This window comes from Dermacentor andersoni, chromosome 4, assembly GCF_023375885.2.
Source record: "Dermacentor andersoni chromosome 4, qqDerAnde1_hic_scaffold, whole genome shotgun sequence".
Lineage (NCBI taxonomy): Eukaryota > Metazoa > Arthropoda > Arachnida > Ixodida > Ixodidae > Dermacentor > Dermacentor andersoni.
In genome coordinates, this window is record NC_092817.1 from 190,265,089 (window position 1) to 190,409,267 (window position 144,179).

Here is a 144,179-nt window from a genome sequence, read left to right on the forward strand (position 1 = left end):
CAGTGCGAGATGGCCACTCCCAACACCCCAGACATGTGTCAGGTTATTCCGTTCGGTGAATATTGTTGAGGATTAATAAATTCGCGTACGTGTTTGTTTTAGTCGGCGCCAGGCCCGAGCGCTTGCCCTAGTTCTTGTACGTGGTGTGATGGGCTGAATTTCTGTCTTTCTTTTCTTCGTGCCTCCGCGAAGCCACGCGGCTGATCGGAGGTTCTTCGCGAGTCTCGATAGGCGCTCGGATACTAATTCCGCGAGCTATACCGTCTGCCCTCTCCTTACCCTCTAGCCCCACGTGCGCAGGACACCAGGTGATGTGTGTTCCAAGGGTCGTCGTCGTAATTTTCGATACAGTTCCCCTCATGTATTGACGACATGCTGGTTGCGAGTCAGACATGAATAGGGCGCACTGGGTTTCGCATTCGGCATCTGGGGTGGCCAAGGCACTGGCTGCCGATTCTGCCGTGCTAACCGGTTCTATTTGTAAGGTTGCCGTGATCGTGGTGTTTTGATTTGTAGCCACTACAGTGTATTTGTCTTTGGCTATTCTACACGCATCTGTCCCGGATGCGTCCCGGATGCGTCCGAACTTATTTTGTAACGCTGTGGACCGGGCTTCACGTCTGCCCGTATGATATTTTTCACTCATGTTTTGGGGAAAGGGATATACTGTGATGTGTTCCCTGGTCTCTTTGGGTAGAAGAAGTGTTCACTGTCCGCAGTGTTGAGATGTTGGGGGATGTGCTAGCTTTTGTAGTATGGCTCTGCCTTGCTCTGTTGAGTTTTAACCTTTCTAGCTGGGTGAGTATCACTCACGTTGCGTGTTCTTCAAATGTGTTGTGTATTCCCAGGTTTTGGAGTTTTTCAGTGCTTGTATTGCGTGGTAGTCCTGAGGCTATTTTTGTATCATTTACCTGCATTCTCTGTTTCAGAGTTATTGGAACGGGAGCCCGTACGTTACGCGGCTGATGACAAAAGTCTGCACTAGCCTGGCCGTTTCCTCTTCCGTGCAACCTTTCATATTTCTGGTCACCTCGTGCGCCACGCTTTTTGTTGTTTTTTATTAGGTTAGCTAAGGTGTGATCTGCTTTGCAGTTCTCTATTTATTGACCTAGCATGCGTAATCATCGCACCACTTTTATGGATCGGCAGTTTAGGTGTCTCTCTATATGTGTTCGTTCCTGCTTTCTCGAGTATTGCGCTTGGATTCTTACGAATTTGAACTTTTCTTGTGAGCAACAAACAACTTTTAGCACATGGAACAACAAGGCGCCGTACTGAAGTTTAATGGGCCAACAGAACGGTCTAGTCACATGGTTACGGTAGTTAAGGCAGAATAAAATACGCATCTGCCTTGAGCCCACAGCACTCAATAAAGCGTTACTCTGTGAAAGCTATCCTAACAATTGAAGGTGCTGAGCTAAGGCTCTAGCTCTCTAGCTCTAGCTCTAGACTCTAGCTCGAACCTTTGTACAATGAGCGCACCGACGCTATCGCTTCCTGCGCACCCGCCGTGGTTGCTTAGTGGCTATGGTGTTGGGCTGCTAAGCACGAGGTCGCGCCATAGTATTCCGGCCATTGTGGCTCCATTAGATGGGGACGAAATGCGGAAACACCCGTGTACTTAGATTTAGGTGTAGGTTAAAGAATCCTAGGTGGCCGAAATTTCCGGAGAGCCCCACTGCGGCATTCCATATAATGAGGTCGTGGATTTGGCACGTAAAACCCCATAATCTATATTTTTTTCGCTTCTTGCCCATGCCTTTCGGAATTGCCTCGGCTGTGGAAATATTTCAGGCTCCGCTGCACCACGTGCTAGAAGCACTACCAAATGTCACAGTAGCGATGGATAGCAACGTCACCCGCGACAAGACTAAGGAATAGCATCACTGAAACTTATCAATTCTTTTAACGCGCTATCGAGAGCATAACCTGAAACTCAACTTAAAAAGAAATGCTGCTTGTTACAGTTCGAGGTACGCTATCTCGGGCAAATGTTCACCACCGAACGCTTTTTTGTGAACCCTCAGCGTGTGCAAGGTATTCATGAAATGCCAGCGCCTAAGAAAAGCAAGTCTTTCTAGACAGAATAAATATTGCACAGCGTTTCATCGCAAATATATGCGTGGTGAGCGCCCCACTTTGCGACTTGTTGCGAAAAGAAAACGTGCGCATCCGGACAGAACACCAGCATGAAGGCTTCAAGAAGTTGTCCGAGGCTCTGATAACAGCACGGATTGAGCGCGAGCGCTTTCCTCACGCTCGATCTTAAGTCGACCTTCAATAATTTATAGCCCAACCTCATCCTCGATAACGTGGCCGAATTCTGCTCCAACATCTTGCTATACAACTACGTTCGAACATTGCCCCTAGACTGCATAGCGACAATCGGAATCGGACCTCACCGCTCCGGTATCATATAACGATATACGAAAAGCGCTTGCGCAAGAATTCATGTTCACGAAGCTTGACACAGCTATCGCACGATTGCGAGAGTTTTAATGCATCCCATGTCTATCGCAGCAGCTGTCAAAAGAATTTGTAAACAATTACGGTTGATATAAAGAGGAAGAGTTTTTTCTCCGCTCAAAGAAATTTCATAGGTTCAACAAATGAGAACGCTAGGAATCCCAGGGAGCATTTCGCCCTCCAAAATACGGAAATTCAGAAACGCTCCGTTCACCTGTGGGGGAGTCGTGCACTTGTCTTCATCCTATAAAAGCTTATTTTGAGTAACATGAGGCTGAAACTTGAACTTCAAAATGAACATATCACAAATATAAGTTACTGTGATAAATTCTTAAAAACTTCTCAACGTACATTACATATCATTTCCTATCTTACTGGAATATTTGCTGACATTACGAACAAAATTATGTTTATCTTCTTAACCATACATGTACCAGCTTTGGCGGCTTATTTTGTACTTATGATGACTGCTCCACTTGACGCTGCAATGCAAGTAGGAAAGTGTGGCTGTCAGCTATCTGACACTATCTGCTCGTTGCGCCAGAAGAGATGTACTAAACATGTGGGTTGTTAAAAAGCGGCTTCTCGTGTGCCGAACGAAGCACTGGTAATCAATGACTTGCACAATAAGCTTACAGCCTCACCAGCGGGATGTCCCTCATGTTGCGTACAATGAAAATTGGCAATAAACAAACATTCAATATACATACAAGTCGCGGGATGTGGTCAAGTTATAGCAGGGGTGTGGGAATAGAGATTTTTGAGACCGAATCGAATACGAATCGAATAGTGTCAGAAGCGAATCGAATCGAATGGTATCGAATGGTTTTCTAACCGCTTACGAATAATGAACAGTCGCTATCACAATAATATGTAATGATGTGTGCATCCTACTATTATTAACATTAGCAAGTTTCTGTGAACACACAGTACGCCATGAAGCGTTATTTATTGAAAGCACAAATGGAGCATTAGTAGCAAACAAGTTGTTTCTACGCATGTCCAGGTCTCTTTAGAGTGTGCGAATGATCGCTGCATATTTAGCCTGTACAGTATGCTTACCTAAGCGACGTGGCCTCCTCCACTACGCAAAGTCTAATGTTTTATCTCTATAATGTGCCTGCGAGGGTCAAAATTTACCGTACTTTTGCTTCTATTTCATGTTTAACTGGGCACAGTTCACGATTGGTAATATTCGAAAACCGAATCGAACAGGACAGTATTCGTTTCGTTATTCGAAAGTTTCAAATATTCCCACAACCCTATGTGTATAGTACCTATTCCAGCATCTATGCTCTTTAAAACGAGGCTTTAGGTGCCTGTTTAAGGCAGCTAAAGCCCACATTTCTAGTGTCTAAAAATCTGGCCTCCACATTTGAATACGGCGCTCAACAAACGCCTCTAGGAAACACGTCTCACTGTGTGTTCTGTGTGCTCCGTAAACAGCAGTGGTGAATGCAAGGTAACCTTTATCACCATCACGTCACTCTAAAATCCCACTAAACAGTAAGGAAATTAAATTTTCGCCGCCATCATTACCGGCAATTATGGCCAATCGAAGCAAACAGAAGAGAAAGCTTTGCTTACATCGATTTCCACAGTGGGCGGAATCGGCGAGATCGTTTATTTTCTATCCCATGGCCAGCCATTGCCATTCTGTGCGCAGCTTTATCATATTCTGTTTTTCAAGACACCTAGGTCGCGCTATTTCATAACATAGCACCGCAGCCTTATGACTAATGTTTTTCTCCATTCCCTTCTCTCCTCATTATTCTGATCTCTGCGCAGTCGACGGCGGCGTTGTTCTTCCCGTGTCAGCTTCAAGATATCGTGCGTGAGATGAGACGCACTGGACGCGGAATGTCCAGCATGCGAAGAATCGCCGTGGGTGGGAGTGTGGTCTCACCTTCCACAGCGGAGGCAGCATGGAAATCTTTCAGTGGTCTCAACCTCCTGCTGAATGTGTACGGATTGACAGAATCGTGCGGCATTATCACATGTCAACCGAAGACAGGCGAGCCCCAAACTACTGCTGATGTAGGGGTTCCCTTACCCGGTGTACAGATAAAGGTAGGCCACTCTAAATATCTTGAGATAGAAAACTTCTTTCTACACTCAGCACTTATAGTCTATATAGAACAGTCATTTAAATAAAAGTTGACCACATAAAAGCCTTGCTTTCGTGAGCAGCACCTAATATGCATGACTGAGTAAAAAAAATTAATTACGGGGTTTTACGTGCCAAAACCACAATCCGATTGTGAGGCACGCCGTAGTGGGCAACTTCAGACCACCTGGCCTTCTTCAACGTCCACCTAAATTAGGTACGGGACGGTGTTCGCCCCCATTGAAATGCGGCCGCCGTGGCCGGGATTCGATCCCGCGACATCGTGCTCAGCAGCCCAACACCATAGCCACTAAGCAACTAGGGCGGGTCACTGCTGACTATTTCAGGGCGAAAATAAAAAAGCGAGACAACGTGCACAATTAATATAGCATTGTGATGATACGCAGCGAGTTAAGCAGGTACGTTGATATAATTGTGGCTGTGTATAATACTTTGGTGAGGCAATTGAATGAATAGCCAGAGGTGTCTAAATCTGGGCCCTCTTCTCAATTGTTTTGGCCATTTTAGGCGTTTGCAAAGCTCACTGCGTTTTGAAAATATTCTTGTGATTGTTTTCTTTTTAATTAAGAAGAAAGTGGTTCTTTATCTGCTTTAGCTGCAGTGGCATGTTGTGACGCGGTAGTGACAGTGAATAACACAGCGGCAAATCTGTGAATGATGAAACTAACTCCTATTGGGCGAACGTCTGCCCAAAAAAGCAAGTTAAACTCAAAGCACAGAGATAGCGGCGAAAACGGTAGGAGATCGTAGCAATCTTAGCTGCCGCTTAAGCGTGTCGGCTTTTATACATGAGTCTCCGAAGGTTCCAGAGTAATCGCTGGTGCCCGCGCGTCTTCCAGGAAGTTCTACACACTTCGCGTCGCACATACAAGCAGTTACGCAAGCTTCAGTGACAACAGACAGCAGAGAGAACCATCAATAACATTCAAGAAACTTCCGATGCATGCAGGCACGTCCCGTGCTGAGCCGTAACGTCTGTTAGACGGTGAAAAGCGGCCACCCGAAAAAAAATAAACAAGTACAGGTCTCGATGAACCACTCTCAAAAAGTATTGTCCCGATGCTACAAACAAATCGAAAGGACACTAATTAAACTAAAGTAACAACAAAGAGACGAAGTTCAAGGTAACACAGTCCAAAAAGAAGAAGTCCGAAATTCAGCTATGCATTGTCCCAATGTTCGTTAGCGCTTGTAGAACGACTTAAGTCGCACGACATGGACTACTCAGGTCGTGAGTGGCGCCGCTGTGATAGCGAAATTGCGTCAGGCACAACCTCATAGTCGAGTGCGCCAATGCGTCAAATGTTCATGTAGGGTCCAAGCTTCTCACTAAGTCCTCGTCGACGTATCGGGGTCCTAACCCAAGCACGATAGCCAGGCTCGTATTCTGCGCATCGTTGTCGAAGATTGTTGTGCCGGCGCCACAAAACCACGTACCGCACTCCACTCAATGTTTGTCTGGGTAGAAAAATTGTGACTTTCAACGGCATCTGTACTCGGTGTCTGCAAAAGGACGTGCTCCGAATGCTTTCTTCGGATACGTACTGTGCCTCTACGGCATGCACTGTGAATCGTCACTCGAAAGCATGCGGGCATTTCTCAACATTCAAAAAAAGAAAAAAAAAACAAGCTGTTGTCGCCGGGACGTGTAGGGGAGCGGGCCGCCGCCCCGAACAATTAACACTTGGTCAATATTGCTAGGCCATTCTAAACTTCGGTGGCGTCTCTAGCCAGCAAAGTACTCGGAAGCCAGTGCGACAACACAAATTATAACGGTCAGTGGAATCGGTGCTTACAAGACAGCGTTCTCAGAAACCGTTTTGAGCATCGGTACCGTGCCCCGTAACGCGTAATATGACTTGTCACCCGACACGACATAGAGCTTCTGACCCCTCAAAAACACACAGAAACGCCAAGCCGTTGCCACGTAGCGGAGTGGACCACTCCCTATACACATAACACGTGGTAAAACTTGCGACACTGCAAGAGTATACATAAAGATCACGTGGTATTACAAGCTCCATGGTGGGTGGCTGGCGTTTGGCTAGTTGCTTCCTATCACTTCCTGATTGCCTTAAAAAATGAGGGCACACCAAAGATGTCTTCCACTTCTTTGGACGTCAAAGACAAAGCTTTTCACGATTCCATCTCATTCACTCGAAAAATCAGAAATACGAGCACGAAGAATCTCACCATTTCTTGTTTCTAAATCTCTAACATAGGCTGTTGGACCGAGTTATGAAGCCTCGAAGATGGCAAGCCGTGATATCGTGTTGAAAGTACGCGATCAGAAACAGCATGAGAAGCTGCGCAGTCTATGTGTCAGATGTTCCAGTAACAGTTACCCAGCATCGTACCGGGAACAGCGGCCGCAGCGTTGTCTCAGATGATGACTTCTTGTAGCTGACTGAGGCTGATCTCTGGGTGAACTGCATAAGTGAGCGGAATGTCATCAATGTTAAACGAAGTAACATGAGGCGTGAAGTAACATGACGTGTTCTGCCCTACTCCATCGAGGTCGGGTACATCAAGTTTCATATTGGCCGAGCGAACCAAATTGTCTCAGTTGCTTTAAGTGCCGAAGGTTCGGCTTTCAAGCAGCAATGTAACACCCGGCTTATTTGTGGCACGCGTAGTTCCGCGAACGTTCATATAAAACATGCAAGAACGCTCCACATTGTGGCAAGCCTGATGGGGTGCACGCCCCATACTCGCGGTCCTGCCCATCATGTGATAGAAAGAAAAACAAATTGTCATAGGTAAAGTGAAAGAAAACATTTCGTTTAAAGAAATACTTGCTCTTGCTCCAGAGGGCTGTGTGGCTAAGGTGTAGTGAGTCAGCGGCGACGCATCTGCCCCAGTGGTGTTTGGAGCCAGCACTGCTCTGCCATTCAAAAGGGTCGATCAACCTCCGGGATTGTGGATTCCATCCTCTCGTCCTCCAAGGCCAGGTTTTAAATCCAAGCACGTTGCTTGCATGTTTCCAGTGCCTCGCACGAGGCGATGAGCGCAACACCTAGCGAGATGGTGGAGGCAGCGGCAAAGGAGTGGCGCAATATCACGGACCGCTTCAAGAAAGAGAAGCTCTGCATATTGGTGCCCCGAAGCGCATTTACATTTGCACGCCCGTACAGACGGTTGACTGCAGCACCCCCGCGCGTCACCAACGGGAACTGCTCATATAGGTACTTTTCGTCCTAGGGGTACCCTCGTCGCGCGAAACGTACCTATTTCCGTTGAGCCCCCTTGTCTCCATCCCCAGAAAGATATCGCAGACTCGCTCCATGCTACAGGCAACGCCTAGCAGTTTTTGCGATCAAACCAAGCGATGCGCAATGAAACGACGGGTTTGTGTATACCGATTCGTGTGTGCAGCGTGTTTGTGTGCAAAAACATGACGACGCACGAAGCGACACAAGGTGGAACAGCGTGTTTGTGTAAATCGACTTGCATATGTGTGTGTGACGCGTTTTTGTGCTCAAACAGCACGACGACGACCGCGTTGAAGACGATCGTTTTCTACTGCGGCCGTGCCAGCCGATTGTTCGGTTCTACATAGGTACTGAACGGACGTTAACTAGAGAAACGCCTGCTTGGGACGCAATCAGCGAGTGTATACAACCGTACGTGTGCATGTTTGTGTCATGTGGTTAATGTTAAAACGACGATGGGTTTCGTGCACCGAATAAGTGTTCAACTGTGATTAAATTTAGCCAAGCAGGAAGTCAACACTAGCACCCCCCAGCGAACTACACATATATCTTGGACATACCACAATACACCAAATATTCAAGACATTTACCGACACCTAGTTCAGATCTATATAATGTACCACTATACATGGCAGTCAAGGATCATCCAAAGGACGTCGAATGCCTGTAATTTGGACATCTCTTGCACATGCAAAGCTTTCGCGCATTGACGGTACATTACGTGTTCTGACTAGATGAACTCACAGTACTGCATAAATACAAGAAAATTGTATATAGTGCCTAACATTGAGATGGTGGGAGAGGAAATGTCGCGCTGTTGCCTGTTCCAGCACTGTGGTGGGACATTTACTACAGAATAATGTAACCGCTTTAGAGAAGGGAAACTGCACCTTTCACATTGGAATGCAGATAAGCAGCAGAAGCGCTTGGAAATTAGTAGAAAGGGACAGATGGCACAGCTGAAACAGAGGGAGAATATGCAATCTAATACGACCGCTTTTTACCGGCATTGCACGCTGGTAAACACCCTGCCCGCCCTGCTGACATTGCGGCATGCCAGGGTGCCTTAGCTCCAGTGCAGATGGTGCGTTCTAATTGCAAGGATGCCAAAGAACCTCTTATGACGCCCATACAAGCAAGCCACAAGTGAGTGAACAGGACGTGCGACTTTATTGGCGGAAGGCAAGCAGTGCACATTCTCGTACAAGAGCAGAAAGAAACTTTGCAAGTCGAGATACGCTCAAACTATTACCGCGAGCTCGTAAACAGCTCAACTTCGTTGTCGCACATGGTGGTCTGGTAACAAGCGACAACCAGCAGCGCAAACATATTTGACAGTGTGTGCCACCTTTTTGCACTGACAGTCCACGTTGAAGATAAGCAACTTGCATTGCGAAGCAATCGACTGACACAGGTATCAGCTGCTGCAGCCAACACAGCGAAATGGACTACCTGGCATTTTAGTTTAGCTCCTTTCAAACCTTCTTGCTTTTTTTTTTCTTTCGGGGGCCGCTAATGTGTGGCTCACACTTGGTGCACCACTTTGTCTCAATATGGACAAGTTGGTTTCGTGGGCATCACCTCCAGTAGTCACTTTTACGGGCCTTTCTACTCATGTGGCTGTCAACATGATACACTTCCAACCATGTAAGCAGGTGTGGTGGTCTCGGTTCAAGCGAAATCGCTGCCCACGGCAGCATATGGAAAGGACGAACGGAGAGCACATATTACGGTGCGTGTAAATTGGGGTGTATGTCGCTGTGCGGACTGCAAAATGTAGGGGCTTACCTTGAGAGTCTGTTGCCCAATGCAATTGACTGGGCCGCCACGTCCAAGAAATTTAACACGGCAACCACGACCAGGTGGGACAGCAGCAAAGCCAGATTCTGCAGTGACCCATGCCTGCTGGCTATTTCATCCCAGATCCATGAAAGCACCTTTAAGTTTTTCTTCAGGTCATTCAAAAACAGTAAAAAACGACATTGTTGTGTCCAGCATTCATGCTGCCCTGACGAAATCATGCTGCTACACAGTAGCAGAGAGTGTTAAATATGAAGTGGTTAAACTAAATACAACTGGTTATTCGAGGTCTGTGGTAGCAGCGGCTTGCGAAAAATTCATTAAGAAAGTTAAGTGTAGCGTCACAGTTTCATCTCAAGACAACAACCAGGAGCGTAAGAGAAATGCTGTTATCCTTTACCAACAAATGGTGCCGCACAATTTGAAAAAGTTGGCACAAGGTTATGGGATGAATGCTGTGTTTTCTGCTCCTTTAAAAACGGCGCGTTTATGTGCACAGGTCCTGAGAAAGATTGAAAAGGTACCTAGCCAAAGCCGTTTTATTTGCCACGTAAGCCACAGGACGCAGTTTGTTCCCTGCACGTGTGGTGTGGTACACGAATTCCCTTTCCCGTGCGGCTGTGTTTAGGTCGGTCAGACCGGACGCTGTATTAATATCCATTTAAAGAACAATCCATGAATTGGTCATCTGACGAGCATTGCCGCGTAGCAAAACATTGCTTGGCTTGTGCAAAAGAGACAAAGAAGGTGTGCCTTCCGCTTCTACAAAAATTAAAATGTCATACCGTCATAGGGATCGTCGTACACGAGAGCTGTTCAAGGCACAAGTTATAAAAAGGAAAGCGCGTGTATGTATTAGTGATACTTCCACTGTACTTGCTGATTTTGAAGTGCAATTGCTGGACACAAGATTGTGACGGCAGCAATTTCGGATGGCCTATCAGCATGATGACGTCGTTTTGGTCATTGCGTACATATGACGTCCTTCACCCAATAAAATTCAGTTGTGAGTCTGGGCGCGCCCTGTCCACTTCTACTTGTGTTGTCCGTTTTTTCGCAGTGCAATAATCCCCCTTGTTACTAGATGACCTTCCTCTTGGCGTAGATGGGGGCTCCTGTGATGAAAACTAAGGCGTGCTTGGCGTAGACTCTGTTGGGCCAGAACAGAAACAGAGATACAGCGCTGATTTGCCAAACTGAACCGTAAATGTGAACAAACATTGATATCATCTGCTACAAATAAATTAAGTGTATCTAATGAGTAGCAAGCGAATACATCATATGTCAAGCATATTTATTTTTAAACCTGGTCTTGTTACCTTGTAGTAGCAGCCAAAATCCACACAAAGGGCTTGTTGTGGCAGGTATTAGCTTCTCTTTAATGAATGGAGTGTGTTGCTTTACACTGGGGCTGTCCTCTATACTGCATCTGTGGAACAGAAAGGTTGACGGTATCACAAATTGAAAAAAAAGCACAATTTTGAAATATAAAATGTAAAAAGGTGTGACATATATTTATTAATTTATTTATTTATTTATTCGTACCTCAAATGCCCCATTTGAGGTTTTACATGACGGGTGGGCTTATTTAGACAATATTTTCAATCAATGTCTTCGACGATGAATGACTGGAGTGGTGCACCGCTTGAGCGGGTAGATAATTCCAGTCTTTTGTTGTTTGAACGAAGAGTTCAGATGAGCGGTGGTGCAAGCTGGAGGGGGATAAACAGCCTTTAAATGGCTATGACGGGATGAAGTGCGATGCGCAGGCGTGATGCCGGTCTGGTGAAGCAGCGAGTCATAGAATTCGTAAACGAGGCACAGTCTTGATATCTTGCGGCGTTGCTCGAGGGTTCCAAGGTTCAGAGAAGACTTAAGTTTAGTAACGCTAGTGTGGTAAGAGTAGTCAGAATGAATTAACCTTGCTGCACGATTCTGCATGGATTCCAGTGCTGTTGCAAGGTTGAATTGGTGTGGGTCCCGCACTGAGCATGCGTATTCAAGTTTGGGTCGAACGATTGTTAAACATGCGAGTAGTTTTACTGAAGGGGGAACAGGACGTAGATTACGGCGCAGGTAGCATAGTACACGATTGGCATCATTGCTAATGCTGCAAATGTGCGTGGACCAACCTAGGTTATTGGACAAGGTAATTCCTAAGTACTTATAAGAAGTCACAGCACACATTTCCGAACTGGCGGTAACGTAATTAGCTGAAATAAATGATTGGCAACGATGGAAAGTAAGTAGCGATGTTTTTTTGACGTTGAGGGACATTAGCCAATTATTACACCAAGTTTTAATGACGTTAAGGTGGGACTGGAGAGCACGAGAATCAGCGTAGCTAGTAATAGGACGATAGATTACACAATCATCAGCAAATAAACGGAACAACAACCTATCGGTAAGTCGTTAATGTTTATTAAGAAGAGTAGTGGCCCCAGGACCGTCCCTTGTGGCACGCCGGAGATAACGGGTGAAAAATTAGACGAGCATTGGTTAGCGTAAAAAAACTGTAGACGGTTAGTCAGAAAGTTGCGTATCCATTGGAGAACACAAGGGTTAAGATTAAGACGTCATAGTTTTAGGAAGAGCCGTTCATGAGGAACCTTGTCGAAAGCCTTTTGGAAATCTTTTGATCAATATGCCAGCTGATGTCATTAATGAAGAGAGCTAGTTGAGTCTCGCAGGACATGCCTTTCAGAAAACCATGTTGATTAGGAATAAATAAATTAGGGGATAGTAGTTTACAATATGAGAATAAATTATATGCTCCATTAGTTTGAAACAAACACTGATGAGGAAAATTAGACGGTAATTCTGGCACGATGGCGATTATCGTTTTTTTGGTACTGGAATTATCTTACCTATTTTCCAGTCTTGCAGCACGTGCCACTACAGATGATAATGATTGCTGAAAGATATGGCATAAAAATACACTAGAGATGTGCGCAGTGTTCTTAAGCATTTTGGAATTGATTCCATAGATGCTGGCTTAAGATGTTAATATGAGGGATTCAATTAGCTTGGTGATGCCATATGCCTCGATTGTTATGTCTGGCATCGTTGGATTGTTGGGATAAGGACAGCCTGGTAGGTCAGTGTTAAGTTCAGAAGTGAACACGGAAGAGAAGACAGAGTTTAGTACTTCGGATACTTTATGATCAGGAACACGGTTATTGTCGTTATCATATAACAATATTGGTTTACAGTTAGTTGGGCTAATGTATTTCCAGAATTGTTTGGGATTGTTTTGCAGCATGATAGGGAGTGTTGTTGAGTAGAAGATTCGTTTAGGCTGTTGCGGCCAAAGAATCAAACGCCTTTTCTCTTACGTAATATTTTTAACAGGCAGGAGCGGTATTGGAATGCTTGGCTTTACAAAACAATCGTTTCTTTTTATTGTTTAGTCGTTTTAATGTGTTGTTGAACCATGGGGACGAAGGTCGCTCTGTTAAGATGATAGTTTAGATGTAAGTCTCAGTGAGCTCGATCCTTTTATTTTCAAAAAACGTCCAATTGGTGTCTACTGTGCACTTCAGGAAATATATAAAGTACCAGCTGTAAAACTCTGTTAGAGCATTGTTGATGCTGATGTAATCACCGTTATTGTGAAGTGTTATTTTTTTGTTTTGTTTTGTGCACTGAGGTAGCTGCCAGGATAATTCTGCATGCAGTACTGAGGGATCACTTAGTTCTGGTAGATGTGTTACAGAAGGAGCGCTGTCGGGATGGGATGTTAAGATAAAGTCGAGTATGTTAGAGCACTGTTCGTTTTTTCGCGTTGGGGTAGATACTAGCTTCGTCAAACCAAAGGGGAGGCATGTGTTACGAAAATTACATTCGAGGTTATTCAGATGCAGTGTTATGTCTGGTTCGGACCATGTTATATGAGGAACATAAAGTCACCTAAGAGGAGTAGTTGCGCATGATTAAATGACGTCGTAACAGATTGCAGTGCCTCGTGGAAGTGAATAGTGAAGGAAGCATCTGCGTCGGGGGGTCGATAACATACACCAATAATAGTTTGTCGATACGAAGAACTGCACAATCCGAATAAAATTTATAATATAATTTAATATAATTTTTAATAATAATATTGCAATGGTTCCAAATTAAATTTACAGTTTGTTCTTGGGTGTCTAAGCAGCATGTTAATTAAATAAATATTGCTACGGTGCATAAAATTGGTCTGCCTAACTACAATGCTTGTCTACAGTTAAGCATTATTAGAACCACAAATGAGAATTTCTGCACTTATTTAAATGCTAGAAGTGATCACACTGCTAGTTCCACAAGCGAAGGCATTGAAGACATGAAGCTTTTAGAACTGATGCATTCATTTCTGCGCGAACGTGAGACCTAGATTTACTGCAAAAATGAATGCTCTAAAATAAGCCAAACATAAGAGCAAGAACATTTCGAACCAACAAGTGCAGAATATGGTTGTGTTATCATGCGGGCAACTGTTTATACATTGAATTCAGTACTTTCACTTCGATTCACAAAAGGGGTATTCAGTTTTGTGGATCAAAGAAGCTGCCGGCTGACTCGAAAATATGCGTATATATTTATTAGAGTACTCAGTCACCCATGGCTACGGCTACAACTAGATTAAAAATGTGACGTGCGTTCCGATATTGCACTCTCTCTTTCTTGATTATGTGCGTATAACGACGACCTCGCAACTAAAGGTTTATTTCGGTAACAGCAACAGACGGCCCTGACTGCGGATATGCGATGCAGGATCTGGTTCGTTAACTTGCCTCCGCCTGTAAGTTAACGAGACGAATATTGCATAATGATTCAAGCAGCGATGGTAAAGGACTCACCGGTATTGCCGTCCTGAGTCGCAGCAGAATATGGCTCCCGTTTTGATGCAGACGTGTTCCGCATGGCTCACGACCGAAATGTAGCTTTCGGGCTTGCATCTCCCCTCACAACCACATCACTTCACGTCAAGTTAAATAATGCGAAGTATCGAAGCAGCGTAAATTGGTTTTAGCACAAGATATGCAAGCAGATTAAGTGTACGAACCAATGAATCCCTGCATGCGAACATACCGGTAAAAATTTTAGATCCAGGCCAGCGGGCACGTGCGAGGTCAATGATGCTGAACATTATTTTGCGTTTAGGATGAAAAAAATTGAGTTACTACTCAATAGTGCAATGTATATTTAAAAGTAATTTTTTACCCTCTGTCATCTAACAAAAACGCTTCGATAAGTTTAGGAGAAAGTTTGTAGGTTAAAATTATGCGTATTACAGCTTCTCTAGTGACAAATATTGCACCCACGCTGGAATATTTTGAGTGAATGTACTATGCTTGTTTTATTAGCAGCCCTATGGAGATTTGCATGTTGGAGAACCTACGAGAGGGAGAAACTGTTTCTGAATTGCAAAATATCCTCATGTTCGTTTTGGAAAGATTAAATTTGATGTATTAAAGCCCTGAGTTTCACTTATGACCACATTTATTTTTTTGCAACGTGTTTATGAGTAGCATTTTTGTACGACCTCTGCACGCACTGCTGGGCATTGCGTGTCAAAAGCCGAAAATTTCGATTTCAGATACGTCATTTTTTTCTGATACAAAAACGCTTTGTTTATCAGTTATATCTATTCGTAAATTGTTAAAAATATGCAATCTTTAACCTGTTGACATAGTATCACTGATGGTGAAAGAAAAAAATTAGCTTGATCTCGAAATATCTAACGTCACATCGCCACTGATATCAATACAGCGCGCGCCTTGACACAAATGCAGGTAAATTTCTGCGCACGAGAAGCATGAACTATGCTTCATTGGTGTGCCTTTTCGACTTTTGTTCGGTTGACCATGACTCAAGTACATATATACTAGGCTGACCTGTACAGTCGCATACTGAAATTTCGAGCTGTGCTTCTTACTGCTTTTCTATGGTAGGTTTGTTCACTTTGCGGAGTGTTTTAGAAATGTCCTGGGGGAAACGTTCTGGTGGCTCATTTTCAGACATATTTGTGCGCTTGGTTTCCGGAACTCCTTTTCCAGTGTAATGGATATTTCTAATTTGCAATGCATCATTTTAGTATCCGGCAGCAGTTATGTGTTTGGCGCTTTCGTGGTGTGACAAGCTGCCTAAGCAAACTGCTTATCGAAATGAACATTCCATCTCGGGATTCTGCTTGTGGGGATATTCTTTTAGTATATATTTTTAAAGACGGCTAGAAATTACTGCCTTTCTCTCTTGAATCTCGTGGCCCCAGAAGCTGGTGCTGGCATGTAGGTCATGCGCTTTTCGTCACTCAACAGTATGTGATATTACTACCTCCTAAGAATCAGCTTCAGTGCCTTTAAATATAATTCTGATATTGTGACTGCTGTTCATTTTCCGAGTGTTAACACCCTGTTCTCGTGGCTTTTATTTGAGAGAAGTTAAATTCTAAAGAGCTTCTTTTTATTGCAGTTCTTTAGTATGCTTCTTTTTGTTACATACTCGGTTATCCTGTTCGTATTTAATTAGAAGCTGCAATGAATATTTCCTACATGTGCCTGGTTGGGTATCAATGATTTTTGTAGTAAAGGTTTACCAGTTGTATAAGTAAAAACTAACCTTGATACGGCATTGTCGCCACACTTGTGTACTTTACCAAGTGCTTACTGAACTCACTTTTTTCATGTAACCATTGCAGGGTTTGTAATATTTGAAAATACAGCTCTACGATTCTGTGAGCCCAGTTTTCCCATTTTGATGAGCACTATAACTATATATAACATACCTCATGAACTGTTTCAAATATAAATTTTGACATTTACATGCTTGCACGTTGACAAACATTTAAGACAAGCTCACCAGCTACTTGCCGACAACAGTGGCAAATGTGCCTCAGCAGATGCACCATCGAGGACAAATGAAATGCGAACAGCGTAGCGTGTAGCCGAAGCATAACAAAAGGTACAGTGCATGCCGTTGGCCACTCATTGTGCACATGGGTCGGCATTTCGCCCTCGCGCAGATTAGAGCGCTGCTCATCCTACTGCGATAAATGTCACATGTATTTTGTTTAAAAGCTGTTTTTTCATCCCTCCACGGCAGTGCCATTCCAGCCTGCCAGTGCACTATTATAGTGGCCAGCACCATCGCCGCATCTGTAGTATGATATAGCTGGCATGCGCCCAGTTCCTAATGTGCAATGCTTTGCTTTTGTTGAAACCATCAAAGCTGCCAGTGTATAATCATAATTTTAATAGCATGAAAAATGTATGACAGTGGAAGAACAACAAGTGCTAGCCACCTTAACAGTGACCGCAGCTAGAAATGGCACTGCCGTATGGGAGAGAGAATACAAGCTACAAACAAAATACAAGTGACTTAATGGCAATAGACAAGCAGCCCTTCCCTGCGCATCGAAACCACGTGCACATGCAGGAGTACAATGATGGCTGGCCAACGCAGCACATTGTGCTTTAAATTATGCTTCGGCGACACCCTCTGCTGTTAGTATTTCATTTGTATTCGATAGTACATCTGCAGTGGCACTTGCAGGTATGCAGCTCATTATAATGTGAACAGGAAAGACCGATTAGATGGTGTATGAACCTCCTGCATTCTAAAAATGAACATCTATTAGAGGTCACTTAGTATGTCCAGGTGCGATATCCTTTCAACATTACAGGAATGCGTTCTGGAAAGGAGTTAGCTTACCCATGGCACATACTTATAATGTTATTTGGTAAAATATAGAAATCAATAAAATGTGTGCAATGTCTAAAACATGATGTTCTATGGACATGTATGGCACATAACTGGTTATCTGGGCTGCAGTCGGTAAGAGCAATGAAGGAAAGAAGACGAGAAAGTGGCACGGCATGTGCGTGCCAAATGTTTCAAAGAGCTAAATAACCTTGGCAGGGAAGGGATGTATGCGTGCAACCGCGGCTTAATGGCTTGAGCACAGAGCTGCCGTGCTCGGCAGCAAAGTTTGGACTGCATTATCGGTCGCACATTACATTTCTTTTCATTGAAATGAAGTGCTTTCGACGCACATGTCTGTACAAATTGTGTTCAGGCAAATGTGCCTGCCTAGCTTGCAGCACGCTATGTTTTAAGTAACTGAAGGCTCACCTCAGAAGCGAATCTTGGACGCTTGTGCGTACTCTTCGTAAGCCATCTGCAAAGTAAGGCAAGCCATTTTCAAAGGAATATTTCCTATGTCCAACAATACGTAGTATATAGTAAGGAAACTGGTCTTCTAGAAGCTATTGTTGCTTCATAATTTCAACAATTTTACCTCGCTCAATCTGTGGAAAATAATTCGCTGTCGTCAGCTAGACTTGCTGATCTAGACATTTATGACATGCACTTTGTTTGAAATCGTGTATTAGCAAAGCGAGATACAATACCAGTACAGCACATATATTTATGTGTTCCTTTTGTTTTTAAGGTGCAGCTGAAGTTCTCAAAGGAAGGGTAATATATTATGGAGGACAAGATGCTTTTTTTAAAGATTAACTAGGAATTATGCTGTATTATAAAACCACAAGAGTGTCTTTTGCCTGATTTTATATCAGCTATTTTCTATTCACTTAGAGAAAAAGAAATTGTGAATAATTAACCTTATCGACATGCTATATCATGTCAGCTTTGCATGCAGCAACTCCTAAGTTCTATTTTAAAACAAAAGAAGCGTCTTGATTTTGCTTTTTTACTCATGTCTGCTGTTCCGCTCATGTGAATGGAAAAGTATCTGGTCAGAAGGTTGACACAGCAAAGGACTTCGAAAACCTTCGGCTCCACAGTAGTGGATGCTTAGTTTGTATTAAACTGGGGCTAAGTGCTAACGTAGGTGTAATAGGTTTTTTTTTTCTGCAGGTCCACTGCCTTCTACTAAAAGTGCAGCCTCTAGTAGCAGTCTTCATACACTTCGTGGTCATGACATGACACCCTCTGATATAGGGCCCACACTATTGGAAAGTTGTTCGATCAGCCTTGGAGTCACAGCAGATGAACTTCACCTTTTATTCTCTGATTATGCCAAGTCCTAGAGCCCAATATCCGGCCATTAGTAGGCATGCAAAACAATGCATTGCTGCTCTATTGTCGTGACTCCTTAGTCAATGACACTAGGGGAAAGGAAACAAGATCCAAGCTGCGTGACAAATTGCGTTTAGTCACTCTTAAGCATCGTAAACTCAATGCCTTACATGCCTCTTTGCTTCCTGCCTTACCATCCATAAAGCAAAAGCTTTTCAATAAATAGATAAGCATATGGCTAGATGTTCTTATCATTGCAAGGAACAGTTCAAATACCAGTGAGCGCAGTCGCATGATTACAATGCGTCCTTCTGAGTCGCGGTTGTTCCCACAGTGCATTCAATTGCCACACCAGCGACGTGCGATAATGATGGCAGTGCGATCCAGTGTGGCTGTTCTTCGTAACTGTATAAAAACTATTTTGCTGTGTTTTAGATTACATGTAGCACCGTATTTAAAATATGCGCAGAACAGTTGACCTTAAGCCATTTTTGCATAGTCCTGCTTCCATCTAACTTTAGCAAATCGTTGGAACTCCCAAATCACACATTTAATATTTATACTGAGCTTGAACAATTGCAGTTCTATGGGCATGTTTCGGATACACTAACGCTTCAATTTAATGAACTGGACCAAACGTCAAGAAAAAATGCAATTTATATACCTATTGATGCTGCGTATTTAGGCTATGCAGGACCCATTTATCTCAAGCACCCAACTTATCTTGTTAATGCCCGGACCATGATATACTTATGAAGGACAAGTGTTATGCAGAGCAGCTCTCAAGAGGTCACGAACCTCTTCCACATAAATCATAAATAATCAGAAGCCAACTTCTAACAAAGTGTTCATGCTCTGCACAGTAATATTGAGAAGTTCCTTCCTAAAATATTGTAATAAAAGACGCTGGTTTCAAGAATCTGTTACAACATTTGAAGAACCGTATTTGTATAGCGCAACTGCAGCCCACAGGCATAAATATTACGATGCTGTTCAGTGTGTTCGTCATATTGTAAAGATCAATATACGATGATGCCTTTTCCAGACAGGTGAGCATCACGTTGTCGCTAATCTACCACTTTATGATATACCATCATGACATTGATGAGTTTGTGTCATATGAGACTATGCCAGGTATGCCCAGGTAGACATCTTCCAAAGAGCAATGAAGAATAAGCCATTTTATTGAAGAGGCAAGTTGCATGCGTGTATGTACCACAAAGTTTCATATCGTAGAGCCAACTTACTGTCAATGAAAACTGTGTCAAGAAATGGTGCAGGAGGTTACTATAAGCTCCTGCACTGTTTATTGACCGCGGATGTTTCTTTAAGATGCAAGTGTCTCGAACTCTCGCTCAAATTATGCACTGCAGCAGGGGAAGGTATTCAGGTGCTCATTCATTAGGGCCCCATGCATTTTCTGTTCGGCTGTCATCACTGAAACGGTTTCACGTGGGGCACGACACCGTTTTAGACATGGAGCGTTCCCCAATTCTTCCGTTCTGGGTGCAACTTCTTCTGCTGCCTTTTCTCTCGTCCCCCGCATCATGTGCTACTCATCAAGCAGCCAGCATGCCAGCAACTAATCGTTCCGTGAAATGCCTACCATTGCCAAAGTTGGGATTCATACCTGCCTGCTGCTGGCAACCAGCAGTATCAAGACGACATGCCGCCACTATCAGCACGGGATACGCAGCTTATAAGCCATCGGTCGGCGCCGCCCCTCTGGGGCACGACACCGTTTTAGACATGGAGCGTTCATCAATGCTTCTGTTCCACGTTAGTTACCTGAATCGTTGTTCTTGCCTAAACAGCAGCAATCGCTGTCTTCTTGTGGTGTCGTGCCCCAGCGAGCTGCCTCTTGATATCGCATGCTGTAAGAACTTGTTCTGTTTGTTGATATTATGCGTACGCTCAATTCTTTCTGGAGATCTCGAATCGAATCCTGGTCCCGGTGATCTAGATACCGTTTTGGAATCGCTGCGACGTATCAAAAGTGGTCAGGATGAAATTCGAAATGACCTGCGAGCCCTTAAAACTAATCGAGCCCTTAAACTAACCAGCGTGCTAGCCGCAGACTACAAGGACTGCCCCCAGAGCACGGACTTCTACTTGAGTCGACAAAGAAGATCGTGGTCAAAACAACCCCAGTGGCTGCCCCAGCGTCCCCCATCATCCTAGAACAACCTCGGGACCCACCGAGCTTCCATGGAGCAGCGACTGAAGACCCAGAATCCTGACTGGAGACCTACGAACGAATCGCGACTTTTACCAATTGGGACTCCGACGACAAGCTGCGGCATGTATACTTTGCCTTAGAAGATGTCGCCAGAACGTGGTTTGAGAACCGGGAGTCGACCTTGACGACATGGGAACTCTTCCGTAGCGGCTTCCTGCGCACCTTTACAAGCGTCGTGCGCAAGGAAAGGGCCGAAGCCATGCTGGACGCCCGAGTGCAGCTACCTAACGAGAACGTTGCCATCTTCACGGAAGAAATGAACCGTCTGTTCCGCCATGCCGACCCGGATGTGCCGGAGGAGAAGAAAGTCCGCCTTCTCATGCATGGTGTGAAGGAAGAACTTTTCGGCGCAATGTTACGAATCCCACTGAAGACCGTAGAAGAGTTCCTTCGCCAGGCCACCAGCATCGAGAAGACACTCGAAAGGCGGTACCGGCAGTTCAACCGCCGTACAAGCTCTACCCACTACGCAGGAATTCAATCACTGGCCACGGGCGATGTGCGCGAGACCATCAGGGCCATTGTGGGCGAAGAACTGCGCAAGGTCTTGCCTTCGTCGCAGCCTCAAGTGGCCTCGATCACCGACATCGTGAAAGAAGAGGTGCACCGATCGCTTGGAGTTCCTGAGGTGCAACCAGAATCACCACAGCCCCAGCCGGAAGCGATTACCTACGCCGCGGTCGCACGCCGTCAAGGCACCTCTCCGCGACCGCGCCAGGGCCCTGTAACGCCGCATTTGCGTCGTCCGCCGCCGCCGCCACCAGCACGCCCACCCGTCGCCCACCGCACCTACGCGAGGAAAACGGACATTTGGCGAGCCCCCCACCACCGCCCGCTCTGCTTACACTGCGGAGGAGCCGGCCATGTGTACCGCCGATGCCCATACCGTGACTTGGGACTGAGAGGGTTCGCCGTCAACGCGCCGCGTCCACAGCTTGGTGAGCGCCCACGTGACATCGCCGATTACCTCGCCGATACTCAGTGGAGCCCTCGACGGCCGTCCCGTTCGCCGTCACCAGGCCGCTACCTGTCGCCGCAGTGCTGACCATACACCGGCCCAGCCCGGTGCCCCTCTACGAGCCCATATCCGGAAAACTAAAAGCAGCAACCGATGGAGGTACGGTTGCTATTCGTCGAACTGATGAAGATCCTCCGCCGCCGACGAAGACGCCGAAGAGACCATCTCGACGAAGTCAGGACGAAGTCAGACCGTCCCGACAAAGTCAGGAAGCGAAGACTACACCGACGAAAGACGACTTGACGACGCGACGTTCAAGCTTCAGTTCAACACGACGCAGCCGTGATCCGACGCCAAGACCTAAATGCAACGCCAGACAAAGAACCACCAACCTCGACGTGCTTCTCGACGGCCGCGCAGTTAGCGCCTTAGTGGACACAGGGGCTGAAAACTCCGTCATGAGTGGACACATCACCGCCCAGTTGAAGAAGGTTAAGGCTGCATGGGAAGGCCCGCTGGAGGACACCTGATTACGCCGACTGGAATCTGCACGGCAAGAATATCCATTCATGACCGGACTTACCCTGCCAACTTCGTTATCCTCCAACAGTGTTCACGAGACGTCATTTTCGGTACAGACTTCCTGAACCAACACGGTGCAATCATCGACCTGAAGTCGAAGTCAATAACGCTGTCGGAACATGAAGCGATACCGCCGGAGAGCCCTCGTAGTCACAACGCCTTGAGTGTGCTCGAAGATCAAGTGAGCATCCCGCCTCGCTCCAGCATTGTTATTTCGGTCGGCACCGAAATACCCGCTGACGTAGAAGGTGTCATCGAAGGCGACCAACGTCTACTGCTAGACCGTGAAATTTGCGTCGCGAGAAGGATCGCTCGACTGCATAGAGGGAAAACTGAAGTGTTGCTGACAAACGTCAGCCAAGAGTTCAAGCACATCAACAAGGGAACGACGATCGCGTACATCGAGGAAATTCTGGAAACCAGTAATCCGTTTGTCCTCTCGGATTCCGCCGCATCTACCCCGACGACCATGGTTCCCGAAAGAGACTACGACATTAATCTGTCTCCCCATGATTAAGCAACAGCAGCTCAGAAGTCTGCTCCGAGGATACAAAGGCTGCTTTTCGACGTCATCGAGGATTCGGCAAGCACCAGTCGCCAAGCATTGCATGATCACCGTGGAGTACGCTCGACCACTCCGCCAGAGCCCTTACCGCGTTTCGCCGCGAGAACGTGAAGCTATAAGAGAACAAGTCGACGAAATGCTGCGCGACGACATCTTCCAGCCGTCGAAAAGCCCGTGGGCATCCCCTGTTGTCCTGGTGAAGGAAAAGGACGGAACACTACGTTTCTGCGTCGATTATCGTCGTCTGAACAAGATCACGAAGAAGGACGTATACCCCTCCCACGTATAGACGACGCATTGGATCGGCTTTGCAACGCTAAATACTTCTCCTCGACGGACCTCAAGTCTGGCTATTGGCAAATAGAAGTCGACGAAAGAGATCGCGAAAAGACGGCCTTCATCACCCCAGACGGCCTGTACGAGTTCAAGGTTATGCCATTCGGACTGTGCTCGGCGCCTGCAACGTTCCAGCGCGTGATGGACACGGTTTGATGGACACGAGGATCGGAGTGGCAGACCCATCTCGTTTACTTGGATGACGTCGTCGTCTTCGCCGGAAATTTCAACGATCACCTGAGGCGGCTTGCGACAGTACTAGAGGCCATCAAGTCATCAGGGCTTACTGTGAAGCCAGAAAAGTGTCGCTTCGCTTACGATGAGCTTCTGTTCCTAGGCCACGTCATCAGCAAGTCTGGAGTCCGCCCTGACCCGCAGAAGACAGCTGCCATGGCAAAGTTCCCGCAGCCCATCGACAAGAAGGGAATGCGTAGATTTCTTGGCATGTGTGCCTACTACAGGCGATTTGTCAAGGACGTTTCACGCATCGCTGAGCCGTTGGCACAGCTAACTAAATGTGACGTCGAGTTCAAGTGGGAAACACCGCAGGCCGACGCATTTCAAAAACTAAAACGACGCACGCAGTCACCGCCCGTACTTGCGCATTTCGACGAGCACGCGGATACTGAAATCCACACTGACGCCAGTAGCCTAGGCCTCGGTGCCGTCCTAGTACAGAGAAAAGATGGACATGAACACGTGACAGCTTACGCTAGCCGGTCGTTGTCAAAAGCGGAAGGCAATTATTCTACAACCGAAAAGGAATGCCTCGCCATCGTTTGGGCTACAGCAAAACTTCGCCCTTACCGATATGGCAGGCCATTCAAAGTGGTCAGCGACCATCACGCGTTGTGTTGGCTAGCTAACTTAAAGGACCCTTCAGGCCGGCTGGCACGGTGGAGCCTCAGACTACAAGAATACATCACTGTAACATACAAGTCTGGACGAAAACACTCAGATGCTGATTGCCTATCACGCGCCCCCATTGACCCGCCGCCGCAAGATGACGAGGATGACGACGCCTTCCTTGGAATAATAAGCTCGGAAAACTTCGCCGAACAGCAACGAGGAGACCCGGAGCTAAAAGCCCTAGTCGAGTATTTGGAAGGGCACAACGACGTTGTCCCTAGGGCATTTAAGCGTGGATTGTCTTCGTTCGCGCTTCAAAACTACCTACTCGTGAAGAACTTCTCACCAGTCCGCGCCAGCTACCTTCTTGTTGTTCCATCGGCACTGCGTCCAGAAGTACTGCACGCCCTACATGACGATCCGACCGCTGGGCACCATGGTTTCTCCCGGACGCTATCGAGGATACAAGAAAGGTATTACTGGCCGCACCTAACCGCCGATGTCGCCCGTTACGTCAAGACATGCCGAGACTGTCAGCGACGCAAGACACCACCGACAAGGCCAGCGGGATTACTACAGCCGATAAAGCCTCCTTACCGACCTTTTCAGCAGAACGGGATGGACTTGTTGGGACCGTTTCCGACATCAACTTCCGGAAATAAGTGAATCGTCGTGGTGACGGACTATCTCACCCGCTTCGCTGAAACTAAAGCTCTACCGAAAGGCAGTGCAGCCGAAGTGGCGAAATTTTTCGTCGAGAACATCATGCTGCGACATGGTGCTGCAGCCATTCTGGAATACAGCCAGACAAGTCATAGGAGGATAACTGCCTACCACCCGCAGACGAATGGTCTCACGGAGCGCCTGAACAAGACCCTCGCCGACATGCTAGCAATGTACGTCGACGTCGAGCACAAGACGTGGGATGTGGTCCTGCGGTACGTAACATTTGCTTACAACACGGCGGTGCAAGAAACAACACAGATCACGCCTTAAGCTGGTTTACGGCAGGAACCTGACGACGACGCTCGACGCCATGCTGCCGCACGTCACTGACGAGGAAAATCTTGACATCGTTACCAATCTCCAGCGCGCCGGAGAAGCTCGACAGCTCGCCCGCCTACTTATCAAGAACCAGCAGCGTACCGACAGCCGACACTACAACCTGCGACGACGCTTCGTCGAGTACCAGCCCGGCGACCGTGTTTGGGTATGGACCTCGATACGCCGACGAGGCCTGAGTGAGAAACTATTGCGACGCTATTTCGGACCCTACAAGGTCATCCGACGTGTTGGCGCACTGGACTATGAGGTCGTGCCAGAGGGCATTTCGCATTCACAGCGGCGCCGCGCACGATCTGAAGTGGTCCACGTGGTGCGCCTTAAACCATTTTAAGGACGCTGACGAACTTCCTTATTTTGTTGTTTTCTTTGCTACGAGTGCTTTTCTTTATTACTTTCGTTTATTCGCAGCATCGGGTCGACGCTTTTTAAGAGGGGGGTAATGACGCGTTTACTTATCTTTATCGGGCGACCACGTTTCGCTGCCTAACAAGTGTTATCGCACAGCGCGGGACGTGCCTGTATGTATGCGAAGTTTCTGGAAAGTTATCGATGCTTCTATTCGCTGTCTGTTGTCGCCGAACCTTATGTTATCTGATTTCATCGCCTGCCGCGAATGGTGTAGAACTTTGTGGAAGGCACGCGGGTCCCAACGATTAGTCTGGAACATTCGACGACTGTTGTATAAAAGCCGACGCGCTTGACCCGCTGATCAGATTTTCGACGATCGCCGACTGTGTTCGCCGCTATCGTTGTGCTATAAGTGTAGCCTGTTTTGTGGGCACAGGTTCGCCCAATAAAATTTAGTTTTGTCGTTCACAGTATTGCTACTGTGTTTTTCAACGTCACCACCACGTGACAGTACAACGCTGCTGCGTCTAGTGCATTGCAGATGCTAAATTTAGTTCACTACTTGGGTATACGCCTTGATGCAGGTGCTTTTATGGCCAGTCCCGTAGAAAGCACGTATGTCGATTCTAATTAATGGTATCTGCATCTCAAAAGATATATTGTCAAGGCGGTGAAGACAGCAGCAACACTGTGAATAACGAAACTAGCGTCTTATAGCGCGAGCCTGTGCCCTCAAAACAAGCTACACACACAGAACAACGAAAGCGACGAACAGAGTCAGGCGATTAGAAAATATTATATGCTGGTTAAGTGCGACAGGTTTTGTACGCGAGTCATCGAGGTTTCCAGAATAATCGCTGGTGGCCGCGTGTCTTGCAGAAAGTACTGCACGATTCTTGTCGCGTATACATTTAGATTACACAAGGTTCAGTCAAGTTTATTGCGACAGTCATGTTCAAGTCACGTGGTAATAGTATAACAGCAGGAGGTCTCCGAGTTCTGAAAAAAAAAAACTGCCAGGGGAAAACAGCAAAGAAGTACGATCATGTGAACAATAACGATAATAATAAGCGAAGTTGATTATCAATAACATGAAATTGGATCCATAAGTTAATGTAAATGCTAATTATTCAAAAACAAAACATGAAAAATAATAAAAAACCGTTGAAGAAGCAGTACAACAACGAATATTAGCAAGAGTAATCATTCCGACATGAGAGACCAAAGTCGTTTCATTATCAATAATAATAATTACATATACAAAAGCAAAAGCTATAGAGCAAAATGGTATACGTATTGATAGGTAATTAAAACAGTAAGATGAGTCGGTCGATTCTTGAATGATATATTTCTTGGTGCGCGCAGAGAATGTACGAACGTTGTGTGAAGATTTGATTTCGAAAAGTAAGGAATTCTGTATTGCTATGCCAGAGAAGAGAGCTGTCAACGTGTCGTAATTCGTCCTTACGGCAGGTAAAAGATTGTTGCGATGGCAAAACCTGGTGCTGTTGTTAGTAATGTGTTCCGGATCAATACATTAAATGAAAATGTCATGTGCGATGAGCCTATACGCGATTATGGATAGCTTCTGACGGAATAATTGTCGTAAAGGGAGAATGTTAAGTTTAGGAAACAGTGACCTGTAGGAGAAATCAAATGCGCTTAAAGTGCCCAGTCTCATAGCTCGGTTCTGAAGTCGCTGCAAACGTTCAGTATGCGTAGAACACGTATTGCTAATGACGATACACAATACGAAATATGGCTATGAATATAAGCTAAATACAAAGGTCGTACAATGTGAGGTGGAAAATAAGTTCTTCTCTTGACGATCATGTGGATGCCAAATGCAATCTTTTTCACAAGTGATCGGGCGTGGCCATGAAATTTTAGTTCAGCATCTAAGATGACCCCGAGGAACCGCATTTCGTTCTAAGCTTGTCTGACGTAATCGCCAATGTGAGCAGAAGGTGGGACGTCGATAGAATTTCGTTGGGAATGGAACACCACAAATGTGGTTTTAGTGGGACTAATGCAAATATTATTATTTTGGCACTATAAAGTAATATTGTTGAAGTTGGTGTTAAGGTTTGACTGTAGTGTGGCAATTGATTTACTGGGTGTAAAGATGGTCGTGTCATCAGCGTAAAGTATGCACTTAGTCTTAGCAACAATATTGGGTAGGTAATTAATAAGCAGGAAAAATAAAAGTGGGCCTACAATTTATCCTTGTGGGATTCCTACGGTAATTAGGTTGGATGATGTGAGATAGGCGTCAACCTGTTTCATTTGCGACCGGTTACACAAATAGTCTCTAATAAAGTTTAGTGGAGGACCAGATACACCAAATGCTTCGAGTTTAACATGTAGTATGCGATGGTTTATCGTGTCGATTGCCTTCGTCAGATCAATGCATACAGAACCCACAATTACACCTCTGTCAATAGCTTGCTTTATTTCTTCTGTCAAAGTAGTAAGTGCAAATTCGGTTGAAAGTCCTTGGCGAAATCCGAATTGCTGAGGAGACAAGAGGATAAATTTCTTTCAGTAGCGAGTACTGGAGTGTGGGAAACGCTCTTCAATCACTTTACCAAAAAAGGAAGGATAAAAATGGGCTTATAATTCCCTGCTGAAGTCTGATCACCATTCTTGAAAAGAGAAACTATTCCGCCAGCTTTACCACAGCTCGGAAACACCCCTGCAGAGAACATTTGTTAATGATTAGTGAATTAATAATGACTGCGGATGTTTAGGTGGAGAAGCGATAATGCTGATGACTTTTCGTGCAACAAATCTGTCGTTTTTTTCCACGTGTAGATAGCCATGGTGATTCAGGGTTAGTTTAAAATGACAAACGACAGCTTATCTAGTGGAAGGTACCTACGTCTTCTGCACGTGCAATTCAAAACACGCGGCTGTCATCGGTCATCCGGGTTTTTATTGCGCAATTATCGGTCCAGAGGTGCTTCCACTGGTGTTCGCTGTTAAGCGCAAATGCCTGTGCAAAAAGCCGTTTTTGCTCTGGCGTGAGGCGATCGTTCCCATACACAAGTTTGGGGCCTCTGTTCTGGGCAAACCCCATGTGCGCGATAGACAGCTGTGCCTTTCTTGCCTTTTTAGTGAATATAACCTTATTGTTTCGCGAACAAAATCACATAGTGGCATCCAATGTGGCATCCATTTTTCGCGGGCACCTGGTGTGTAGGTCTGTATCTGTATTAGCGATTGGGCAAGTAATCTTCTCACCAATAGTTTCGTCGACTCCCAGGCAGCCTTCACCTTTTGGCTCGGGGATGCCTTTCAGCTCAGTATTATTGAGTCGCGAATATTGTTCGGGATTGCACATTTGTTTACTGGGCTTCATTTTCATTTTTCACACATTCACAGATGTCATTAAAGATCACTAGGCTAGTTTACAGTTCAGCAACCTCCTCACGAAGAGCCATGCAAATCCTTTGCTGGTTCAGCACAAGTCGGTGGGCTCAAGTTTAGCAATGCAAAAAGTAAACACGAAATAGAGGCGGCAGTGAAAGCGGGCAAAAACGCAACGCAGAATGGAGTGCACAAAAATCAACGAACCCGGACGGAGCAACACAAGGATCAGTACTTGCACACAGCTGCAACCACTGCTGCCCAAATGACAAGCAACGGGAAGCGATGGCCTTTTTGGTGAGCTTCTTGTCCAGTAGATGGCGAACGCAATAGCTGAAGGTTAGAGTCACTGGAAAAAATTTCAGAGTACCGCAAAGGTCGGGATTTGACTGGAAACACTGAGCGGCCACCGCCATATACCTTCCAAGCCGACTGATATTCAGTGACACATCGGGTTGAGTGTTTAATGAAGTACAAATACTTTGTGCCCGGAGATAATGGTTGCTAAGAACGAAAAGAAAACGTTATTTTGTGTGAAGTAATGCAGCCGGCGGTTGTTTTGCACTCCGATCGTGTTTACTCCTGGAACTGTGCTATGATTGTGGGCAGCAGCTTAGCGCTGCTATCGGGAGCTTATGCACGCGTTTTTTTCCCTTCCGCGGAGCGAGCTACGTAGAAAACATTTCGTCACTTCGAGCCGGAATGAGGCAAGCTTGTGCTTTTGGACATGAACATCGTGGACCGCCGTCGGCTTCCATTGAATGTTTCCAAGCAGGACGAAACTAACACCTGACAGTGTCATCGGCACGTACGTTCATTGTATAATTTCACAAGCTAAATCGGATACATTTATTTAGTTTGTAATCGGATACCGCGCGTTCTCGACTCTGCCCGGCGACTTCGTCCGCCGTATACGCACGACACACTGCGACTGCCGTGTGCGCACCGGTGTTCGGCCGTTATCATAAGACGATCTGTGCGCAGCAGGCGTAAAAACCAACTTCGATTACCATTTTGCGCGCTAAATCTTGTGGAAGGCCAATATGAGCCATTTGCGTTATTACAGCAACGTATATGTACTTCTGTACACTGATAATGCGCGAGAGTTTGCTACATTGCAATTTATGAACGCGGCTGTCTAGTGCGTCCATGAGCGGCTACTCTTAACTTATTTATGACTGTTTCCTTAGACAGCCAAGATATGCTGCCTGTGTAAAAAAAAAGCAGGAACGCCGGCTGGTGACGCAGCACTTTTTTTTTTCTAAATTACATAGGCGATGTATAAAATTCTTCTGCTTTCAGAGCGGTTTATGTAACATGCATAGTGACAGAGTGAAACTAAAGCTACTGGGTGTTCTGTTGTTTTGTATTTCTTGTTATGCATCAAGCACAACAGTATTTGGGCATGTACCGTAGCATTTCAACATAAAACATAATATGTATGCTGACTTGAGTTATTGCATGTGCTCGGCTTACAAGCTCAAAATTTGAAGCATGTGTTGTGAATACCACCTGGCCATTGGCCTCAAGCTCGAAATGCGTATGTATAAATGAGCAAAGGATAAGTGGAAAAAAGGAAGTATCATGGGCCTCGTATTGACCAGGTTTTTATTGACTGCGATCGTCACGATCTGCGAAAAACAAGTGCGATATGGGTCGAGTGACTCGAGGCGAGAGCGCGCGGAGAAATCATGCGAGTACCTGGTGCACGTGAGGACGTGGAATTCTCGCGCGACAAGTGTGCCTCCGCGTGCCACGAGCACGGAATAACCGCGTGTGTTGAGCAACAAACGCGTACACGCGTACCCGCGTCAAGCGTGCAATACGCGAACGATCCCTACAATGAACTCCTATTTTCGTAGCATCGCTAACACCGCGTGCAATTCGCTTAAGTATCTTCTAAAACAGTGCCGAAAAGCACAAGCAAGGTATACTTATACCTCGCACACGCGGGTGTTTGTTGTAGGCTTGAAATTCCCCCGGCCGGTTCTGTGTCACCACGCAGAACGACGCTCTCGGTCATTTTTCCTGGCCGGAATCTAGAAAAAAAAGTCTTTCCAGACTCAGTTCGGTTGCTGCATCCGAAGGCGCAGCAGCCAGGCACGATTTCCTTGCAACCAAATGCGAGCGCGACAATCGGAACACAAAAAAACGTAGGGAACCTGCGCTGCCTGCGCTCTAACTCAGCCGGCCCGCCCGGCGCTTGGAAGGTGTATGGCGCCCCAGAGGTCGCGTGGCACGGTTGGGCCAATGAACGTGCCGGCGGCGCGGGGAAAACGAATGCGGTACTCTGCAATTTTTTCCAGTGACTCTACTGAAGGTCAGTGACATAGTTGGAAGACGTGCACGTACCGTGGATACAGCAGCAGCCTAACAGTGCTGCCCAGTCGACCGTGCAGATTAGATTCGCCACCTGGATGGAGCAACACAACGATCAGTACTTGCACAGAGCCGCAGCCACTGCTGCCTCCCCCCCTCCCCAAAAGAAGGAGACAATGACTACACACAATGCATAAGGCCAGCGATAACATTCATGTAGGTTCCAGTCATGCAGGCGCGTCTTGCGCTCAGCGATAACGATGAGTTTTTACTGGGTAAAATGCAGGCCTTAGAAAAGGACAAATAAGTATACATGTCAATACCATCCTATTGAAAAGCTTCGTCCCGATGCTACATACATGAGCGCAAGAAACTAAAGCACATGCATTGAAGAGCAAACAAAGAATCAAAGTCCCCCAGTTAGCGTTGGTAGAAGGGCTTAAGGCGCGCAACATTGACTATTTCAGGCCGGGAGCGGTGCCACTGTGATTGCGAAATGCCGTCTGTCAAGACCTCATAGTCCAGTGCGCCAATACGTCGGATGATCTTGTAGGGTCCGCAATAGCGTCGCAAAAGGTTCTAGCTAAGTCCATGTTGGCGTATTGGAGTCCAAACCCAAACTCGGTCGTCGTGCTGGTACTCGACATAGCAACGTCGAAGATTGCAATGTTGGCTGTCGGTCCTCTGCTGGTTCTTGATCCGTAGGCAGGCGAGCTGTCAAGATTCATCGGCGCGCTGGAGCAAGGTGGTGACGTCAGGATTCTCTTCGTCAGTGACGTGCGGCAGTATGGCTTCGAGAATCGTCGTCGGGTTCCCACTGTAAAGCAGCTTGAATAGCGTGAACTGTGTTGTTTCTTTAACCACTGCTTTGTAAGCGAACGTTACGTTCGGCACACCGGCATACCACGTCTTGTGTTCAACGTCGACGTACATCGATATCATGCCGGCGAGCATGTTGCTCAGATGTTCCGTTAGGCCATTCACCTGCTGGTGGTGGCAGCAGTCCTCCGGTGACTTCACTGCCTATACTGCACTATGGCTTGAGTAAGCTCAGCTGTAAAAGCCGTTTCTCTGTCAGTAAGGAGGACTTCTAGCGCACCATGTCGTAACAGGACGTTGTCGACAAAAATTTGGCTTACTTCCGATAGACTCTTTAGGCAGCGCTCTCGTTTCGGCGTAGCGGGTAAGGTAGCACTTGTTTCCAGATGTTGATGTCGGAATATTTCCCAACAAATCCATCCCGATCTGCCGAAACGGTTGGGAAGGAGGCTCGATCGGCTCTAGTAAATCCGCTGGCCTTGTCGGTGGTGTCGTTCGTCGCTGGCAGTCATGGCATGTCTTGACGTAGCGGGCGACGTGGACGGTGAGGCGCGGTCAATAGTACGCCTCTTATATTCTTGGGAGCGTACGCGAAAACCCAAGGTGCCCGATTGTCTGATCGTCGTGCAGGGTGTGCAATACTTCTGGTCGGAGTGCTGCTGGCACAAGGAAGAGGTCGTTTACGCAGACTGGGGAGAAGTTTTTTTTTTTACGAGGACGTCGTTGCTCAATCAAAACGAAGACAGGCCACGTCGAAATCTCCTAGGGGCAACGTCAGTCTTGCCTTCTAAGTAATCCAGAAGGCTTTGTAACTACGGGTCTATTCGTTGCTCTTCGACGAAGTCGCCTGTAGTTATAATTCCTAGGAAGGCGTCATCATCCAGTTGGTTTTACGGTGGTTGGTCAATAGGAGCGCGCTACAGGTAGTCGGTGTCAGAATGCTTTTCCCCAGACTTATACAGAACGGCGATGACGAATTCCAGTAGTCTGAGACCCCATCGGGCTAGGCGACCTGAACGATCCTTTAAACTTGCAGCCAACACAAGGCTTGGTGGTCCATTACCACTTCGATGTGCCTGCCATTTAGGTAAGGCCGAAATTTCGCCCTAGCCCAAACGATCGCAAAAAACGCTTTCTCCGTCGTAGCATAATTCGCATCCGCTTTTGACAATGGCTGGCTGGAGTAAGAGATGACAATCTGAACTCAGTCCTTCCTATGAACTAGCATCACTCCAAGGACTACGCTACTTGCTATATATGGATTTCCGTCTCGGCGTCTTCGTCGAAGTATAAAAGCACCGGTGGTAACTGCATTTACCATTTCAGCTCCTCAAATGCGTCGTCCTGCCGTGCTTCCCATTTAAAGTTGATGTCGGCTTCCGTGAGATGATTTAAAGGTTTCGGAATTCTTGAAAAGTCCTTAAAAAACGCCTGTAACAGGTGCACAGGCCAATGAATATGCGCACTTGTTGACGACGGGGCCTAGGAACAGCAGTTCTTCGTAAGCAAAGCGGCACTTTTTCCGACTTCAAAGGGAGTGCAGATGACTTGGTGGCAACTAGTACTGTCTAAAGCCGCCTCAGGGGATATTAAAAATTTGTGGCAAAGGCTACAATGTGATCCAAGTAGACGAGAAAGTGTGCCACTTGAGTCCTGCCAAGATTGTGTCCATCATGCGCTGTAACGTTGTAGGCGCAGAGCAAAGTCCGAACGGCATCACCTAGAACCCAAAGAGGCCGTCTGGTGTTATAAACGAGTTCTTCTCTCGATGCCATTCGTCGGCGTAAATTTGCCAATAACCCGTCTTGAGGCCTATCAACCAAACACAATTAGCATTGCTGAGTCGGTCTAATGCGTCGTATATCCGTGGAAGAAGTATACGTCCTTGGTGATTTTGTTAAAGCCGCGATAATCGACGCAGAAGCGCAGACTTCCGTCATTCTTGGCTAAGGCCACAGGAGACGCCCACGCGCTCTTTGACAGTTGAATGAGGTCGTTGCGCAGCATTCCGTCGACTTGTCATTATAGCTCCTCATTATCGCGTCGACACTCGGTAAGGGCTCTGGAGTAATGGTCGAGCGGATTGTTTGGTTATTATGCGAAGCTTTGTCATTGGTGTTTGCCGAATCTTCGATGACGATGAAAAGCAGTCTTTGTTTTGTCGGAGATTTTCGAGCTGTTGTTGCTTACTGATGAGAAAGCTTTGGGTTTATTTCAAAGAGTGCTGCGGGAACTATGGTGGTCGAGGTATATGCGGCAAAATGGAAGAGGACAAACGCACTGCTGGGGTGCGATCGGAGATGGTTGTTCGGCGCGTTAGTTCAGTTACCGGCGCGCGCGATGGGCTTACTGCGCGCCGACGTCACCAGCCGCGCGGCGCGGCCACGTTTTTGGTTACGGCAAAATGACGACACGCTCCTGTCAATCATACTCCTACCGAGCATTTCCTCTGCTAGGCGCCGAACCCGACGGGAGCTGTGAAGTTTGGAGCGATCATACGGCTTCGCATGGCGCGTCTTGTGGATTGGACTGGATCCAACCGGCGGCTGCGGCATGGCACGTTTGAATCCAATCCATTGTTTTATTCGAGAAAATGGCGCTTCCGTTGGGAACTTAAGTTGTTGCGCTGGCGTTTCTAGAGGAAGGAGGAGAGCGAGTGGCGGTGCGAAACGCGTTTGAAGAAATGGCAGAAAGTGAATTCCGGCGTCGTTTTGTGTTTCTCGAAACAAATAATTCCCTGGTTGTACACCCAAGTCGACCCCATCATCGGTGCCAGCGAGCCACTAGAATGTTGTCGCTGCCTCTTGAAAAGTGAGCCACACGTCCTGTCGTTTCTTTTTCTTTTTTCTTCTCGCTGTGCGCGACACCACCTAGGGACGACGCAAAGAAACTAATAGTTATAGATTGCAGTAGTCACACGTACTACTTTTTGAAAACTTGTTTGGGCTTGAGAAGAAAAAAATGCATTTTTTTTAGATAAAGATTTCATTCATTTGGAAGACGAGAAGCATTTCGTTTTGTAGCATACTGCCTGCAAGCAGACGACAAACCACGGAAGTAAACTTCCGGGGAGGTCACCGCTTCCTGATTGGCTGCTCTCTCCGCCCCGTTGTCACAAATTTTGCATACTGCCACTTTGTGACGTTGCAGCAACCGAACAGAACGCGTATCGAACAAAATATCTCCGATCGCGCCCCTAGTTTCCATAGTTTTCTCGATGTATGCGATCGTCGTGCCCTTGTTGACGTGCTTGAACTCCTGGCAGATGTTGGTCAGAATCACTGTCGCTTTTCCTCCATTCAGTGGAGGAATGCGACAGTGAAAATGCTGGAGCGAGGCGGCACGCTCACTTGATCATCGAGCACACTCAAGGCGTGGTGACTACGAAAGCTCTCCGGCGCTATCGCTTGATCTTCACAAAGCATTATCAACTTCAACTGCAGACCGATGATTGCGTCATGATGAGTCAGGAAGTCCATGCCGAGAATGACGTGTTGTGAACACTGTTGGAGGCTAACGAAGGGGGCAGGGTAAGTGCGGGGATGAACGGTAATTCTTGCCGCGCAGATTCCAGTCAGCGTTATGAGGTCTCATGCAGTGGCCCAACTTTGAGGGCCTTGCCATGCAGTATTTACCTTCTTCTACGGGGCGGCGATAGGTCCACTCTTGACGGCGTAGTCGGCTCCTGTGTCCACTAAGGCGACGACTGCGTGGCCGTCGAGAAGCACGTCGATGTCGGTGGTTTTTTGTCTTCGCGTTGCACTTAGGTCTTGGTGTCAGATCACGGCTGCGTCGTGTTGACCTGTGGCTGGTACATGGGGTCGTCAGGTCTTTGGTGGGTGCTTTCCTTGCTTCCAGGCTACGTCAAGATGGCAGCGTCATGTTGATATGTCGTCGAAGTAGTCTTTTCGGCATCTTCGTCGGCGGTGCAGAATCCGCACAGCAATCGCACCTCCATCGGTTGGTGCTTTTAGGTTTCCGGATATGAGCTTGCAGACTGGCCCCGGGCTGGGCCAGTGTATGGTCGGCGTTGCGGGGACATGTAACGGCTTCGTGACGGTGAACGGCAGCGTCGTCGAGGGCTACACTGAGTAGTGGCGAGGTAGTCGTCGATATAACGTGGCATTTCACCTTGCTGCGGGCGCGGTGCGTTTACAGCGAACCCTCCCAGTCTCGTTTCCTGGTATGGGCATCGGCGGTGGACGTGATCCGCTTCTCTGCAGTTTTAGCAGAGTGGGCGGTGGTCAAGAGCGCGGCATTGTCTGTCTTCATTGGGAAGTTGCGCTAGGTGATGGGTGGGCGAGCTGATGGCTTCGGCGGTGACCGACGGTACTGCGGCGTTACCTGGCCCAGGCGCGGGCCTGGTGGGGAGCGTGAGCCTGATGGCGGGCTACGGTGGCATAGGACATCGCTTCCGGCTGAGGTGACTCTATCTGACTGCTGAATCTCCTCTGGTACAATGTCAGCAATGGATGCTAGTTGAGGCTGCGTCGAAGAGAACATCTTCCGGAGTTCTTCGTGCACAACATGTTTGATTGTCTCTCGCCAGTCGTTAGAGCAGCGGCCTTTGAACGTCTTTAGGGTCTGGCATTGAGCGGCGATTGAATTTCCTGGTGAGCAATTCTAACGTCTTCTCAATCGTCGCGGCTTCTGACAGACATTCTGCTGTATACGAGTTGCGCATCATTCCGGCGGAAAGTTCTTCGTTTACCACACGCCTAAGGAACCGAATTTTCTTCTCCTCAGCCATATGCGGCTTGGCGTGGCATAACAGGCGTGTCATCTTCTCGGTGAAGATTGCTAGGTGCCCGTTAGGCAGCTGCATGCGAGTTTCCAAAAGAGCGTGTACTCGTTGTTTGCCCACGATGTTCGGGAAGGTTCGCAGGAAGCCGTTTACTAAGAGGCCCCATGTCATCAGGGTTGATTCCGCGTTCTAAAATCATGGCACGGCGGCGTCCTTTAAGGGGAAGTACATATGCCGCAGCTTGTCGTCGGAGTTCCAGTTATTGAATGTAGCGGCCTTTTCGTATGTTTCCAGCCAGTTCACCGGGTTTTCAAAGGACGATCCGCAGAAGGTCGATGGCTCCATGGGCTGTTCAGCACGGTGGGGGACCATGGGGTTGCCATTGGGATTGTCGTGTTGAACACGATCTTCTTGGTCGACTCGGGTGGAACTCCGTGCTTCGGGAGCAGTTATGTAGCCTGCGGCTTGCTTAGGGTTTCGGGGCCAAGTTGGTGATGTTTTCGGGTTGAGGGCTTGGATCACGGCTTTGCGGGGGGCGTCGGTACATGAACGCACATGCACCTCGACCAGTTGTACAGTAGTAGTGACGGTGATGAAAGCAGCGAAACTGTGAATGACGAAACTAACGCTGCATTGGGCGATCCTGGGCCCTCAAAACAGGCTACACTCAAAAAACATCGACAGCGGCAAACACTGTCGGCGATCGTGGAAAATCTGGTCTGCTGGTTAAGTGCGTTTGCTTTTAGAAATGAGTCATCCAAGTTTCCAGAGTAATCGCTGGTGTCCGCGTGTCTTCAAAAAATTACTTCATAATTCTCGCTACGTATACAATCAGATTACACAAGCTTCGGGGAGAACAGACAAAGCATAGAACCATCCATAATATTCCAGTAGGTTCCAATCATGCAGGCACGCCTTGCCCTGAGCGATAACATTAAATTGCTAGTGTGTGAAATGCAGTCTCCGAGAAAAGGATAAATAAGTACATGTGTTAATATTTAAGTTTTTCTTCGGCTCTTAAAGTTAAACTGGATGTGCAGCATGCATGTTACTCAACTATTTGCGTCATGTTCATTGCCAGGTTGTTTATAACCTTCCTTTGAAAGCCCTGGCAGAAAATACATAGATCCCTCTTCTAGAAAATGTCCTAATGAATTCCACTCGCCTGCCCCAACCTTGGGAATGGGATATCACTAAATTCGATATTTCGTTTGCAAAAATATCGAAGCGTACGCCGGAGACACACACATACTCCCATTTTCTTCTACTCCAGGAGAAGTACTCCTGTGCAGAAAGCAGTACAGATGCGTCCAAGTCCTCTGCCGGTGTTTATTGCGCAGCTCTCGGATCCTCGTTTTCAACATCGGGAGCACTAAAGCCATACACAAATATCTTTACAGCGGAAGCTTCCGCTACACTCTCTACTATTCAACACATAATGCTCACAAATCTCGCTAGGGCTATTGTGTTCACAGATCAATTAAGTGTAGTCAGAGCCCTAAATAGTCCAAGAAATCCTAAGAACTCCGGTTTTAACCAACTATACAACTTCTTGTGCTCCGCATACATGAGCAACCAAGTGATTGTCTTATGCCGGGTACTTGGCCACAAAGGTAAAAAAGGCAATGCACATGCTGACGAAAACGCTAGGTCACTAACTTTAAGCGATATGCAAATATCCCCATCCCTGCCACAGACCTAAAGCCTTTGCTACGCCCTAAACTGGGGAAGAATTGGCAAGCAGAGTGGAATACCTAAGGATTCAATAGGCCATACACGTTAAAACCAAAACTAGCGAACTCGATGACCGAGAAAACTGTACGATACAAAAAAATACTTGTCGATTAAGGATAGGACACACTTATGGTACTCACTCTACTTGGCTGGGAGGGACCTTCCGACTAGTAAGTGCAGCAATAATATCACAGTCCTCCATATTCTTCTTCAGTGCTGTGTAATAGAAGCAGAGAGGAAAAAGTATTTCCCTTCTGCATATCGCGGGAACATACCTACCTTCCTTGCAATGTTTTGTTTAGCAATGATCCACTTTTAAATCAGAAAATAGTCTTAGAATACTTAGCAGAAATAGACACCCTCAAAATCATTTAGCAAGGTAAGTTTAAGCACGTGATGAAGAGCGCTTGTATTCAAGGGCTTTCTTGAAGCTCTAGTGGCACGGTTATGTTTTGTTGCTTCATATGTTCCTAACAAAACTCAATTGCCATAGCCCACAACACTAACAAGTTAATGTTGTTATCTTATTACCTATATGTTTTACAACATTTACTGCGACAGTTTTTTAGGCCCTTTTACAGCCATGTCACGTCTACCATTAGGAATTCGTTGTTCACGCCATGCAAAATTTATCAATAATATTACTATTTGTCATGGCGCTCTTTGGCCATACCTGGCCCTTGTGCCATAAAACACCAGACATCATCATATGCTCGGGTTTAGATTACGGCGCTGTAATTTGTCAGCCTGGTACATCCAGCGCCATCAAAATGTTAAATACTGTATACTGTCCATGTATCCGCCTCGCGACCGGGGCCTTCAACACAAGTCCCATACAAAACCTCTACGTGGATTCGAATGAGTGGTCTCTTCATCTGCAGATGACTTACTGTGGTTTCTTATACTTCCTGAAAGTAAGTTCAAAATGTGCGCATCCATAGTTCTTCACGATCAACGATACAACATTGAGCATAGGTTTTCACAACCGATTTTCGGTGAGAGAGCCCTTCTTACTGCGTGAAAAAAATGAATAATGTTTTGGTTGTCCTGCTTCTTACACATTAAATAATGGCTTCAGCGATGCCGCTTTCGCGATGGCTATGGCAGGGATAGAGTGACATGTAATTTCTTTAAACCAAATACGCTCCAGAGATAGACATTCGTAAGCACTTCATTGAACTCCACCGGAATTACTCTTGCCCGCAAACTTACAAGAGATGCATTCCAGCGTCTCATATGCAGCTGCTAGTGCGTCTTCTTCAGAATTCTACGTCGTGAGCTGAGAAACCAGCATCTTGACTGCAGAAACTTATGCAGCGATAGTGGTTGTGAAACACATTAGGACAACTGAAACTACAAAAAGCCATTATTTTCAAACTACACTGGTGTAGTGAAAGCTTTAAAGCCATAAGAGAAACAAAAATAATCTAATCAACGACTTTTACTCGTTCCTATACACAATTTATATATCCAACCAACACGTAATATGTGGGGCGCCTGCTCACACAGGAATTTAAGCAAACGTTCTTGCAAATGAGAAGGGTAAATTCATAACTAAAACTAGCAATATGTCCCCAGCGATGTCTGCCACCGACCTGAAGTCATTTCTACGCAAAACCTGAGGTGATATTCGCAACACTTGTAGGATGACGCAACCTCAATTAGGCGGCGAATAGTGGTAGAACAACGGGCTTCAGATCTGAAGATCGCGCAAGTTGCAATCTTCCTCAAGTCCACTACATTTTCAGGTTTGGAGTGGCGCCTGACACTTGAAAAAAAGCTGCTGGCGTTTACGATGAACCAATGTCAGATCATCTTCCAGCTTTTGTTTCCATTTATGACGTAGGGAAAAAGAGTGCGATGTGATTCACAAAGATCAGCAAAGGAGATTACAACTTACTGCGGAATAGCATTGTCGCCATTGACGACAATATCGAATTCCACAGTGCAATAAAAGCGATTTCCATTGCCACTGATGACAGCCCTTCTAGCGCATCTGCACAAACATACCCAACTGCTACCCAACCGCTAAAACAGGCCTGTATTCCTACTCTGCGAAACCGCGCCAAACTTTCAAGACTTACATTATTGTTCCAATTAATACAGAATGCATTACGAATAAATACTTCGTTGTATATATCCCTAGCTGACACCAGACCTTCCCGCCATAAGTATTGACCAACACTTAAAGAATATGCATTTCGCACTGACTGTTTTAGATATTCATTCTTTCTACTTGAAATAAGAGAATGGAATAGCCTGGACCTCTGCATAACGATTATCACATCGTTGCCGAAGTTTGTAACCCTTGTAGAAGAACTGTTGTGCAATAATTAGATTATGTTAGCCGGGAATAACACACCACTGACGTCGTTGTATAAAATAACATCTGTATGAGCATTGTATTTGAGTATGCAATTTCACCACTTTTTGCCAAATGCAATGTACCATTCATGTTTTATTTGCTACCATATGTGAATATCTGCTTTGTGTCGATTGCAAATATCATTGTTGAAATTATGTAAACCTGTTTTTATCGCTATTTGTGAGTATATAATATATGTCCAACCTGTAAAAATCCCACTGTGATTGACAGTATCTTAAATAAATAAATATAAAACGCCTTTGAATCCCTACATGTTGAATAAGGTCTTTGCATTGCTGAAGCGAAAAATATGTCTGGTACCTCAAATAGAGGCAACATAAACATAATGACTGCTATTTAAGCCAATTTAGTGTTGTAAGAAACAAGACCATATCTCTCATGAGACCATGAAAGAGGGAGTGTTATTGCCGTTTGATTGAACAAGCTCAATGTAATTGTTAAACAATTTGGGACATCGTAAACGAAGCCGTTGGCAGTCCAACATCACAGAAATTGCTACCTGATACTGTCGATGCATATACCGTGGATAATTTTAATCAATAGTTCGCTGAAATTGGTCCAGCATTAGAAGCACAGTTCCCTCCTCACAGAAACCACTGTTTTCGCGTTCTTCCTCCAATACGTTTGATGTTCACAACATAACTTTAGAACAAATAGAATTTATTTTACTGTTGTTAATAATGGCACCAGTAAAGCCAGTAGGTCAGATGGGGCTACATCACGGTTAGTGAAAAGTAATATTCATATCATGGGCCCCGCCCCAGATCATGTATTGAAGCATTTCTTGCGTACATCAAAATTCCCTCTTGCGTAAAAGAAGCTAAGGTCGTACCGATATATAAAGACGGCAATCGCTCTTGTCCCTCCGTTATAGTCTATATCAGTTTTGAGTATTATCAATAATATTTCTGAAAAAAATTCTTGTAAGACGTACGCATCTTCCTAGAAAGATACATGCAATCTGCCTTGAGCAACATGGTTTCAGCTCACATAACTCCGCTTGAACAGCTGTGCACAAAAAAAGGTAACATGACATTACACTATTAACTGCTTGCAGCTGTAGCTATCCTTGACCTAGAGAAAGGTTTCGATACAGTAGACGACGGGATTTTGCTAATGAAGTGCAACACTACCGTTCCCGCGGCAAAATTTTCGATGTATATTCTAGTTAGGTGCACTAGCGCCAACTGGTCATAATGCGCAATTTTTCGTCTTGCCTACTAAACAAATAACAGTAGTAGCGCTGGGGTCCGTTCTCGGACCCTTGCTGTTGTCGCTGGACGTGAGTAATCGGTCAAAGTTAATAAATTCCGCGGCAATCATAGTAACAACCTATGCGAACTGGAACATGAAACTAACGTAGAACTGAGCAACATTTGTGAGTGGTTATCAGTGAACTTAATAAAAATTAATGTAAAAAACTAAATACACAATTTTTCTCTAGCGTTGTACACCTTTAAATATCGAATCTTTCTGCCTAACAATAAACATTTGCCAGCTTGAGCAGACGTCATATTTCCAATAATTGGGTGTAATTTTCGACAGCCATCTATACTGGCAAAGTCATATCAACTCAGTATGCACTAAATTAAGTTCTGGGTGCAATATGCTGCTAATGGCTAGGCATTATTTTGATACTAATATTTTCCGAGTTCTTTACTTCGTTTTTTATTGTCACCTGTCCTATCGCGTCGGTTCATGGGAATGGACGTTTACGACATACTTTGAAACCATAAGAAACTACAGGAGCAGGCACGTAGAATAATAACGAAAACAAGATGTGAGCAACAAGCTGCGCCGTTGTTTCATGCGATGAAAATTTTCACAGAAACATAAAACTGCTGTTACACCCCGGCGTCGTTGAACACCAGAACCCCTTAATATATGAATCTTCTTCCTGCCGCCTAACTAGACGCGTCACGTTACACAATTTCAATCTTCCGCGTTTTAAAAATGTTTATGGCGAGCGAATAATGCAGTGTAATGGAGTGAAAGTCTGGAACGAGATACATCACGTAAAAGAAACAAAAAGACTCTGAAGTGCCGTTAAAAACTACCTGTTTAAAAAAATGACAAGCTAAATACACGGAGACAAGTTTTCTTCTAGGCTACTTCCTGTTTTAAGTATCGAAATATTTTTTCACCACTGTATGTGCCACTGGTAGGAATATATTATTTCTATTTTTTGATATTAGCACTATATTGGATTTGCAGAGTACGTAGCACAATGTTGTAGGTTATGGTATTTGTATTTTCATGCATTGTTGCTTTTATGTATCACCCAATACTGATTCACAATTTATGTTTTCTTGCGTTTATTTTTTTTCTGAGTAGAATTGGCTTAATCATTTATTGTTTGCATTCTAAAATTTATTGTTTGTACTTAAATAGTTTAGTTTAGACCCCTACTAGCATTTTGCTACAGGTCTAACCAGTTTCACCTGTGTTTATGCAGTGTAATGAAGAACGTGTAATAAAAGGAAACAAAGAAGAAAAGAAAAAAGCAGAACGCTACCTATCACGAAAGGAGTCAGGAAAGAGACACGATCTCTCCAATGATATTCACTGCATGCTAAGAAGAAGTATTCAATATGTTAGATTGGGAAGGTATCGGGGTGACAATCACGGCGAATATCTCAGCAACATCCTGTTTACCCGTTCAGCAACATTGTGGACGAATTGCAACAGATGATTGAGGATCTTAACAGAGGAAGTGCAAGAGTGGGATAGAAGAATAATATGCAGAAGACAAAGATAATCTGCAATAGCCTGGCAAGAGAACAAGGGTTCAGGATCGCCAGTGAGCACCTTGTGTGTATAGAGGAGTACGTTTATATAGGTGAATAACTAACACAGCACCTTGATCATGAGAGGGAAATTTAGAGAAGAATAAAATGATTCGCGGAGCATACGGCCAGCATTACTAAATCCTGAGTGGGAGCTTACCACTGTCGTTGTAAAGAAAAGTGCACAATCAGTGCATTTTACCAGTGCTAGTAGGTGGGACAGGAACTTGAAGGTTAACGAAGAAGCTCCAAAACAAGTATCGCGCATAGAGCGATACTTGTTAGAAACAGGAAGATAGCGGTGTGGATCAAAGAGCAAACAGAGCCGATGCTCCAGTTGACATCAGGAGAAAAAATATGGATCTGGACAGGCTATGTAATGCGTAGAGTAGATAACCGGTAGTTCATTATAGTAAGAGAATTGGTGCCAAGGGAATGGAAGCGCAGTCAAAAACGGGAGAAAAGTCGGAGGGGTGACGAACTACAAAAACCGTTTTAAAAAGGACAAAAAGCCTTTTCAGGCTTTTTGTCCGCGCTCCAAACATCTAACATAAGTTGAATAATGTTGAATTGAATTGAACTTAGGAAAATCGCAGACGCATTGTTGTAATGTAATCAGCTAGCGCAAGACAGGTGTAGTTGGAGATCGCAAGGAGAGAGAGGCCTTCGTCCTGGAGTGAACATAAAATAGGCTGATGCTGAATTAAACCTCCTTAGGGAATTGGTGATCACTATCAAAATCAAAGCAATATGATGAGCTTTGTTGTCGGCTGAGAATAAGGCGCACATATGGTACCCATTCTTATTTTTACTGGTGCTGGCCGTCCAAAATATGGTAAACGTAACGAGAGGCTGACTGTCCTCCACATCTTGCTGGAGTGTAGAAAAGGAGAGCCTGAACGGAAAAAGCCTTTCCTCGAACTTACCAACAGCGTATCCGTCTTCAACCCGCACTGTTCCTTGGCGCAGATGCGTTCTGCTAGGCTAAAGCAGTGCTTGATTTATAACTGATGCTTTGCATGTTATAAGCCCAAAATATTTGTAGCTCGCCCTGTCAGTAGAAGTTGCTGCCACGATAGTAGTGTTGTAAGGCCCCTTCCCCAGGGAACTTGTGCTCAGGGATCTGATCCCGGTTAGGCGGATATTCCACTGGGAGTGACGCATTTTATGGTTTTATACACTTGTAGAATACCTTTTTGGTCATTAGCGACATAACTTCTCATTGTCGTAGTTTTAATGTCTATATGTATCACACCATTTACAGTGAATGTTTTCAGGCCCCTACACAGCCATGTTACATTTACTGTTCGTCAATTAGCACTTCATGGACTGCTTCATATCGCTTACACCAGATATAGTCTTGTTTGCTGACGGCACAAATTTGTTTTTCTCAGGTAACACGAGAACGGCTACGTGTGCTCGAAATTGCAGCCAATAAATGGTTAGATCAACCTTTAGTTTGGTTAGTAGCGAACCAGCCACAGGTAAACGTCAATAAAACTGAATATGTGGTTTTTAGGCCTAGAAATAAGCCTGTTGACTGTGCTACTTGTCTCAAGCTCAATAGTTGTGTAATCAAGCGGACTTCAGCTTGAAGTCTTTAGCTGTACTTGCTGATGCAAACCTGAGTTTTACACTACATGTAACGAAGACTGATTATAATATTTGTAGGTCAATAGGCATATCGTTTAAGGTTAGGTGCCTTGTTCCTATTTGGTTCAAACGCCGTCTGTAATATTTGTTATTCAGTCCCGTCTTAGGTATGGCCCGGTGGCATGGGGGACTACGTGTCGATGAAATTTGAATCGACTGATATGTCTCCAAAAAGAAGCAGTCCACTGTATTCAAAACTTTGGACATCGCGATCACACGGCATTTTTGAAACATGGCCTTGTAAAATTTAATAAACTATATGAATTTAAACTCGAGATAGACATTTGAAGGATCTAGAAAAACACTCATTTTTTATCAGAAATACCTTTCAAGTAACACCCAAGACAATTTCAGGCGTGACTATTTTAGAGTTTCATTGAGCAGGACTAACTATGGTAGAAAACAACTGGCATACTTAGTGCCATCCTTCATAAATGCAAATCCTAACACGATCACTATTGAGCAAACTTCACATCAATGAAATGCTTTGCAAATGCTATGAAAATATATTTGCTTTCCTTTTCTGATTGAGACGGTGCCAGTTAGTTTCTTGTGAGCTTTATGCAAAATTATTTCTTGTTAAGTCAGTTTCATATTCTACTTGTAAATATCTATAAATTCTTTTCTTAAACATATCATTTTACTCCTTTGGACCTAAACTGTTCTTACAAGGTTGTATAATGACACAGGTATTTGATTCATATATGTTTATAATGAAGGCTATGTGTGTGTAATTCATGCTAATGTATTTATGCTGTATTTTATGTTATGCTACCTCACCGTTGAGCAATGTAGGGGTGATGAGGGCTTCGTCAGGCAGACAATGTTCGGCCTTTAGCCTTGCCATCCAAGACCTGCACTCTGTCTGAACCAATGCTAAATAAAAAAAATTGTTTAAGGCATTTATGAGCGCTCCCTGGTCTCTTGCACCAATAAACCCCACATATCCCCATCATCCTCCTGCCATCAACCATAGCATACCATTCCGTGGCGCTCTTTCACCATTCCTCGACCTTGCGCCAAAAAACAATATAAATCGTCATCACCATGAACAACTTTCGGAGGTGAATGCTCACCTAATATTCTAAGATTAGTGAACCCGCCTAGGCGGCTTAGCGCCTACGTGGTCGCGCTATTGAGCACGAGGTCGTGGGATCGAATCCCGTCCGCGGCGGCCGCATATCGGTGAGGGCGAAATGCAGAAACACTCGTGTCGCATGCGTTGCGGACACGTTAAAGAACCCCAAGCGCTCTAAATAATTCGGAGTGCCCACTACAGCGTGCCTCGTAATTATATCAGGGTGTTGGCACGTAAAACTCTAGCGTTGAATTGAAAATGGATGAATCAACTTCTGTCTAATCGCTCACAGCTTATGCCAATCGATAACAATGTTTCTTCTGACCTTCTTCCCGGGACGTTAGGCGTTCTAGAAAGTTTGGAGCTAGGTTTCCTCGTGCTCGTAATATATATATATATATATATATATATATATATATATATATATATATATATATATATATATATATATATATATATATGCTGACAATTGTGTTGTTCTGTGCAACGGCTTAAACAGTATTCAGAACTGGCGTGATCACTGGACAATGTCATTACACCTTTCCAGTTGTAACGTTACGCCAATATAGCGCCGACGCAATCTCGTTGAATTCTCCTATGCAACAGGTAACAAGCCAGTAAACGTAAATACCTAGGCACTTTTCCTCGCGACCCCGCCTGAAGTTTACAAGTGACTAACGTTATAAGATCTGCTAACAGAAACCTCGGGTTTATTGTGGTAGCAATTTGTGGACACTCTAGGCGTTTTTTGCTGCAATGTTCCTTATAATGTCCAAGGGCAATAACACCGTCACCGCGCGTCGCATGCTGTATGAGCCTGTGTAAAGGCTCATTCACACTAGGCGAACAGGACGCGGATTTCGGTCCGCCGACTGTAGGCGACAGCGTTTCTTTTTTCGTGTCGGTGCCTCTGTCCCACTGTAGCGATGCCGAGAATCTGCCGACGGAGAAAAGAACACCCACACGAAGGAAAGAAAACGCTGTCGAGACAAAAATCAGTGTCGCGTTGGCTTAGTGTGAATCAGCCTTAAACACTCAAAGGGTGCCAACGATCGCACCTCAATCTGGTGTGCGCGAAGGAGGAAAGCTGCGAGCTAACGCGAAAGGCCGTTGGGGAAGGCCGTTCCCAAAATTTTTGCGTGCTGTCATGCACCGCCGACCAAAACAACCACCAGTGCCGGAAATCATTCTGGATATGGTCTAGAATCTCTTTTTTCACGCTGAAAGACATAGACATTTCAGCGCAAACATTGCGAACTCGGGCTGGATTTCGTGGCAGCGTCCATGCACCGAGAGTCACATAACGCAAGGAGCCCCATCTAAACACAAAGTTTCAAGGGCGTTTTGAAGGCGAGCAGGCTCATCTCGGCATCTAGCGCAGGCCACGGAATCTACGGAGCGTGTGGATTTCAATTGTGAAACTTAATCGGTTTAAAGTTGTCATAAACTTTTGATGTAAAAGGTACATTCACATTTCCAAAGTCGTGCTTTAGATTTTCAATTTCGGATCTTTGCAGGTTTAATGTTGTTATAAGCATTTTATGCCAAAGGTGCATTGAGTTTTCTAAGGTCGTACATCGGACCATACAAAGAGAGAAGCCAAATCAACACACTATCAGACAAGTTGACAAAGCACGCAGCTTGGTCCTATGAGACAAAGCCTCGTGGCGATTCATTTGTGTCGTCGTGTCACAGAAAAGAATATCACAATTTTTTTCACGTGCGCCAAAGCATCCATGCCAAGACGCTAAAACCAGCAAATATAACTAAGTTCTTATTTTTTTGTAGTTCGACTTTTATTCGCGAGGACACACTGGGCCTTCAATTTTCTTCTTCTCGCTACCCGGGGGCTGCCAGAGCCAGCCAGAGCAGATACGTTTTTCTCGTGTTGCCCAGACCACCGCGTGGCCACTTTGGTGCGCCTTCGTTTTTCTCTTGCCGAATGGATTTTCGCCTTGCAGAGTTTTGGACACTTTGCGGCTAGCAGACGAGAAAAGGAAACAATGGTCGCTCATCGCCACCACTGTGGGGACTCGACGGATTGCAACGCGTTCGCTTGAGCGCAACCTCTCCAGGAAGTCTTGTCTCTCCCGTGTAGGATACCTAGCAGTATGCGTATGGTTCTCTGTGGACCAAGCGTCTCACGTTCTTTTCGATATACCTTTGGTGGCCACATTAGGTGCCCATTGTAGGCATTCGATTGTGGCGAACATGAATTCCTTCGGGTATTTTCATTTCGGTGCCGCCGCCTCACAAAAGTAGAAAAGACATTCTTGCGGCGCAAGGAAATGTCGCGTAGTGAAAGTTCGATTATTCATATTTAAAACAGCGCCAAAAGACACGGACAAGGGAGGACACAGGACGAGCGCTGACTGCCAACAACACCTTTATTGGAGCCTGCGCAAATATATACAGTTTGCAACAGGCATAAAGAGAGTGAATGAAGGGGAGGGGAAGGCGAGTCATCGTCGGTCAACTACTGCTGCGCATGCGTCAATGACAATAAACAAAATAAAACCATAACATGGAGGACAAAGGCCAAACTGCTTAACTTCTAAGGAACTTAAGTTCTTTATCGCAAAGTGCAATAGACGGGGAACTAACACAGGTGGCTCCTAACTGACTCATTGAAAATGCCTCAAAAATTCCTCTGGCCATCTGATTGCTGTACCTTTTCAACACACGTGTGTGGTCAAGGAGTGGAGTACAGCCACACTTGGCACAATGAACAGCCAGATTGCTGCCAGTCTTAATCGTGACACAGTGAGCATGCTCACGCAAACGTTCATTGATACAGCGTCCTGTTTGCCCTATGTAAGTGCAGCCGCAAGAGGTGGGAATGGAATACACTACATTGGTACTGCAATGTACAGGCTTGGCGACATGTTGCTTATTGCACGGTCCAGGTGTTCTCCGGCTTTCGTTTATTTTTTTTTGCACATCCTTCCCAACTTGTTAGGCGCAGTGAACACGACCTTTATACCAGCCCGGCCTGCGGCTTTCTTAATGCGATGGGACACACCATGTATATACGGGATCGCAACAATCTTGGTTAAGACATCACCCGCCTCGCGAAGTTTCTTGGGGGAACGAGCCTCTTGCAATAAAACTTCCGCCAAGGATGACAGCAGTTGTTCAGGATAGCTACTTGTTTTAAGCCGCTGGACTTGATTGGAGAGGCTGCTGGGCATCGAGTGGTGGCAAGAGCGAACGACCGCATTTCTAAGGGCCCCTAGGGCGATGGAGCGCTTCATCACTTTAGAATGGTTGGATGTGTAGGGGAGAAGGTGTTTTTTTCTTCTTTTGCGGAAAGTGATGAGCTGCGGCAAGCTAAAGTTGGCGGATACTGTTATCACATTATTGCGATAGGAACTATTTGGACACTCTGGCGCATTCCTGCCGTCGCCGTCACCCTCATGTTCCGTATGAAGTCCAAGGGCGATAACATCATGAACGAGCGCCGCATGCTGTATGTGCGATTGAAAGCTTAGTGGTGGGGGGGGGGGGGGGGGGGGGGGCGTCTGCCATGGGTGAGCCGACAATGGTGGCTCAGTCTTCAGTGCGCAAGGGAGAAAAGCGTGGAGGGTGCGCGCCACCTTCCGTCGCGTGCGATACGTCAGGGGGAGTAGAGGAAAGGGGGAGGGGCAAGCCCTACAATTCTGTGATCTGTGAATCTGTGATTGCGCAACATGTTTATTTGCCTTGTTTGACGCATTATACACAGTGACTTTTTCTTAGGTAGATAGATTTATTGGATAATTTTACGTATATTTAAATATCGTGTTGCAAAGGTTTGTGTACACGTGCAGCGAACTTTGTTTCCAGTGACACGTTTTGCCCTTGATCAAGCTGTATCTTCGCATTTGTATATTTCATTGCATCTTTGCAATTCTAATGTACGAAGGCGAGTGAAATGAAAGTGAGCCAACCCATCCCGCCCAATAATGGTTACGTTCATTATCTGCGAGGCATGCGCATAACACGCAGGCATCTCTCATTTACAAAAGTGACACACAGGTGTGAGGTAAAGGTTCTTTAGTGCTCTCATACACTGCGTTGAACATGGCGGTGTGACAGAATGGACGCTCCAAAAGTTGAACAGCGCGGTGTCATGAGATTTTCGATAGCTGAAGATGTTTCCCAAAAATAAATTATTCGCCGTATGGCTGCTGTATACGTTTAACATTGTATTTAATTGGCCACTGTGAAGCATTGAAGCAAACTGTTTAATGAAGGACGTGAAAGTTGCAAAGACGATCCAGGACCGGGCAAAAGTCACCGCGCCATCACCCCCGACACGTTTGCCGAGGTTGACGAGCTGATTAGACGAGAACGGAGGATAAGCATCGATGAACTGGCAACGCCTGCGAACATCAGCCGTGGTTCGGTTTACACCATAGTTCATGAAATAATCGGTTATCGGCGCCTGTATGCGCAATGTATGCCCAAGATTTTGAACCACCGGCAGAAGACGGAGAAGCTCGGCGCTGCCTTGACTCATCTTATTCGGTGTCAGAATGAGGGTGACGACTTTTTATCTGTAATTGAGACCGGGGGCGAATTATGGTGCCACTACTACGAGCCTGAAACACAACGGCAAAGCTTACAGAGGAAACATTGGAATACACCACTCCAAAGAAAGCAAAGGCATACCTTTCCGGTGCGAATTCGCGCCGGAAAGGTGTTGTTGACTTTATTTTCGATGGTCAGGGGCCATTACTGATCGAATTTGTTAAACCTGGAGAGACTATCAATCGTTTCCGATATTGTGAAACGCCGGATCGGCTGCGTGTCACAATCAAGAACAAACGACGTGGAAAATTGACGAATGGGGTCATGTTGCTCCACGACAGTGGCCGTCCCCGCGTCGTTGATGTAGATAACATAAAACTGGCAAAGTTCAAGTGTGAAACACTGCAAAATTCGCCATGCAGCTCAGACCTGTCGCCTTGCGACTTCCACATTTTGGGGTCATCGAAGAAAACAGCTCAAGGAAACCAGGTTAGTGTGGAACTCTCATGTGAAAGAGTCAGTTACAGACTTTTTCAAGTAGCCAGCGAATGATTTCTATGGGATGTCAAACACGCGACTCGTTAGTCAGTGGGACAGATGTCTCAGTTATCATGGAGACTACATTTAAATAAAGTACAGCGTTTGTCAGATATTCGCTTCGGCCTACTTTCATTTGGCTCGCCCTCGTATATTTATCAGAACTCCTGCTTTTTTAGATGCGCTGTTTGTTGCGACTATAATTTGGGTGCAATTACTCACAACACACGACCGGTGACAGCTGCTCCTGCGCAATACATTGCAACAAAGAACAGCGTCATCGAGATTTTTCCCTGGCCCTTGCATTCGTACAAAAATGTAAACAAGATTCTTGAATGACAAAGTTTCACTAAAATATTTGTCCTCAACTTGTTCATCTCACGGCCTTTACATATTTCATATCAGCGGCATGCACTGCCTTGCTGGTTTCGAATTGATGTAGTTCTAAAGTTCGTGTGATATTTTGTTTAGTCTTTAAATAGACAAAAAACATGGAAGCATTGATATCAAGTGTTTCGGGTACAATTTTTGAGACATACGAGTATACTCTTGCATGAAAAAGTGCATATTGTCTGGACAGTGCGTAGCGGTCAAATTCGGTTGCAGCATATTTGGCGATGGCAATGCAGTTATTATTCATGTATTTGATTTTGATTCCTGGTCAAATTACATACCGGGCAGGCCGACCTGCGACGTTAGCCCCCCCCCCCCCCTCACTCCCGAACAAAATTTGTGGCTAGGCCACTGGCTACTAGGTATGTGATCCTGGCTGTGATGCCATGGTGGTCGTTCCATTGCCGTCATCGCAGCTTCATCATCTTACGCTCGTCATGCGTTCTCGTCACCCCTTCTACCTCGACCCAGTAGCTGAGAATGTGTACTAGTTTTGGGCTCTAGATATGGGCGCGTAGACGTTTCATCACTGTCATTGCAGCTTTGCCATCAGACCGCTCGTCATGCTGTCGTCATAACATCATCGTAGTCATGCATTCGTTGTTACACCGCCGCAGTGATGCTATTGTGTTTCAATCGCCGTCATTCCAGCTTCGTTATCTGGCTATCGTCATACTGTCGTCGTCACGCCTTCAATCTGGCCCAGTGATCCCCGTTATTTAATAGGTTGGGTCTTTTAGCTTTTTCATCCCACTGTCGTGATGCCGCCGTCATCATGCCATCATTTTAATACAGCGTTCATGATACATTCACCATCCCGCCACTGTCATCATACAGTTGTCATGCCGTTCTCTTCCTGCCGCTGTCATGCAATCATCGTCTCTGCATCGTCGGGTGGATGCAGTGGTCGTTCCCTCGTTATCATTGTAATTTCAAAATCCAACTCTCGTCATACCGTCGTCGTCATAGCATTGTCGCCATACGCACGGGCGCTCTTTATTTTTTTCTCTTTGCCCGCCTCAGCTGACGTCGAAGCGGACTTTGCTTGTGCATCTGAATCGCGGGTGCATCTGCCCCGGCTGACGCGGTAGCAGACTGCGTGCTCAGCATCGTCACGCTCTCGCTTCACCGTCATCATCACTTCAGTGCCTTCTGCCCATTGTCGTGATGCTGTCGTCGTCATCTCACCTTCATCGATCCATCTACATCATTCCTTTTTCTTCATTTTATCGTAATCATGCTGTCGTCATTCAATTGTGATGATACCTCCGTTGTAATGCATTAGTCATTATGCTTCGTCGTTACACGCACGCTCTCATACACCTATTGTCATACAGTCGTCGTCACGCCATGGTCATCTCATTTTCCTCACGTCGTCGTTGTCATGTTGTCGTTATACCATCATCATAATTTAAGAATCGACACCTCGTTGTTGTGCCGCCGCTGTCGTTATAGGCCGTCCTCGGTGCGTCGATATCATTCCTTCTTCATCATTCCATCGTCCCTGCATCGGCGCCATAAAGTCATCGTCATGCCGCCATGCTCATGGGCGGCCTGACCATGGCAAGTGAGGGCTCTACGAAAGTGGGACGATGCCGGAGTATGTGGCAAATAGCCGAAGCAACGGAAATCTCAGAATTTCAACTACACATTTTAAAGAAACGCGATTGCAGGAATATTGTCTCGCTACATTATCGATGCTAATGAAAATAGCCCTTGAGGAGTAATAGTGATTAGTTCTGCCGTGATTGTTTCTCGAACTATTCTAGCGTACCTCTCGCCCACGCACATTACATTCCTCGCCAGTACGGATATCACCTGGCAATGGCGTTAAGCCGTTAATTGTCGCTCGCCTAATATTCCGTGCTTTCACATTTTCGTCTCCTTTTTTCCGCGTAGTTATAGAGAGGAATACCTTTACCTACGATATCGCTGCCATCATTCGTTCCTGGGCAGTCGCCGAAGAAGTATCACTGTATTCCGCACACTATCTATTATCAATTTCTTAAACAATTGCTCTAATCCTACACCTTATGTGCGAGAGTCATTGAAGAGATAAAGTGAAAATGAATGTATGCTATTTACTTTCCTTTCACATATTGAAAGGCAATGAAATGTTTTTCATTCCCAGGTTGTGGATGTGAACTCACGTCAGAAACTGAGTGCCCACCAGACAGGCGAGATCTGCTTCCGCACATTTTCTATGGTGAGGGGTTATTACAAGCGACCAAAAGAAACTGCCGAGCTTTTCGACGAAGAAGGCTGGTGTTTGTCAGGTATACACACTGTTACCAATAACTCTGGACTTTTCGCTCCTGAAGCGTTTGCCAAATAATATGATGGCCTATAGACCTTTTTATCGGGCAAGGAGGAAATGACGTGCGGTGAGCGTTTCCTCCTTTCTGGCTTGTACGACCGGCGCGCCGCTGCTTGAAAGTGTTGCTGTCGCGTGCTGCATAACGATTTGCAGATGCTTTCGCTCATTCTTGGTGAAATGTATGTGGTATCAATGCGAACAAGTTCGTCGGGAACCACTGTAATGCCTCTCGGTGCAGCAGCAACTACAATATGCGGAAATTTCTCTTGGGTGTGCAAACGGCCGACGTGCAGCAACACCCATGGTGCGGGTACGTGTTGCGAACTATTTTGGCTGTATCGGTTTTACACTGGACTAAGAGAACCGGTGTCTGTGAACTGCCAACGTGAATGGCTAACCGGTATGGCCCTCACGCGTTTCAAGTCTAGCAGACTTGAATCACTTCGCGCTAGTTCTCTGTGTATGAGGTCAATGACAGTGCTCAACACAGCGATCAGTGTGGTTTGTAAACCAGGATGATGATACGTATAGGGTTTGTGCTACGGCGCTGGCATTTTGCCCTTCAAAGCGTCAGTATCCTAAGGGGGTCGCATAAAAATAATCCGACGGCTATTTGTGAGGGCAAGAACACCGCAAGATGGGTATGTGCTTCATATCGTGGACGGGGGGGGGACAAGACAAGAAAATTCTGGCTGAAATCATCTCACGATGACTACCGATGGTAATGGAAATAGCCATCGAGCAATGGAGCCAGATACCATATTCTTGAAGTCACGTTTAACATCTGTAGTTGTAATCATGATTATTTGCTTCGGCTATTTCCAACATACTCTGATATCGTCCCACTTTGGTAGGGCACTCGCTTGTCCAAGGTCGCCGATGAGCATGGAGGCATGGCATCTTTATGACTTCGACACATTAAAAATGGAATGACTAAGAGGGAATGATATCGATGTCAGGAGGACGGCGTGACTACATGGGATGTTGATTTCTAAGTTATGACGCTGCTCAGTTGGGCATGACGTACAGCACACTCTAAAAACAAAGAGAGTTCCGGGCACTCTCTTTGAGGGAGTATCTGCTTGTCCCATATTTCACTCTCCTTTCGAGAGTAGATCGACCCTATTTGAGAGAGAGTAGGGCAATTCCTCCTGACAGAGTTTTGGTACTCCACCGCAAGGGAGTGCTTGTACTCTTCCGCTTAGTGCTAATACTCTCCCCACAGGAAGTCCTAGTACAATTCCACAGAGTGCTAATACTCTCCCCACAGGAGTAATAGTACTCCCCCAGACCGAGTATATCTACTCCTCCAAGCCGAGTGTGTCTACTCCCCCAAACAGAGTGCTTGTACTCCTTCAGAACAGAGTGTTGTACTCTTCCCAATAGTGTGAAAGCACGATGTAGATCCATGGTCGCGTTTGAAGGGATTCACAATACTTACACGTGGGGAATATTTGATTCCTTTATAAGCAGCTTCTGCACTTATGCTTGGTGAATGGGATGTAATCTGTAGTCGCCGAGTCATTCACATGAAAAATTTTCTCTCTTAAACGGTCAAAATCTTTATTGATCAGTGACAAGACAAACTGAATAATAATTTGAGAAACATACTGACAAACACATAAAATCAGATTACAATGATACCCATGAAATTTAGAACACACCTTGTAATAAAAGAACTATATTCTCTAAAGTTTCAACAGTATTACAGTGTATAAATATCCTTTAATTACAATTGGCTCCGTCTTTTCAGAAATAAAGTATTCAATTGAAAGTTAAACATGGAACAGACATGTGTAAACTCACAAAGTATTGACACTGTGATCGAAGAGAAATATACGCCACATTACTGGCCAGCAAATGCATTTCTGGCACAAAACGCGTGCACTTACATGGCAGAGCTTACAAGATGAGCTGCTATGCATGGGGCCTCTTAATGTAGATAACTTGTGCAAGAAACTTATTTTGTGTGCCATATTCTAAGACCGCAGCTCATTTGATGACGTCCTGTACAGCATATGGATGTTCCTGACTGAGGGTACAGTGCATTTAGAAATGTGTAGTATTCTCATGTAAGGCTGCAGGTCTAGCTAGCTTTGCTTATATTTTACATAAAGTTATTCATGTATGGGCTGCACCCCATTGTTTCTAAGTGTGTCTTGTCGTGGTTCTGCAGCAATATCCTGCCCGGTCTGAAACCGGTACAAAGGCGTATTATATTTCCTATTCGGTTGGCCTTATCACGAAAGTAGTTTCCTGGTGCTGTTGGAATTAATCCGATACACTTTCTCACACATAAATAAAATTAAATTTACAGTTTTATCTAGTGTGCAGCAAATGAGTAAAAAACTGCAAGGAGCATTGGCATTAAGATATTGCGCTCAAATTTCTTGTCATATATGGTAGCTTTTCATTCCCATTACGGTAAGTATGCTATACTTCTGAGGAGCAGCTTGCATAATTACATGATCAATTATTCTGACTCGCTGAATATACAATCTAACTGAAGTATAGCATGGCTTCAGGTGTGAACCAAAAATCAAATGCGATGGATATGATGCCTCAAAGGTGACATAAGCATAAGTACAGGCAGGGAAGTGCACAAAAAAGACAAACAAAGAAGCAAAACAAACTGAGAATGGCGCCATTCTGTTTCATATATCCCTTCCATGTATGTGGATTTTGCATGTGACTATGCATATACTTGCACAACGTACCAACTACCTGAAAGCAAAGCTTTTTTCCTACTGAAGTGGTTAAGATGCGCTAAAGCAAGAAAAATTATTGTACTTACAGAATCTTCGTCTCAAAACAAGTACATATGCGTCTAGGAAGATTACTACATCACCTCACTGTGCACTCTATCTTAAGTCCAGAAGAATTCTGTCTGCAGAAGCCATGAAACTAAGGGGGTTTAGCTTAACACTATATGTTCACCTCCGCCAAATGATGAACAAGTCTTCTACTCAGATGCTTTGTTATTTGCATAGAATGCATCTCTACCTCCACTAGCATACTTCGTTGGCAAGTAGATTGAAGAAACGACAATTTGACATGTTTAAAATAATTTTCAATTCCAAGTGACTCTCTGGCTTCTAAGACGTAAGGTGCGCACCACGGTGTACACAGTTAAAGGCCTTAATTGCTCCTTGATTTCGCTTTGGTAGGCACAAGCGGTTCTAATGAACTAGTTTCGTGAGCATGAAAGTAAACAATAATGACTTCTTAAACATGGGATTTTCTTCCCTAATGCTTCCCCTTTCTGGAACCTGAAAGGAAGTCATAATTCTAAAATAAGTGTAAAAATAAATAAAAAGGAAGACATGAAAATCTGGCTGCTTTATGTCAGCGTTTACAATACAGAATCACAATGGTATTTATTCGCACCCTTGCATTCACATGCGGTTAAATGTAAGCGATTAAAGCTGGTAAATGTATGTAAGCACCTAACCAAGCATGAGCTGTTGATTTTTGCAGTGAACACATGCACCGTGCTCATTGCGAGTATGTATCGTCAATAAGCAAATATGCAATTTCATTGCACCACAATTTTTTTATCACGTGGATATATCTGTTGAGGGGCAAGACAAAAAGCAGTCACTCTCACAACTAATCACCTTTTTAAAACACATTTATAACTTTTCAATGGCACTTACTACTATGTGTTTGCCTCCAGAGAGCATACTAGATTTTGACTTTCCGCATCAGACATTACATAAATATACCATGTTAACATGACTGCCTAGAGCATGTGAGAATTTTCATCTTGGTGTGACATAGTGTATTTTGATTTTGTTGTCATTTAGTCAAACGGTACACCCAATATACCCACATTCTAGTTCTTCTAGTCCAAATTGCATGGCCATGTATTTTGATGCTTTGGCGTGCGCTCCTCTGCACTTCGGGAAGTCGCGCTGGGCTGGCTCTTTGACATACTTGTGTCCTTGCAGCTGCCTTCTTGCGTCATATAAAGCGGGTGCCCGAAAAAAATCGTGTGCAAAAGTCAACACGAGCACATGGTGTAAACAACATCAAGACAGTCAAGGTCATGGCACTAAAATAAAGTCTCAGCTCTTAGTCTTCCTACTGAAATGCATGCGAAACATCTAAATGACTGCAACAGTCAACTGCTAAACTAACTTAAATTTTCAGCTTTAAACAAAAAAGAAATAACGGACAGTTCATCCTCGTTCGGCACCAAAGTTAAAATACTCCTGCTAATCAATAGAATATTGGTCATTGTCAGATGTCATAGGTCTGTCATTAGTCTGATGTGTCGCAAACACCACTTGTGACACATACTAAGCACGTGCCCACTGTGCTCCCCGCACCATCTCAGGTTGTGCCACTGCTCAAGCCATAATTTGAGGATCACATCTGCAAACATGATGTTCAGTAGGGATTAAAATATGGTCCTCCATTTCAGCGGATATGACTGGACGTGCCAATAATAAAGGGCAACAAGGCTTGTTATGGCAAGCTTACCCACATTTCAATGATAACATGAAAGTTCACTGCCACCTGCATCTAAGCTTACTAAAAGGGATAAACTTATCTTGATTTATGAGGTGCGCAATGGAGTTCATTTTGACAGACTTGACTACTGCTGCAGTTTGAAATCAAGCATTTTACATTCTTGAAGGCATGTAAAAGTTGCAGTTAGACCGCAGTTATTAGTTTGTTAGACCAACTATTTTTTTTTTGTGTACGACAGACGACTGGTAACACAGAATTAAAACAACGTTTCATTTTGATGCTTTATTCCGCTACTAAATATAATAAAGCGACAAACACATTTTGATCTGCCATGCAGTATCAAGATGCACACATTAGGCTTGTAACTCCCAGCGGAAGGGTGATTTAGCAGTTCATATAACATAACTCTGAAATGCCAAGTCATATTAGCAAATGCACAGGCATGTCAAAACAATAAGCCTATGGAAAGCGCCCCTGCAATTGGAATTACACACAGCAGCCGTTATATTCGATGCCGATGCGTAACTCGCTGCATGACAATTCACCGAGTTCGTAGACATAAGCGCCCTTTCAGATTCGAACCGTTCTCGAAGACCGCAACAGGAGACATAAAATCAGACATATAATCACACCATTTCAATACATGAGCAAAAACAGTTCAGTCTTAGGGCTAAACACCATGAAAGCAATTCAGTGCGCGACGGCGACGAGCGACGGCTTCGAGCGACAAAACGGGCCGTCGCTTAAACAGATCGCTCGGTTCTCGAAATCTAGAAATCGTCCCTCGTTTTCCGGAAGTGCTATGAGCGACTAGCCAATAGCGCGAAGCCGAAACTGGATGTATATCGCTCAAATACTACCGATTGTCGCGCGGAACGAGCGAACAATTGAATTTTTATACGTGCAAGGATGAGAACCTACTGCAAGACGTTCGGAAATATTTTGTGCTACTTTTTATAGTAAAATACATCAACTTAAATTACTAAAGCAAGCGTCACGCCAGCTTCGACGAGTGTTTGCAGCCCTCATGCCGGCAACACCGGGGAGGCGTCGCTCAAAATCGTCGCTCGGTCTTAGTACGACTTGTAGGCGACGAGCGAACGCGACAGCGATCTCCATCGCATCGGTTGTAGCTGTCGCGCAGAAGAACGCTTATATGGGGTGTATACGCTATTCAGTATAAAACATGGATTTCTCACGCGTTTTCACTAAGTTCAAGATAACACGCCCAACTGACCTCTTGCAACATGTAGCTGAACGCCTTCGGCAAAGTTTCTAACTAGCACTGGTGCTGCACGTAACTTCAGTGGTCGCAGATTATCCGTGGGCGAGACAGCCTCAAGCGCGCGGCTTATTTATAACGAAAGCATGCCGCCAGCAAAATGACCCCTTCTGGTATGTGACTCCTTAATTCAACAGCGTTCCGTACACATAGACTCCCAATCTGAATGAATTCAAAGACACAAAACGCACGCTAAGCATGCTCCGCATAGGTTCGGAATCATGGGCTGGCGAACAAACCATTTTAAGCGTTCTCTTGCCTCACGCCTTATTGAACATACCGTGGTTTTGGTACCGCTTGCGATTTTCAAAGCTCTTACGGATAGCGGCAAGTGATAAAATGACATGCAGTTACCGCGACGACTGGCTTTTTCGATTGATATCGAGAGACACAGCGCGTATGCCTAGTCCATTGTCAATCGCGTCGGCTAAGCGCCGCGACGACTTCCTGGCGATATCATGTCATATGCGCAAAATGTGCACCTAAGGAGGAATTCACTTACCGTGGAGGATTTCTTGTTATATCCAACAAATGACGAACGATTGTCGTCTTTTCGCAGCGATGCGAGATGGCTGACACACGATCTTCCTTGGATGGCCTTCGTTGCTGCTCGCTGGACGGATCCCCTTTCTCCGGGGCTGTGTTGTTCCGCTTTGTTGAGCGCGCGGGGGGTGGAGCAACTCCGACTGAAAAAGTAGAGCGCTCTCTACACATTCCTTTGAACCGTGGCTGCTTGTTCTCTTAGAAGCAAAACGGTCTGTTCTTTGCTCAGCGTGCGTGAGTGATACATCGCCATGTTCGGGGCCAGCCTCCTACAGTTGAAGTAGAAGATTACGCTGTGTTTTGTTCTCTATTGCCGTAGGAGTAGAACGAGCATTCTACTCTATCTATGAAGGGGAGAGTGAAAAGCACATTTCACTCTCTCCTTGGTGACGGAGTGAACAATGCATTTCACTCCACTCGACATTTTGAGAGAGTAAAACAACGCTTTGGAGAGTAAATCGGCCGCTTCACTCCAGCGATACCCTCTCTAGTTTTTAGAATGCAGAGAACGACATTACATGGAGGTTTGAAATATCAAATAGGCGTAATCAATTTTTCTGAGTACTCGGGCTCGAAAATAATTTCGTTTTGTTTAAACCGCTGAAGAGAGCCGAAGGAAGCAGCTACCTTCTTTTTCTTTTTTAAATCAACAAATTCTGGGGTTTTACGTGGCAAAACAATATACCAATATGAGGCACTCGCGGCTTTTTAGTTTTTCTCACCTAGAGTTCTGTAAAATGCACCTAAATGTAAGTACATGAGTGGTTTTTCCATTTTGTCCCCATCGAATTCTGCGGCCTAGATTGAACCCGCAAGCACCAATTTAGAATCCCAATGGCATAGCCACAATGGACACTAATTAAGGCACCTAGTCGGCTTCTTTCTGTTTTTCTAAAGCATAGATTGGCAAAAAAAGTTAACGCTGCTTACGGGCCAAATATTAGTATATAAAATGGCTAATTAAAATTGTTTTCGGCCCCCGAGGTGCAACCCGATAAAAGACCACGTACCAGTTACTTCACATCCTATTACGCCAAGAAGACGCAAAAATTAACGCAAGAATGCGCGCTGGATTTTTCCCCTGTTAGTATACTTCGCTTAAATCGGAGAACAGCTCTACGGGGGCTGGACGAGGCAGATTTTTCTGTCCAAAATTAGAAGACACTGACTTCCACTGCCGTGACGCATAGAGGGGACAGCTGTTGAGCAACTGGTAGCACAAAATGCATACAAGCGGTAAAGGAACCAAGGCATTACGATGAAGAAGCAGAGAAATCCGAATAAAATTTGAATGCTTGTGATTAGCGCTCATGGATGTCATCATCATTTTGACGCAGGTGATGCAGGATACTACGACGATGACGGCCGCCTATACATCTTCGATCGCCTGAAACAGATGATCAAGTGCATGGATAAGCAGGTTGTCCCCGTAGAGTTAGAAGACCTGCTACTCCGACAGCACGTGGACGAGATCGCCGAGGTTTGCGTAGTCGGCCTTCCGCACTCCGACTATGGCGAGGCACCTGCGGCTGCCGTCGTACTTACGGAGAACGGCTGCATGCAGGAACTACCGACACTGGCCGAGAGGATAAAGGATACGGTTGCCAGTGAGTTTTCGTGCATACAAACGACGCTTACGTTATTTTCTGAAGCTGTAGACTACTCTGAGCACTCTCTGCGCCCCACGGGAACATAGATGGACATTTGGTTGTTAATGCCCTAAGCTTCCTAAAGACACTTTTTTCAGCGATGCTGCTACGCGCCCAAATTTATTCGCATTGGGCAAGACGATTTCGTTGACAGGGTCTTCTGTAGCAAGCGTATTTAGGATCATCATCATCATCATCATCGTCATCGTCGTCGTCGTTGTCATCATAATCATCAGCATCCTGATCAGCCTATTTTATGCCCACTGCAGGACGAAGGCCTCCCCCTGCGATCTCCAATTACCCCTGTCCTGCGCCAACCGATTCCAAATAGCACCCGCAAAATTACTAATTTCGTCGCACAACCTAGTCTTCTGCCGTCTTCTACTGCGCTTCCTTCTCTTAATACCCATTCTGCCAGACTAATGGTCCATCGGTTATCTAATCTGCGCATTGCGTGACCTGCTAAGCGCCATTTTTTCTCTTAATGTATGTTAGAATATAGTCTATACCTGTTTCTCGCTGATCCAAACCGCTCTCCTTCTGTCTCTTAAATTTATGCCTAGCATTCTTCGTTCCATCGCTCTTAGCCCGGTCCTAACTTGTTCTCAAGCTTCTTTGTCAGTCTCCAAGTCTCTGCCCCATATGTCGGCACCGGTAAAATGCACTGATTGTATAATTTCCTTTTCAATGATAGCGGTAAGCTTTCAGTCAGGAGCTCACGATGTCTGCCGTATGTGATCCAACCTATTTTTATTCTTGTGAATTTACTTCTCATGGTCAGGGTTCCCTGTGATTTGTCAACCTAGATAAACTTACTACTTGATAGACTCTGGTGGCTGACTTGCGATCCTGATTTCCTGACTCCTTTCCCGGTTATTTATCATTACCTTTGTCTTCCACATATTAATATTCAGCCCCACTCTTATAGTGTCCTTGTTAAGGCCCTCAATCATTTGTTGTAACTCGTCTGCAGTGTTGCGCAATACAACGATGTCATCGGCAAACCGAAGGTTGCTGAGGTATCAGCCGTCTATCCTTATTCCTAAACCTTCCCAGTTTATTAGCTTGAATATTTCTTCCAAGCATGCAGTGAATAGCATTGGAGAGAGTGTGCCTCCTTGTCTGACCGCTTTCTTTATAGGTATCTTCATATGTTTCGTGTGTAGACTGAAGGTAGCTGCGGAATATCTCTAGATATTTTCCACGGTATTTACGTAAGCGGTCTGTACTCCTTGATTACGCAATGCCTCAATGACTGCTGGCATGTCTACCGAATCAAATGATTTTTCGTAATCTATGAAAGCCAAACAGCTAGGCTTATTGTACTCTGCGGATTTATCGATAACCTGAATAATGACATGGATGTAATGCGTTGTAGTGTATCCCTTCCTGAATCCTGCCTATTCCCTTGGTTGACTAAAGTCCACTGTTGCCCTTTTTTGATTGGATATTATTCTGGTAAATATTTTATATAATACTTGGAGTAAGCTAATGGGCCTATAATTTTTCAGTTCTTTATCGTCTGCTTTTCTGCGGATTAGTATATTATTGGCATTCTTCCAGGTTTTGGGACCCTTGCAGTCGATAGACACTTCGTATAGAGCGCCGCCAGTTTTCTTAGCATTGTGTCTCCTAATTCTCCTAAATCGACTGTTATTCCATCCTCTCCTGCCGCTTTTCGCCGTTTCTTCTCTTGCAAGGCCCTTTTGACCTCATCTCTAGTTAGGAGTTTCTGTAATCCTGTCTTTATTGTATCCAATAGAGTACTCCTGAGTCCTCTGGGTACTGTATAGGTCAGTATAGAATTTTTCCGAAGCTTTTATTATACCTTCGAGATTGCGGATGATATTACCCTGCTTATCTTTCAGTACATACATATTGGTTTGTCCTATGCCAAGTTTCCTTCTTACGGATTCAGGTAGCGCCCATCTTTTAGGGCTTCTTCAGTACTGCTCACGGTATAATTTCTAGTATCCTTTATTTTCACTTTGTTGACCAATTTGGACAATTCCGCGAATTCTATTTATCTCTTGAGTAGGACACTTTTATTCTTTGGCGTTTCTTTATTAGGTCCTTTGTTACCTGGGAGAGCTCACCTATTGGTTGCCTTGATGACTTGCCTCCCACTTCAATTGCTGCCTCTGAAGCCAGCCAGAAGAGCAGATTGGGTGAGGGAACAAACGCGAGGTAATGACATCTTAGTTGAAATCAAGAAAAAGACATGGGCATGGGCAGGACATGTAATGAGGAGGGAAGATAACCGATGGTCATTAAGGGTTACGAACTTGATTCCAAGGGAAGGGAAGCGAAAACAGGGGACGGCAGATAGTTAGGTGGGCGGATGAGATTAAGAAGTTTGCAGGGACGACATGGCCGCAATTAGCACATGACCGGGGTAGTTGAAGCATGGGAGAGGCCTTTGCCCTGCAGCGGGCATAACCAAGCTGATGATGATGATGATGATGATGGTGATGATGATAAGAATATATGTGATATCATTAGATAGCTGTACATGTCTACTATGTATGTGAGAGGTTACAAAAAGATATTGGTTTTCGCCGTCCTACGACGACGCTGAACGTATCGCGCACGCTGCAATTAGGTACGCAACACTTGTCAAGCGCTTGTTGCACAACGTTGTGAATAACACGTTTACGATCGAACGCTAACATTCGGGCCTCCAGCAGGCCCTCTGTAACCTAAGTGATCCGCGCCGACCTTACCGGGTGAATTCGCGGCGCGTATCCCCTATGACGCACAAACGGTGTCAGAGGGCACGAACGATCGTTGCTCTTAAGGCTTGATAGAGTATTACAAGCTACCATGCCACCTACGTCCTAGCCTTCATGCGTACTTTGGCAATCTTCTAAGCACGCGCAAAGGCGCTTGTCCTTATGTCTCTCGTGCCTTAAAATCGACAGAAATACGCCCGGCTGATCATCGAGTGGGGACCTCGCGCACATAGAAAATGAAATCAGTTTAGCATTCGTTCGCTAAGTGGTAGCTCGCTAACAGCGTTTCACTCAGGCTCAAACAAAGATATACAGAGGTTATATTGAATAAAAAATGTTAGACTTTCAGGTGAGTGGCCCATCACGAGCAACACTTCATCGCGCGTTAGCTTGTCTGTTCACGAAGTGATGCACTTGCCGAGAACCGAGTTGCACCATCAGTAATTGAGAGGTGCGTGCACTGAGTACGGTTCCGCTCGCTCCGAAATAACATTTGCGAGATATGTCATTTGTGAAATTACGATCGCGCGACCGACCAAAGCGAGCGAACGACTGAACGAGCCAGCGAGGGAGCGCGCGACCGCGAGTTTTCTTCGCGAGTGTTCCACGGCCGCATTTCAATACTCACGCACTTTAAAGCTCACGCCAATTAGCACCTGTACGTCTCAAATATCTATGATGGTGTCGCTCGGCGAGGAACGCGCCCCGTTACTTGATTTCGGGAGAGCACGCACGGTTTTATTTGGTGCCTTTGTATCCGAAATCCACCGGCCGACCGCCAACGACGACCGCGAACGGAAGCGGTATACAAAGCTATTAGCTCTAACCTTAAGCAACCACAAAAGGCATAGAGTTTATTTCGTAAGATGAGGTTTCGCAATTGAGCCGCAAATTTGTTCAAAAGGACTATGCTGAAATTAGCAGTTTCGTAACCGAGTTCTCGCACGCAGCCTTGGGTGCCTGCAAATTCAAGTCTGTTGGCCCACACAGTGACTAAACGCACAAAATTAGACAACGTAGTGCTTATATAAACAAGGTACACGTCGCGTAGGAATTGTGTTAAAACGTGCAGGTAAACGGCAACATGCTCAGTGAACTTTGCCACATCTGCTACGTTATGGCCCGCAGCAAATTACGCATGCCTCGAAACATACTCCACTACAACATAATTTACACCCTTAAAAGGGAAAAAGGGTTAAATGCGTTTATAACTCACATTCTTAGGGTGTCAGTTATATAAATCACACCTTAAGGGTGTGAGTTATAGACACATTTACACCCTTTTCAGTTTTAAGGTTATAAATCATTTTACAGCGTACGCAATCAGAGACTCGCAACTTGTCTCGTGGAGGATGACGGTCTGACTTTCTCCCCCTCAATTCGTTGAATCTACGTCTTTCGTAATCCGTCGCGCTTACCGCGCGGCTTCCGCAAGGGCTTCTTGCCTTCACTGAATGTATTCCGACATCCAAAGGAATAACAATTTTTCACAATAACGAAAGGTTATTGTAATGAAACAAAACGTTTCATTACAATGAGCGTAGCAGCTCATTGTAATGAAAACGCCGCGATGGGGCGTCGCAATTGCCGTAAAGTTCATTGCACGGAGTTCACAAACAAAAGCACAACGCACACGCAAGAGCAATGGTACTAACATGCGCTTCCACATAAATGGCACTGGCGCGCGACTGTAAATAAAGGAAGCCGGCGCGAAGCCCCACGTTACGCCAGTAGACCAATAGCAACGCGGTGTCGGCCAGTGCGAGGATGCGAGAGGAGGAGGCGGCATTCTTCAAAGCTTGTCGCTACCTTACGAAATTTTAAAGGTTTAGGAAAAACCGCGAGACGGCGCGAAAAGTTCAAAGGATGGCGCTGATTTTAAACATCAAGGGGCTTTCAGTTGCTACGAGCTCCCGTCTTGTGGCTAGCACTGACCGCACCTGTACAAATTGAGCTAAATACAGAATCTACTGTTAACTACCCATGTATAACTTGTTAATTTTATATTATTGAGAGAAGGAAGCTAGCTTTACAAGAATATGTAATATATTAAAACGGACTGGCGGACTGTAGTTGGTTAGTGTTCACAGACAAAAACAGAGCCCGAATACAAGACAGGACGACAGAGGCGACAAGACAGGTGTTGTCGACTGAAAACTATGCATCCCGAACAAGTTCTGCGGAATGTACCTGTCATGCTCAGTAGGGGCGCTATAACGTAAAGCTTCACCAAACAGTTTCTATTCCATTTCCGCAATCAGCCCTTTGATTGCTCAAACATTTTATTGGGCAACCCCCACTTCGTCTGTCTTTCAAGCGACGTCATGAAAAATGCGGCAACTCCTCATCTGATCTGACGTCTTTACACTGATAATCCCTGATTAGACCGAGCAAATGAAAATTTGTTTCTGATTCCAAGCCTTTTTCGACATTAACGCAATAAATATGTCATTATTATGCCGAACAAAACTGAAGCTTTTTCGGAATAGCTGGAGGCTGCCCCGTTTCAAAAGGGACAGAGCTTAACCCACCGATCGCTCTTGCACTGGCTATGCGGAGCTGCTGTGCAGAATGGTTCATTTACAGCTAATAAAATTTTTACGAGGCACTGTAACATTGTTGAGCCATTCTCGCACGTAAAGGCAACGCTCCGCCAACTGTTCTTCACTGATGATCAGTTTTAGCAGTATTTTTAACCTTCCATTGCATGGCGCTACGATTTTGGATTAGTCACAGTAATTTGAGCAAGCGGAAGCGGAGCAACTCCAGACATCTGCATCACTCTGTTAAACCGATTATCTACTTCGACCGCCTCTTCTCAGTCAATTAGAAAGAAACATCTGTCAAGGTAGGTAATGCTTTTCGCTTTGAAAGCAGACAGAGGTTATACCCGTGTCATAAGTGCATCTTGAGCGAGTGTACTTCGCCGCTAGTGTCATTGGCAGGCTGCCACACGGGAACGCTTAGTGATACTTACTGCAGAGGGCACTCGTCGACGAGTATGCCCGGTGAACACACTTCGCGGCGCCATATGGCACGGCCGCGCGGGCCCTATCTTTATAAAGCCATTTGCAATGTGAAAAAATCCACGCCAACTGCTGTTAGTTTCGTGTGCGTTGCGTTTTCTCTGCTAAGTTGGCGTTGAAGCGAGAGGCATCACGAAAGTCGATTCGCTCGCTGCTGTTGCCGCGTTTCCTCACTGCAGAGTTTTGACAGGGAGTTTCCGCGGTCATCGGGTGAAATACTTTATGTTTGCTTGTGCGCGCGTGAGTCTAGTTAGTGAGCGAATGTTTACACGTTTATACGGCCGAAAAAACTAATATCCTTGCTTCGTAAAGCGGTCTACTAATTTCCTCTTGCAATCGATGCTTCGGCTTTCGGGTGCAACTGCGACATTTTTCCTTTGGAAATTATTGTGTCTTTCTTCTAATGCATTCATTTCTTTATAGCGATTCGTCTTACGGGACGGACGGAGATGTTTGCTCGTTGGATAGGCGTAGAAATGCGCGTGCTTTAAAAAAAATATTCCGAATTTTTTTGGAGACAGTTTGATGTTGAGTAAAGGTCCAAATCAAAAGTAACTCCGAGAAGATTTATTTTTTGTTCACATTTGAGGGGGGGGGGGGCGAGAAGTAACGGAAGTTAAACAAATAGCCAGGTTGCGAATTTGCGAAATAGCGAGGTTGGTCGCCGCGCAAATGACAACCAGCTGTCGTCGGCGTATATACATGTCGGCATACCCGCCGGGAAGGGTATACTTAAAGGCTGTGAATGATAATATTTCATCGTAGGGGAGTTATTCGTGAGCCCTCAGGACTTCCAGTTGAAGGTGCGGCGTGGCATTGTTCAGTTAACAGTCTAGAACCAAATAGTTTACTAACTGACAAAAGCTTTCGAGGCAGTCATGTGAAGGTGTATTACTGTGGGATGCGAACGCTGTCGAAAGCCCTTTTGAAATCAAGAGCGGAGCAAAGCTTATCGCGTTTGATTTCTTCGAATGTTTTACAGAGCGCGTATAAGGCGGGAAGGGCACTCTTCTTATGCGTGAAACCAAATTCTTTAGGATTGGGTAAATCAATATAGTATAGAAAATATTATTGACGGGATTCTAGAAGTTGTTCTAAACTTCTGGGGGCGTGATTTTGAATTCATCACAATGAACCGATTATGGTATTTTGGTTTCTTAGGGGTTGCTACAAAAAAAAGTAATACAACTTTTCTTTTGCCGTGAAATAGAGAAATTTTAAGTAAGAAATAAATCTTAAAATGAAAAATGTCACTTGCTTATGAAGAAGCAACACGTGAGAGCTCATCTGCCACTTTCAAGAAACTAAAGTTATTTCATGCTCGATATCTCCAATAATGAAAAGCGCGTCCATATCAGTTTGCGGTAAGCTATTTGTCGAAGGAGCAGAGTTAATAATCGTCGTCAGAGAATCTGCAGAATCAGCGAAGTTGTTGTGAAACGACGGTCAGGAGGTGGAAGCGGGGCAAGGTTTGCCGTGGTGTGCTGTTTTCGAAATGTGATCTAGAATGGGAGGCCGCATACGTTTCGCTTTCTTAAGGATGTGCGAAGCCACTTGAGGCTGATGTTTTAGCAAGACCAACGGGCACTTAATTAGTGGCAAAAACGTCGTAGTACCAATATTTCTAAATGTCACCGAGTTTGGAGTCTCTTGCTTTTTGAAAATTATTACGCGTTCCCCTCGTGCGTTTTCCGTTTATTTGTAAAATCTGGCGTGCAGAGGAATTCCTCCCGTCTGGTCGCGGCAGAAATGGTCGTAAATGAGTTTTACGCGAGCGTTTCGAAATTAGAAAACAGTTATTACAAATTCTAGAGATTCCTTTCAATGAAAGGGATATTGTTGAACCAAATGCAAGAAGTAGAGAGTGATTCCAGAATGTTCCGTGTGAGTGAGTGAGTGAGTGAGTGAGTGAGTGAGTGAGTGAGTGAGTGAGTGAGTGAGTGAGTGAGTGAGTGAGTGAGTGAGTGAGTGAGTGAGTGAGTGAGTGAGTGAGTGAGTGGGTGAAGTAACTTTATTTTGGTCCAGAGAAAACGCAGGGGAGACCCCGCGCCACCTGGCTAGTCCCACGTAGGGACCGCCAAGCCGAGCTTGACGACCCGATTGCGGGCACTCTGGACGGCCAGAGTTTGGTCGTTGAGTTCAGGGCTGCCCAAGAGCGCAACCCACCTATCTTCGCTGAAGGAGGAGCCGATGGCTTCACACTCCCACAACACATGGTCCAATTTTGCCCCTAGTCCACAGGCAGGGCCGTCCGCACTGGGATATCTTTCAGGGTATATGGCATGAAGAACGCGAGGTTAGGGTACGCACGGGCTTGTAAAGGTAACCGCCCGGGCTCTGCATAAGGCGGGGTGCGGGAGGGGGAATATCCGTCTTGACAGAAAGTGGTGTGTGGTGATTTCATTAAACGTGAGTAAGCGTTTCCCGCGGAGCAGGGGGACTGGTTAGGCGGCAGGGTCAGTGAGTCCTCGCGCGGCCTCGTGCGCGGCCTCGTGCGCGCCCTCGTTAGTGTTATAGGGAGAACCCTCAATCCACCCCAAGTGAGCGGGAAACCGAATGAGAGAATGCGGAGAGATACTTTTGGCGATTTGGAGAATGCGGAGGGCCTGGGGGGAGATCATACCGGTTTGGTATGTCTTAATGGCTGCCTTGGAATCACTATATATTGCCTCTCGGCGACCATCGAGCAAGGCCAGCACGATTGCAACCTGCTCGGCTACCACGGGCCTCGAAGTGCGTACCGTAGCGCAGCAAGTGAGCCTTGAATTGGAGTCGACGATGGAGACGGCGAATGCCTCTTGTTGGATATATGCCGCGGCATTCACGAAGCTTGCCGCAATGTGGTTATTGCGGACATGCGCGAGTAAAGCTGTACGCCTGGCCCGACGTCTGCCGACGTTGTTTGTGGGGTGAATATTGCGGGGAAGGAGCGCGATGTGCAGTTGAGACTTGATGTAGCTGGGAATCTGCACGGCGTCGGGGCACTGGTCGACAGGATTGATGCCCATCTCGTCGAGTATCTTGCGGCCCATCGGGGTTCCGGATAGCCTGAAGCGCTCATGTGCCTCGATAATTTCTTCGAGTGTGTTGTGGACTCCGAGCTTCAACAGGTTTTCGGTGTGGGTGCTTGCAGGTAAGCCGAGGGCAAGCTTGAAGTCCTTTCTGAGGAGTGAATTGAGCTTGTTCCTCTCTGCAACATGCCAATTATGCATGGCCGCCGAGTATGAAAGGTGGGAGAGAACAAAACCTGTATAATGCGGATGAGATTGTCTTGCTTGATTCCGCGGTGCCTGTTGGCGATCCTCCGAGTGAGGCCGACAGCAGTCTCCGTGTTGGCGGTGATCTTTCCGAGTGTGGTTTCATTGGCACCGTTAGACTCGATATACGTCCCCAATATTCGGAGCGAGCCCACTCTGGCCACCGGAGACACGTCACCAGTGAAAAGCCGTATTTCGCTTTCGGGCGCCGGTTTCCAATCACGATGGCCGCCGCCTCTGGGTCTTTTCTTGTAGAGAAGTAGCTCAGATTTCGATGGAGAACATCTGATCCCAGTGGGGCGGAGGAAGCGCTCGGTCGCTTAGATGGCGCTCTGCATGGCTGCTTGAACTTGTCCGTCGCTCCCGCCGACGCACCAGATGGTGATGTCATCTGCGTAGATGGTATGGTTGATTCCTTCAATCTTCGCGAGCTCCTTAGAAATCCCGATCATTGCGGTGTTAAATAATGCTGGCGAGATGAATGAGCCCTGATGCGTGCCGCCTCAACCGAGGGTGATCTCTTGCGAGAGATATCCTTCGATATTGAGCTTGGCAGTTCTCTGCCTAAGGAAGGATCGGACGAAGTCGTAGGCCCTCTTCCCGAGCTCGAGGCCGCCAATACACAATGTTCCATGTTCAAAATTTTTGTAAGGTATTTTAGTTTATGCTTGTTTTTTTACAGAAGAGTGAGAATAGAGTGTTTTTATGTTCAGTGTTTGCGAATCGCTAACGAACCAGTCACAACCACACAAGGCGAGAAAAAGTGAGCCAAAAGTATCATCCATCTGGCTGTAAGCAACGTGCTCTTAATACATAAGTTGGCATGGACGGTTATTAGGTACTAAAATATCATTGGCGGACGACAATTGCAATGAGTGTGCACCACCGCGCGTTTCCCTGAATCGAGCCCCAAAGTTAGCGTTGAGCATCGAAGGCCGGCAATAAATATAAATGAGTGCATTGTAAGAGTTATGTGAACATGAAGTTCCCCGATCAATCTAGTTCTACTCCAGCATGAGACAATGCACCAACTGCAGTGATCCAAAATGTAAAAGTGGCAGTCGTGAAGTTCCCTGCTACTAACAGCACTGAGGTGTGGAATACAGGTTGTCACACATAAATTGGGCCTATATTTTAAATATAAAAGGCCCTTGGGACACGAGTTGAACCGAATGCATAATGTTAGCACTGGTCTAGAGTTACGCAGGCTATCTTTTATTTTCCCCTTAACCAACGGATTCATCATCATCATCATCAGCCTAGTTACGCCCACTGCAGGGCAAAGGCCTCTCCCATATTTCTCCAACTGCCCCGGTCATGTACTAATTGTGGCCATGTTGTCCCTGCAAACGTCTTAATGTCATCTGCCCACCTAACTTTCTGCCGCCCCCTGCTACGCTTCCCTTCTCTTGGAATCCAGTCCGTAGCTCTTAGTGACCATCGGTTATCTTCCCTCCTCATTACATGTCCGGCCCATGCCCATTTCTTTTTCTTGATTTCAACTAAGATGTCGTTTACCCGCGTTTGTTGCCTCACCCAATCTGCTCTTTTCTTATCCCTTAACGTTACACCCATCATTCTTCTTTCCATAGCTCGTTGCGTCGTTCTCAATTTCAGCAGAACCCTTTTCGTAAGCCTCCAGGTTTCTGCCCCATATGTGAGTACTGGTAACACACAGCTGTTGTACACTTTCCTTTTGAGGGATAGTGGCAACCTACTGTTCATGATTTGAGAATGCCTGCCAAACGCACCCCAACCCATTCTTATTCTTCTGGTTATGCGGATTAGTTATGTCTAATTATTCAACTCTTTCAGCATTGGCTATAGACCTCATGTGTGATACGCAAAGTTGTAGAGCACCTTGAGAAATCTCTCAATAAATTATTTCCAGCACAATATAGCTCACGTGGTCCTTTATTCCGCGTTCCAAAGAAAGCCCGCAAAATGGTAAAAAAATACCACGTGACGGGGCGTTTGCGCAGTGCAATGGATGAACAAGATGGGCTCAGCCTCAGAAACTCAGCCGCTCCGGTGGCAGAGGTAATTGGCGCCATCCATCAGGAGGGCGAAAAAGCAAATCCGCTTCCCTTGTACGACCTCCTAGATCGGATGCGCCAGCGCGTGCCGATCCAGGAAGCCGTGCCCTCTCCCTCCTCCTTTCAACTACTCTCCCCTTGTCCTATCTCGCAACTCCCACCCCTTCCACTGTCTTGCGCGTGCCCGCTGGCCCGGCGCCAGCTTAGCCCGCTGCGTGTCGTTTCTTGTTTCGCTGCCTGCTGTTATCGGGAAGCACGGGCTGCTGTGCGTTGACCGGCGTGGGCAGTTTCGTCAGTTTCGTGGTCAGCGATAGCTGTGTGCTTGTGCTCCGCGATGTTTCAGCCGTTTCACAAGTCGCACCGGTCGTGCATTGTGCAGTGGTGCACGAATACCTCGAAACCAAGCCCTGGAAGGTTCTTCCGGTTGCCTAAAAACAACAGCAGAGCGCGCATGCCCAAGCACATCAGAAGGCTCATGTACACGAACACGGCCCTGTCCATGTGACGCTCCATGAGTCCCCGGACGTCGTTGCGCCTTGATTCTGCTACGTTTACCCCGTACCGGTAGACAAAGCTGACAAATAGAGGTTCCTCCTCATTGTCACCTGGCCTATGACTTTTGCTATCTGTGCCAAGTCTCAGTCTGCAACTTCAGTTGCTTGCCCACCTTTTCATTCCACCCTCAGTGCTTTTTCTGTGTGTCAGGTTCTACAAACGTACTAACAGCTGAAAAAATCACTCAAATTATCTCAGTAATCGCTGATGGGAAAACCGCGCGAACAACCTTCATGTAGAGGCATGATACACTTTTTTTTTCTGGAAAGCATGAGCATTGCAAGTGTCCTAAATGCAGATTTTGCAAGTCGTGTTCATTGCAGAAAGGAGGGCCGAGTAGGGGGTAGGACTTATTGCCTTAAGTGACGTAATTTTGTTGCTAAGGATTGCATTCGGAAAATCGTGTTGTTGGTTCATTTTACCTGGTGTTTAGTTGAGTAATAGACCTTTCTGCTGCTGCCAAATACTATTACCTTCTGTTCTCCCTTGCCGCCGTTAGTCAAGTTGTGGCCAAGTGGAAAATAATGCGATAATGTGTATTTCCGTTTTTATTACAACGTTATATTTGTTCTGCCAATGTCTTTTTCATTTTGTTGAGTAGTAATGAAGGTGTCACGCATTTCATATACTTTTGCGCAGGTTTATAAGTAAGCTCTTAATTTTTTTTGGTATGGCTGTCAATCAAACAATCGCAGCATTTTATTCTATTTTTTAGGTATTTTGCGTGTCATTGTTTTTGCCATTACCAGTGGATTTCCCTTTGTTGAGTTGGAATGGCGATGTCATATAAACGTCGTCCCGTTTTGTGAAATATCTCAGTGAGTATATCGGAAGATCTCAGTGCGCATATCAGAAGCTCTTTTACACTTTGGTCTTTAGGGCATTATATCAAATATTTTTTTGTTTAGCAACCATGTTCATATCAACCATTTTTCACTTTTGTTTATTTTCTGAGCGTGTTTCATACGAAATTATGCGAAAATATTTGTTTTCGGAAACGGAAGTCGACAAAACGAGGCCAAATATCTGTTGTGTAGGAAGTGGAATTTACATATGTTCTTGCATATGCTGGCATACCCAAAGTATGGACAAGACTGCGTGCATGCTAACGCAAATGAAGCCACGGTCACAAAGGGTGCTCGGGGCAGCGCACGAGCGCGATAGAAAAAAAATACGCAACGGGGACAGGCAGAAAGAAAGGAAAATAAATGCACGCGGGGCTTTGGGAAAGGTGGAGAGAGAGCGGAGTGGGCCGTAGTAATAAAATAAAAAAAACAATGAGCGCTAAGGTGAGGAGGTGCCGCGCGGCTGCTGTTTCTGTTGGCATGATAACGTAAACACGTGTATGCGCCGCCATTTCGCCGAAGTACCACCCTCAAGCTAGGGTCGTAACTGAATGGGACCTTTGTGCTAGCATCGAAAGAGCGTCTGCTCAAAAACAGACAAAATTATCTAACAGTTTCCCTAGAATCAGCCCAAAGTCGAGGCACAAGATTCATATATTCGTGCTATTCATATAACGTTAGTATATCATCATTGAAAGCAGAGGCAGGTTTAACATCTCTAGCTTGTAGACGGCGTATTACTAGTATGTGCTTGTTTCATAAACTTTATTACAGCTCACTTCGTCATCCGCCCTACATCAATCCGCCGGCACGTATTTCCTCCCGCATTGGTCATCCCCTTCAAGTTGCACGGCCTCGTACGCACGCTGCTACATTCGCATCTTCATTCTTTCCGCTCTCAGCCCCGGACTGGAACGGCCTTCCACACGACATCACCGCAATCACCTGTACATCTATATTTCTAAATTGTATAACTACTGTATTTAACAGCGAATAATTGATGTTCATTACGTGTTTTCTTTGTTTATTATATGATTTATACATGTGACCCAACCCTTATGTAACACCCCCAACCCCGGAGGTCTTTAAGGTAATAAAGTGAAGTGAAGCCAATGGTAGCCAAGCGGAGGTTCACCCCTGGGGGTCGGCTGTAGCAAAACTGGCCCACGACAGGGCGTTATGCCAGGTCTAGGTCCTGGGCATACGGCTCTTATCGCATGACGGCGCAAATGCATCCTGCTGGCCGAGCGTTGCCGAAGTGCTAAAACGTCTAAGGCCATCGAAAAGAAAAGACGAAAGGAGCATTTTGATTCTGCTTAAAAGAAGGAAAGGGCGAAGAGCGTGGGAACGATGGATGGCGATGACGGCTGCTACAATTTTGCCTTTGTGCACAAATGACCTTGTAGTAGTTTTCGAATTGAACAATGATGCTACAACATTAAACCTTAGGGCTCGAATAGCAGCGAATAGATTGCACGGGAACAAAACTAACTAATGGTAAAAGAAACCTTGGCTGTATTCAAGAAAGATAAGGCATGTCTTCTTCAGACGATGACTCTTTCTGCTATGGTCCCGTCTGCTGTCCTTCTCACACTTCTTGTCTACCAGACATTCTTTTTTGATCTCGTATTGCAAGCGTGCGCATCGCTTCTTGGTCGCAGTATCGGGAGGCCGCGTCTGGCTTCACACTTGTGCACCGTGACCGGCGCTTCAGTCCCTGATAGAGATCGCGCGTTATGCATACCTCGTTTGAAGCAATCCCAGCGAACTGCAATATATCCAGTGCTCCTCAGGCGCCCGTATCCCTGCATGTCCTCCACAGCAACGCTATTCGTCTGTGACCAACGTGGAGCAGCAGATATGGCTTATTCCAATGAGGAGAGGGCGGATACGGTTTTGGCTGCAGGTGCGGCAAGTGGACGTAGAAGGCGCACAGTTGAGATATTTCAACGCTGGCATCCAGGTACGCGTCCGAGCTTCATAACGCTTGTGCGTGCTAATGAAACGCTGAGACAAACTAGTTTTACGAAGAAACGACAAAAATATTCTATCCTGGGCGAGGAAGTGGAAACAGCTATTCTGTCAAAAGTTTTCTGAACACCCACCTGCAAGTGTTTGTAGTATGGGTACTGAAGCTAGAGTGTCAATGTCTCCAGTGTGGAGAGTACTTAAGAAGAGGCAACTTCATCCCTACCACGTGCGGCTGCACCAGATGTTCGAGCCCCGCGATTTCCATGCTATCTTCACACGTAATGGCAAAGTGAGCATGCACAACGCTGACTATTGGAGCGAAGAAAACCCTCACTGGGTTTTGAAGACACATCACCACTATCAGGGGTCGGTTACCATGTGATGTGGAATTTACGGTGGCACTATCATCGGCCCCGTGTTTTTTGCTAATACGCTTACAGGCGAAAGATACGTCTACGACATCCTTGATGGGGCGCATGAGGATTTTCTTGGCGATGTTCCATGGGCTAGGATCAAGGACATTTGTTATCAGCATCACGGTGCTCCTGCGCACGGCAGCAGAAAATCTTGCAAATGGCAACATGAAGTATTCCCATAGCATTGGATTGGACGGCATGGGCCCATCGCTTGACCTGCGCGGTCGCCAGAGTTAGCTCCCGTCGATTCTTTTCTCTGGGGCTACGTCATGGATGAAGTATATAGACACCAGCCACAACATCACAGTACCTAAAATAAATAAGACAAGTCTGCAACTCCATCACTGATACCATGATCAAGAACGCCAAGTAATATGTTCCTATGAGATGCGAAATGTGCATTACAGAGGATGGTGACCTCTTCGAATCAAAGGGCGCTTTTTGTATTGAAGGTCACTGGAAAATCACTCCGGCCCAACGCCGCCTCCCCACCTATCCCCATTACACTCCATCGGCAGGCTGCCAGCTCTCGTCCGTTTAAAGCATAAAAAAATAAAGCTATATTCTTGCTCTCTTTCGCCTCCTTAGACGCTTTATAGCTTCGGCAACGCTCGGAGAGCAGCATGCCTTTGCACAGTCATGTGATAAGATCTGCGTGCCCAGATACCTACACCAGGCATAACGCCCTGCCACGGGCCAATCTCGCTGCAGCCGACCTTGTTTATCCATCGCACGCTTGACAGCAGCACAATAACAGTGAGCAGGCGCCCCGTCACGTGGTATTTGTTCATAATTCGCTGGCTTTGGAACGCGAAAAAAAGGACCACGTGACATATATCGTGTTGGAAACAATTTATTGAGACGTTTCTCAAGGTGTTCTACAACTTCGCGTATCACACTTCGGGTCTGCCGCCAATACTCAAAAGTTCACTAATTAAACACAGCTAATCCTTTAGTCAAGGGGAAAATAAAAAAAATAACCTGAGGAAATGTGGGTCAGTGCAAACATTACGCAGTCGGTTCAACTTGAGCTCGGAGTGCCTTTCATTTTGAAAAAGATTGCACAAATTGTGCGGGGCAACCTCTATAATTATGCCGCATGCATTAACGGGTGCCAGAAGGGTTAGAGAGAATGTGCCGAAAATGCACACAGTTGGGTCAGCGACACCACTGTGGTGAACAACGCGTATGTTACAGGAGTTACAGAGCGCTGCAATGAAATGACACAAGAAATGGTGTCTACTCTCGTCAGCGCAGCTGCCTGTGCGGTCGTAGAATTTCAACAAATACGTCCCTGGGCTGAACCACTGGTCGAACAAGTTCGGAACTGTTCCTCAAAAATGTTCTGGTTCGTGTCCGCTTCTAAGATGGCACAAAACATAAGTTAGCTTCGGTTTTGGTTTTGCTGGAAATAACGGTTCAGCTTCGCTTTTAGGCTGAGTTGCGGTTTGGTTCGAACCCCTGCTTCGATCATTGTGCACTGTGCAAGGTAAGCGTCGAGAGTACGCATTTCTTCGTCGTAGAAGTTCTGGCGAAAGCATTAAATAACGAGTGATACTAAGGTAGGTGGCATTAGGTAGGTCCCTGTACCATCCAGCAAATGACACTAAAATTTGATGCTGTAGCAAGGTAATGTCATTTTCTCTGCCCGCTTGGCAGCTGTATCAGAACGCAGTGGATCTATTGGCGTTCAGAATATCGTATGCGTTCTGAACGCCAGCCTGCGGTGTACAACAATCAGACAGGTTGGAGTAGAATGACTATAGGCGTAACATGCCACAGAAATTACATTTACCAGCATGCGTGTACTTCTTCTTTGTCCGTCTTGATTTTGACCTGTACAGTCATAGCAAATAGCACGATACCTATTGTGAAAGCTGCGATCGCGCGTATAAATTCCCGCCTTTTTCCTGCGCTTCAATAATCTAAACGAGCGTTGCCATACTACGCAAACTAATATTCGCGACGCCTTAGAAATATCTGTTTCCATACATTATTTCATGGCCACAAGCGTAACAAATATTCCATTTGAAGTACACCGTATCAAATAATTTTGTTCCGCATTTAAAGTGTTGGCCCTCGCTTTCACATGCTCGTAATCTCTCAGCCACATCGAAATCAGCCACATCAATGTTCACAAGTTCTCTTTATTTCCTCGCGCAATTTTTTTATTGGAATACGTTAGCTGAGGAGGCAGTGAACTCCGCCGCACTGGAATCATTTGTTCAATGTATTAGTAACATCAAGCTGTGTTGAAATTCGGGTCCAAGTGGTTTACACTCTGAGTAGAAAATATCACCTTCTTCGAGTATTCATTTATGTCATCTATGTCCAGTGTATTGCCATGTTTCTTTCTTCACTTTTGTATGTATTATATCTTTGCAATTATGTCAAGTAATTAGTTTAAATTTACTTCTCTTGTTTGGATTCTTAGTATCCACTCCTGCATGGGCCCGAGAGGGGCTTGCAGTATCTGTAAATTAAAAACAGATCTCGCTCACTTGGTTGTGCCCTGAAGCCGTGCGCTACAAGCGGGTTGTTTTCGACGGTATAAACGTTCCATAACAGGTATACTCAAGAGCATCTTCACGGTTCCTTGAAAGTATTCCTTTTTCCAATATATTTGTCCCATTATTTAGGACATTGTTTTACATTGTGTTACTAGACGAAATTCGCACTTGATGAAAACGCAGTCAGTTTCCTCATTAAAATTAGACTGCTGCAATTGCTCAGCTATAGCACATGGCAGACTTTGTATGTAACACTCCCGTTACTCGTGACATCGCTGCTCTAATGTGGCATGAAAATGGTTTGCTTTCTTCGTCATGTTTAAATGGCATCAAGCTAGAACAAACACTTGCGTCCTTCTAAAAAACTTAAGAACAATATCCCTGATTGAGGAAAGCTGCCTATAATTAGGTACGCGGGTACTCTCAGGTTTGACCCCGCTGATGCTTTATATTCACCACAAAGTGTTGGGTGACAAAACAGAAGATAGAGTGGTGGCTGTCTCCCTCATTCTACAAAAGAAAGGTCTGAAAAAGCCACACTTCACCTGTCGTCTGTGAAGCAATCCTTTAGAAACATTCTTCTTCAATGAACGCCGTTATACAACATGGAACCTGCCGTGGTTCCTTAGCGGCTATGGTTTTGGGCTGCTAAGCACGAAGTCGCGGGATCAAATCCAGGCCCTGGTGGCAGCATTTCGGTGGGGGCTAAATACGAAAACGCCCGTGTACTTAGATTTAGGTGCAGGTTAAAGAACCCCAGGTTGCGCGAATTTCCGCAGTCCTGCACCTTGGCGTGCCTCATGACCATACACTCTAAAAACAAAGAGAGTGCCGGGCACTCTCTTTGAGGGAGTAGCGGCTTGTCCCATATTTCACTCTTTTTTCGAGAGTAGATCGACTCTCTTTGAGAGAGAGTAGGTCAACTCCTGTTGACAGAGTTTTGTTACTCCACCGCAAGGGATTGCTAGTACTCTTCTGCAGAGTGATAATACTCTTCCCACAGGGAGTGCTAGTACTCTTCCGCAGAGTGCTAATGCTCTCACCGCAGGGGTAATAGGCACTCCACCAGACCGAGTACTTCTACTCCCCCAAACAGAGTGTTAGTACTCTTCTCAATACCCTCTTAGCGAAGTCCTGGCCACGCATGCAGGCAGGAAATCAGATCAAATTAGGGTCGCTGATACACCGTTCCCTAGGCGGCTCCTCAGAGTCAGTGGCCCAATTCCAAGCGGCCTTCATAATAGGCGTGAGCAATGTTATGCAGGATTTTAAAGTCATTTTTCCTGGCTATTTGCTGCCTACCATGAGGCGTGACTGCTCGGAATCGGCCTATGCGTATGTGTCCCGAACGCCACTGCGGAGAAACGAAAAAGATAATTAACATTCAATCATCTTCGCACATTTCACAATCAGGAGACACATAATCTAATTAGAACACAATAGTCGAGGGAATCACATACTTATGGAGAACCACATTGCTCTATACATCACGTGGATTCGAACCCGCGTACACTCGCATCTATACAATTCAAAGCACACATCCTAACCATTACACCACAGAGCCTCCACGCTCAGTCGTGTTCTTTTAGAGGTTATATACATAACAAATGTATTTGAGGAATCGGCTGTGGTGGGTGGAGTTTCTCTGCAGTGTGCTGTGCTGTTGTGTACTGGAATACGTTTGCGTTTGCATCATTTCCATTCCTTGCTACGACTAACGAAGGCAGACAACGTAGACGACGACGTGAGAACTATTCACGGCTTGTCGTCACCCCAGGAAAATAACAAATGTGCCGTTCAGCTCACGATCGAGTGCTTTTCCAGTCCATGCATTATATGTTCTCCGAAAATACGCTGATACAAAGTATCGTGCCAACCATCCACGTATGTGAATTTAAGTCGCGCGTATACTGGTGAGCATTTCTGTTTATTTTTTCCGCCAGTTCCATTCGTATCTGGTCAACTGCGACGCCAGTACCAGGCATTTCGACGTGCCTCACGCTGCCATGTAGGCGTTCTTTCCAAGTGCATTAGTTTAGAGTTTGGTTCAGTCCGCTGTGAGCTGTTGTCCTGCATTAGCAGCGGATCGTTAGCGTTTTGAAGAGCATGCATTCCAGCATTTGGAGACTGCTTATGCCGATAGCCGCGTCACATGCATTGGCACGCATGTTTAAATAACTAATGTGTCCACTTGTTACGCGTGCACTGCTCGCATCCTGTGGCAGTGCTCGTTCTAAAAGCTTCGAAGACCATCTACATTCATACGTGTGTTCAATATATATGCACAGGATGGACTTGCCGGCTAGTTGGTTGAGCATTTTGGAAGAAACAGCGCAACACAAGGACGACGCAAGAACATGGACCACACCACGAAGCGCTGGTGTGGTTGCTTTTTTTCGTCCTGGTGTTTGCGCTGTTTCTTCTTCCACGATACACGCACACCACAGGTACGCGAAAGTTTAGGAGCATAGGGCGTTAACTTTGTTTTCCCCGTTTCGTCTCAGTGTCAATGGCACAATGCGTTGCCCGGAATTGCGCACGCTTACCCCCATATTCAGAAATGAATCATAACTTGAAGCCCATGCTTGGCTTGATCTAAATGACGCAAGTCGTGAACGCACCAAAAAAAAAAGGCAGTGAGCGTCTGGGGGACGGTCGCACCAGATGTCGTTTATATAAAGTCAAGCATGAGCTTCGTATTAATATACATTTATGAATACGGGGGTTAGTCATCTACTTCTCACAGAACATGTCGAAGAAACGCCCAGCAAAACCAGGCACATTCGTAAACTTAACTAGGCAATACGAAGCTCCATAGAGAAAGAGTGGTATTAAAAGCTTTCAGTATTTTTCTTTACTCCAAAATGGTTGCGCTCTCGTGGCTTCAATGTACAGAGATAGTGCAGCGTTAGCTAAAAAGCATGAATTTCCGAACTCCATGCCAAAATAAACTTGTAAAATTATTTAGGTGCTAGAATCCAGGGTTTGTAGCGATCCTTGAAAACCCTTTATTTCTAAAATGCCATTTTCAAGGCATTGAAAACCCTGGAATTTTTAGAAGTACTGGAAAGTCCTTAAATTGTACACTTGGCTAGACTTAGTAGACATTGCCAAGCGTTTTTTTCCCTTGTGTGACACTCTTCGCATGTCACAGAGAATTATCTGTGGAGGTAATAGAAGGAAAGCGACATCCTTAAAGTTGAAATTACAAAGGAGCTGCAGATACCAGTTTTAGGCACATGGAACCGGCGACAAATGTACTTGGAGGAGCAGAAGCAAGAAGCTCAACAGTTGAGGCATTCAAAGAAAAGCCGTGATGAGTACATTGAGAGCTACAGACACAATAAAAGGAAATTACAAATGACTATTCCTTATTTGGTGGTGAAAAGCTGAGGCAACAGATGACATCCCATAAACTGTCAAACCAAACAGTATTCAAAAACTGCAAACGTTGCAGGTCCAAGTAGTTAATTGTGCTATTGCAGAAAAACTTTGAGCGCTTTTTTGAAATGCTTCCTTGTGTGCGTTTAGTGATGGGCGGTGAAAGGCAAATTAGCAGTCTTTCAGATGTTTGAAATCAGTGAAATGCGATTTGTTTTGTATTCTTTTGTTTGCATTAAAGTTAACGATGTTGTTGAACAAGTTATTGCCTGTCCAAACTACTAAAAAAATCGCACGAAGTCCTTAAAGTTAGTGTGTCGGGGCCTCGAAAGTTCTTGAAAACCATTGCATTTTTTTCTTTAATATTGCTACAAACCCAGTAGAACAACTGTCATGGAGTAAAAACCTTGGCTGAACAGGGGCTTATACGAAGAGCACAGGAAGACTAGAAATGCAGTAGTAGGCATGGAGGGCCCTGAAAAAAATGTGCCACATCTGCTCGTCTGCCTTATGTTTCTGCATTGACTGTCACATTTTTAATAGAAGTGCACTTACTGTTCTACTCCAATAAACGCAACATTACCAACTTCAGTGTGGGGCAGTCCTTCAGCCAGTGCAAACTTTTTCTGTACATCGCTGTTAGCTCTGTCATTTTTCCAGCATTGTAGTACAAGATTTGTTAAACTGGTTTCGCAGAATATGAGCAGTATACTCTTAAATTAGCTGTTTATTTGTATGCACAAGTTCAGGTTCTCAGTTTGGTTGCATGACAAGTTGCCATACCTCAATAGATACAAGAAAAATGTTATTAGAGTTTAATAAAATCCAAACAGTAATAATCACAACAATATAATGACATACATTTCTTTTGGCACGCATACAGCCCATGTCTTGACACTGTATAAGTTCAACTATACATCGCAAGTACTGTGTCCTGACCGCTATTACTCACATGTGTAAAACCATCACAGCAATTCTTCAACAAATATCACAGTGATTAGTGACATACACTTTGTAACTGCTTTACATGAGCATAATGTATACAAATGGTCCCTGTGTACCTACACATGACTAGTGCCACCCGAGTACTATTACTCACAGGCGTAAAACCAAAAAAGCAGTTCTTTAAAAATATCACAGCGCTTAGTGACGTACCTGCTGTAACTCCCTTGTAAAAGCTTAATACAAACACGTGAGCACACAGAAAGCTAGCAGTGGGCCTACATGGAAATACCACCGCCTCAATACTAATTCACAAGTGTAAAACCAACCAAGCAGTTCTTTAAAGAATATCACAATGCTTAGTGACATACATTTTGTAACTAGCTTATATAAGCTTTATACAAACATGAGAACATACACAAAGCTATCGGTGCACCTACATAGAAGTGCGGCCATCTGAACACTATTATTTGCAAGTGTAAGCTCAACAGAACAGTTCGCTATAGTGACGCCCATTTTGTAACTGCCTTATACAAGCTTAGTGCAAGCACAAGAATGTGGAAAAAAAAATTAAGAACTTGCTCTATGAATACACAAACAGATCAACACAAATGGTAAACATCGCTTTGAAGACACTTGACCGTGACAAAGCGCAGTGCTGTGCCGGTTGAAACTGCCATCCACAAAAGTATTGAGCAATGCTTAAACCACACGCAATAAAGTGCAGAAAGACTGCGTCTCTAATGTACCTATTTTAATTCAAATTTCTTGAATATAGGGCTCTCTTGCAGATAAGGCATCTGATCCAACTCACCTGATTTTACCCCTGCTAAATGCATACAATGCACTCAGATATAACTGGTAGTAAGAATTATAAAAGGCATTTAAAAACTTGATAGTATGATGAAGATGCATGACTAGAAAAGTTCTGTCCCCCTCGTACGTGTTAAAAACGTGCAAGTACGGCACATGTATTTTTTTCCGCAATTTTTGCATTAATGGACACCCGGGAACCTCGAACCCACAAAAAAAGAAGATACTGCTGCGTTAATAATGTTATGAATAATTTTTGTGAAAGCTTTTTACAGACAAGTTGCAGTCTCGTTTCTGGAGGTTGAGCTGTATCATGCAAAATAACATGGAAAGTGGTCACATGGGAGCATGACACTATGCCATAATGGTCGTTTCAGTTGACTCTCTGTTCCATCACTGTGACCAGTGTTATTAGAGTTTAATTAGAGTTTAACAGACACTGCTGTTCCATCACTGTGACCAGTGATGGAACAGCAGTGTCTGTGTGATTTTCAACACACTTCTGTCCTATGCCATCCTTACCAGAGTTGGCGGCACATAGATACCCAAATTTCGATAGTGTTGCTTTCTCAGGTGGTTGTTTTTGATTTGCTCAATATCAGTTGGCACTTCAGCTGCATCAAACTTCTTTTTTACCTCTTCAACCACAACATAAACAACAATCTTATGACACCTGTGTTGTCCTACTAGTTGCCTACAAAGACCAGTTAATCTAACAACAACACTGACAGTCTCTACTATCTTCTAATGGAGAAGATGTGTGTCCCACCATGTGTTCCACATTGTTGCCGCTATGTGGGCTGGCTGGGGAGGCAACAACTGTAATATGTTTTCATATCTTAAAGTGATGCTTGTACTGTGTTATAACACTTAACTTAGTCTTGCACTTGCTGCACAAGAACACTGGCTCACAGTCGTGGTGAAAAGCTTTTGTATGTTGAGCAAATGAGTTGTATGCACTACAAAAAAAGTCACAGTGATAGCACACATGTTGCTCTACCAGGCCTGGTGCGGTTCCTTCTGACACTGCTGCTGATGCTGACACACTGCTGCTTGCCTCGTACACTGTTGCAGCTGCAGTAGAGATGGCCGTCTCTGTATCTATTGCTGCCGTGCCACCTGTCATGGTAACTTCAGGTGGTATCGGGCTCACTTCTGCAAAAGAGATGTCGTTTGCCCCTTGAGGGCTCTCGTCATCAGGGCCAATAATTTCGTAGGCATTGTCTCCTGCATCGAAGAACCAATAAGAACAACCTGAATTAATAAACATAGCTCTAAAAAGTACGGACATCAAAACTTAACCACAAGCTTTGCACATCAGTGACCAGGCTTAATGAATAATACTTGCAGGAGGAGTTGCACAATTGTGTGTGTACATTACCGTTAAGCCTCATTAGAAGAGATACTCAAGAGGCACGGGAAACGTCTCTCGAAACCAAAAATTTTAAAACACTCAGGAGCCAGACTAGATCACTTTATTATGCATCATCACTAAAGTATGTTTAGATATATCTGAACGAATAATTGCTCAGGGTGGCTTAAAGGGCCCCTAAACCACTTCTCGACATCTTTTGAACATTTCAAGTAAACACGCGCATCAAAATCAGAATGCCGTCACAATTGACGATGCCAAACGCCACAGTGCGTAGCACTGTGGGAGCACCACAATATAAAGAAAACGACCCCGTGCGCCTCTCTGGACCTATCCTGCACCCCCCAGTTTGTCCTCATGACATAAGGAAACAACTTGATTGCAGTAATGGCTGCATGTGATCTGACTTGATTGAAACAAACAATACGTAAGGTTTCCCTGTATATAATTTTATCAGAGTGCTTTTTAGATGTCCTGCTGGCGATTCTGGCTGCACGATGTTTCTCATGCTTTTTGGCACGATTCCTTTCTGTTCCACTCCACTCTTTTTTCTGGTTTTCTCCCCTTTCCCTTCCCCCTTGCGTAAAATAGCACACTTGAAGTATCAAATCTGTTGAATTATTGTGTGTATCAAACCTGTTAACATGCGGGCTTCTCTGTGGTCTGTGTTGTATTTTTGAAATATATGTACATTCAGGAGTGCCTGCATGCTCTTCTCCCCTGCTCCAGTGACGAAAAGGAGAGCCTTTTTATGTACCATAGTAAAACATTCACAGGTTTTCGATGTGCCCATTACATCACTTATCATATGGATCTGTCACAATACAGAGTAGCAGTGGTCCATAATACTAACCCATCCCAACATAACTATAAATTAGCACATACCGACATGCTGTGAAACAGCTGTTGCAAAGACGCTGGTGCTGGCAATTTCTGCAGCACTGCAGTGGTACAGCCGAGTGCCACCTGTATAGTGACATATGCATATGCATGTTAGCAACTCACTAGTTGCTGATGGTTTCATAAGCTTTACACTACGCAATAAAGTAATCTAGACAACTTAGTTGGAACAAATACACATAATTAGGACACCATTTAAAGACTAATTGCCCGATTAATTGCCCCCAATCTCTCACTCACTAAGGAATAATACTACTGAAACATCGTTGGAGAGCTCAGATTAACACAGCCCATAAAGGACAAGCTTTCTTTGAGGAAAACAGCTATAACAGCGGTTAGTTTTCTTGATCATTTTATGTGCTAGCTTTGATTTAAATGTCATGCAGTACTATAAAATATGAAGTGCCGCATTTCTAGCAGCAGAAGGCGTCGTCAGCCTCATGGTACAACGGATTTTCGCACTGTTTGTGTCAGTGAGCCGACAAATACAAAGAAAACCGAATTCACGCATACATATACTGTGCCAAGTGCACTCCTCCTTCTGAAAACGCAGCCGCCAGTTCCAATGCTGCTGAAAGGAAAGGTTATATAGAGTGCGAGGCTGCATGGAACTACCACTTATGACTAAGTGTATGATCTGCTGATTGGAGAAGTAGTCACATGCTATTTCTAGTCTCTTTTAGAAGCATTACTAAAGGATGAATTAAAATCTATTCATAAGTCACGAATTTCACGCATCCACAGTTTGGTTAAATAACTTGTGAGAAAAAGACATGTTTACCTGGAATAGCAACCATTTTTGCCGCTGCAATATTTTCCTTCGAATTAATGAAATAACTTTACAGCGTCATAATATATTGTGTTTCTCGCAACTACTTGCCGGCAGTGGCGAGTTACAGTGTTTATATCTGACTCATTGGGCGACAATACTGCCAAACACAAATGCTTCACGAACACGAGAACACGTCCCTCGCAGAGAATAGCAACCATATATGCCTCTGTGAGACATGATCGCACCTTTGTGGTCAAAATGTAACATTAGAACGACACCACCATCTCATTAAAAAAAAAAGCCTCAGTACAAGGCAGCAGCCAACTGCATAATGTGAAATTGCAACTGATGTCCACTTACTGGTGGCCTGTGTTCGAGTCGCTTCTGGCAGTTGACTAGGTGCTGAGAAATGCACGTCCTGGGTTGTCCCTACAAAACATACAGGGTTATGTCAAATGTTGAAAATATATATACACCGGCATTTCATAAGTTGCAGAACAAATGAGTAAACTAGTAAACAACTGTAATGTAAACAGAGTACACATGATAAGATAGGCTGTCAACTGGTAATGCATTACGCGAAAAACCTAATGCATAGGAAAGACTATATTTATACACACGAAGCTGACACACAATTTAATTCGCTCTAGGTTTTTCCGTGCAGTATATTCAATTTATTATGTCTTGTGGTTAGAGCAAAATTAGTGTAAATTACGCACTAAATTATGTACCCTGGAAAACTTTTCTTCAATATGCACCTGTGCGCGCTTCGAATGAGTAGCGTTGTAAAATTTACATACATTGCATTTAACATAGTTGCTGAACACGGATTTCCTTTGCCCTGTGTCGTGTACAGTGAGCTACATATATCTGCCCCCCCCCCCCCTTTTTGTACTAGCCATACTGCGTGCCATTGCGCCTATACGCACGTCAATAAACCTCACGACACAGAAATAAAAAAATGCGCCGATCACCCGTGCCTGCATGTTGTAGGGGGCCTAACCTAACCAAGCATGGGCTGTTGCTTTCTATAGTAAACACAGGCACCGTGCTCATTGCAAGTATGTATCATGTCGCTAAGCAAATATGCAATTTCATTGTACCACTATTGTTTTATCACATGGATGTATCTGTTGAGAGGCAAGACAATAAGCAGTCACTTCTCAGAACTAATCAGCTTTTTTAAAACACATTTCTAACTTTTCAATGACACTTGCAGCTATGTGTTTGTCTCCAGAGAGCATACTTGATTTGACTTTCCAATCGGAGACATTACATAAATATACCATGTTAAGATGACTGCCTGGACTAGTTTTCTTGTCCAAATTGCATGCCAATGTATTTTGATTTTTTGACATTGGCTCCTCTGCACTACGTGAAGTCGCGCTGCACTGGCTCTTTCACATCCTCGTGTCCTTGCAGCTGCCTTCTTGCGTTATATAAAGCAGGTGCCTGAAAAATATCGTATGCAAAAGTCAACACAAGGGCATGGTGCAAAACAACATCAAGACAGTCAAGGCCATGGCAATAAAAGAAAGTCTTAGCTCTTAGTCTTCTTAGTGAAATGCATGCAAAACATCCAAATGACTGCAACCGTGAACTGCTAAATTAACTTCAATTTTAGATTTACACAAAAAAGAACTAACGGACAGTTCATCCTCGTTCGGCACGAATGTTCGAATACTCCTGCTAATGAATAGAATATTGGTCATTTTCAGACATCATAGGTCTGTCATGAGTCTGGTGTATCGCAAACACCACTTGTGACACATCCTAAGCACGTGCCCAGTGTGCCCCCCACACCATCCCTGGTTGTGCCACTGCTGAAGCCATAATTTGAGGATTATAGCTGCAAACATGATGCTCAGTAGGGATGAAAATATGGTCCTTCAGTTCAATGGATATGCCTATAAAAAAGGGCAACAAGGCTTGTTATGGCAAGCTTACCCACATTTCAATACTAACAAGAAAGTTCACTGCGACCTGCATCTAAGCTTACTAAAAGGCATGAACTTATTTTCATGTATGAGGTGCGCAATGGAGTTAATTTTTTACAGACCCGACTTACTGCTGCAGTTTGAAATCTAGCATTTTATATTCTTGAAGGCATGTAAAAGTTGCAGTTAAACCGCAGTTATTAGTTTATTACACCAACCTATTGTTCTGTGTACGACAGACTGGTAGCACGGAATTAAAGCAACATATTATTTTGATATTTTATTTCTCTACTAAAAATAGTCAAGCGATAAACACATTTTGATCTGCCATGCAATAGCAAAATGCACACATTACGCTTGTAACCCCCAGAGGAAGGCTGCTTTAGCTATTCATATGACATAACTCTGACACGCCAACTCATATTAGCAAATGCAAAGGCATGTCCAAAACAATAAGCGTACGCAAAGCGCCCTTGCCATTGTAATTCCACACAGCAGCCGTTATATTCGATGCCGATGCATAACTAGCTGCTCGACAATTCACCGAGTTCGTAGACATAAGCATCCTTTCAGTTTCGCACCGTGCACGAAAACCGCAGCATGAGACAAAACCAGACCTACCTATAATCACACCATTTCAATACATGAGCAAAAACAGTTCAGTCTTAGGGATAAACACTGTGAGAGCGATTTAGTGCGCGACGGCGACGAGCGACAAAACGGGCCGTCGCTTGAAGAGATGGCTCGGTTCTGGAAATCTAGAAATCGTCGCTCGTCGCCCGAAAGTGCTATGAGCGACTAGCCAATAGCGCGAAGCCGGAACTGGATGTACATCGCTCAAATACTACCGATTGTCGCGCGGAACGAGCAAATGATTCAATTTTTATACGTGCAAGGATAAGAACCTACGGCTAGACCTCCGAAAATATTTTATGCTACTTTTTATAGTAAAATACATCAACGCAAATTACTAAAGCACGCGTCATGCGTGATTGCAGCCCTCATGCCGGCAACACCGGGGAGGCGTCGCTCAATATCGTCGCTCGCACGGAGTATGACTTGTAGGCGACGAGCGAACGCGACAGCCATCTCCATCGCGTCGCTTGTAGCCGCCGCGCGCAAGATCGCTTATATGGGGTTTATACTTTTTTCAGCATAAAACATGGACTCCTCATGCGTTTACAGTAAGTTCAAGATAACGCGCCCAACTGACCTCTTGCAGCATGCAGCTGAATGCCTGCGGCAAAGTTTCTAACTAGCACTGGTGCTGCACGTAACTTCAGTGGTCGCAGATTCCCCCTGCGCGAGACACCGTCAAGCGCGCGGTTTATTTATAAAAAAACCATGCTGCCAGCAAAATAACGCCTTCTGTTATGTGATTCCTTAGTTCAACAGCGTTCCGTACACAGTATACTGCCAAACTGAATAAATTCAAACACAAAAAACGCACGCTAATCACGCTCCGCATAGGCTCGGAATCACAGGCTGGTGAGCGAACCAATTTAAGCGTCCTCTCGCCTGGCGTCTTATTGAACATACCATAGTTCTGGCAGCGTTTGCGATCTTTAAAGCTCTTACGGACAACGGCAAAGTGATAAAATCACATGCAGTTATCGCGACGACTGGCTTTTTCGATTGACATCGAGAGACACAGCGCGTATGCCTAGTCCGTTGTCAATCGCGTCGGCTAAGCGCAGCGACGACTAACTGGCGATAGCATGACATATACGGACAATGTGCACCTAAGTTAGAATTCACTTGCCGTGGAGGATTTGCTGTTATATCCAAGGCATGACGAACGACTGCCGTGTTTTCGTGGCTACGCGAGATGGCTGACATACGATCTCTCTTGGCTGGCCTTTGCTCCTGCTGTGCTGCTCGGCGGACGGATCACCTTTCTCCGGTGCTGTGTTGTTCCGCGATCTTGAGCGCGCGCGCGCGGTGGAGCAACTGCGAGTGAAAAAGTAGAGCGCTCGCTATGCGTTCCTTTGAACTGCGGCGGCCTGTTCACTTAGAAGAAAAACGATGTGTTCTTTGCTCAGCGTGCATGAATGAAACATTGCCATGTTCGGGGCCAGCCACCTACAGTTGAAGCAGAAGATTACGCTACGTTTTGTTCTCTATTGCCGCAAGAGTAGAACGGGCATTCTACTCTCTCTCTGAAGGCGAGAGTGAAAAGCACATTTCACTCTCTCCTTGGTGAGAGACTGAACAATGCATTTCACTCTCCTCGACATTTTGCGAGAGTAAAACGACGCTTTGAAGAGTAACCTTTCCTAGTTTTTAGAGTGTAGTAGCTCTGGCACGTAAAGCCCCATCATTTAATTTTAGCACAACATGGAGAGTTTGGTTATGCGAGTAAGTACCCTCGGCTTTACATTTTTCTCAGCTTTACACTTTAGTCCTGCATATTTCAATTTAATCTGTCGTTTGTGTACTGCATTAAAAAAGAGAGAAAGATGAAAGAAAGAAAAGGAAGGGTGGCTAACAGAAAGAAAAATCCTGCTTGTTACTTTAAAAGGGGAGGGGGAGAAAAAACAAAGGCAGCATTCATGTGATCCACAGTACCATTCCTATTCACCTGGGGGTATTAGCTGTTCGTTCTTCTAGCGTAAGGTAATTTCTAATTAAAGACGAGAGAAATATTTTCTGTATGATTCTTCCATCTTCCAGCGTAATGAAGCATCATAGAATACTTCCGTTATTAGCTTTCTGTCTGAACTTTCACAGTGATAGGGTGGGTCGAAGGGCAATTTTTGACGAGGGAAGGAACTCGAGTGGCTCAGAAGCCTTTCCGTTGGGAATCAATGACGTTCACGGCTGTTGAAACAGTAAGCGCATCATTCGCAACTACTTCCAATAGTCTAGCTTATGTTACACTGGAACTTTTTAATGTGTACCAAGAATTGTAGTAGTAGATTTGTACCGTGGTTTAGAAGATTCATCAGCTACCTGGAGATCTCGATTGGCTCATGTATGACCTGCTTTTAGAAGCAAGGTGTTGTTTGCACTGCTTAATATTTCGCAATTTCAAGGGACATTTATTGATGAACAACGGGCTATGAGTAATCGCGTGCTTTGCTTTTCAGGTAACCTTGCTGTCTACAAGCACCTGTATGGTGGTGTTTATTTTGTGGACTCTTTCCCGAAGACGGAGACAGGAAAAGTCAACAGAACAGCTCTGGCTCGCTCTCTCCTAAGTGTTTAGCTGTGCACTGTATTCTAGTATATATATATATATATATATATATATATATATGTATTTCGTTTTTAGCATTCAGAAATTTTTGCGTCACTAATATTTACGTGTGTTGCTCTAGTAGGCATTCTGCGTATTCAAGTTGTCTACTTATTAAGAATTTGATTATTCACACTACAGTTATGATTATTTGACCCCTTATATAAGTTTCCTACTTATGTAAGCAAGGTTTCTCCCTGTAATTCTTTGAGCATCGATATAAAATTTTGCCGCATTTGTGTAGCCTAACATAGCATGTCCCCCTTACTGTATGGACTTGAACGTGAGGCGCATAGCTGAAAGCCTCTTGTTTGTCCGTGGCCCCTCCACAATACGAAGCACGCCAAATCTTAATTGTGTCTTCAGTTTATGCCTAGTGTTTTGCACCGGTATGTGTCCGCTTTTATCAAGTTTCTTGTGTATATACTTTGAAATAAGGCGAAAAATTACAGTTAAGAAAGTTCACAAAATTTTGCACCGAACGTTAGGAAAGAATACCACTTATTCACCAAATGCATGCTTGATTGAGCAACAATCATGACAGCGCTGCAGCAAACTCGAGGGCTTGACAGAGGCGGACAGAGCGGATATACATCGGGTTATGTTTAGTTCGTAAACAGCATGATCTGAAGGACCCAAATAAAGTTTTAGATACCATACCATATTGAATGAGTAAATGAATTTACTCTTTTTTTTTTTTCAACTGGAAGCAAATCCTGTAGATAAACACTCGCCCGAAACTACCAGAAGGGGAATATCGCGCTACGGAGCCTTTTTTTTTTTCGAGTTTCGTTTTGTGTGCGCTGCCCAAGTGTGGGTAAGTTCCTACTCACTCGCATCACAATCCTTCGAAGCCTTATATGGCACCTCTTTATCATCGCGTTGGCGGGCTTAATGTTCCGGCTTCTATCCTGTTAGATTAAGGCAGCGCTGCATATCCCGGCTGTTCTGGCAAATAACGTAGAAGCAACGGTTACCTTGTTTGGCGGAGCCATGTTTGCAGTCCTTCCGGGTGCAGGGCCGCGAGCATGGCCACGATTTTGCTGCAATGCGTTTTCACGATGCGAGTGCCTTTCGGCGTTTTCCGCCTTCGTGAGTTGTGAAACCTGTGCACCGCCAACGCACCGCCGGTGGCGGAGCGCCCCTTCGACCGTTCACGAACGTGAACAATGCCGAAAGGCATTCGTGTCGAGAAAAGGCATCGCTACAATCTAGCGGCCATGCTGCGGATAATGCCAAGCGGGGTCCAATCGTGGCACTAATGTGCGCGTGCCTCGGCGTCGTTTCCGCGTGAGCCGCACTTCTAGCGCGTGAAAAGGGGGCGCAGCTTCGAATTTAGGTTTGGGTGATGTCCTTCGTGCTCTCAGAATTCAGGAGCCCTCAATTATCGTATGACCGCGTGACTCAACTTAAATGAACCTTTACTACATAGATAATACAGATTGGCTGTTTTCGAAATTGTAATTTAGCTTATTGCCTCACACTTTACATAAAATCAGGAAGTTTGGTTTTAAATTATATCTAACAATTGAACCACTGCTTACTCCTCATAATTTTTCATTAATGTAGACAATATTAGGCCTAGTTTTAGATTTTAGCATTACTTTGACGGAGTTATAAGCGGGAAATTTATTTTTAATGTCAACGAAAAAATTCAAAGTGGCCTCGCGTGACCTTGCGCAGAGTTTCCTAAATGACGCTTCGCACTACAAGCGCATCACAAAACACTACTTAAATTTGTTATGAGTGCATATATTTAAAGACCTGATGTCAGCCTGTTCAGTATAAGCGGCTTCTACTGCATTAGGCTTCGTGCATATTGGTGTCTGTCGCAGGTTTCCCCTGCCCCTGTATAGATGCTCTGAGAACAAAAAAGCCGCAGTTTTGCCCGAAAGTCTAAACATCTATTGCGATAGCGAATTAGTAGACAATTGTGCGAAGAAAGGATAGCAGTTTTATCGGCTTTGTGAACTTCTAAACATGCGCTTACTAACTAAATAGCTAGCATGGCGTCAAATGAGCAGGAGCGAAAATGAACACATCTTCCTGGATGACAGGAGAGACTCGCCGTCAAAACGCTGGAGTGAAGAAGCGCAGCTTCAACAGCGAGCCGAATTTATCTTCGTGCACCCTCTCACTTCAACGCCAACGAAACGGTGACACCACAGTCCACACGAAGCTATGAGTCGTCGGCGCACCTAAATTCTCTACTGATCGTAGATCGCTTTCAAGATATGCCCGCACAGCGGCGCCACACGCAACAGGCAGTGGCCGTGTCCAAGCGGCCACTCAATTGAACATTCCTTATATAGAGGACGTGCCGGCGCTTCTCGAAAAGTTTCAAAAAATGACCGAATCTGAGAAGATTTCTGACATGTTGAGAGAAATAGCTGACAACGCGTTTATACTGCTTGTATTCAAGGACTGTACAATGTTAAAGGATATTTACAAGGAATGTCAACGCTGTGAACAAGCAATAGTGGCCGCATTACTCGCCAGTTCGTTCTGCTACCCAATAATCGCAGACACATCACCATGCCAAGGCGCAGCAATATATGCGCAGTCTGCAGCGTCAGAACATATAACTCGTATTGAACACCCCGAACTAGAAGCAACAGCCCCTACGGCAGCTCTTCCAGACGTTCAGTCAGCCAGCCTACCCACCGTGTCACTCATCAGTGCAGTCGTCTGCCAGGAATTCGCAAGCCTGTGTTTGTGATGCGCCTGTTCTATGTGTGCACCGCAACGCACTCCCGCCACTGCGACCCAGACCCAGCTCTGATTGTCACGCTACTGCAATCCGGTTGAGTGGAGGACGGCAGACGACCGACCCATTTGGTACAAAGGCTCCCGCTTTAGAAACATTGCTCGTCACTGACACAGTTACAGTTCGTCGCCTTCAAACTGGAGCACTGAAGCTGGGTGTCGTCCTGAAGGCTACATCGAACGTTCCTCTCCTCGCCCTGATCCACATGGTTCAGATGTTGCCGTTTCACACTCCACGTTTAGCCGTTCACTGTCCCCACAAGGCCGTCGACCTCTATCGCCCTAAGCATGCCGGTCATTGTCCACTGCGCGGACTGGCACGTATGCTCAGAAAAAGTAAGTCATGTAGCTCTAGAAGGGGAAGCTGCGTCAATGACCCGGTATAAAAATTATGCGTTTCCCACGCACTGTGGGAATCGATGTAAGCGAAGCTTCATGCGCTGTTTGCATTGAGTGATGATAACTCATTGCGGTCCGCCTGCCATGATTACACACCCCCTGAACCACCCTACGATGCGGCGTGCAAGACAGCGACAGCAGTAGCAGCAGTAGAAAAATGCAACGATGGGGCAAACAAAGCTTCGCTTTAAAAATCCTATGTTGATAGCACCTACGCGCCGAAATCCTCGTCCCATTCAAGGCGAAAATGTTATCATTACGGCCCTGAGAGACATAGGAACGCAAATTACAGTGATGAGCGCTGCTTTCTTTACTCAGTTCCGCTAGTTTATTACGCCTCCTATTCAGCGCACAGTAAGGATCACTGATGGCAACATTCCTGCCGTTCCTGGAATTTTCACTGCCCGAGAAAGCATTGCTGGTCGTCAAACCACTGTTTTCCTTGCCGTGCTCGTGCAGCCCTCACGACGCGACCCTCGGCCTAGATAGTCTTTGACGCACTCAGTCCTTATGGATTTTCTACACGCTTTCTTCAACTGGAATTTCCTTTTGACGCCCACATGATATACGGTACTCCCTGCTGCCTGTGTTCACTAGAGTTCCTCCATCTTCCACCGGATGCGGCAACGTACGGCCCGTTGAATACCTGTCCTCCTGTTTGCGATAGTGAATGCATTCTTTCCCGAGTCCTGACACACTCTGTCGTCCTCTAACACACTTTGGTAACTCTACGTGCAAACCAAACCTGTCCACCTAATTTGAACTTTAGGTTATCTGCGCATACGCTACCTGCTGGTATTACGCTTGCCACCGTGTCGTCGTTGCAGCAATCAGATATTTCTATGTAGTCCGTCAAAGACGCTTACAGCGATTCAGGCTCTCTCACAGCCACCACGTCAACATCTGCCAATTTTGCAAGGGTGCCTCCAAACCTCTCGCTTACACAAGCGTCGTGTCTTGCTTTGCTGCGCCTATGTTTGACTTCGAACGTGGCATATTAGGTCAAGCCACACTAGGTCAGGCAGCAGAGCGCGACGCAATCCAAAAAGAAGTCGAGAATCTCCTGTTGTGCTAGTCAAGAAAAAAGAGGCCACCTGGGAATTTTATGTTTATTATTCACACCTCAACAAAATAACGAAGAAAGATGTTTGTCACTTGCCCGTGTAGAAGAGTCAAACGACTGATTCATGGTGCCAAATGTATCCCATCTTATGACGTTCTCTCAGATAAATAAGCGATTTCTGTTCATACACTGGACCACGAAAAAAACGCATTTGTGACTCCGGATAACCTCTGCCTATTTAAAGTCATGTGTTTTGGTCTTTGCAGTGCGCACCACATTTTAGCCTATAATGAAAGGCTTTTTCGCGGTTTGAAATGTTCATTCTATTTGTGCTTCCTTGAAAATGTCATGGTTTTTTCACCAATATATGACAGCCCTCTTCAGCGCCTGTCTGTCATTCTCGAGGTATTGGAAAATGCAGGTTGACTGATAAACTCCTCAAAATGCCATTTCAAACACCGCGATATACCGTGCTAAGCCATCTTCAGCACGGCGGGTGTTTTGCCAGATCCTGAAGAAGTTCGTGCTGTGAAGAATTTTCCTGTACCCTGTCTGGCTAACGATATACGAAGCTTTAATACGTTGTGCTGATATTTCCACAGTTTCCTCCGTAATTTCGGCCACGTTGCGCGCTCTTTTTCGGTGCGCTGCTAAAAAAATTACAACGTAATCCATCTCGCGATGACTGTCGACGGTTTTGTGATTAGCCTTCAAGCAGTGCAGTGACACACAGTATTGCAGAAAGTAACATTTATTTAAAATAGTTGGTGGCATTCAGAGGCTTCCGTTTGCTTCGGCTACATGCGGCATTCAGTGTCTCCTGTATTGGCCTATTTTGTTGTGGCACTCGCCTGCCACTATCACCCCATGAGCATGACACCTACCATGATGGCTTAGCGGCTTTGGTGTTGCGCTGCTAAGCACGAGGTCGCGGGAGCAAATTACGGCCGCGGCGGCCGCATTTCGAAGAGGGCAAAGTGCAAGAACGCCCGTGTCCCGTGAATTGGGGGCACGTTAAACAGAGGTGGTCAAAATTAATTCGAAGTGCCTCATTACGTCGACCTCATGATGAAATCGTGGTTTTTGCATGTAAAAGCGCAGAATTCATTCAATTTATGAGCACGACGGCGTGAAGACAGGACGACAACGCCGTAATAGCAATGGAATGACGAGGGCCATAGGACTGCGACGGTATGATGAAACTGAAAGCACGATCCTGAAAATCCTACGATGGTATTACGACAACAGGGATACAATGACAGCATGAGAACTATGGGGTGACAGCGAGTGCATGATGATGATGGCAGTACCTGAATCGCATGGCGATGTCGATATGACGAAGGATGCATTACAGTGACGCAACGACGACGTAATCATGATGACATGACAATGACGGCATATTCACAATTTATTCACGACAGCATGCTTTCGACACGATAGCGAAGAAACAAGGACGCCGGTAGAAAAAGGAAGATCATATGAGGACGACATAACGACCATTGTATGACGTTTCTGAAGTGATGACGATGGTAACAGGACAGGGCAACGACAAAGGAATGAAAGAAGTTTCATAACGAAGTTAGAATTATGATGACGGAGGGACCACGATGGCATCACGAAGAGGGTATGGCAACAAATCATGATGACGGAATGACAATGATGCAGGGACAGTGATGGAATGACAATGGTACAGTGACAATGAGTGGGACTAGAGCATGACGATGATGGTGAGACGAAGACGGTGTGACGAATACGGCATGAGGAAACCGGAATGACGATGGGGTGAAGGGCCAAGAGACGCCTGGACAACGACAGAGTGGCGTCAAAAACATGGAAGCCCGTGCGCCGCGGCCCCTGCATCGTTCACAACACGGACAACTGGCTGCATGTCCGCTCCTGGCGTAGAAAAAATAATAAATCAGGAGTAAAAGTACGAACGAGCAAGCGCGGCAAAAGAGCGCGCAGCGAATCGGCACACAATGCGCGGCTGAAGCAGCCTTCGAAAAGGGAAGATACCCGTTGGCCGGCAGATGGAGCTGAGAAGAGGAAGAAGGAGGCGCGTTGGCTGGGGCCGGACGTCGACGTTCGTGAGGCCATCTGCTGTCGAAGGGACCCGGTCGAGCGCCAACGCACGTGGGGACCTCTAACCGGCACGTCACGGCTCCTGTCAATCAGCCGACCAGCCAGAGTCTGGGAGAGCTCGTCTCAGGTCTCCTATAGTACAGTTAGTCGAATGGCGCAACACCAGCCAAACTGTCCGTGCGCTGTGGTAGTCGCCTTGAAGGCTGTGTAGGGAGTCTTGGTCTCGCTCGCCTCCATGCCATATGCCCTTATCTTGTATTTTGTATGTTTTCATGAATATATCTTTGTGTGCGGTGATTGTTGACGTTCCTTCCTTGCTGCCCTCGGAGGCCTCTCTAACTTACAGATTTAAGCCTGCTCCCCGAACCATATCTTAAGAGATGGCGACAGAAAGACCACGACGGTATTATTACGACGGTATTTTGACGACGAATGCGTAATGACTGCATGATGACGATGGTGTGGCGACGATAGAATGACGAGAGTCGAATGACAAAGCATAAATGACGACGATGCGACGACCACGTCGTCATCACGACCACAATCCATGCAAAGTGGGCCAAGAAAACTGGAGCGACTGGTTCGGCGTTAAAGGCGTGAGGAAAAAGGCACGAGGAAAATTCGATGATGAATCTGCAATGACGACGGCGGAACGACGAAGAGCACGTACTTCGGAGCCCAAGTTGGTAGACAACTCGGCTACTGCGTTGGAGTAAAAGGACAGACAGACGCACAGACAGACAGACAGACAGACAGACAGACAGACATACATACATACATACAGACAGACAGACAGACAGACAGACAGACAGACAGACAGACAGACAGGCAGACAGACAGACAGACAGACAGACAGGCAGGCAGACAGACAGACAGACAGACAGACAGACAGACAGACAGACAGACAGACAGACTCAAAACATGTGACATGGGCGAATAATGCTAATCACATTAAAACGTTGTTTTTACACGGGGCTCGCTACAAGTTCAAGCCTTTTCAGCGCTTATCGATGCCCTGAATACTTCTGTTACAGAGAATTTTTATCCAACCGCACCGACAGGCGCTCGCCAAAGAAGCCCACAGCCATGGAGTCGGGGCCGACCTTGCTCAGCATCTCTACAAACACGACTGCGTTATTGCGTGCACCTGCCGCGCTTGCTCGTACCGGAGGAGTATTGCTTAATCAACGAACAAGTGTACCTTGTCCTTGTCTTGGCTGTCACCTATTTCCTCGCTACCTGTTTGGCCACACGTTTACCTTCGCAACTGATCACCAATCCTCCGCTGGCTTTCTTCTCCCAAAGACCCTACTTGGCTGTCTTGGTCACTTGGCTGTCCGCCTCCAAGAATACGCGTCTTCGGTCGTGCAGATGTCCGGTCAGCTCCATCAAGATGCTTATTGCCGGTCACGGCATCCCGTGGATCCCACTCATGTCATCGAGAAAGATACCAACGCCTGCGTCCTTTATATGTCGGACCTCCTTAATGTGAGGGATGAGGAAGGCCGCGTTTTATCTTCGACAGCCTTATTCTGCCACACCTGACCCCTCGCTCCGCTTTTTCTGTCCTCGCGAAGACACTCATAGCGCCACAATATGCGCCCCGACGGCCATGGAAGCGTTCTCCCCGTGCTCGCTCATCTACGGTCGGCTTTCCTCCGCAAGCTTCACGTTGGACCCACCGCTGCGCACCTTGGTGTGACCAGCACTTGCGATTGCGCCAAGTGTGTTTTCATTTGGCGTGATCTTTATCGCTCCGTACCACAATATGTCGCTGGATGCGACCAATGTCAACGCCGAAACAGACCATCTATGTTTTTCACTAGTTTACTTAAGCTATCGACATCGCCGCAGAACTGTTTTCGCGCTGGGCTCGACTTTCTTGCTCCTTTTCCAACTTCTACATCAACCAACAAGAGGGCCACTGTCGGAACCGACTACTCTACGCGATGCGCCCTCACCTGTGCACTCCCAGCCAGCTGCGCTACGGATGTCACCGAGTTGCTTCTTTATGACATCATCTTGCGCCAACCTGCTCCCCGACAACTTGTGACCGATCAAGGGCGGGACTACTTTCCAAGCGTCGTCAAGGACCTCCTTCGTTCATGCTCTACCCGCCACGAGCTCAAAACAGCTCGTCATCAACCAGCCAATCGACTCACTGATCACTTCAACCGAACTCTCACCGATAAGCTGTCAATGTACGTCTCCGCCGACCACCCACCATTGGAACGCTACTTCGATATATTTTACTTTCGCCTACAACACGTCCAGGCGTGATACCACTGGCTACTCGCCATTTAATCTTCTTTGTGGACGCGAACCTTGTCTGCCTCTCAATACTTCGTGCTGCTCTAAGCACATTCACTATGCACGTTCGCGATGCCATAGCGTGCGCGGACACAGCCTGCCAGATCGCTCGTGAATGGCTCGAAAAGTCCCAGAGTTCCCAAAAAGCTTGTATGACAGTCACCATAGACATTTTATATCTATGGTGACTGCGGGAGTTGCACTGTGGTGAGACAGTGAATCGGCTGCTACTGCCGGTGCATAGTGATAATTTTCAGATACATGTTATTCGCGTAACGCTATATTGGCACGTTGTACTGACGGTAAAGAACAACGAAGTGTGAACACTGTGAGTTGCAGATTGAACACTTTATTGGCCGCCCAGCAAAAGATGTAATGCTCCAGCACAACAATAGCCGCGATTTCCTGTGACATAGTTACTAGCGCTAGCAAGACTAACGGAAAAAAAAGGTAGAACAGGACAGGGCGCTAGACATCAACTGACAAGCTTTGTTCAGAAAAACATGCAAGAAACCACCGCATGCTCAAATGAATGCACAGACAGACGCATGAGCAAATGTACCTTGTAAGAGAAAACCAAATGCGCTACGAAGCCGATACACACCCACAGCAAGCCATTACAAAGCATTCATTAGGTTCTTCTCAAACTACAACACCTCTTTATCAGTGAGTGCAAGTGATGGAGCTCTTACCCATTCATCACCAGCTTTTGAATGCAATACGCCTAAAATATTTCCCTATGTAACGGCCTAGGGAACCGCCTCAGCACTTGCGTGTTATGAAAACACGTGAAGTATTTACGTATACACCTACGGCAGTGGCCAGCCAAGTGGCGAGCGCCTACCAGAGCGTTTACAGCATTCCTTACGGTTGGTCCGCTCTCGATCTTTATTCACGTTGTTTTTCCGAAGGTAAGTAGTTTAAAGCTTTCATCATAGAATAAAGATTCAACAAGAGCGAACACTTCCATACAGCCCAGGGGCCGAATCGACTGCAGCGCACGAAGCTGCTGGCGTTAAAAGCTGGACCACACTTCCGGCTTCGCCTTTGTGCGCGCGTGTTTTGAACGCTAGCTGGAACGCATTACATCAACTGCGCTTATCGGCGTGGAATTTTTTTTTCTTCTACTACTTTACGGCACCGGGTCGTCGTGCTGAATCGGTTTATTATTAAGTACAAATGACTGCTAACGATATTTTCAAGTCTCCATCAAATCTGTGTCACGTGCAACTTCACACAGTAAACGCAGCACGCGTTGTGAAATGAGAAAATGTTCATTTTGCTTTATATATATGCTCCTTCCGGGATTTTTGTGCATTCATCCAGCATTGTGGCACCAGGTAAGCAGCAGTTGTTCCTGTACGAAGCTCCACCGGACGACTTCAGCTGAAGAAAGGTAAATTACAAGCATGAGATATTCTGGTATTACTGCCTGTAGAGGCGAAACCTTGGGCGAAACCCTGCAGGGGAGTCGGCGTCAGCAGGCATTTGGTGTGTTGCGACACCATGTACCCGAGCGCAGGAGGCCTGGACCCTCACGCGTGTAGCCCTGCGCGGCGGAGCTGTGCCAGGCAAAAAGGGGATCCTGGCGGTTGAGCCAAAGCCGGATATTTGGAGTTTTATGGCCCCTCGACGGAGGCAACACACCTCTTTCGCCTCCTCTTCACGTACACGGCCCCCCTGGGCCTGCCCATCATAGGGAAATCGTCTGGTCGCCTTTTCCTGCCCCCTTCGCCTAACTTTTCTCTTTCCTGTATGCTTTCTCAGCTGTCCTGTCTTATTTTCTGTTACATCTACATTTTCGTAGCCGGCTTGGGTTGACCTTGTGTATGTGCCCTCTCTTGGGGATGTTATATTAGGTTATAGCAGCAATGCACGGCTGGCGTCTGCCGCCTTACAGGTTACGATAGCGTCCCCGAGTTGGGCTCCGTTGTCAGTGGCCGCCATTCCTGCCCAAATAAACCGAACTATTATGGGAACACCTGCGTTTCCAGGTTTACTTGATCATCAGCCTCAAAATAGAGGACGCACCGATGAAATTCTAAGCATTTTTCAACCAAAAGAAATTTTCGCCTGATTTCAAATTGTGCACAGCGAAAAAACTCAAAAACCAGCTAGAACCGTATCCCCATTTCTTGTTGCAAAAGACTTGACTTATGCGCTTGGTCCAGGTTATAAGGTCACCAAAATGGCGAGCGGGGACCTCCTGCTTGAGATCCGTGATAAAGGACAGCACAACAAACTAGACAAACTTATAGCATTTGGAGATATTCGTTTTACTGTTTAACCTCATCGGCCTATGAACACAGCTCGCGGAGTAGTTTCTGATGCAGGTCTTATCTACTTGTCCGAAACATAATTATTAGAGGGCTGGAAAGAGCAAAATGCAGCCAACGTACAGCACATCATTATCAGACGAGAAAAAAAAATTCTTACAAAGCACCTGAGCCTCATCTTTGCCACTTGCGATCTGCCACAAACCGTAGAAACAGGATACAGAAAAATTGCTGTGAGGCCATATATTGCTAATCCAACAACCTGCTACCAATGTCGAAGATTTGGCCACGGCTCTCAGAGTTGCCGGGGTAGACTAACACGTGCGAAATGTGGAGTCCAAGCTCACGCCTCAGACAAGTGTGAAGCGACACCACACTGTGTAAACTGTGATAGTGAACATCCAGCTTACTTTCGATCTTGTCCTAACTGGAAAAAAAGAAAAGGAAATTATCACTCTCAAAGTATATGAGAACATCTCTTTCAGGGAAGCACGTAAAAGGTGCTCACCATTCGCACAACGTATGCCGATGCGACGCGTCCAGGGGCAGCGCCACACCGGCCTCCGCCACCTGCCCGGTCCGCGCACAGCGAGTCGTTGGCTGTGGCATCCCCGCCCCCGAGGTGGCAGCAGTCAAATCTGCTCCACCCACCAAGGCACACAGGCCGGCTACCTCGAGTACGTCGGGCCTCAAGACCACGCCTCACCAGGCGAGGTCTGACAAACTAGCAGCCCGCACGCCCCGGCATCCAGTGCCTCTCAGGAGGCAATGGACACACACCGGCATGTTTGGTGCGGAAAAACCGGCGTGGCTCTCTCGAGCGCGTCAAAACTAAAAACCCATAACGGGGCCAGGCGACGGTCCTATTACCTAAAGTACACAACTACACACCTGAACACAACATATTTCTCATTCTAACAAAATGGCTGTACAAATTATTCATTGGAATGCCCGCGGCATTCTAAACAACTTAGATAACATCAAGGAAATATAAAAGAGTTTAAGACTAAAACAATAAATGCAAATTTCCTAACACACTACATATTATAACGGATACGAAAGGCGCGGAGAAGAAGAGAGAAGACGAAGAGAACGAGGAGTTTGAGATGCCGGGCTGCGCTACGATCACGCTACGATCATCGTCCATATTCTGTAAATAAAACCATTTCTTCGCAACTCTTCGTAACAGTTGTGGTGAAAGGTGCGGAGTAATCAACACTCGTTTATTTGACGCCACCAAGTAACCGTCCCCGTCGCTCACCATCCCCTCGGCGCCGTTCTTCCTCACCGCCGCCGGGAAACTAGCATCCGTGGCGAATGGAGGTGTGGTCGCTGGACGGTCTTTGCAAGAAATACCTCTGCCTGTTTTGATGTTCAAAAGCAAAGTAAATGTCTCGATTGACGGTATACCGACCATGGCATTAGTTGATACTGGGGCGACTGTGTCTGTGATGAGCCTCGCTTTCAAAAACCGTCTAGGCCACAAAGTTATGTTTTCTTGGAACGACGGTATTACGTTCCGTGGTGTAGGCGGCGAGTGGCTTCATTACCCTTGGTGTTTGTGCTGTGAGTGTTTTGTTGGCTGGGAAAGTGTTTGTGTCGGAATTCCTTGTTCTTTCTCGTTGTTCGCACGATGTTATTCTTGGTATCGATTTGCTTGAACAGTGCGGCGTTTCCGTGGACTGTGGTTGTGGCGAAATATCATTGAACAAGTTATTTATATCAGCACATTCCGAACAAAGCTCGGGTGGTGAAGACAGGGACACAGACACACTCAGTGTTCTTGATGAAGTGATTGCACCATCGTCGTGCCTGACGTCCGTTCGTGTTTCTGCAACTACTGTTGATGCTGATTGTGTTGACCTTGTAGTTAGGCCTCTCCGCATGAACTGTGCTAAGAAAGATATACTTGTGCCCTGCTCTGTCATGTGCATGACGAAAGGAGTCGCGACATTGCGGACGCTGAACTGTTCCGCGACGCCGGCTGTCCTTCCTCGTGGTATGAAAATCGCTATCTTCGATAAAGCCGCATGTAGCTCAGTAGCGGCACTAACTACGGACGTCTCTACAGCTTGCTCTCCTTGCGATAATCACCATTGTGAAGAGCTAATGCTTGGCATTATCAGCAAGGCTCTCGGCACATCGGAACGGCAAACGCTGGTACAGGTCCTTGCCAGGCATCAGGCTGCATTTGACTTCACGCATGTAGACGCACCCCTTCATTTACTGTCGTCCTGCGCTCGTCACAGAATAGATACCGACTCAGCACACCCCATCCGCCAGAAGCCCTACCGAGTGTCATCGTCGGAGCGCAGTTATTGCAGAGCATGTCAAGGAGATGATGAACAAAGGTGTCGTTCAAGAGTCGTCTAGCCCATGTTGCGCAAAAAAGATGGCTCCTGGAGATTCTGCGTGGATTACAGGCATCTAAACGCAGTGACGAAGAAGGATGTCTATCCACTACCGCGAATCGATGGCGTCCTTGATTGCTTACACGCTGATTCTTACTTCGCAACACTTGATTTTTAATCGGGGTATTGGCAAATACCTATGGACCCTGCTGACAAGAAAAAGACCGCTTTCGTGACTTCAGATGGCCTATCCGAATTTAATGTTATGCCTTTTGGCCTTTCGAATGCTCCTGCCACTTTGAAAGATTCATGGACACAGTACTACGTGGTCTAAAGTGGGAGATATGCATGTGTTACCTCGATGATGTTGTAATCGTTGGCGGCACGTTTGAAGAAGATAACGAACGGCTCAGCCTCGTTTTCGACTGCATTGAGGAAGCTGGACTGGTTCTAAACTAAAAAAGTGTCGGTTCGGCAAACGTCAACGACAGGTCCTGGGACACTTAGTCGACAAGGATGGCGTCAGAGCCGATCCTCGTAAGATTGAAGCGGTGAGCTCCTTCAAGCCACCGCAGTCAACATGAGAACTCCGCTCATTGATTGGCCTATGTTCGTATTTTCGTCGTTTTGTTCCCCGGTGTGCCGGCATCGTTTGCCCGTTGACAAGTATTTTGCGACAAAATACATCATTCAATTGGACACCAGAGTGTGAGGCATCATTCTCTCAAATGAAGTTTATACTAACCTCAGCACCCCTCTTGCGTCACTTCGATCCATCTTGCCCGACTGAAGTTCACACTGATGCTAGTGGAATCGGGATAGGAGCGGTGCTTGTACAGCATCACAGTGGCGCAGAACATGTTGTCGCATATGCCAGCCGTTGCCTGAGCAAATCTGAACGCAATTATATGGTTGCGAAACAGGAATGCCTGGCAGCCGTTTTCGCCATACAGAAGTTTCGATGTTATCTTTACGGTAGACCATTCAAGATTATCAACGACCGTCATTCTTTATGCTGGCTGGTCGGTTTGCGTGATCCCTCTGGTCGCCTCGCACGTTGGGCGCTGCGCCTCCAGCAATACGACTTTGTGGTATCGTACAAGAGTGGCCGTCGTCACGCTGACGCAGACTGCCTCTCTCGGATTCCTCTTGCGACTACCGACTGCGATGCTGAGAATTTTGACGACTGTCTCGTTGCTGTTACTTCTACGTTCCCTGACACGGCACATTTTCAGCGAGAACAACGGAGTAACGTTACCCTCGATCCGCTTTTTGTCGCCAACCATACTTCTAAAGGCAGCGGTCGCTTTACTGTCCGTGATAAATTGCTCTACAAAACTAATTACTCCGGGCATGGAGCGCGTTTTCTGCTTGTTGTCCCCGACAGTCTCCGCTCCGACATTCTACGCGCCATGCATGACGATGTGACGTCCGGCCGTTTCGGCGTCGTACGAACGCTGCACCGCACGCAGGAGCGCTTTTACTGACCCAAGATGTACGAAACAAGCAAGCACTATGTCGCTAGTTGTGAAACGTGCCAACGTCATAAGCGACCGACCACCGCAGCCCCGGGTCCCCTTCGGGCATTGACGCGGCCCAGTACGCCGTTCGAGCAAGTAGGCATTGGCCTTTTGGGTCCATTCCCGTTATCTAACAACAAGAACCGTTGGATAATTGTCTGCGCAGACCGTCTTACACGGTATGCAAAAACTGCAGCCATACCGTGTTCCACCGCTGCTTGCGTGGCGGTCTTCCTGCTGCGTTCCGTGCTCCTTCGTCATGGCCCGCCACGTGTCATCATCAGCGACCGTGGTCGCCAGTTCACTGCTGATGCCATCGAAGAGTTACTTCGTTTGTGCACTTCACAGTTCCGTCATTTCACGCCGTATCATCCACAGACCAATGGCCTCGTTGAAAGGACGAACAGAACGCTGACCAACATGCTTGCCATGTACATACGTCTCCTCCAATTATGAGAACTGGGATGACGTGCTTCCGTTCATCACTTACGCATACAACACGGCAAAACACGAAACCACGAACTATAGCCCATTTCATCTCATGTATGTAAGGTAACCTCGAAGCCCTCTGGACACTTTCTTACCCTTCGTACTGCACAGTCACGATTCTGTATCGAAGACTTTGTGTCTCGCCGAAGAAGCCCGTCGAATAGGTCGTCTTCGCACTCTGGCCTCGCAAAGTCGTTCGAAAGAGCGATACGACGACCGTCACGTACAAGTATCATTGGAAAAAGGTGACTTGGTGCTTCTTTGGAGACCGCAACGCAAGCGTGGATTGTGCCAAAAGTTCTTGTCATAGTATTCAGGCCCACTTGTAGTTGTGGACCACCTGAGCGAACTCATTTACGTCATAGCTCGCCCCCTGTGCAATTGTCGGCAATCGAACAGAACTCAGCTGACTCATATTGCTCGCCTAAAGCCTTTCTACCCTGCTTGTCCATCCTGGCTCGCCCCACGGGCTTCGTCTGCTTGCGGGGAAATGTAACGGATACCAAAGGAGCGGACAAGAAGAGAGAAGAGAAGACGAAGAGAACGAGGAGGTTGAGAGTATGGGCTGCGCTACGATCACGCTACGAACATCGTCCATCTCCTGTAAATAAAACCATTTCTTCGCAACCCTTCGTGACAATATTATTTCGTAAAGATCGCGATGATGGCCATGGCGCGTCGGGTGGCGTGGCCATTATAGCTGAGAGATCAGTTCCTTGCCAACACCTTCACCTCCAAACTAATTTTGAGGCAGTAGCAGTTAGGGCAATTCTATTCGACAGGCTAGTTACGGCCTCTTCATCTATGTACTGCCCGGAAATCGTTTCGAACTTGGGAAACTTGAAACGCTACTCAATCAGCTGGTTGGTTTTACCATAAAGTTGGTTTTACCATAAACATTTTTAACATAGGCGACATCAGGGTTCCCATGCTAGTGCTGCACAACGTTTAGACGCCGTACGATGACTTGATTTCAAACGTTCTAGCAAAAGCAGATGCTGCCGTGGCAGGTTCTGTACCAGATTCGTTGATTCATGTCGGGCTTTGTTACCTCCGTGACCGTCTCCAATTCAATTGTTGATATTTAAAAGCTTTGAAAAGGTGAACGCTAGCCCTTTTTTTCCATACGTTGAACGTATACTTTGTGACAATCCGATGCCGTCAGGAACTTCTGGTTGACATATACGGCTACGTGGGCATCCGGAGAATAGCTTGACGTGTGCTGCGAAATCTACGTCAACACATTTTGACGTCGTTAGGTCGCTTCCAGGATTAATTACTTAAATGCGCTACTTCCTCAAATAAAAACTCAGTATTAGGTATAGATGACATTATTATAATAATCAAGGCGCCTCTAAATGTGCGAATCATGTTGTAATCATGTGAATTTATTACACGAGTGTGCGTATATCTGAAATTTCGAAAACGAATCCAGAATACCCTGCTCTTCGACTGGTATTTGATCCCAGATTTTTATATTCCAAGTTTCCAAGTATTCGTTCAGTTCGTATAGTATAAAGAACAACAGTGTTTGTTGCAGTATACAGGGAGATAAGTCAATGCAAGTGGAGGTATTTCGAAATGATTCTGCCTAGGATAACCACGGTTCCTCCCCAAAGAAATCAATTCTTTAGCGAACGCCTGGAAATCATTTCTGCAACACTGTTTATAGTCAGTGAACGAACATGCCTCTCCTTAAGCTGCCTATGAATTTCTTCCCTTGATTTCGCGATGGAATTCTTTGGCCGATTTCGTCAAGCTGAATTCCTCTCAAACAATGCGTGTTGCGTCAATATTGCGTTTTGCTCTTTCAACGACGGCTACGCACTGCCACGTGCATATCGTGATGTGCTGTACCTTTGTATCATTACTGTTATTGCCATGGGGCACAAATAGAATCTAGTTTTCTTTATTTCTATTTGAATACCTTCTCAGTTGAAATTAAGTTCAATTGTTAGCGGCATTAGTAATGTCTATTAACGCAAATGAGCGTTTTGTTGAAAACGTAATCAAGGCAACCTTTAGATTTCTGTTTCTTTAGAAATTCCAAATATTAGATATTCGAATGAGCAATCATATGTGTTCTTTTTTTTCTTCAAATATTCGTGTTCAACTCAATTCGAAGATTTTTCTGGGGTTCGCACGCTTCCGATTCATTTATTTCTGATACTACCCTACTCTGTTGACAGCACTGCCAGAGAGAATAAAAGAATGTATACAAAGTGTTATAATGTGGCGTACGTGCTCTTAATAAATGTTTACCTAGCCGGCATCCTAAATTAAAAAATAGGCATTTTACAAAGGTGCGCATGGTCCACACCCGCAAACGAGGTGTGGCAATAGCTTTCAAACGACAGACCGCAGGCAATGGCGATGCTGTCAAAGCTTTGTCTCCGATTCTCCTTGAAAGCGGACAACATGGCGTTGTTTGCGAGACATTGAATCAACCGCCTATGTTCGCGAATATTAAAGAAGAAAACAAAAGGCTCCTAATGTGCCGTTTTGTTGAGGTATAGTCGTTGTTCTATTGATCCGACTGCGGCTGTTAAAAGAATACATACTCCGAAATAACACATCGAATTTATATAAAAGACCCAGAAAACGATGAAAGAAACGGCGGATCAAAGTCCACATCGGAACTTTAAAATTTAGGACTCCCCGGAGGTATCTGAATGACATCCTAAGCACCTAAAAGAAAGAGGCCTTAGTCACATTTTTTTGAAGTAAACTTGAGGTACGGGCTTGGACTGTGAATGGGGGTCACAGTATCTGTGTAAATTGTGCGAAGCCTAGACCATGTATTCTACATTTCCTCTACTACAACGAAAAGGTCATTGTGTGGCAGTACTGTTTCAAATGAAAAGAGTAACCCGCTTGAATATGTCACCCTTATGACAAGGCGAGTTAAAATAAGTAGTCACATTTTTGCATCACGGGAATTAATTCTGAGCGCCAGGTCACGATGTCCTCCTAACTACGATCGCTTACTAAAGTGTGGGCAAGGTGGGATGAAGAGTGGGACGAAGCTAACACTAGTCCGGAGCATCAAACAAACGTAGAGTACCCTCTAACATTTCGTTGGCAGGATGAACAGTCCTACCTGGTTTATAAGCTGAATGCGTGAAGTCCCCTTAACCAAAACAAATAAGTAGGAGATTGGTTCTCTATATATCATACTGACGTCTTAAGGGTCACAGGAACTTTGTTGCCGTGTAACCGTATTGACGAGAAAATCATTCCACCAGAGAAAATATTAAAAGATCACAATCTGCGGCGCGATGAACTCGCACAGACAGTAAAAGGCCACATAGATTGGGTTCTGCTCAAATACATTCCTGCAGACGTGAGAACTTGCTGTCACTTAAATTACCGCAACATTTAAAAGTGGTGAGAAGCAGTAAAAAGGAACGTCGCTAGAACCAACGCTTAGAAAAAACGACTTGCCTACGTCAAAGCAGCAACTGCCTTCCTTAGCAGCGTTTCTTTTTTCGTGTAGCTCGCTCTCCCTAACCTTCAAGGAGAACTAGAATTAGCCGGGGCATAGTGGCGTAGCGGGTGATTGACGTCAAAGGACTCAGAAAAATAAGAACATGTGGGCACATGCCTATTAGCACATTTCGGCCCACGTTTTAGCGCTGCACTGTCCCAAGGAACGGCCTCTGATAAGAGCCTAGAAACATACCCAATACCATATGGTGGGGGTAACTCGCTAAGGTGCACTGTGTATTTAAAAGGCAGCCGGCAAACATATAGCCAGTGCGCACTGCTGTACATAAAGGTACACGAGCAGTCGCACTGTGAGAGGGCGCGCGATTGCTGCATTTAGTAAAAGTTGTGATAGCGGTATTTTAAAATACGTTCCTCGGGTACAGGTCTTCGGTCAAAGTGCGCTATCGCGGTTGCGAGCGATCATCTCTGTAAATTATTGCAAGGGCAGTCACAAAGAAGTCGTTGAAGAATGTCCTCGTTACCACAGTCGTCACACGAGGCGTCGTCAGCCCATCCGGTTCGGAAAGCCAAAGACTTGAAGGCCACCCCTAGCCATATCCGATAAAGCAGGGTAGCTTCGCGAAGGCTGAGTCCAGCTGGAAAGCAAAGGCGTGGAGAGGAGTCTAGATTGTTCAGCCGGTTGTTTTGAAAACTTCCTGCGTTCCACAAGGAGAACGTGATTTCACAACTGAGCGTTCGAAGTTTTCTAGCGGCATCTGTACTTGGTAATGATATCGGCTCCTCTTCGTCGCCTTGAAGAGCCGACCGAGCAGCGTTATCGGCGTGTTCGTTCACTATGATGCCGCAGTTACTTGGAAGCCACTGCAATGTCACGTGGTGTCCTTGCTCAGTCAAGGTATGAATTAGTTGTCTAATCTCGAATACCACTTGTTCTTGTGGTCCACGTCACAGGGCTGATAGCAAAGGCTGCAGTGCTGCCTTCGAGTCACTGAATATTCAGTTGTTGAAGAGCAGGTGGTGACAGGTCAGATTTTTTCCTGATTCCTGGTACTGTGAGGTGCACTGCAGGTCGAGCCAAACACCATGAATGAATCGATGGCTTAGTTGTGGGGGTAAAGTCTTATGGAAGGCACGTGTAATATTCCGACTTCGTTGTACAAAATAGTGTCTGTGGCCTTTCTGACGGTAGTGTTGCCAGATGGTGGAAACGGGCACGGGCAAAGTGCGTAATGTGCACTCTCAACGCTTCCACCGCAATGTGTGTTTGTATAGGTTGGTTCCGGGCGATCGCAATAGTCGCTATTGTCGATGTGTATTTTGGCAAACCAAGACAAACTCTGAGAGCTCGAGCTTGAATAGCCTGGGAGCACGAAGATTTTTACGGCAAGTGTTGGTCAGTACGGGCAAACTGTATCTCAAGAAGCCCAGAAAAAGAGCCCTGTGCAATTCAAAATTGCATGTACTGACAATCCCCAAGTCTTTCCGCATAGAAACTTGAAAAGCTGGGGGATTGCTGTCAGACGCTGTTTCAAGTAGGTTACGTGCGGGCTCCATGAGAGATCTCTATCAACGCTTATGCCAAGAAATCTGTGAGCCTTCTCATAAGAAATAGTGCGGAAACTTATTGAGATGGTTTAGGGCATCATTGGTAAGCGAGTGAATTCCATCAGAGCACATTTGTTTGACGAGATTTCAAGACCTTGATTGCGGAGGTATATAGCTGTCAGAGTAGCAGCTTTTTGAAGTCTTCCGCGTATCTGAAGACGTGTCACACCTGAAGTCCATATATATATATATATATATATATATATATATATATATGTCGTCTGCATGCATTGATATCTTGATCGCTGCTGGCAGATGATCAACGACACCAATGAGAGTGAGGTCGGATAGGGTAGGGCTTAGTACACCGCCTTGAGGAACACCTCGGTAGGTGTAGTGTCAAACAGTTTGACCATCACCGGTACACACAACGAACCATCCTATAAGAAGGTAATGAGAAATCCATTGGAAAACTCGACCACGTAGACCAACCATCGCAGAGCATCGAGGATAGCCTCGTAGATACTTTATTGTCATCATCATCATTTATTATTCCCTTAAGGCTCCCTTCAGGGACATTACATAAGGGGGGGGGGGGGGAGACAGCGATGGGAAAGTGTCATAGATCAGCTCAAAAAAAGCAAACAAAGGTAACAGAAAAAAATAATAAACTGTGTAGAAAACAGCAGGTATAAACAGAAGAATGAAAATATCTCAAACTGAGTAGCATAAATTTAAAGAAAACTGTACACGTAAATGTCAAAAACGCTAAACAACAGTGACAAGAAGAAAAGAAGGAATAATAGGCGATGACACAAGCAAGTCGCATTGCTGGGAGAGGGAACGTGAGGATAAGTGACCATTTTGGTTTCAAATGGTGTGATAGTAACTGCCTAAATTTGGAGGGATTTGACTCTGAAACCACGGCTTCTGGAAGATGGTTCCATTCTTCTATGTGGACACTTGCAGGTAGCCCAGCCAATCAGAACTTAGCAGTAGACGAAATGGACATATCCACTAGGTGGACTCTTGCAGATTATCCCCACTGTTGCAGAATATTGTTACGTAGGAAGACGCAGACGAAAAGCTATGTACAAATATATTTACAAGGAAAATACGCTGCGCTTGGCCAAGAGGCAACAGCCCGCGCTAGCTTCTAATCGTCGTCGTCGTCTTCACACTGCTGGCCTTTCGTGATCGCGCATATTGTGCCGTAGCACTACCCCCGGCTGCAAAAGCGCCGTCCCGGAGCGACTAAAGATCGGACTCGGAAGCAGTGTAGTAGGCCTTGAGCCTACTGACGTGTACGACATCACTAGATGCCACAGGAGAGGACGAGGTTGAGGCCACAGGAGCAATTTCGTAAGTCACAGGCGTCACCTGGCGCAGCACGCGGTAGGGCCCTGTGTATCGCGAAAGGAGCTTCTCTGAAAGTCCGACGTGACGAGAGGGCGACCACAGAAGCACGAGCGCACCAGGTGAAAACTGTACGTCACGATGGCGGGCGTTGTACTGACACTGCTGAGTGGTCTGTGAGGCCGTCAGTCGAGCACGGGCAAGCTGGCGTGCATGGTCAGCGAGGGCGATGGCGTCGCGCGCATACTCGCTTGTTGAGACCGCAGCAGGAGGAAGTGCCGTGTCTAGGGGCAAGGTAGGTTCGCGACCGTACAGTAGATAAAAGGGAGAAAATCCGGCGGTGTCGTGCCGGGAAGAATTGTACGCAAATGTTACGTAAGGAAGGGCAATGTCCCAGTCGTGGTGGTCCTTGGAAACGTACTTGGCCAGCATATCGGTAAGAGTACGGTTTAACCGCTCTGTCAGGCCATTGGTTTGAGGATGGTATGAAGTAGTCAGTTTGTGTTGAATGGAGCAGGAACGCACAATGTCAGCGATAACTTTCGAGAGGAAGTTTCGACCACGGTCAGTAAGCAGCTGTCGCGGGGCGCCATGAAGCAAGATAATGTCACGCAAGAGAAAGTCCGCGACGTCAGTGGCGCAGCTGGTAGGGAGAGCCCGAGTGATAGCGTATCGGGTGGCGTAATCAGTCGCGACGGCTACCCATTTGTTCCCAGAAGATGACGTGGGAAAGGGACCGAGCAGGTCTAATCCAACACGAAAGAACGGTTCCACAGGGACGGTGATCGGCTGGAGATGACCGGCAGGTAGCACCTGAGGTGTCTTCCGACGCTGGCAGGGATCACAGGCAGCAACATAGCGTCGAACGGAGCGAGCGAGACCAGGCCAATAGAAGCGGCGGCGGACGCGGTCGTACGTGCGGGTTACCCCAAGATGTCCTGAAGTGGGTGCGTCATGCATCTCAAAGAGCACAGTCTGTCGTAGCTGTTTTGGCACGACAAGAAGAAGGTCAGAGCCGTCAGGGAGGAAGTTCCTTCGATACAGAATGCCACCCTGGAGGACATATCGGCGAACGGATGCGTCGGTAGGTGTAGAGCGCAGACGCTCGATAAGTGCTCGCAGCGATAGGTCTCGGTACTGCTCATCGGCGATGTTACCGAAGGCAGAGACAGAGAAAATGCCGTTGGGGCTACTACTGTCGGCGTCGTCAGGCTCGTCGACCGGGTAGCGAGACAGGCAGTCAGCGTCCTTGTGTAGTCGGCCAGATTTATAGGTGACAGTATACGAATATTCTTGGAGGCGTAAGGCCCAGCGACCAAGTCTTCCTGTAGGATCTTTCAGTGAGCATAACCAGCAAAGCGCGTGATGGTCTGTGACAACGGAAAAGGATCGGCCATATAAGTATGGGCGGAATTTCGCAACCACCCAAACTAGGGCCAGACACTCACGCTCAGTGATGGAATAGTTGCGCTCCGCGGGTGAGAGGAGCCTGCTGGCGTAAGCGATAACACGGTCATGGCCATGCTGGCGTTGTGCCAGTACTGCGCCAATTCCGTGACCACTGGCATCAGTACGGACTTCGGTAGGCGCAGAAGGATCGAAATGGGCCAGAACGGGAGGCGTTGTGAGAATGTCGATTAGATGTGAGAATGCAGAGGCCTCGTTATCGCCCCACTAGAAAGGGGCGTCTTTTTTCAAAAGGTCGGTTAGTGGTCGTGCTATGGCGGCGAAATTTCTCACGAAACGGCGGAAGTACGAACAAAGGCCGATGAAGCTGCGCACATCCTTGACACACTTCGGAACAGGGAAGTGCGTAACAGCATGGATCTTGCCTGGGTCCGGTTGCACTCCGTTCGCGTCAACGAGATGTCCAAGGACGGTAATCTGGCGACGGCCGAATTGGCACTTCGATGCGTTGAGTTGCAGACCGGCTCGCCGAAAAACGTCCAGGACTGCTGAGAGGCGCTCGAGGTGCGTAGCGAACGTTGGGGAGAATACGATAACGTCGTCCAAGTAGCACAGGCACGTGGACCACTTGAAACCGTGAAGAAGGGAGTCCATCATGCGTTCAAAAGTGGCAGGGGCGTTACATAGACCGAACGGCATCACTTTGAATTGATAAAGACCGTCGGGTGTGACAAAAGCAGTCTTCTCGCGGTCGAGATCGTCCACGGCAATCTGCCAGTAGCCGGAGCGAAGGTCAATAGAAGAGAAATAGCGAGCACCGTGGAGGCAGTCAAGGGCGTCATCAATCCGAGGTAGGGGATACACGTCCTTTTTGGTAACCCTGTTAAGGTGCCGATAATCCACGCAAAAGCGCCATGAGCCATCCTTCTTTTTGACCAGTACTACAGGTGACGCCCATGGACTATATGATGGTTCAATAATGTTCTTGGCAAGCATTTTGCGAACTTCTGCGTGAATAACTTGACGCTCAGCTGGTGACACTCGATACGGGCGGCGATGAATAGGAGGGGCATCGCCGGTATTAATGCGATGTTTGACAGCTGTAGTTTGGGCTAAAGGACGATCGTTAAAGTCAAAAATATCGTGGTAGGAAAACAGAACGCGGTAGAGTTCGCGAGCGTGCTCGGAGGGCAAGTCGGGGGCAATCATTTTCCGTAAGTCAGCGATGGTACAATTTGCCGACTGCGATGGTAGAGGAGTATCGGATGAAGTGTCGTCTACTGCAATGGATGCTACTGAGTGATCCTCGAATGAACAAAGCTGGGCCAAAGACATCCCACGTGGCAGCACTTGTGTCGTCAAGCCAAAGTTGACCACTGGCAGGCAGACGCAATTCGCCGTAATAGATAAAACTGTATGGGGTACTGTGATCCCATGTGTAAGGAGGACGTCTTGCATAGGAGCCGCGATGTAGTGACCGTCGGGGACTGGTGGGGATGACACTAGGTCAACGTAGGTCAGTGCCGAAGGTGGCAAGCGAACGAAGTCGGCGGAACTGAGGCGACTGGGGTGTGGTTCAGCAGGATCCAGAACAGGCAGGTCAAGGCGGAGAGTACTGGCGGAACAATCGATGAGGGCAGAATGTGCGGAAAGGAAGTCTAAGCCGAGGATGATGTCGTGGGGACAGTGGGCGATGACTGTGAATAGCACGATTGTTGAGCGATCGGCGAAGGAGACGCGGGCGGTACACATACCAATTACGGGGGCTGTTCCGCCATCGGCGACACGGACAACAGGCGTCGTGGCGGGCGTGATAATTTTCTTGAGCCGGTTACGAAGGTCAGCGCTCATTACGGACAAATGCGCCCCAGTGTCTATGAGAGCGGACACAGAAACACCGTCGACTTGCACGTCAAGAAGGTTCAGATGAGTGGGCAAAGTCAGTAGAGGATTTGGCGGCGTAGGGAGCAATGCAGCGTCACCTCGAGGCGCTGCATCGTCTAGTTTTCCGGCTGGGAGCGGCGTCCGAAGGGAGTCGGCGAATAGGCGCGACGGGGCTGGGGAGAGCGAGATTGTCGTCGTTGGGGCGAAGGCGAACGAGAATAGGGGCGGTTCGTTGCAGGAGAATCAGTGGCGGCATTATCGGAGCGTGCGGCATAGGGACGAGAAGGGCCACCTGAGGGGCGAGAGTAGGCAGTATAAGTAGGCCGGCTCGGGGAACTCCAGCGACTACGACAGTGCCGAGAAATGTGCCCGATTCGATGGCAGTGGAAACAAATAGGCTTGTCGTCAGCAGTGCGCCATTCAGATGGGTTGCGGAAACGTGGTGGGTAAGAAGATGCGGGACGGGGCGAAATCGAAGAAGCCGGGCGGGTATTAGGGCGATGGGCCGAGCAGATGGTGTGAAGACCCATGTTTTCAAACTCCTGGCGGACAACTGCCTGGATCAGTGAGACCGTGACTGCAGATGTGTTGGTGGGACTGGAGTCGAAGGCAGCCGGATAGGCGGCCTCGATCTCACGCCGGACGATCCTGGTAACATCGGCAGTGTTGTTGGGACGAGGAGCGTCGGCACAGGAAGATGTCGCTGGGGTGTTGGGCAGACGGGCAAACTGCTGGTCAATACGTCGGCTTTTGGCGAGTTCCAGGCGGCGGCACTCTCTTATAACAGCATCCACCGTCGCTACGTTGTTGCAAACGAGCAAGTTGAAGGCGTCATCGGCAATGCCTTTGAGGATGTGGGAAACCTTGTCTGACTCACTCATGTGGGTGTCAACTTTGCGGCACAGAGCCAAGACGTCCTGAATGTACGTGACATAGGGCTCTGTTGACGTCTGCACACGGCCGGAAAGCGCCTTCTGCGCGGCAAGTTGTTGACCGTAGGGGTTGCCGAACAAGTCTCGAAGCTGTGTCTTAAGTGAATCCCAACTGGTGAGCTCATCTTCGTGCGTGCGATACCAAACTCGAGGTGTGCCACCGAGGTAAAAGACTACGTTGGCGAGCATAATAGTAGGGTCCCACCGGTTATTGCGGCTGACGTGTTCATACAGGCTGATCCAGTCATCGACGTCTTCCCCATCTTGGCCCGAGAATACGCCAGGATCACGGGGAGCGGGGAGAGTGATGTAGGTCGTCGAAGTGGCAGCAGGTGTCGGAGCCGGCGGAGTCGGGTTGTCGTCGCCGGGAGCCATGAAGGAAGGCTCGACGTACCGTCCACTGCGAAGCTCCGTGACGAGGTACAGGGAACGTCCACCTCCACCAGATATGTTACGTAGGAAGACGCAGACGAAAAGCTATGTACAAATATATTTACAAGGAAAATACGCTGCGCTTGGCCAAGAGGCAACAGCCCGCGCTAGCTTCTAATCGTCGTCGTCGTCTTCACACTGCTGGCCTTTCGTGATCGCGCATATTGTGCCGTAGCAATATTACACCACGTTCTGGGCCATATAGCAATTGCATGGGTAACGGTGCAACGTACACAAGTCTTGAAAAAAGAAAGAATATTGAGATGTATACACTTAGATGCAATGAAACACATGTATGACAGACCTGTATTATAAAAGCAGGCTTGGTGACTGTGCGTCACCGTCCCGTTTCACAGGGAATGCCATTGGATCGTCATCATTTGAATCGTATCGTGTCACTGGACGTGACACGAAGTGCGCACCGAGTAGCTTTGATACATACAAACTTTGCAGAGGATATTTCACGTATACCAGGTGTCCCGACATATAGCAGTTGTATGCTTCATGTAGCTGGACCTTAAATTGTTATTCAAACACGCTAGAGTACTCTTTGTAAGCACCCCGTTTCGAAAGGGATAGCAATAAAACACCCTTATAATCATCATCAACCGCAACCTGCCCTGCCAGGGGACAGCTGCCCTCAAATTCTGGTTTTTTCCCCTGGCGGTCACAGAATAGAATAACCTGACCCCCTCCATTACCCGTAGCACATGTTTAGCTCGTTTCTTTAAACCAATTGAACGCGATTGGATAGCCCTGCAATTTTGAAACAGTGATTATGATTTTGCCTTTGTCCTCATATAAACCAAGTGCCAATGTCTTTTGTCTGTGTAATTCAAGCTTGTAGTTTTTGTTGTGTCCCTTACACAGGGAATGCAAGTAGTGCTCTGTGGTGTGTGTTTCTCTTCTGTGTGTCTAGTCGAAATGTTGCGCAATCCAACCTCTAGTATCTCTTACATTTGGTGGTATCATGTTTTATTTCTTTTTATTTCAATTTTTTGCCATGTATTTGCCCTCCTGGCATAATCCGTATTGGGATTTGGAGTATGTATAAATAAATAAATAAATAAATATGTGAGATGAGCGCCATTTCACTGGGAAACAAGTTGAAGGACATGTGAGCCGCATAGTCTGGATACACGAGTCTACTATTCGGTACACGTTATGGCGCCTCCTCGGAAGGTGCAAGCCACAGCTCACGGATCCAATCGCAGAGCTACGCGCGCAGCTGCGACGCCACATCGGGCTCAGCAGACCGCTGTGCAGAGAGCAAGACAAGCCGCAGCTCGCCATCGGCGCCGGGTGGACACTTCAGGCCGTTCTCGTGAAGGTGACGCGAAGAGACGTCGCCGTGAACACCCTGTACAGCGTGGGGAGGGAAATGCAGCTCCTATGGAGCCGCTCCTGAAGACTGAGCTGTGATGTGCTGCGTGTGTCGCGCAGGTCTGTGGCTTTGAAAGCCACAGCGCCGTGTTTGGCTCCTCCTCTTTCTGGTCCTGTCGTCTAGCGCTGTTTGAATTTTATTGTCACCATGGAACACCAACTCACCCAATCCGCTGCCCTTCTGCTTTCAAAGCGCCTCTCATAGGCGCCCGTTCCTTGTGATTGTGATTGTCTTGTGATTGTCAACAAGGCGCATCCAATCTTTCCAAATACCAAACCAACTTGCGCAACAACGCATTCTGCCAATAAATAGGCCGACTTGCGATAGCTTTTGTACGTGCAATGTTATCGACAGGTTGCAAAATTTTCAGCTTTCTGTACAGGACTTTTGCTGATTTCGGATTTTTACTTTCTCTCTCTAATCCTTAACCTATATCGTAGTGAACACAAACAGCCACTACATGTTTCGTTAGAAAACCGATCCCCTAGCCACGTTGGCACAATCACGTTTTCGCAGAACCCCATCTATACAGCATTTACTACCTTAAGCAGACGAAGCAGCATCGAAGTAGAAATATGTACATTCTACTGACGCAGCCAAAAATGCTTTTAAACGTAGGCCGAACCACGAGCCTTATTTGGCGCCGTAACTCTCCCTAAATATCGTTAATGTGATCAAACTTGAGGTATGTTAATGTAGCTTCCTGAAATAGCGTAAAGGAACAACTGCTTTTAGCGACAAAGAACATGGTACGGCAAGGCTCCCTCGGGCGTTGCTCCACTGCAGACTATCCAGATCCATGGTCAGCGGTGATGTGTGAACACACAGCACAAGTTTCTTGGTGTCATACTACACTTTAAACTTACATGCATTCCAGATATCGAGTATCTGAATGCTAAATGTTTAAAAAGAAGGAACATACTTAAAATCTTTGTGCACACGACATGGAGTAGTGACAGGGGCTGTTTAATGAAGCTCTACAGAACCCTCATACGGTCACGTTTGGATTACGGTTCCACGGTGTACCACTCTGCCACTGAAAGTGCATTGAAGGTTTTGGATCCGACTCACCATTTAGGAATTCGCCTGGCCACTGGCACCTTCAGAACGAGTAGTATAAGGCCTTTCTACGTACAATCCAATGAGTTGTCACTCCAGCTGCAAAAAAAAAAAAACATCTATAAGCTTCACATATTTCCTGAAAGTTCACTATAATCCCGAGCACCAGTGTCATAAAGCCCTTCACGATTTGACGTCTACCACACTATTTCAACACAGACTTTCAACGGAGAACGCCTTTCTCAAAACACTTGAGTAATCTGAGTGTGGTAATGTATGCCCCACAACTTGTGCATCCACTGTTGACTCCAACAAGGCTGTTGTCACCGTGGATATGTCAACTAATAGAATAGAACTCACAGCATTTGTCGAAGTTACAAAGCATGCCCCATAGATACACATCCGTATGCACCTCCTCAAACTCCATTCGAAGTACTCCTGTCCAGTATTATACACACACGCACGAAAGTCACTAAATCGCGTATCCTATGCATAGTCTGGTCTTCGTTCTCGGAAATCGATATGACTCCCTAAATATAGTAAAAAGCTTTAGTGCCTCTACAGCAACATAGCAATCTATTAGTCGATGACCTCTACTCATCTCTCTGTACTATCTATGCGTGTAACCAACATATCATATGTTGGGTGCTAAGGCACAGGGGCATATTGGACAATATTGACACGTGTACTTATATTTATCGGACGACCACGTTTCGCCGCCTAACAAATCTTATCGCACAGCGTGGGACGCGCCTGCATGTATCCGAAGTTTCTGGAAAGTTATCGATGCTTCTATCCGCCGTCTGTTGTCGCCGAACCTTGTGTTATCTCATTTCATCGCGTGACGCGAATGGTGTAGAACTTTGTGGAAGGCACGCGGGTACCAACGATTAGTCTGGAACATTCGATGACTACTGTATAAAAGCCGACGCGCTGGACCCGCTGAACTGATTTTCGACGATCGCCGACCGTGTTCGCCGCTATCGTTGTGCTATAAGTGTAGCCTGTTTTTGTGGGCACAGGTTCGCCCAATAAAAGTTAGTTTTGTCCTTTCCAGTATCGCTACTGTGTTCTTCAACGTCACCACCACGTGACATCTGGTGGAGGTGCTTTTTGTTCATGTACGGGACGCCCCCGACAAGCCGTGATCCAAGCCCGGACCACAAACAGAACACCAACGTAGTCCCGGACCCTGGAGCAAGCCGCCGTCTTAAACAGCTGCCCCCGGAGCACGGTCTTCCACCTGAGAAGACCAAGAAGATTGTGGCCAAGGCAACCCCAATGGCAGCCCCAGCGTCCCCCATAGTGCTGAAGCAGCCCAGGCAACCACCGCAGTTCCGCGGTTCCGCGTTTGAGGACCCGGAAAGCTTGCTGGAAGCGTATGAGAGGGTCGCTACGTTTAACAGCTGGGCAAGCGACGACAAGCTACGACATGTCTATTTCACATTGGAGGACGCCGCCAGGACGTGGTTCGAGAATCGAGAAGCCACCATGACGACGTGGGACCTCTTCTGAAGTGGCTTCCTGTAAACATTTACGAGCGTCGTGCGAAAAGAGCGAGCCCTAGCTCTACTGGAGACCAGAGCGCAGCTGCCGAATGAGACGATCGCGATCTTCACTGAGGAAATGAGCCGTCTGTTCCGCCACGCCGACCCAGAAATGTTCGAGGAGAAGGATGTCCGCCTACTGATGCGTGGTTAAAAAGAGGAACTTTTCGCCGGGTCGGTAAGAAGCCCACCGAAGACCATCGACCAGTTTCTTCGTGAGGCGACGAGCATCGAGAAGACACTGGAATTGCGGAACCGGCAATTCGACCGACGCATCAAGCCAACAAGCTACGCCGGAATTCAATCACTGGACACGGTTGATCTGTGCAAGATCATGAGGGCCATTGTGCGTGAAGAACTGCGCTAGGTCTTGCCATCGTCGCAGCCTCAAGTAGCCTCGATCGCCGACATCGTGAAAGAAGAGGTGCACCGATCGCTTGGAGTTCCTGAGGTGCAACCACAATTACCCTGCACCTCCACCAGATGTCGCGTGGTGGTGAAGTTGAAGGACACAGTAGCAATACTGTGAAGGACAAAACTAACTTTTATTGGGCGAACCTGTGCCCAGAAAAACAGGCTACACTTAGAGCACAACGATAGCGGCGAACACGGTCGGCGATCGTCGAAAATTTGATCAGCGGGTCCAGCGCGTCGGCTTTTATACAGTAGTCATTGAACGTTCCCGACTAATCGTTGGGACATGGGTGCCTTCCACAAAGTTCTACATTATTCGTGTCGCGCACACATGCAATCAGATTACACAAGTTTCGGTCACAGACAGTGGATGGAACCATCGATAACATTCCAGAAACTTCGGATACATGCAGGCGCGTCCCGCGCTGTGCGATAAGATTTCTTAGGCGGCGAAACGGGGTCGCCCGATAAATATAAGTACACGTTTTAATATGCTTGCTGACGAACTTGCAAGGTCCATAACAACGAGAGTCTGTAACTCTACCATAGCGATCCCTCCCACAAAAATGAATACTTTTATGCGATGCGCAGAAAGCCGAGAAACTTTTGGCTATCTATATGCAACCATGAAATCTCTTATAAAGTTCATTTAATAAAACCGCGGATACGAAATTGGACTTCAGTAACAAAACCGTGCCAAAGTGATGTCATGTTTTGTCGACTGATAATAGGACACACATACGGTACCCATTCTTTGCTGCTTACTAGTGGTGATCCTCCGCACTGTGGAAGGTGCGATGTGAGGCTGACCATTCTGCCTGTCGTGGTGCAGTGTCGGGAAGCAGAGGCTGCACGAAAAGACCGCTTCCCACTAGCACACCGATGCCACATTTGCCTACACCCGGTAATCGTTCTTCGAGTAGAACCAATCTTTGACCATAAATCGATTTAAAGATTTTTACAAGATCTAGATTTATGGCGCGTCATAAGCCTACGAGATTTATAGCGCATCTTCCCATTACTACTACAGAGGCAATAGTTCTACTTGTAGCGACGTATTTTGGTATATCACCTCTTTCTAATACATCGTTTCTTCATAGCATACGCCATGTATCATTGTCTACTCTTCTTGCGCATATATTTACGCACTTTTCAAGGAATATTTTTAGGTCTCTATAGCGCCATGTTTCGTCCACGTGTCGATATTCAATATTCACACGCCAATGACAGCCTGTAATCACGACATTGGCGCTATTTGGCCACATCGGGCCCATGCGCCAATAAACTTCTGTAAGAATTATCACCAAGGGTCACTCGCAGGTTTGCACGAGCAAAAACTGAGAGCAACTTCAAGAACGGTCAGCGAAGCAAACTGAATGGAGAAAATGTTGCAGTTTCCCGACCGCATCGGATCGTCAGAAACTGCACGTTCAATGGGGGAAAAAAGAGGCTGCCGTTCACCTTTTCAAAGCTTCTAAAATGTCAACAATCGAATTGAAGACCGTCATCGAGGTGACAAAGCACGGCGTGCATTAATAAATCTGGCAGAGGTGCCGCCTCGGCAGAGCCCCCTTTGGCTAGAATGTTTGAATTCGGGTCATCGTACAGGGCCTAAACCTGATTGAGTAATGGTATGGGAATCCCGTTTTCGACGATATAAGAAGTGTTACTAGGACAAGAATGGAAAAAGACAGCTATTATTATTTCTCCCAACAAGTGATAGTGTTGTCTGTGGTGTACACAAAACGGTAAATATATTGGCAAATGGCTTGATTATAGTGATGTGTTCTTGAAACTGCTATGACTCCAACAAAAAAGATAAGGCAACTCACTCTTCACCTGGGCGAAATGTCTACCTCGCCACGATGTTGCACATAGAATGCGCAAAACAGCGAGCCGTGCTTTGTAGAAAGTACCAATAGGCAGCAGTATTTATATCCGTAAAAAAACGCGAGATGGCCTGAGGGTGTTAGCTGAGTCGCTGATAAACCGCAGAAGGATATTCTTAAGCAGGTATTTCAAGTAGGTTCTGTTCTAAAATCAGACCAAAATAACACCAGCTGAAGAAAACCATCCATAAATACCTTATCATGAGGCTTATGACGACGTGTCACAATGAAAAGCGAGGTTGGTATTCTCTAGTAAGCTAGCTAAAGCGGAATCGAAGAAGCCTTTGCAGTTTATAACATAAAACTTCTTCGGACGTAAAATCCTAAACACCACTCTTCGGTATTATGATCCAATTTTCTCAAGTAATCAGCGCTTTATTTAGAACAGGATTGATGACTGTACCGAGGATTACCTATCGCCGTTGAATTAGCACAGTAGCAAAATTATTGTCTTAGACCGTGTAGAAATCTACATTTCGTTGAACCACCATACAAAAATAAATTTCTCAATTTTAACATGAACTTTTCTTGAGTTCATATCAAGGTAAAACAACACTACACAGTTTCGCTGAAGAATAGTCAGTACACTAATTCGCTGCGCTTGGATCATTTCAATAGATCTGGTATTGAGGATATTGGTCGACGTCAACATACACATGGTTACCTCTTAAGCTGTAGTACAATTGAATCTACAAGCTTTAATTACACTATCGCATATGCAGTTAAAACCGCTTATCCGACAGTCAATTGGCACACTACCTGCAAAAGCATATTTCTGTTAACAATAACTATACTGCACCATTTAGGAAACTAGCCCACGCAACTGCGTATGACGAGTGAAGGAAAGAGCCGAAAGGCTGCTGCGCACTAGCTGAGGCATTGATTTACACGGAATGAATTCTTTGTGCGCATGTCACAGGTGACAAAGTTAGGCAGCATACAAAAATATTTTAATACAATTGGTCTATAGCAAGTGAAGATATAATTTTACCATCTATAGCTTGATCGAAAAGGGTCTTGTTTGTGTCTTTAGTATGGTGAAGTAACATTTACGTGCAAATTCACTCCTACAAATGTGTAAGCAGATGCATCCCATTTGCAGGAACCCATTAGCCTTTTCTACAAACATACACGTGTTCATCAGGCTGGACAATGCCATTAAGCGCAGTGGAATATATCGCACGCTTGACAAAATCCCTTTGACATTGGTTTAAAAAAGGCAACATGAGAAAAGAAATTATATATAAAAAGAAAGTTATGCATTTGAAGATGACTCGATGTGTGGTTCACTCAAGTAGTTATCCACATAAGGCTAGTTAACCGATTAACGAAAATGCATTGCGGTTGATTCCAATGGAAGACAGTAAGCGCACCTAACGCGGTACTCATAACCGCCTTCAGAATTGCGAATGCTTGACGCTGCTTACTTTTACAGCGTCATGTTTTCCGGCTAATTTTATTCCGAAAAGAGAAAGGGAAGAGCAGGATGAGCGCAACTGTCAGGTCCTTAGTAGATGCCCACGAGTGACGTCACAGCTTGCTGTAAGCAGCTGCACGAACTTCATCCGAGCGTGGTTGTCGAAACACATGGAGGAAAGAAACAAAATAGCAGAGGCCCTAAGGTCACGTTTTTGAAGCCGAAAGTGCAGCCATGTCGGTGTGCCATCTGCTGTTGCGCCTTCAATCAGCTCGCCGAAGCAGATAGGCGCGAGCTTTGAATTTGCATTGCTACGACCCGCTCGACACGTGTCCTGCCGACGCGAGTCAAAACAAAGCCTACAAATGTTCTGTTACAGTTTTAGTGGAGCTGACGTGCCCCGGTCATTTTCTGTGGCACGTTGAAGAAGACGATGAAGACCCGCGTCCTGATTTCTTGAGTGTCTCTGTAGTTGGCCGACCTTCACACTCATATTCCCTAAACGGAACTTTCAAACTTACTCACCACTTTCCACAGTCAGCTTGTCTATCGAACAGAATGTGCTGCGAGAAAGACACGGGTAGAAATAAACTGATTTTTTATACGCCTACAGCAGGAGGGTGAGCTTCAGGAGCGCGGTTGTTATGGCAACGTTGATGTTTGTCACACTAGTCCCAGAGCTACATTGCGAAAAACACACGTGACTTCCACCACACAATCTTCAACTGATGCGTGCCAGCATGGAGGACGTAAAAATAGACGAAGGAGCATTACGTCACGCACGCAGCCAGCCTTGGCAAGCGAACGCTTCGTGAAGCCACAGTGATGGCCCAACACGTGACCTATTGTGTCGAGATCATGGAGCAAGAATAGACATTTGCCGAGGCGTTTGGTTCCCAGAAGCTATGCCAGTCGTTTTTATTCGGTGCACACTTGTTTGGCTGCCCTGCCACGGTTTTGCCGCCATAGTCGCATCACTAAAACCAACTCACGATCGCGTGTTGGGCAATCAGGTTGGCTTCATTCGCGTTGCGGTATGCTCCCTCCTATCTTTTTCCTTGCTCCATGCGTGCTACCCTATGCTTCTCCTACGCTTTCCTTCCTCCATCTCAAACCGCGACCTCGCCTACTTCATGGTTGCGCAACGGTTAGGCACAAGCAATTAAGACACACACGGAAGGCTAGCAAGGGCTGGCAAGCCTCGCCTCCGACTTGCAGTTTCGTATTACTGCGGTAAACTTGATGGAATATATAATGCTGCAGAAGTTATAGCAGCGTCAACTTTTGGGAATTCCGGAAACGCTTAGGAGCTCGGAAAGGCGTTTCAAATGAGAGCCGGTGGTTCCTTTGGGTAAAAGCGTGATTTGCGTAATTTGTACAATTCCTTTTTTGGTTGCTAAACCGAATGATCTTTTACTGTATGCCTAAGGGCTCTAAGCAATGCAGGGAAAATAAGTCAAACACCTCACGTTTCATATTTCGAAAAAATTCAGACGCAATTCGTGAAACGCCTGGTCTACTGTGGTAGAGTTCATGCTAGTAGAGTGCGCTTTCCCTTAAATTTTCACAGCATGTGAAATGACCCTAAGCGAATACGGAATTCGCACAATGGACGCGTTTGTACTCGTTGATATCGAATAAGGAATGCGGTGGTACAATCCGGTGTTATGTCTGGGCGCATGCTGAGGACATACGCTGCTACGAACGCGGAGAGCTCATCTGAGAGAATCCGGAAGTTACGTCGCATCCCTGCATCCCTGAAAGTGCAAAGAAGTGGAAATCAGACTTGGAGTTCATTGCCACTCGATAAAATGTTCCATGGGTTACTGTGTTCTAAAGGTACGTTCAAAGACTCCCTCCAACTTTCTTTACAAGTACGGTAGTCGAATCCAGCCGTGTTTATATGGAATTACGTCCAACATATCCAGTTGGTTTTACCATATTTTACGTTAGTATGCGACGGTCATAAGCATGCTGAACAGGTAAAGAGATATTTTCCCTCGCGTAAGCGCTTATTTTGTTTGTGTTGCATTTCGTGCCTTTTTTGGAACAGCCCGTGCAGATCGGAGTGCTCGTCTTTGCTGCAACAACTGCCGCATCTGCTTCCATGACGTCGATGTGTGCTTTCCCAGCAACACCAAATGGCCGGATTACATTCGGAGCTCCTCGAATGGATGCTATAACAACGTCTGCTCATTGCAAATAGAGCAACGCTGTAACTGCTCTACACTACCCATGTACTTATATTTTGGTGCAAATTCGTTTGTTTGATTCGTTCGCAAATTCGTTTGATTCGTGCAAATTCGTTCGCATTCTACATTCACGAAGATATTTCAGTCCTTGTCATAGCAACATTTTTTATATTGGCGAGAACATGCTAGTACTGAACAAGGTTCAGATGCAGTACGATGACCCGAATTCAATCATTCTAGCCAAAGCAGAACAAAGTATACTGGATTCATGTCCGAAATTTCAAGTATACGCACTCTCATCAAATAAGTTCATATGATTACAACATGACTACTACATTTACAGGCGCCTTGATGATTATGACCTTTATCTGCTCTAAATATCTGCCGAGGCAGATTCTCTACCAGATACTTTGATGCACGCCGGGCTTTGTCACCTCCATGACGGTCTCCAATTCGTTTGTTGACATTTTAAAAGCTTTGAAAAGGTGAACGCTAGCCCTTTTTTCCACACGTTGGACGTACACTTTGCGACCATCCGATGCCGTCAGTATCTTCTTGTTGACATATACAGCTACGGTGGGCATCCTGAGAATAGCTTGACGTGTGCTGTGAAATCTACGTCAACAGATTTGACGTCGTAAGGCCGCATCCAGGATCAATTTTTAAAATGCGCATGCTTGCTAAAATAAAACACAATGTTAGGTATAGATGAACCTATTATTTTTATTTAGTCATACTGTTAACCCTCACTTGAGCGTCGTAAGAGGGAAGGTCAGTAATTCAATTGTACATAGAACAAACATTGAAGATCATTTATAGGAGAACGTTTGTAACACATAGAACATTTGTAGAAAAAAAAACACAGCTACATGCAAGGAACAAATAATAAGCTATACAGTTTGAGCGAAATACTTATCAAGACCAACCTCAAAATAACTCATAGCATTTTTTGTACCACATCGTTCGGTAATTCATTCCACATTTGAATAGCGTCATGAAGGAAAGAAAAGCGAAATAAGTCTGTTCGAGCTATTATTGGTTGCATGAATGACTGCGTGTTGTTCGTGGTAACCTATTGCGAAAGGGCGTTAGATAATAATCCTTGTTTATTTTCACATCTGCGTGTAGTATTTAAAAAAGCAATTTCAATCGCTGCTTCTGCCTTCTTGATTCCAGTGGTTCCAAGTTACATATTTTTAACATTTCAGTTACCGAGTCACGTCGTCAATATTTAGAGCAGATAAAGCTCATAATCATCAAGGCGCCTATAAATGTAGGAATCATGTTGTAATCATGCAAACTTATTTGATGAGAGTGCGTATATTTGAAATTTCGAACATGAATCCAGTATACTTTGTTCTTCGATTGGTATTTGGTCCCAGATTTTTTTATTCCAAATTCCCATGTATTCGTTTAGTTCGTATGCTATAAGGACAACAGTGTTTGTTGCAGTATACAGGAATAAAAATCAATGCAAGTGGAGGTACTTCCAAATGATTCTGCTTAGGACAACCATGCTTCCTCCACAAACAAATCAATTCTATAGCGAACGCCTGGAGATCATTTCTGCAACACCGTTTATAGTCATTGAACAAGCATGCCTCTCCTTAAGCTGCCTATGAATGTCTTGCCTTGATTTGGCGATAGAATCTTTTGGCCGAGCTCACTAAGTTTAGTTGTTTTCAAAGAATGCGCGTTGCGTCAATTCTGCGTTTTGCTCTTTCAGCGACGGCTACGCACTGCTACGTGCATATGGTGACGGGCTGTACCTTTGTGTCATTACTGTCATTGCCATGGTGCACCAATTTAATCCCGTTTCCTTTATTTCTGTTTGAAAACGTTCTCAGTTGAAATAAAACCCGACTGGTAGCGGCATTAGTAAGGTCTATGGACGGAAATGAACGTTTCTTGTAAACGTAGTCGAGGCAACCTTTACATTTCTGTTTGTTTAGAAATTCCAGATATTAGATATTAGAATGAACAATGGTAGGTGTTTCTTTTCTTCAAATAGTCGTATTCGACTCAATTCCAAGATTTCTCTTTCGCACGCCTCCAATTCATTTATTTCTGATACTGCCCCACTCTGTTGACAGCAGTGCCAGAGAGAGTAAAAAAAAGTATTCAAAGTGTTATAATGTGGTGTACGTGCTCTTAATAAACGTTTACCTAGCCGGCATCTTATATAAAAAATAGACATTTTACAAACGTACGCATGGTCGACAACCGCAAACGAGGTATTGCAATAGATGTCAAATTACAAACCACAGGACAATGGCGACGGTGTCAGTGCTTTGTCTCCAACTTCTCCTTGAAAGCGGACTACATGTTGGTGTTTGTGAGACAATAAATCAACCGGCTGTGTTGGCGAATATTAAACAACAAAAAAATGGCTCGTATTGTGTCGTTTTGTTGAGGTATAGTCGTTATTCTGTTGAGCCGACTGCGACTGTTAAAAGGATGCATACTCCGAAATAACACATCGAGTTTATATAAGAGACCCAGAAGACGATCAAGAAGACGACGGGCCAACGTGCGGATCGGAGATTTGCAGTTTTAGACTCCCCTGAGGTATCTGAATGAAATCCTAAGCACCTGAAACAAAGAGGCCTTAGTCACATTTTTTGAAGTAAATTTAAAGTACGGGCTAGGACTATGAAAGGGGGCCACCGGATCTGTACAAATTGTGCGAAGCCTAGATCATGTATTCTACATTTCCTCTACTACAATAAAAAAGTCATTTTGTTGCAGTACTCTTTCAATTGAGAAGAGCGACTCGTTTGAACATGTCACCGCGATGAAAAGACCAGTTAAAATAAGTCAAATTTTTTGTATTGCGGGAATTAATTCAAAGCGCAAGGTCGCAATGTACTTCTAGGCTACGAGCGTTTACTAGAATGTAGACAAGGTGTGATGAGGTGTGGGATGCTTGATAAATCGCAGATAACGTGTGGGACGAAGCTACTACTAGTCCGTAGCACCAAATACAAGCAGAGTTTCCTCTGACACTTCCTTGGCAGGATGAACAGTCCTACCGAGTTTTTAATCTTAATGCGAGAAGTCCCCTTAACCAAAATAAATAAGTAGAAAATCAATTCTCTCTATATCATGCTTACGTCCTAAGGGTCACAAAAACTTGGTTGCCGTGTGACCGTATCGGCGAGAAAATCATTCCACCAGATAAATTATTGTAAGATAATCTGCAGCGCGATGAACTCGCACTGACAGTAAAAGGCCGCATAGATTGTGTTCTGCTCAAATACAATACTGGAGACGTGAGAACTTGCTGTCACCTAAATGTCCGCGACGTTTAAAAGTTGTGAGCACCAATGGAAAAGAACGCCGCTCGAGCCAACGTTTTGGAAAGGCTACTTGCGTACGTCAGAGCCGCAACTGCTTTCTGTAGCAGCGTTTTTGTTTTCGTGCAGCTCACTCTCCCTCACTTTCGATGAGGCAGGAGAAATAGAATTAGCCACGGGCTTAATGGCGTAGGCGGGTGATTGACGCCAAAGGACTCAGGAAAATAAGAACATGCGGGCACGTGCCTATTAGCATATTTCGGCCCACGTTTTTACACGGCACTGTCCCAAGGAACGGCCTCTGATAAGTGCCCAGAAACATACCCAATACCAGATGTTGGGGGTAACTTGCTAAGGTACAGTTTCTATTTAAAAGGCAGCAGGGAAACATATATCGAGTGAGCACTGCTGCACATACAGGCACACGAGCAGTCACTCTGTGCGAGTGCGCGCGAGTGCTGCATTTAGTAAAAGTTCTTGTTAGGGGAGTTGGTTTATACAGCGAGGTATGAACGTACTGCGCGAAATTCAGCACATGGACGTAGTAAGGGTCTGTTTTTAGGCGATCATGTACGTTGGACGTATAGCCCCAGAGCACGAAAGGAGCTGTTTCCATATGGTTCTGCGCAGTTTCAGTTAGTTAAGACGGGGATCGTTAATGTTTTGATGGGATCAGCATTCTCAGGATATCGCGGCCACATGCAACGCAGAGTGGTTCCAATGATCAGGTAAGGCGATTGGTTAATGCCGGCTACAATTGCGCGGCCGTAACGACAATTTCAGTGCTTTTCTGCGAGAAACAGAAGCAGTGCGTTCCAGGGTGAACACCGGGCGGCTAATTAGGAGTCGTGCAGAAATGCTGCCGCATATGCATCACCTATCCCACAGCCTGAAAAAGCTAGCGAGAAGGCGCAATGTTCCGATCCGAGCTGGCTGGGCTTTGTCCCAGGATCTCTTATGAAAAGAAGAAAAAACCCAGAGGTGCTGCAAAAATCACGTTCGGGGGTAGGTGAAATGCGGGGTTCGCGTTGTCTACGATATTCCACTGCCCTGTGGAAAGTCATATCTAGGGCTAACCTGTCGTGTTAACGATCGTGCAAAGCAACTCGAACGCTCAATTAAAAATAAAGTAAATGCTCATTTGCCCGCGCAATATCAAGCTTGTATGTGTGTTCCGGATTTTCGAAAAATAAAATCGCCCTCAAGCACTCCGTACAGGCAGTTAACCCGCGAAGCTGAAGGTTGCGGCCCGGTGTTTATCACTGCAATAATTCCGACTGTTCGTTAAACGACGGCTTACCGGATCCTCGGTACCCGGTAAGCCGTCGTTTAACGAACAGTTTAATGAACAGGGCTGCACGAGTCTGTTCATGTGCCCGGGCTGCAGCATCGGCACGGCACAGACGAGCTCCTTCGTGGTTCTGCTCGCGGAGTTACTAATCGAAAGCTGCCTACTCCTCAGGAGTACGTATGACGTGTGGCCTAACCATTTCGGAGCCGGTAACAAACTGCTGCGCCGCACTCGGCTCCGACGGAGAGCAACGATGTCACTAGGGGCGCATGCAATCGCGCGCCTCTCTTCGTCTTTTCGTTTTCGCGCATGCGCATGGGGTTCTCGCGGCAGAGCCAAGTACAGTTGCGTGGTAAAAGATCTTGGGTAAAAGGCAAGCTACCACTACCTGGGAGCTGATGGAAGCTTTCTATATACCTCTTAGAGGGAAGCTGGCCTTAGTGGCACATCTATTTCTTTGATGGATAGTGAGCAGGGTTTCTCGCGCTGCTTCCTCTAATCTATGGCTCTGACAATGTGAGTACGCGGTTTGCGTATGTGCGACTAAGGACATATATTGGAGAGCAACGAAGAATATAGGTTGTTGAAAGTTAGCGCTCGACCCTGTCCTTCACTACGTCCCTCTGTTTAATTTCGCACAGTACATGTATTTCTCCGCATTACTGCATTGTCATCACTGACTGCGCATATAGACACAGCATACAACACGAAAACGTTGTTTTGTATCTTATCCTTTCAACGAATGCTTTTTTTTCGCGCAAGCCAGTTCGGCGTACCACGTGGTGGCATGCGCACTAAGGGTCCGTTTAATTGATTTTATCCAGCCGCAGCGTCTGCGAAGCGTTTTTGTGTTTTCTTTGCGCATGAGAATCCATTTCATAGTGAAAAACTTTCGTCACTTTCAAAGCGCTAATATAAAGGTCCAGGAGGGCGCCTGCGCGGTGTTCTATTGGAACGGCGGCAGCCAAGCAAAGCGGAGCGCACTGTGCTCTTCCGGATGCCACGTCAACGGCGCGCTTCCGGTAGAGGGCGCCATGGTATTTCATCACCGCCGCTATTGAATTGAATGCATCAAAATGAATTTTAATTTAAGAAAATAAAATCGTAAAATACACACATATTTCAGAAAATAACTGCTCTACAAGCGAAAACGCGCTTGATGGCTGGCTGCTGGAAGTTACATCGTGATCAACGTGGTGTCATTGAAATAACTGTTGATTTTTCCAAGAGCAAGAAAATATATTCATTTCCTAGTACCAAATAACGCTTGGTAATAGTTATGTTCATCGCTCATTGATTTCTGTGAGAAGAAAAATCTAGATGGCGTCCCTTAGTGATATCCGCACTTTTTCAATGTGCAGGCCGGTAAAATTTTTCATTGTAAACATTTCTCTCTAAAGGGTGAATTCGCAAGGTTTTTGAGCACAATTTATCGCCACAAACACCATATGTAGTAGTTCTTAACTACTGAAACGGTGGGTTGGCTACTTTTCACAGTGAATACTGGACAGCGTAATACAGTACTTTGATATTGCGATTTTCGTTAACATGGCACAGCCTAGGAATCAATTTTTACGTCCCGCTTGCTCGTTTTCTCAAGAATCATGGTGACGTTCGTAAATACCAATACTGTTGACGCAAACGGCAGTCTTAGTATTCCTTTGAAGGTGTTCTTGTGTATTCTTTCTTTAGGGAAGTGCATACGATGGACGTCTGTCATCAAAGGGAAAGCTTTATTTTCGCGCTCCTCGGAATGTATAGCCTATATAAGTTCTTAATGCTCACGAGTGAGCCCGTGGGACACCCTTCGGGGTGGGATGCGATTGTCTTGTAAACTGAAGAACTAATAACAGTTGATATGGCGCAGACGCTCGCTCGCATATACTAGTGTTAGAAATGCGCAGAAGTTACCTTGCTGTCCTCACAACACCCTTTCTTAGGTTTATTGAAGGAAAATTCTGAATGCGCACTTGACAAAGCGTGTAAAGTGTTTGTTTGCTCTGTTTGTCTGTATGCAGCTTTGGCTGGCTTTTCCTTGCCACCGCCAAATTGCAGTTTTCTGTACGTAACTGAAGAGTGCTTCGTTGTGAGTGTGCTATCTCAAAAACCTGTGACTGGTAAGTTGATACGGCATTGGTATGAGTCTTGGTGTTTTAGTCACTATAAAACCTCTTTCAAAATTACCATCCTAATTGTGACATTCTAAATTATCACTTGTGCACGCACCCTTGTAGCGCCGAAACTCGGGTGAGCCTGTTTTGGGATGTTGGTGAGGGGAGCTCCTCGTGTGCTGGTACATTCAAAACACACTCGTTGACTGAGTCTCAAATGTGTCACGGTGGTATGCATGGGAAATGGGCACATAAATGCAAACCATTAGCGTTTTGCACATACAAGCCGCTCCCATGTTTGCGGGAGATGACACCGGCTCTTCTTTGTGTAGATGCATAGTGCATCAAACCTACTTCCGTACGCACTGTGATGATTGAAATGTGCGAATGCGAGTACGGTCTTATGTGAAAAGAAGAAAAGGAAGAAGACGACCACGAGCTAAGGAGAAAGAATTAAGGAGCAAGAAAACAAAAGAAAATACGGGAGAACATGCCTCAGGCTGAAATGCAACAGATTCAGCAAGTTGGAATCTACATACCGTGAAGCTTGTGCGAGTGCACAAGGAGTCGAAATATGAGTACACACACACACTCCCACACAGACACAAACGCGAGCGCACGCAAATTATACCGTACCTTTTGTTAAGCGGAGTTGCTGTCTACTAGCGAGTACGACGGGCACTTTGAACGCATCATGGCTTCAGAGGCAGCAGTTGCATGTGTGCGTAGCATAATTCAAATTCATTCAATTAGTAAGAATTGTTTAGTTCCTCATTACAGTACAGCCGCGGATGTGCGAAGGCGAGCTTATTTGTTTTTTGTATCCCCCGAATGGCTGGCGCCGCCCCTGCCATTATGTGGAACCCAGTGGCCAACACGGCGCGAGGAATCCGCTGTGATTCGCTGACTTATTCGTCAGGGGAACAGCCAGACCGCAGCACCTACCTTTACGAAACCCGGCAAGGTTCGCAAAAAAATCTTCGCTTTTAAAAAAAGGAACCAATCAAGCGAAACCACGGAGTTCCCAAAAGAAGCTAATCCTAGAGGCCCACAAAGCTTTGAAGTGGAGAATAGACAAAGTGCGTTTGTGGAACGCGGAGCTGCAGGAAGCCACGTAGGAAGGTTAGCCATTGGACCAGGCATTGAAGAACTGGCTTCGGGTTTGCGACCCGAGCAGCTTAAAGTGCCCCCGAGCGGGTCAAATAGTCAAGGACCGCCACCGCGTTCTTACAAGAGAAAGCTTCGGAGACTTTGCCGAGCCGTGGCATTCTACCAACAGGCCCGCCCACTGCTGTGTCCGCGGGCAGAACGCAAGTAGTCGGGCTGGGGGTCAGAGCTTGCAGATAACGGCCTGGCCAGGAAGCCTCTTCATCCTGGTGTTCCGTCTTTATTTCTCATGATGCTGCACCTGCTTTTAATTGGTCAAATGCAGTAATCTAACATCCTGACGTCTCCGAATTTTCGCTCAACCTGACCGGTACTTTAGTGAGCTCAGCGCCGTTTTATTCGCGATATCGCGTCGCTGCTTCAGGCACGCTACGGCGAACTGTTTCCACTGTACTGCGAGGCACCCGTTTGCTTTGAGTCATGTTAGGGTATTGCTTAAGCCCTTGCTATTTTAGTTCTTTTCGCACGTGAAATGTAGTATGTGCTTTATCGAACAGCTTTATCTTCATTTAGGGTGCTTTAAGGTTACGCCTCTGGAACCCGCTGCAACACATAAAGAACCTTAGCATCAGAGGCACCAGGAAGTGCACAGCCCGCAAGAGGATACCCAGTTGCCAACAGGTTTCCTTTAGCAATGAATGTACCTGTACGTTTCATTCCACACTAAGATTACGGGGTCGGAGTAGTCCTACGCGCTGGTACCTATTGTTAGAAATTATTGAACTCTCGTTTTAAGAGTAGCACTTGAAGTAACAATTGTACTTATGCAGCATTGTGGCAGAGAGAGTGACAGTTCACTGTTCAGGACTGTTCAAGAGAAATTTATTCGTAGCACGAAGGTACCAGTTTCTGAACAATATGCTGTTGCAAACAAACTGTGCTCTTTAATTTGCTGTCGCTAAACAACAGTATCTCGCTTTTAGGCAGCTTGCAAATTCGTTGCCTAAATTTAAGCTTCCCAGTTGATGACTTCACTAGTAGTAGCCTTTCTGTATTCATTTGGGATGACGTGCCCTACCTGCCGCGGTGGTTTAACGGCTATGGTGTTGCGCCGCTAAGCACGAGGTCGCGGGATAAAAACCCGGCCGTGGCGACAGCATATCGATGGGGGCGAAAAGCAAAATCGCCCGTGTCCTGTGCATCGAGGGCACGTTAAAAATGCCCTGGTGGTCAATCTTAATCTGGAGTCCGCCATTACGGCGTGCTTGATAATCAACGCACGGGTTTGTCACGTAAAACCCTACAATTCAACGGTGTACCCTTTTGTGATATACGTGCCTCCGTTAACGGACATAGAATAAGACATGCGCATGTGAGGAAGGTCTTATTATTTATTTAAACCTAATTTTATTGCTGTTTTGTCGTTGCACATGAAATAATTGAAAGCACTTGATGATTAATAACTTGCTTAGTTCACGCGATATTGTTTTTTGATGCATGTTGCCAAACGGATTACACGTAAATTTTACATACCATTTTCTTTTCAAGTAAGAAAGCTTTTGGTATTCAATTTTGTGTTTGAGGATTGATTTTCTAGAATAACTCATTATAGGCAGGAATTTCCCTATTCGAACACTCCTTGCTTTCAGACTACAGCAGTAAATGAGAAGAGTCTGCAGCCACACAAAATACAAATGGCAGACTGATGCGAACCAGTCAGAATATCCGAGTTATTATTTCGTTATACTAAAGATTCACTCAAGCTATAATCTCTCTTTTCGTTTAATAAGAAAGTGTGCGCAACCTACACAAAAAATGCGACATGCGCGATTCCGTTCACTTCATCGCAAAGCCTTTTACCCTGTATTGGCTAGCTTTTGTTGAAATTGTGCACAAGCTTCTCCAAAGCTGTGGTGAAAACATCGACGTCAAATTTCAGTTTCAGTCTTTCTTAAGCGGCTTAGAGACGTACGCGAAGCGCATCGCAACCACCAAGAAAGGGGCACGGGTTCACGATGCCGCACAGCAGCACGGTCTTACGTTATGGAATGACCTGCTCCAACCCACCCGAGTGGGCAACAGCGTGTCCCGGGACACCAATCCTGATCTCACGTTCACTCGAGACGTGCGAAAGGCCACGTGGACCCGACTCCCGAACACGCTAGGGAGCGATCACCACATAATTCAAATCGAGGTTGAACAATCTCACCGCGCGCACAAGACAGGAAAGGCGCGACTCACTGACTGGAATGCGTATAGGAATGAGCTTGACAACGATTCGGACATCGAAGACGTTGAATCTTGGCTAAACGGTATCGTAGGTGCGGCTGACGGCCACACCAGGACGATTCAACTAGACGAGGACAACCCGGCGGTCGATAACCACCTACTGCACTTATGGGAGGCTCGGCGATCGCTCCTCAAACGATGGCGACGCCAAAAGCTCAACCGCAATCTCCAGCGCCGAATTGCCCTATTAAGCATGCAGGCACAGGAGTACGCTGAACAGCTAGCGAGTCAGAACTGGCGATCCTTCTGCGACCAACTTCAAGGAACCCTCAGCACAAAGAAGACTTGGCATATACTTCGATCCCTGGTCGACGACACCCACACCAAAACCCAACAAAGACATACAATTCACCGACTAATCCACAACTATGGCGGCACAGAGGATCAGCTACTCCAAGAACTTCAGATGAAGCTACACGGCTCAGCTAACCCGCAAACCACTGCCACCAACCTTTCAACCCCCAGAGAGTACCAAGGAGCGCCGAACGAAGAGCTAGATCGGCCTTTCACACAGGCAGAGTTGCAGGCGGCCCTCTCTAGGATAACACGCAATACGAGCCCGGGCAAAGACAGAGTAACGAACAAGCACCTTCGACAGCTACCCCCTCGGGCGTTGACGGCTCTCCTTCGGTATTATAACGACTGCTGGATTAAAGGCGAGCTACCAATAGGCTGGAAACACTCGGAGGTAACCATGGTACCCAAGCCAAACAAACCCATCTCCATCGCAAACCTCCGCCCCATCTCCCTTACGTCCTGCGCCGGGAAACTGTTTGAACACATGGTCAACGAGCGGCTCACCACACATCTCGAGGGAAACGATCGCTATCCGCACACCATGTTCGGCTTCCGCCAGATGCTCTCCACGCAGGACGTCCTCTTCCAGCTAAAAGAAGATATTCTTGACCATTTGAGCAAACACAGCAAGTCTTCCATTCTAGCGCTAGACGTAAAGGGCGCCTTTGATAACGTGAGCCATGAAGCCATTCTCCGTAATCTAGAAGATATCGGCTGCGGTGCCAAAACATACGCCTACATGCGCGCTTTCCTCACCAACCGTACGGCCACGGTGGGGATTGCCAACCTCCGAAGCAAGTCATTTCACCTACCTAACAGGGGTACGCCACAAGGTTCGGTAATCTCGCCACTCCTCTTCAACGTGGCCCTCCTCAACCTTCCCCGCCTCCTAGACACCGTCCCAGGGATATCCCATGCTCTATATGCAGCTGATATCATACTGTGGACGAGAGGCGCGAGCACGGGCGAACAGGAGACCCGTCTTCAGGAGGCAGTCAACATCATCGAACGGTACCTCAACACCTGCGGCCTCCACTGCGCCCCAGATAAATCCGAGCTGTTAGTACTCGGGGCACGCACCCGGGGCCGGCCTCCAAGCCACGACGCACCGGACCCGCAAGTCCTTCTCCAGGGAGTCCCGATACCGAAGGTCGATTCACTTCGAGTCCTCGGAGTCCATATACACAAGGACGGGTCCGGCTCCGCCACACTCCCCAGGCTACACAACACCGTGGCACAGCTTACTCATCTGATACGACGCGTGGCCAATCGCCGCAATGGCCTCAAAGAGCACGAAACATTGCAAATGGTACAAGCCCTCCTTTACAGCCGCATTACATACGGAACTCCTTACCTCAACCTGAAGACAGCCGAGAAACAAAAGCTAAACCTTCTAATACGAAAGGCCACGAAGCTCGCCCTTGGACTACCGACAACCGCCTCCACTGACCGATTGCTTCGCATGGGAGTTCACAACTCCTGGGAAGAACTCGCGGAAGCGCACCTCATCAACCAGATCGAGAGACTCAAGCTCACAACCACAGGCCGAGCAGTCCTCCGACGCACAGGATATGTAACCAACATAGAACACGATGGCGAACGTAAAGAAAAGATCACATCGAAGATGCGAGAATGTTTACAAGTTCTTCAGATCCCTCGGAACATGCATCCAGAACACCATCGAGGCAGACGGCTCGCCAGGGTAAACGCCATCAGACACAAGCACCGTAATGACCCGCAGGCTCGCTACGTGGACGCAGCCAAGTATCCTGGTCGAAACGCCTTCGCCATCAGCGTCACAGACTACAGGGGGACGACACTGGCGTTGGCGACAATTCTCGCCAAACGCGCGGACACAGCTGAGGAGGCCGCTATAGCACTCGCCACCCATACAAGCGAGGATGCCATAGTGGTCTTCACCGACTCTCAAACAGCGGCACGCAACTACATGAAAGGCAGGGTCTCCACCAAAGCGATAAACTTACTGAAACGTCGCGATACTCCTCCCCCCTACACCTGCATCATGTGGGTTCCGGGACACGAGGGACTCGAGGGGAATGAAGCGGCACACACCGCGGCCCGCGCAAGCGTCAACCGGGCTTCCCCGCACGGTATTCGAGAAAGGTCCCACCCACACAAATCAGCGGAGGAAACGGAAACAATACCGTTAACTTACCAAGCACTACTACAACACTATCGGCTTGGACGCAGGGTGTACCCTCCACCACATCCCAAACTAACAAGAAACGAAGGCACCGACTACAGGCGACTCCAGAGCAATACATTTACCCACGGAATCTTGCTGCATCACTTCCACCCGACGCTATACAGCTACACCTGTCCACACTGCAACGTGCCTGACACCCTGGCGCACCTCCTCCTGCAATGCAAGAACACCCGAGAAAGCATCACAGCGACACAACTAATAGCAGCAGACGCAGATCCAAACCACCTCGCTGAAACGTGGGAGGCTGCGATCTCCAAGCCGGACCTGGTCGACCAGCGCGAACTAGTCGCCCGGGCCCGGAGGGCGATCCAAGCCACAGGGCTCCTGGAATAAGGGACCCTCCCACGTCGACTGACAAATCACTACTTCAAATAAAAGTTTCATTCTCTCTCTCTGCGGTGCTAATCGCAACTGAAGGTTTTATTCGAAAGGTTAAGGATTTTATAAACCCCTCATGTCCTACTTCGTCAAATGTCATCCAACGTCATAAAAGAAAACTATGACTAATAATCGATGTTAGCAGTCCGAAAAAAGAACGTCACATGTGGTAAGTCGCATCTGTAAAAGATATTTCAATGTCATGAAGTGCAATAAAAGCATGACTGACGCACCCGCCCTCTCCCCCCCCCCCCGTTTTTATCTCCTGTGACTAAACCACTTCTCTTATTGCTCGATCTTTGTACATATAAAGAACTGTTGTATTCACAAGGTAAATGCATACAATAATTTGGTAATACAAGAGTTGTTTATAAGCACAGAGATCGCGCCACACGAGTAATGGTTGAGGTGTAAGAGATACAGAAAAAGGGGACAGGGCGTGTCAGTCATGCTTCTATTTTGCTTCATGAAGCTGAAATGTCTTTTCTAGATGCGACTTACCGGGTGTGAGTTATTTTGGCCTACTAACACCAGTTAATAGTAATCGTTATTTTTTGTTTTTTGTGTGTTTTGCTCTTTTTATCACGTTTGATGACGTTTGTTGACATTTGATGGAGTAGGGCATGTGAGGTTTATAAAGCTTTTCATCTTTCGAATAAAAATTTCTGTTGAGAGTAGCGCCATGTACCACCTTTTCTTGTGCCTTACTATGTGTTCTAATATATCGCGCTCTGAATTTAGCCATGCTTCCATACGAACTCGCCCATTTTACACGACGTTATCCTTGGATGGAATTTCCTATCAGTCAATCAGGCTCTGGTCGACTGCGCTAGTGCCATACCTACGTTATCAGTGTTGTGCTTTGACCCTCACGACCACTATTCTCCTAAAGTTGCTGCCACCGCTCACGTCGACATCGCACCTTTATGCTCAACTCTGGTCTCTGTGTCATGTAACTCTGCTGCGGACTCATTTGTTCTGTTTACGCCGTCGGCCACTCGTCCGCGCCGCCGTAACTTTCTGCTTCCTTTTGCTGTCGTCACTTTTTCCCACCATTCTGCTGCTCTTTACGTGTGCAATACATCCGCCTTCTCATCATCCCTACTCTGCGGCGAGATCCCGGGGACCTCTGAAGCCCTCGATTGCGAAAGCTCGGATACCACTTTGGTGATAAAGCATCACATCCGATTCGTGCTGTCATGCTTCCCGCTGCGACCGATGCCCCTGTAGACGTCTTCGTTCGCGCCGTCAACGCAGAACTCACATCTGTGCAGCACACAGAAATTATGAAGCTCCTCCAGCGTTTTCGTGCCTCATTTGACATTCACCAGTCATCCTTGGGCCGAGCTTCCGCAGTCGTTCAGCGTACCGACACCGGTCAACAAACACCATTGCGCCAGCGTCCGTATCACGTGTCGGCTGTGGAACGTCGGATCATCGACCAGCAGGTGGACGACATGCTGGAGCATGGCATCACCAGCTCTCTAAAAGCCCCTGGACATCTCTGGTTTTCCTCGCTAAAAATATTTCTTTTTAAGGTTCTGCATCGACCATCGCCGCCTTACCCCAATAACGCGCCAAGATGTCTACCGTCTGCGGTGCATCAACGATGCCCTGGACAATCTACGGAGAGTGAAATTCTTTTCCTCGCTGGATCTGCGCTCCGAGTACTGGCAAGTTCAAATGGCAGAGGCTGATCGCCAAAAGAAGCCTTTCTAACGCCTGATGGGCCATATGAATTTACCGTCATGCCGTTCGGCCTCTGCAATGCACCTGCCATTTTTCAGCGAATGACGGACACCAGTCTTCGAGGGCTCAAGTGGAAAACGTACCTCTGTTATTTACATGCGATTGTGGTTTTTTTTTTTCATCCACTTTTCGTCGCACCTCAGCCACCTTGAGCAAGCCCTTGCCTGCTTCTCCACTGCAGGACTGCAAATAAATTTGAAGAAATGCCACTTCGGCACTCGCACGCGTACTATTCTCGGCCATGTGGTTTCAAAAGATGGTATTCTCCCGGATCCTGCGAAACTTAGCACCGTGTCCGAGCTCCTTCAGCCTACTACTATGAAAGAGCTTCGCAGCTTCATCGGCCTATGTACATATTTCCGGTGCTTCCTCCGTAACTTTGCCTCTATTATCGCCCCCTTGGCGCA

General features: G+C 46.2%; 1 protein-coding gene across 1 annotated transcript; it reads left to right on the forward strand.

Moving 5' to 3' along the window:
* The first annotated feature begins 4,274 nt into the window (after positions 1–4,274).
* LOC126531871 (luciferin 4-monooxygenase-like) lies at positions 4,275–92,896 on the forward strand. Its single transcript, XM_055070440.2, has 4 exons — positions 4,275–4,536; positions 54,025–54,169; positions 61,849–62,118; positions 92,715–92,896. Exons 1-4 carry the CDS (start codon positions 4,306–4,308, stop codon positions 92,831–92,833), a joined length of 765 nt encoding a protein of 254 aa, XP_054926415.2. The 5' UTR covers positions 4,275–4,305; the 3' UTR covers positions 92,834–92,896.
* The last annotated feature ends 51,283 nt before the right edge of the window (positions 92,897–144,179 follow it).

Excerpts from the sequence above, each read along its gene's own strand:
- LOC126531871 (XM_055070440.2), top strand. The coding sequence starts at position 4,306 with ATGAGACGCACTGGACGCGGAATGTCCAGCATGCGAAGAATCGCCGTG. Across the intron at positions 4,537-54,024 it reads TACCCGGTGTACAGATAAAG|GTTGTGGATGTGAACTCACG; the intron begins GTAGGCCACTCT and ends TTTCATTCCCAG. Across the intron at positions 54,170-61,848 it reads AGAAGGCTGGTGTTTGTCAG|GTGATGCAGGATACTACGAC; the intron begins GTATACACACTG and ends ATTTTGACGCAG.